Genomic DNA, 138,930 nt, shown 5'->3' with positions numbered 1-138,930 from the left:
CCATTGGCACATATGCCTGCAGAAACATGGATATAACTAGGAAATGTGGACCATCTAGGTCTGTATGTGTTGATGTTAGGCTGAACATGTTTGCTTTACAGGTGCTGTCATGGATTCATCCAGAGAGCCAGGCCACAGTAGTACGCTGCAGCCAGCCAATGGTGGGAGCCAATGGCAAACGCAGCAAAGATGATGAGAAATACCTTCAAGCCATAATGGATGCCAATGCACAGTCCCACAAGCTGTTTATCTTTGATGCTAGGCCAAGTGTCAATGCAGTAGCCAACAAGGTGAGTCTACTTGTCCTTCTGTTATTGCTGTATGGACCATTATGTTTCAACTATGCAGTTATAGCAGGGTTTCCTCACATTATACCTTTATGTCTGTCAGTGAGACAAGGCAGACTCATCAGTCCTTATCTTCTGTTGTGTCCCCTGCAGACAAAAGGTGGTGGCTTTGAGAGTGAGGATACATATCAGAATGCTGAACTAGTCTTTCTGGACATTCACAATATTCATGTCATGCGGGAATCTCTGCGAAAGCTTAAGGAGGTGGTGTACCCAAACATTGAAGAGTCTCATTGGCTATCTAACCTGGAGTCCACACACTGGCTGGAACATATCAAGGTAACTTTTTGCTAAGACTTTTCACCATAATGTGAGAGAGAACAAAATAAGGTTAAACTGTTTCTTTCCTTCTTTTGCCCTAGTTGATCCTAGCGGGAGCATTACGTATTGCAGATAAGGTGGAATCTGGGAAAACCTCTGTGGTTATACACTGCAGTGATGGATGGGACCGGACAGCCCAGCTCACCTCTCTGGCAATGCTAATGCTTGATGGCCATTACCGCACTGTCCGCGGATTTCAGGTGCTAATTGAGAAAGAGTGGCTAACCTTCGGACACCGCTTCCAGATGGTAGGTAAAATCAAACACATTTGGGTGTCCACAGCCATGTGGCCAGCCAGATTATGATGTATAGAAAAGATTAGAACATGTATGATGAGAACAGGCCATTCAGCCCAGCAGGCGGGTCTGTCCTGTTCACCTACATTGTCCAAAATAACATCAGTTTGAGATCTGAAGGTCCCTAAAGTCCTGCTCTTTACCACACTACTTGGTAATTTATTGCATGACTCTATGGATCTTTACATGAAGAAAATTTTTTTACATAATAAGTTTCCATCTGTGTCCAGGGGCCTCATGTATAAACGGTGCGTACGCACAGAAATGTTGTGTAAGAACTTTTCCACGTTCAAATCGCGATGTACAAAATCTACACTTGGCGTAAAGCCACGCATTTTTCCACGGTACCTCATACCTTGTCGTACGCAAGTTCTCCGCTCGGTTTTGCAGACTGGCGACACCCAGCGTCAAAGCAATGCTACTGTTCCTGTGTGGCTACTCCTTATTTTCCTGACATGGCTTTATAAATACACTGAAACTAACCGCATATTGTTTATTAGTGTAATGAGTCTGATTGTAATTAACTTGTAACAATATAATGGTCTAGGGAATAGCCATAGTATTCCAAATACCATAACTGCTTTAGCGTTGTTACTCTCACTGCACCTTTTTTTTCTTCTTTCAGCTGCTCCCGTTAGGAGTTGCCACAGCGGATCATCTTTTTCCATATTACTCTCACTGCACCACTCGGAGTATTTATATACAGTACTGTAAACTTGCACTACACTTATAATATTTTACAACCTGAGCCACTTTATAAAGAGCATATTTACATATGATGACGATATCATTTTTAAGATGAAATGCAGCAAAATATGTATATTATATTATACAGGTAAAACTTCATTTAAATAATCCATATTCTTCACTGGGACAGGTGTGAAGGATAGAATAATTAAACATGTACTACGAAGAGAGTTCAATTTTCCTTAAACGTTTTGAAGAATCGGCGCTCTAAGCTTACAGATGGCTTAACATCTATTACAGAGCTGATTGTGTGGCGATCGATTACTTGGAGAAAGAAAAGCAAGGACTGCGGGGTGGCCACGCCAATATATATTGAATATAAAACAGAGAGAAAATAACGACACAGATAAAAACGCAGCTGCAAATTTTGACAAAAGTTAAACGCTTGTGTCATGAGCACGAGGCGGCTATGCAGTGTCCGCAACGGACGTGGCCATCCACCGTGCATAAGATACCATATTGACATTGGCGGGCGAAGGAGCCACCGATTCTTTCTCTGCCTAGAGCCGCCTATGAGTACTGCTGCAAGAAATAATTTCATCGAAGGTCGCACACAATCACTGCGCTGTGAAACCCATGTTTAATAACGTGATTTAACTCCTATCATCATGAAAATGATATCACGTATACATCTCAGTATTTTAGTTATTCAGTGAGCTGTAATATCACGAATGTAATGGATTCTGTGTCCAGTTAGAGGAAGAGAGCCGGTTTAAGAAGCAATTAGTCATTCACACACATAGGCACATAGAAGATCAAATACAAAACAAAGCATTTAACGTGCTACTTTAATTACGATGTGATTCGAGAAACTTGTTAATTAAATGATTTTAACATGAAGTTTATGATGTTCTACTTTAATGACAAAATAAACTACGTGATTAAAGTGGAAATTTTGAGATTGAAGTTGACATTTCGTGCTTTTTTTCCCCACTGTGTGCCTATTTTTTTTTTGTCTGTACCCTAAGAAGCTTTCTTATGACACTCGAACAGTGGGCTACGACTCGCCTTTTCACGGCGACTTTGATATCTGAGATTTCAAGTTTCTCCAACACGCTATGTCACTCGATCAACTTCCTTTTGTTGATTATACCACGGTTTATTTGAGCAAATAGTATGTTTTTCCTTTGCCTCCACTTGGTATTCGCTGAAATTCTTATATTTTCCCTCTTGCTTTTTTTTTATTGTCTTTTCACAGAAGGCTGAGCTTAAGGGCGATTTATATTGATTTGCATATTCAAAGAGGCGTAATTCTGGAAGGAGTTGGGGCGGGACAGCAGGCGCGTGCACGAGCGTTAGTTTTCACGCTGACTGGGATTTATGTAGCGGAAGAATGTGGAAGTTGGAGTACGCACAGATTCCTGCATCTGGATGTTTCTGTGCGTAAACACATTTCGGCTTTTGTGCTTACGCCATGTTATAGTGCGAGTTCTACGTACGGCGTAATACATGAGGCCCCAGGTGTTCTTGTCTCAGAATGTATTTTAAAGTAACAGCTGGGATCCACTGTACTAATTCCTTTCATAATTTTAAATACTTAGATCATGTCATCTCTTAGTTTTCATTTACTTAAAATGGATTAGACTGAACAAGTACATTGAAACAGTTTAAACTTGGGTAACTGACTTAAGAAAACTGAAAGTCTTGGTGGTTTTATACTAATAAAATATGATTTTGTGTCTCTTCCCCAGTAGCACGTTATACAGAACTTTTCTATTTGGACCCAAGATTATATCCATTTTAAGTGCTTCCAGTTTAGTGGGCTTATCTTTGTCATTATAAAAACAAATTCAACACTGAAATTTGGAAATCTGAAGCAAGTTGCTAGCAGCATTTTTAATCCAAAATTGCACTAATGTGCACAGGCTACTAAAATAATAGTTGCATTGATGGCATTACCAATGGAAGTTTTGCCTGCTTAAAATTTCAGTGCACTAATTACCTGGAAATGTTTTTCTTTAATAGTTGCTCAGCGGGCGGCACGGTGGCGCAGTGGTAGCGCTGCTGCCTCGCAGTTAGAGCCCGGGTTCGCTTCCCGGGTCCTCCCTGCGTGGAGTTTGCATGTTCTCCCCGTGTCTGCGTGGGTTTCCTCCGGGCGCTCCGGTTTCCTCCCACAGTCCAAAGACATGCCGGTTAGGTGGATTGGCGGTTCTGAATTGGCCCTAGTGTGTGCTTGGTGTGTGCTTGGTGTGTGGGTGTGTTTGTGTGTGTCCTGCGGTGGGTTGGCACCCTGCCCAGGGTTGGTTCCTGCCTTGTGCCCTGTGTTGGCTGGGATTGGCTCCAGCAGACCCCCGTGATCCTGTATTCGGATTCAGCGGGTTGGAAAATGGATGGATGGATGGATAGTTGCTCAGTGTATTTAAAGAAAAGGTATTTACAATTCCACATTACTTGCACTTATGCTGGGACTTTTGTTCACTAGTGGTGCAAGAATAAAAAGTAAATAAAAAATAGAGGCAGACTACATCGTCTAGTGGCTAAGGATTTGGAGTGTAAAGTACCAGGCTACAGGTTCACTCTGTACTCCATTTATTAAAAAAAATTGGTAAACAGTTATTCTGGGTGGTTGGAACTAAGTAAAAAAATAAAATAACTATGTATTTGGTCATATGTAAAATACTAATTAAAAAAATGATTAAACCAACAAGACTTTTTTTTCCCATGAATGATGTGTCAAAATATAACATTTCCAAACCCATTTAATTCAATTCAGAATCTGTGGACTGAGCAGAAGGCAGGAATTAGTCCTGGATGGGGCACAAGTGTATTGCAGGGTGCATTTATGCCCACACCCATTCATACTGGGGCCAGTTTCAAATTGCCAGTTAACCTTGCCTGCTTGTGTTTTTTGTTTTGAGGCTGGAATAGAGTTTTGCACTGTTACAGTATGTCACAGCTTTAGAAGGCTGGATTCAAATATCAGCTCAGTGACAGCTTATGTGGTTTCTGCATGGTCTCCTTGTGCCTTTGTGTTTTTTTTTCTGTGTCTACTCCTGTTATCATCTAAGAAATGAGACATGGGCAGAGGAGATTTACTGGTAACTCCAAAGTGGCCTGGTTAGGTGTGGGTATTTGTGTGAGTTTTCTGTGATGGCTTATTGCTTCATCTAGAGATTTTCCCTGCAATTGCGCTCAAATCTGCCAGGATAAGCTGTGGCCCCGACAAGACTGAAGTTTTATTAAATAGATTTGATTAATGGATGCATGAACAATAAGTTATAAATTTGCACATCATAATTAAATTATCCAATATTTATATTATTTTACAAACTTGTTATTGAATTAGTACTCACGATTATGTCAGAAATGTTACCGTTTGTTTTGAAATAATTTGGCAATTTGTAAATTTCGGAGGAAGTAATGATTGTACGTGATAGCGTCATAGTGATTGGCACTGCTATTTAATATGCTTCTCGGACTTGGGCTTGATTCATAGTTTATTCATTGTTTAGCATTTGTATATTTTCCCAGTGTCCCTTTAGTCATCTTCCGAGTACTCTGGTTTCCTCCTTTTTCTTGAAGGACATGCATTTTAAGTTAACTGTAGCTGAAAATTTACTGTACCTGTTTCAGTAGCATGAGGTAACTGAAGATTTATAAATAATTTGCTCATCGTAATAACTGCTACCACAGTGGCGACAGACAGACACATACATACGTAGAACACCACAGCTACTGGGCTCCACAAGTTTGAAATGTGCCTCTGTCTGATACGCCATCTTTCTGTTATTTTAACTATTACATCACTATATGACATAGCAACAGCAAACAGAATTTAGATAAGCATTGTGGTCTATGAATATTCAATGTGTTATAATGCTGCAGCTATTTTGTTCTAATATGTTTGCTTTTCCAATTAGATAGTAATCTTAAGTTTCTTTAGTTATTAGTTTAGATGTGCAGTCAGCAGGTAGATGTTGTGCAGCCTAATACACTCACCTAAAGGATTATTAGGAACACCTGTTCAATTTCTCATTAATGCAATTATCTAATCAACCAATCACATAGCAGTTGCTTCAATGCATTTAGGGGTGTGGTCCTGGTCAAGACAATCTCCTGAACTCCAAACTGAATGTCAGAATGGGAAAGAAAGGGGATTTAAGCAATTTTGAGCGTGGCATGGTTGTTGGTGCCAGACGGGCCGGTCTGAGTATTTCACAATCTGCTCAATTACTGGGATTTTCATGCACAACCATTTCTAGGGTTTACAAAGAATGGTGTGAAAAGGGAAAAACATCCAGTATGCGGCAGTCCTGTGGGCAAAAATGCCTTGTTGATGCTAGAGGTCAGAGGAGAATGGGCCGACTGATTCAAGCTGATAGAAGAGCAACTGTGACTGAAATAAGCACTCGTTACAACCGAGGTATGCAGCAAAGCATTTGTGAAGCCACAACACGCACAACCTTGAGGCGGATGGGCTACAACAGCAGAAGACCCCACCGGGTACCACTCATCTCCACTACAAATAGGAAAAAGAGGGTACAATTTGCACGAGCTCACCAAAATTGGACAGTTGAAGACTGGAAAAATGTTGCCTGGTCGGATGAGTCTCGATTTCTGTTGAGACATTCAAATGGTAGAGTCAGAATTTGGCGTAAACAGAATGAGAACATGGATCCATCATGCCTTGTTACCACTGTGCAGGCTGGTGGTGGTGGTGTAATGGTGTGGGGGATGTTTTCTTGGCACACTTTAGGCCCCTTAGTGCCAATTGGGCATCGTTTAAATGCCACGGGCTACCTGAGCATTGTTTCTGACCATGTCCATCCCTTCATAACCACCATGTACCCATCCTCTGATGGCTACTTCCAGCAGGATAATGCACCATGTCACAAAGCTCGAATCATTTCAAATTGGTTTCTTGAACATGACAATGAGTTCACTGTACTAAAATGGCCCCCACAGTCATCAGATCTCAACCCAATAGAGCATCTTTGGAATGTGGTGGAACAGGAGCTTCGTGCCCTGGATGTGCATCCCTCAAATCTCCATCAACTGCAAGATGCTATCCTATCGATATGGGCCAACATTTCTAAAGAATGCTTTCAGCACCTTGTTGAATCAATGCCACGTAGAATTAAGGCAGTTCTGAAGGCGAAAGGGGGTCAAACACCATATTAGTATGGTGTTCCTAATAATCCTTTAGGTGAGTGTATGTGCATGTATTGGTGGTGTTAGGCAGATTTGTTCATTTGGGTGTTTTAAGTGCTGAAAACTGCATCTTCTGTGGCTCTTTGCTCAACAGCAGTCCTTTTGACGGAGTGTGAACACATTGTTTACTTCAGATGCATATCCTGCAGCTCATATTTTTACAAGCATAGCTGCCAGTTCTTTTAACCTTACATCGACTCCTACACTAACATTGTAACTGAACAACAGAGGACACACACAGCTCCTGCGACAGTGTATGTATCATGCATGTTTACCATTCGCCCATTGATCCCGTCGAATGGCAGTGTAAAATCTGATGTTACAGAAAGGTTTTTCCCTTGCAGTGTGCTCTCTTCAAATGCGACACAGGTTTATATATCTAATAGGATTTTTTTCGACTGCAGATAGTTCATTGTAAACAGAGGCCTGGTATCTGTTGGCCCAGGTTAAGGAGAACACCTCTGGTCTTTGCAATTCAAAATCACTGCCCCTACTTTGAGCGCTGCCTTCATGAGGTGTCAGATTGATTTAGAAATGTGGCACTCGGTGAGCTGTCTGATTGTTCCCACCAGTTTTAAGCATGATTCACTAGTGGTCATCTTCAGACAATTACTGTAGGTTATACTGTACATATAGCTTCATAATTTAGTTAGACTTTTAATAAGCCTTTAATACAGTTCTTCACCAAAGATTAACTCTGAAACTAGGAGCTAAAAACTTGCTTTACAAAAGTATTTGGGTAAAGTGTTGGGAAAACTTAACTTTTAACTAACCAATGAGCTTGATGGACTAATTGGACTAATTTGGTTTGTCAAACTTCTTAGGTTCTTTACTTCTCATTTTGTATGCAACATGAAGTAAAATATAAAAGGCATATAAGATGTTTGGTTATATTGTGAAAACAAATGTCAATCAAGGTAAATCCTGCTGACTTTTTAATGCACTAGTGAGATGGCATCTGGAGTCCTTTGTACAGAATTGGTAACCAGGCAACAGAAACGATGTAGCAGCTGTTGAAACTGGCAGAGAAGAGTATCTAAATGCATTTTCCCATTCTTGAAAATTACCAAAGGCATTGATAAAATTGATCAAGTAGCATTCTTTCAGTTAAATAGGGAATCAAGTACTTGAGTGGAAATTAAGAGGAAGGGCATTTAAGATGGAAGCCAGGAAAAGCTTCTTTGCAAAAAAAAAAAAAAAAGTGTCGGAATCTTGAACAAACTACCAAGTCAGGTTTCATCAGAAACCTTGACAGATTTTAAAAAGTACATGGAGTGATCAAAAAGTTGATAGACTGACTTATTCAGATAAATCCTATTAAAAACCAAACAAGCTCTGTTTTTCCAACCTAATTTTAATTTCCATAAACAATAATTTGTTTGTTATAAAGTTCTTTTCACGAGTCAACATTTTGGGTCTATTCATGAAGAATGAATAGAAAAGTGACTCGTCTCTATAGTGTCTGCAATCTTGCATACCATCATTCTGCTATGATTTTGCTCCATGGAAGCAACATTTCTTTTGATACTGATGTCAAAGGCCAGCCAGACCTTGAGTTACCTTTGAGAGATGTCATGCTATTACAGATTTCTTGGCTGTGCATATAAAGGGAAGGCTTTTAATGGGCAAGAATTTATATCTGAAGGCATGTTGCTAGAAGTTCAGTGATAGCACAATACTTGAGGTTTTGTGTTTTTTTGCAATCTATGTTGGTTTGAAAAAAATAAATCTATACACTATAAACCACAATGCTAGAAACTTGCAACTGACATATTTTATTATGTTGGAGTTAATCATCTGACACTTACAGCACAGCACCCCAGGACTCAAAACCTCTTGTATTTATCTGGATGAGACACTGCAGCAACTTCTCAATTGGCTGACTGAAAGAGCTTGATGGAATAAGTGGTCTTGTGTGCTTTTTCAAACTGTGTGAAAGGCCACCTATGTAAATGATTTCTTTGCTTGCTTTGGGGAGATAATGTATATTACATTAAACACAAATTACCTTTGATACCATAAAATATTACAATAATTTCATGTGTTCCCAAACTTCTCCTTGCAGCACTCAAGCCACTCCATGTTTTTGTTAAATTCCACTAACAGCGCACCTCACTCATATTAATAGACTTTGTCCTAAAAGAATTCAGAATCCTCACAATACATTGAAAAAAATGGTCTTGTACATTAGAACATTAGAACACTCTAGACGAGAACAGGTCATTCAGCCCAACAAAGCTCGCCAGTCCTATCCAAGATAGATTGTGTTCTTACAAATAAACTTTAACAGAAGAGTACAGTACACCAAAGACCATAAGCCAAGGAGTGACGACGAGTAGTAGAAACTCTTATAAAGCAAGGAGTTCCAAACTAGAGCCAAACTTGGTTCAGAAAGATGCTGCTATGTCAAAGAGTTGGTGAGATGTATATTGGTGTCTGTTTGCAGCCCTGTTTGAAACACGGTGGTGGCATTGGTCTGGGGGTTCATTTTAACCAGTGATATATATTTTTTATTTTTTTTTGGGAGTTTTTCCTTGTCTTCTCAGAGAGTCAAGGCTGGGGGGCTGTCAAGAGGCAGGGCCTGTTAAAGCCCATTGCGGTACTTCCTGTGTGATTTTGGGCTATAGAAAAATAATCTGTATTGTATTGTACTCAAGAAACAGATGGAAACAGTAACTGCTGAGACATATAAACTTATTATGATACTGTACGATTGGGGAAAAGTAACTTATTGGTAACAAAAATTAATCTTTTAGCACAATCACGACCCTCGACACACTGCAAACACTAACAAGACCAACTGTACATGGAACAGACATCTGCAGATTGAGCCATTCGAATGATTGTTAGATTGGCCACCAAACAGCCCTAAAGTCAGCTTAACTAAAGTGAACAATAAACAGTTGAAGTTAAGAGGTGTTGGGGCAAATCATGCAGGAGAAATTTAGCACAGAAAAAACAGAGTAGCATACCAAAGATGACTGCTTCAGCTTAACAAAAAATACTGACTTGTTTTTTGTATTAGTTTTGTTTGTGTTTATTCTAAAATTACATAGTGTATTAATAAACAAACAGCCCAGATAACTAGCTTTAAAAATCATTTTCTTCACTCACCAAAGTCATTTGCACAATAGCATATGTTCTTGGTGTCTCCTAGCTCAGTGGAATTATTTAACCTCTTTCAGCACCATAGTTTTTCCACTGATCTTCAGATCCCAAAAGTTCAACTGATTATCCTAACAGAGTGGTCCGGAAGCACTTCCGGGTGAGATGGGAGCCTGACAAAATAGGGCTTTGTGGCACCCACTGAGCCCAACAGGGCTGTGCTGAACTCCAACTCTCATGGAGCCCTTATGGAATCCAAGGCACCGTGCCATCTAGCACTCCAGGGAGGCAGTGTGCCGTGTGTATCTGCTCCCCTGGTCCTTCCTTTAAGGCAGGGTTCTGGCTGTCTGCCTGTCATACCTCCTGCATAATCAGTTTTTCCCAGATTTGTACTTATTTGAGCTTTGATATTTATTATTCTGTACCAAGCAGGGCAGCAAGGTGGCACAGTGGCAGCGCTGCTGCCTCGCAGTTAGGAGACCTGGGCTCGTTTCCCGCATCCTCCCTGAGTGGAGTTTGCATGTTCTCCCTGTGTCTGCGTGGGTTTCCTCCCACAGTCCAGACATGCAGGTTAGGTGGATTGGCAATCCTAAATTGTCCCTAGTGTGTGGGTGTGTGTACGCCATGCGGTGGGCTCCAGCAGACCCCTATGACCCTGTAGTTAGGATATAGTGGGTTGAAATATGACTGACTGACTGTACCAAGCCAATTTTTGATGAACACCTCATCTTCTTGTATTCTGTCAGAGAATCGGTCATGGAGACAAGAACCATTCAGATGCTGACCGCTCTCCCGTATTCCTGCAGTTCATTGACTGTGTCTGGCAGCTGACAAGACAGGTATTTGACTTTGTTTCAGTTGTAATTTGCAGTAAACTGCCGCACCCCCTCATCTGGGTGTAGTGACCTGCTTGTTTGTCAAGTGTATTTACTAGAAGCAAAAAAGTGGAGACGCACACAGCCCAGGTGTGGAATATAAATGTGTGACTTTTCATGTGATGGGGCATGTGGCAAAGCTAACGGAAAGAGCACAGGCTTGAAGCGTATGCTTCATTACACCAGGGGTTTGTATTGGGCCAGTGTTGAAAGGAGAAACAGACACACTTCTTCTTTTGTTTTGCAGTTCCCAGCAGCATTTGAGTTCAATGAGTTCTTCTTGATCACGATATTGGACCATCTGTATAGCTGCTTGTTTGGGACGTTCCTCTGCAACAGTGAGCAACAGAGGATCAAAGAGGTAAATCTATGAGTAACTAGAGATCTTCAGAGGAGCAGCTACCAATAACCATCTTACGGTTTGTGTTGTGTAACAAACTACTGAAACATGTGGTGTAAGAAGAAGAAACCTTGAGAGCATTCACAAAGTCCCTGGATGAGGGACTGGGGCAGCTTAGCTATTAGCTAAACAAACAAGCTTGATGGACTGAAAGGTCTCCTTATGTTTCTTATGTCTTCATCACAGTACATTGGAAATTCTGTAATAACTATGCCCACCTACTGTAAAATAAGGGGGCTCCAACTTGAAGGTAGACTTCCTCAAAGATACAATAAAAACATCATATTTGTAAGTGTAGTTCATAAACCGATACAATTATGAATTTCAATAGTTTGGATTTCCTCTGCGGTACATAATGTTGTACCAGGAATTGAAAATGAGAGGCCAGATGTTGCTTGTGTAAGAAAATGTGAGTCCGAAGCATCATGAATCAGTTTGTGTCAATCAGGCAATCGATTTATAGGTTTTGCTTTTAGCAATGCCAAAAAATAATTTGTTTGGTGAGGGTCCCACTTTATTTTCCTTAACCTCTTTTATATTCATGGTGGTTACTTAACCCTTGAGCTGCCACATACTTGGGAGGTTAATGCATCCCTGCACTTTTTAAGTAAACGTCATAATTCACAAAGAAAACGTGATATTTTAATGGCACACTTTTTCATGCAAAGAGCATCACAATCACTGCAACACTGATCATTTTACACACTGCCAATGAACTGCAAAACACAAACACACAGAGGTAAACGCTGACGTTGCCAGGCTAATTTAGTGCAGCAAGTGTGGTCAAGAGCTGGCTGCTCAACTAATGTACCTCAGTGACTGAATTGCACTAGAAACAGACTTTAGCCGGTTCCGGCGGTTTAAGGGTTAATATTAGACTTACAGGAAGGGCACACTTAATTTTTAAGAAACATGATTATGTAAGTTATTGATATACGCAAGAATTATGGGGAATTGGGTAACTGCTTATATATTGACATACAACATGGGATGCATGGCAGATGAGACAAGCAAACAACCCGGAAAAGGCTGGCGATTTACTAGCTAGATTGATGCCAGGCCTTTGAGGACGTGTGGACTTGTGTATCATAGCTGTGGATAATGCTAAAGGTTTTTGCCTGGTGTGGAATACACGCTTTATTTTTGGAACTTGGTTCTTTATTTATGATATGGTGTCTTCAGCTAAGGCATGATTTTGTAATAATTAAAAGATTTATTTGTCATGTGTTGACTCTTTCTGGCAAAATGATGTTGAGGTGCTAAAATCTGGCTCATTTCTCCCAGATTGGGCTTGTCACAAGCTTGAAGCAGTGGATCTTAAAGATACTATAGTCTATGGCGTCCAGCTCCAAGACTGTACAGAGTGTAGTTTAAACATGAATTGTCCTTTTAGGTGATTTATTTGTCTGAAGAACTCTCATCCTATCAACTAATCCTTGATTAACATCATTTGTTATAAGATGAAACTCAGAAAGCAAGCTGACTAAATGGTGGATGTATAGCTCAACTACAGAATAGCTCAGTGTGGAAGGCAGGTAGGGCGTCTGGCTTACTGCATTTCTATTAAGTCTGATCTGCTTGACACAGAAAGCCTTGAATGCCACTACATTTTGTGAAATGCCCGTTTTACCCTACACATGTATTTTCTAACCTACTGGCTTTTTTCAGGGGCTGCAAAAGAAGACCATTTCCTTGTGGTCCTATATCAACAGTCACTTGGAAGAGTTTCTCAACCCGCTTTATGTCAATTACTCTCATCATGTGCTGTACCCTATTGTCAGCATGCGGCACCTGGAGCTGTGGGTGGGATATTACATCAGATGGAATCCTCGGATGAGACTGCAGGTAAGGAAGGGACTGTTACTTGGAAAAGTCCTTGTAACAAAAGAGCTGCTGTTAACTTTTTTTTTTTTTTCTTTTTAAATAAAAGGAACCGATTCATCATTGCTACAAAGAGTTGCTTTTAAAGAGAGCAGAGCTGAAGAAGAAGGTAGAAGAGCTTCAAAGGGAGCTGATAAGTAGATCAGCATCGTCCTCTTCAGAGAGAGCTGCTTCTCCAACTCGTTCAGTGACTCCAGTGCAGACCTTTGTATGAATCTTGCACAGCTATATATTCATTGTTGAAAGATCTACACTACACGGGTGATAAAACACTAAACACCTGATCTTTGCTAGATACGATGTACTAACTCCCGCCAGCTTGTAAGCTTTACTCTTGTTGGCCCTCATCTCTCTCATCTTTGCAGGGCAATTTATGTGGCCAATTCCGGTGGGTTATTTGGTCGTTTTAAAGAAATATGACACTAGAATTGATATCATCAAACCTGACAGCCGGAACTTGTTTGAGTGCAATATGGCTGTCACGTTTGCTTGGTTTTGGGGAGCCCAGGGTTGTCCAAGTTTTACTACCTTCATCTCTGGAAGTGAAACTGCAGCATGGGTATTGAAAAGGTGATTCCCACTTGACCTGCTCCACCATAGAACCTCCAATCCCAGGCCCAGAAGTCATTTGCACAAGCGGTTCAGACTTGTTTTGCACTAATATCGCCACTGTTACAGCAAAGGGAAAGAGAGAGCCGTAATCAACTAGTTTATTAAGGTAGTGCTTGGAGTTTTTTTCTGATGTTGTAAATATGTATTTATTTTATTTTATTTTTTTTTAATCTAGACTGACATATGTTCTTAGCTCTAGTATAACATGAAGAAACTAAACTTTGGTTATATTAGATTGGTTGATGCCTGAGAAGGGTCACTGAAAAATCTAAATCCTATTAACAGTTAGACAGAAATGTAAAATTAACTTGGATTTGATTTGAGGATGGAGGGAAAACTGTTCAGTAGTGAAAATACAGACAGAATCTAAGTTTCTTCGGGCCGAGAAGCCTTAAGTGTTATGTTAATTTCTTTCAATGTCTTCAACCAACACTAAAATTGCAGTATGTATGACTTGTACTGGTCCATCAGCATAAAACAGACTACAACGCATTTAATTAAAAAAAATAAATACTTTATTAAAAATGTAAGAATAAAACCCAACTAATCACAACTCAGTAATCCCAACAGACATCATCTTTCCGTAGGGAGTTCTGCAATGTCTGCATATCTCTCAACAGTCGCAAGCTTTCATTGCCTCGGGTGCAAGACTTTGCTCTTGTCGCTCTTCCACGTTCCCGAGAAGAACTTCTTTTACTACACTTGGCTACTTTTGTTTCCATGCAATCCTGGGCCAACTTTGTTTGCTTTCTTGATGCAGCCTTTAATTTTGCAAGCTGGAATACAAACAGAAAGCTTATTACTTTAGTAATCTGGCTATTTGTAATTTAGAGTGGCCCCTGAAAGAAAAAAGATCATTTAAAACGGGTAAGCTGCCTCCGACTTGAGCAAATTCATAAAGGAACTGGAAGAGAAGGCCCAAAGTTAAACAGAGCAAATGTCTCACTGGTACTTTTTTCATTTATTTCATTGCTAAAAATATCTGGAGTATATTTGACACACACTTTACTGTAATAATGTCACAAAGTGAATATTGATATTTCATCTAGAACATTCTGGCTGCAATCCTTATTCCTGTAAGGCCAAACAGTATGTAGGTCCAGGACCTAATGAGCTTAATAACAGCAGGCTTAGTGGCATGGAAAAAAAAAAAAAATGCACAGGCCCAGTTGCTTTATTATTTTGGATAGCAGTTCCAAGAAAGAGTTCTTACTGACTTTATCTTTGATTATCATGACATGTTAAGTAGAAGTTTCAATGACAACTGCTCAACTTGGCATTTTTTCACAAAACACTGTTCAGTCATGTATGTGGTCGAGTTCTTCTTTCACTCAGATACCCAAGATGGTTGCCTTGTGCTCTCCAAACGGAGCAGGTCCTCATTCCACATGGCCAGCGGGAGCAATTCCTCGCAGCAGAGCCAGGTTACACCAGCACATAAGCTGGAGGGAAAGACATCGCCTAAAGGCAACTGCTGATGGAACATGAGGAAGTAAGACATACTGTATGGAAGTAGAATGACAGTTGCTCAGAATGAGCCAGAAATCGTGTCAAGAGCAATCAGCTGCGGACTTGGAAGAGAGGTACACCAGGGGCACGGTGTGGTACATAAATCCCTTATTAAAGCCAATACAGGCTTTGACTGGGAAAAGTGGTGAGAAGGACACAAGGAGCAGTGGAAAAAACTATTGCTGCAGTGAGTCATTTTCTACCTTATTCAGCACAGGTATGACATGACTTACGGTGAGAACAACAAAACTAGTCTGGGGGTTCTGAAAGTTTGTTTTCCACAGTACAGGTTAAAAAGTTCTCTTAAAAGACAATATCAATAACTAAAAAGCAGATTGAAATGAACGCGGTTATCCTTCAGGGAAACAGTCCTGTAATGAAGCAGTTGAATATTCCAGAAGAATAATGTCTCAATCCACAGCCTAAACATTTAAAATGTTTTAAAGGGCATGACAATATGGTACTGTGGCATGCAAAAGTTTGAGCACCTTTACTTAAAATGTCTGACTGTGAATAGTTGACTGAGCTGAACACCAAAAGGCATAAAGTTAAAGATGACTCTTTCTTTTTAGCATTTTATGCAAGATTAGTGTATTGTTTTTTTGTTTTGTACTATTGTACAGTGAAAAGGAAAGGAGTACCAAGGCAAAGTTTAGGCACCTTAAGAATGTGGAGGTCTCCAATAACTTTTACTGAGGTCTCAAAGCTCCATAAATTCTCCGGACTCCTCAAACCTTCTCCCAACAATCAACAGTCATGGGCTCCTCTAAGCAGCTGCCTAGCACTCTGATGATCAAAAAGTAGAAGGTGGCAACAAGAAAACAGCAAAGCATTTTCAGGTAGCTGTTTCCTCAGTTTGTAATGTTATTAAGAAATGACAGTTAACAGAACAGTGGAGGTCAAGTTGAGGGCTGGAAGAACAAAGAAAATGTTCTGAAAGAGCTGCTCATTAGATTGTTAGAAAGGCAAATAATAAAAATCCAGCACAGGACCTGCAGGAAGATTCGGCAGACTTTGAAGTGGTTGTGCACTTAACACCTGCATATGACCTTTGTGGTACAGAAAACCTTTGTATCCTAGACACAAAATTCAGTACCAGAAGTTTGCAAATTAATGTCTACACAAGCCTGATGCAGGTTGGAATCAAGTCCTGTGGACTCGAATCAAAACAGAACTTTTTGGCCACAGTATAAAAAGGCATGTTTGGAGAAAAAGGGTTCCAGGACAAGAACACCTCTCCAACTATTAAGCATTGGGGAGGATCGATCATGCTTTGGGCTTGTGTTGCAGCGAGTGGCACAGAGAACATGTCATTGGGGAGGAATGGATTCTAATTAATACAACAAAATTCTGGAAGCAAACATCACACCATCTGTAAAAAAGTTAAAAAGAGGACGAGTCCTACAACAGCATAATGATGTAAATCACGCCTCAAACTCTACAATGGAGTACCTCCAGAGGCACAAGCTGACGGTTTAGCCGTGACACTCACAGTCCCCCAAACCAAACATCATTGAAAATTTGTGGATCTCAGAAGTGCAGTGCATGCCAGACAGCCCAAGAATCTTGCAGAATTCAAAGCCTTTTGCAGGGACAAATGGGCAGAAATACCCCAAATAAGAAGTGAAAGACTCTCAGCTGGCGACATAAAAGCGTTTACGAGCTGTGATACTTGCCAAAGGAGTGTTACTAAGTACTGACCATGTTGGGTGCCCAAACCTTTGCTTCAGGCACTTTTCATTTCTTTTTGGTATTCTGTACCTTTCAATGATGGAAACAAAAATGTAATCTTACTTTAAATATTAAAGAAATGTGTCACCTTTAACTTTGCCTTTTGGTAAGCAGTTCTTCTTCTGCTCACTTTAACTATTCACTGTAACATATTTTAAGCATGGGTGCCCAAACCTTTGCATGCCACTGTATATGTTGGCAGCGTCTGTCTCTAGCTGTGTGGAGTTTGCTGTGGACACTCCGGCTTTCATCCCATTTCCAGATGATGTTTACATGTTAAGTTAAATGCCAACACTGACATAATATGGCAGGGGTAAGTGCAAGTCTGAGTATGTGATAAACGGACATGAGGTCCAGGACTGACTCCTGCATTTCCTACTCTGCTGCAAGCAATGTGTTGTATTTTCCAGCAATTCTTAAAATTAGATTATTAGGTTTTAGTAAATATTTGGATGTATAAATTAAAGACGATGATAAAGGAGAAGAAAACAGCAAAATAAATTTTAGAGTCAATGAACTACTCGCTCAAAGGGACTGGATAATTTCATGCAGTTAACTCTTAAAACACTGGCAGGAATGGAGTTATAAAAATGTGCGACTTCATACCATTAATCAAGGGGGCCCCGGAAATACAACAGCCTGTATTTGTGCACTCTCTGCTTCATGTAAATTTCCTTAACATGAAAAGATACTGTTAACTTGAGTAATGGAAACAAAACATCATGAAACCTATGAAACCTGTGAGAGGAAGACCATTTTTTATGAATTACACTGCAGCTATCAAATGTTAACTGAATGATACAGGTTTAGATTTTTTGATAATACTCAAATAAAATCAGAACTGTACATTACCATTTTCATAAAATTAGAGCTTTGACAGCAAACAGACTACAACAGTGTCATTTATGATTTTTAACTTGTGCCAACAAAGTATGTAATTTGCATGGAACTGTATTTCTGTTATCTTATGCAGTGTCACTTACATAACTTTAACACAGCACATCCTAACTAACTGGTTTGGCAAAAGCCAGTCTCAGTCACTCTGGATAACTTTCCTTATCCAGTCAGCCGATTAGTTACCTGCTGCTGGTGACGGTGCACTTTGGCTATCTGATCACCTTTACTCTCCATCCTCTTTACTAGAGATTCCAAGTCCCGCTCCAAATCCTGACGCATTTGCTCACTCGAAGCCGCTTGGATCTGCTTTGCAAGGTCATGATGCTCCCTATGAAAAACAATTTCAATTAGTAAACAGCAGATGGCTGACAATATGGAAGAGGAAGATGCCGGAGGATAAACATTTTTCCAATGCCTTTAAGTCCAACAGGCACTTTCACATACAGTATGTTGCCAAATTATAGAAAAAAAAAAAAAGTGGTTAAGTAACATTTCAAATTGCAAACCTATTTTAAGACTAAGTGGCACAGCATTATATGCATTTGATTTTTAAAATCAAACAAATGATTACATCTTGCCTGAAGAAGGGGCCTGAGTTGCCTCAAAAGCTTGCATATTGTAATCTTTTTAGTTAGCCAATAAAAGGTGTCATTTTGCTTGGCTTTTCTCTAAAATCAAACAGAAAACAAATGCATTTAAAGGTTCTAGGGATGGACATTGCTAACTGGTTAAATACACTCATGCACCATTTTAAAAACTACCAACAGATCTTCCATTATTAATGTTGTTTCACACTGTCTCGTATGTTTTGCTCCACGTGGCTAATTTGGCCCACACCACCATTCCTTACCCTCCAATTTTGCCTAGTAAGAGCAATTATAAATCACCCCGTTGGTCAATCGAACGTGATCGGGGTCCCTGTAGGTGAAATGAGCTCACTTAGAGACAGAAACAAGGAGCAGCAAACCCACTCACTATCCAATGACAGTGACCTACAACTCACTGGATAAGAAATACTGCCGTTCACGGACCTGGCGTGCAGCCGCTAAGACATGAAGATGCTACTCCATGCTGGCAGTTCGACATTTTGACATTGTTTGCTGTTGGCTGGAGTAGGTCACCATGGACATCTATTATTTTTATCTCTGTTCTGTATGAAAACTTAACATTACAAAATTTTTTACCCATCACTACAAACGACATTGGGGTGAGTAACATAAAAATAATATTTTTGGGTGGCATATTCCTTTACGTTCACCAGTATTATTCTCTAGGGATTTTTATTTTCCAAAAGAATTGTATCCGACTATATTTCATCTATGTATTATCTGAGAAGCTCACTTTTTAAACCTGCATTAATAAACCTTTAAGTATTAAGGTTATGTTAAATCTATGAGCTTGCTATGTTTTACTTATTTTTTTAAACTTTAATGACCGCCAACCAAACCAAAAAAATATATACAGTGGTGTGAAAAACTATTTGCCCCCTTCCTGATTTCTTATTCTTTTGCATGTTTGTCACACAAAATGTTTCTGATCATCAAACACATTTAACCATTAGTCAAATATAACACAAACACAAAATGCAGTTTTTAAATGATGGTTTTTATTATTTAGGGAGAAAAAATCCAAACCTACATGGCCCTGTGTGAAAAAGTAATTGCCCCCTGAACCTAATAACTGGTTGGGCCACCCTTAGCAAAATAATAAATCATAAATAATAAAAACCATCATTTAAAAACTGCATTTTGTGTTTACTTGTGTTATATTTGACTACTGGTTAAATGTGTTTGATGATCAGAAACAGTTTGTGTGACAAACATGCAAAAGAATAAGAAATCAGGAAGGGGGCAAATAATTTTTCACACCACTGTATATTGCACAGTTGTGTTGCTTCCATATTTTGTAGAGAAGCCTGACAACAGTAAATAGCTCCAGCTATTAGGCATGGGAGAATTCAACAGCTTCCAAACTTCTTAAATTAAAAAAAGAAAAGTATTTTCCAAAATATGTACCACCCTCAGCAAAGTATGTTTTGATCTTCTGAGTTCTGGCCATGCAAACCTTTGAACTCATCAATCTTTATTTTATGTCCTGAAATAGGCATGTGGGTACTCATCACTTGTGCCAATTTTCAACTTGACCAACTTTTATTTTATTTAAATCAATTCAATCATTAAAATATGTCCTTAAAATTCAAAAATATTTATGTCATGCTTTTGTTCAGTTTTTTTTTTGGGGGAGGAAACTCTGCAGCCTTCAGCTAACTATACTCCTCTTCCCTTCCACAACTACCAACAAATGTAAAATTACCCAATATCCATCCATCCATTTTCTAACCCGCTGAATCCGAATACAGGGTCACGGGGGTCTGCTGGAGCCAATCCCAGCCAACACAGGGCACAAGGCAGGAACCAATCCTGGGCAGGGTGCCAACCCACTGAAGGACACACACAAACACACCCACACACCAAGCACACACTAGGGCCAATTTAGAATCGCCAATCCACCTAACCTGCATGTCTTTGGACTGCGGGAGGAAACCGGAGCGCCCGGAGGAAACCCACGCAGACACGGGGAGAACATGCAAACTCCACGCAGGGAGGACCCGGGAAGCGAACCCGAGTCTCCTAACTGCGAGGCAGCAGCGCTACCACTGCGCCACCGTGCCGCCCAATTACCCAATATGAAGTCATAAAATAGCCATTTTGATTTTTTCTGGTTTAAGATATAGACAAGGCTTTTAGCCTTCTTTCAGGACTGCTGCAAGTTTTTATACACCTTTTGGTCAACCCATACTTTACTGGAAAACACGTACTCACAAGCTCATGTGTCCAAATTCATCCTGTAGTTCAAGAAGTAATCCAGAGAGCTCCTCGCAGCTAGAAGAAGAGCTAGAGGTGTCGGAATCTCTCATGCCAGAAGGAAACGTGGGCCTTCTTGTTAATGGCCTGTCGCTTAACACCCGCTCATTACACAAGACCCGTGAGTGATGCTTCATTAAGTGAAGAACGTTCTGGACATTGGCACGCACAGAATGGCTGGCACTGGTAGACTGGTTAACACATTAAAGCAAAACATGCATGCCACATTAGTTTTTTAGGAAAAAAAAAACCAATATATATATATATGATATACACACACACACACCCTAGTTGTGTTACCCATCTAAGATAGGTTAAAATCTAAGTAAACAAAGTAGACCTCAGCGTTAACATTTGCAGTGCACCATGAATTTATAAGATTAATAAAAGCAGTGCTGTTTGTGAGCTCCATCTTTTGGAATGACAAATACAATGCATTTTATTACTAAAAATACAGGTAGTCCCCAGGATACGGACATCCGACCTACGACTTATGAACGGGCCTCAGCTGCAACACATGTGCCTCAGTAATTGCCGCTTCATCATCTTTGGCCTGGGGACACTGCAAGTGGTGGCTGGACGGAGGCTGCAGGGGGGCGATTTCACTGCCTGCGCAGTGTAGTGGCCCTTGGGCAGCTCGCGGCGGCAAGCGGTTCCACTGCCCGCCCACCACACACGGCTGCCCCGTTCCTTCTCGGTGGGCGGCTGGTAATGCTGCAAGCGGTGACCCGGTTCTGGCTGAACGGAGGCCACTGAGGGTGAACGGGGCGGCGGGGAGTAGCATTGTAGTGTGCCTCCGGTGGCTTCCTGTTGAATGGGGGCAGTGGTGGGAGATTCACTATCCGCCCTTTGGCCGCACCGTGTTCATTCTCGGTGGGTGGATGTTGCAGGCAGCATACTGTAGTGGAGGTGATTGTGAGGTGGGCTGGTGATGAATCACCTTCGCTGTCCCAATTCATTCTCAATAGCAAGCCTGCTTGTACTGTTACGCACATAGTAGGAAGTTGTCTCTCGTTCAGTACATCAGACGTATTGACGACAGGTGCCTTTCTGCTGTGATAGCATGGACAGTGCTGTGCAGAAGAGCTCATCTTAACCTTTTGTCTTCACTCTTCAACAATGTCTCTAAAACGCAAATCTGATGCAAGTGCTAATGATACAGTAAAGAAGAGAAAAACCATGAACATTGAAAATAAAGTAGAAATAATAAGGTCAGAGAGAGATGAAACTCCATCATTCATTGGCAGAACACTTGGTTACAGTCAGTCAACAATAGCATTTATTAAATTTATGTACCTGTTCTGACTTACATACAAATTCAACTTAAGTACAAACCTACAGTCCCTACCTCGTACGTAACCTGGGCACTGCCTGTATTTTTGAACTGCCCTCTTTTGGAATGACAGAGGCATGGTAACCGGATGGACACAAAGACACAGTCTCATGTTCTTTTATTATTGGGTTATTGAAGCATTTTATTTTCCTTTGTCCCTTGTATTGTGGATAAATATTTTCTGTACATATTCTATTAGTTAAAATTCTATATATTTTAAAGAAATTTTATTTATTTTAGTATTGCTATAGTCACTATAAGCCAACAGAATTTTATTTTGTTAACAATAAAATTAACAGGTAACATCTGTAGTTTATAGCAGGGGTTCTCAAAGTTGGTCCTGGGACCCCCTGTGGCTTCAGGTTTTTTGTTTCAACCAGATTCATAATCAGTGACAACTGAAAACACTGATCTCGGTTAATTAGCTGGTATATTTTTTTCTCTTCTCTTATTCTACATTAAGAAAGCACACAGGCATGATTTTTATATTTATAAGACATTTAGAAATATTTACATTTTTGTTATAGATTTAAATGCTTGACTCACTTTTGTTGCTTTCATTATATTTTACCCTCTCTGTGCAGTTTGCTTCCATCACTGTACCTTAATAATGACAATTAAAAACAGAGCAGACACCCAGGCAAACGAAACTGAATCATGAAGGTCTGCAACTACTTTAGTGTTAGGCCCACTAATTAGAAAACAATGGATTAATTAAACAATTAAAACACCTGAAAAATAGAATGAAAATCAAGATGAAAATATTGTTAAAAAGAAAAAAAAATACATTATTCCCATATAACTGCTTAGTAAATTTTATTATTGTTTTTTTTAAACCAAACCTAGTTTTCTAATTTCTATATTGTTCCCAATACACAGAATCTGGGCAATAACAGGTCACTTAGTTAGCCCAGGATCCCAATTAAAAACAGAAGCTGGTTGGAACATAAACCCACAGCCACATACCAAAGTTCAAACTTTACTATAGAACATAAGGCTTCTCCATGTTTGGCTATACAGGAGCTTAGTTTAAAAATGTAAAGAGAGTTAAAAGAATTTCTGGGGTTAAAGTTCTACCTACATTGGCTAACCACAAATGAGGGCATTATAAGTACTGCCACTAGCGAGATCTATATATATCTATATCTCTGTATATATACAGTATATATATAGGAAGTGCTGGGGGGAAGAAGACTGGGGACACCCAGAGGGCTTCCGGGTGCGCAGCCAGCACTTCCGCCACACAGGGGCGTGTCCGCGGAGGAGTGCCGGGAAGCAGCTGGAGCCCATCCGGGCTGGTATAAAGGGGGCCGCCTCCCTTCATTCGATGACTGGAGTCGGGCAAGGAGTGGACAAAGTCGTGTTGGAGTAGAGTGGAGGCGGCCTGAAGAAGGCAGACACTGGACTATGAGGCCTGGACTTTGGGGGATTGGTGCTGGAGGCACTGGGTTGTGCACTCAAATATTGTAAATAATAAACGTGTGTTGGGTGACGTTACGATGTCCGTCTGTCTGTACCTGGGGCTCGTTCCACAATCTATTTATATATATATATATATATACACACATACATATATATATATATATCTCTATCTATCTATCTAGAGATATCTATCGATCTATCTAGATAGATATAGATATATATATAGATATATATATATAGATATATATATATAGATATATATATATAGATATATATATATATATATATATAGATAGATAGATAGATACTGCTCAAAAGAATTAAAGGAACACTTTTTAATCAGAGTATAGCGTAAAGTCAATGAAACTTATGGGATATTAATCTGGTCAGTTAAGTAGCAGAGGGGGTTGTTAATCAGTTTCAGCTCCTGTGGTGTTAATGAAATTAACAACAGATGCACTAGAGGGGCAACAATGAGATGACCCCCAAAACAGGAATGGTTTAACAGGTGGAGGCCACTGACATTTTTCCCTCCTCATCTTTTCTGACTGTTTCTTCACTAGTTTTGCATTTGGCTACAGTCAGTGTCACTGCTGGTAGCATGAGGCGATACCTGGACCCTACAGAGGTTGCACAGGTAGTCCAACTTCTCCAGGATGGCACATCAATACGTGTCATTGCCGGAAGGTTTGCTGTGTCTCCCTGCACAGTCTCAAGGGCATGGAGGAGATTCTAGGAGACAAGCAGTTACTCTAGGAGAGCTGGAGAGGGCCATAGAAGGTCCATAACCCATCAGCAGGACCAGTATCTGCTCCTTTGGGCAAGGAGGAACAGGATGAGCACTGCCAGAGCCCTACAAAATGACCTCCAGCAGGCCACTGGTGTGAATGTCTCTGACCAAACAACCAGAAAGACTTCATGAGGGTGACCCAAGGGCCCCATGTCCTCTAATGGGCCCTGAGCTCACTGCCCAGCAGCATGCAGCTCGATTGGCATTCGCCATAGAATACCAGAATTGGCAGATGCACCACTGGTGCCCTGTGTTTTTACAGATGAGAGCAGGTTCACCCTGAGCACGTGACAGAAGTGAAAGGGTCTGGAGAAGCCATGGAGAACATTATGCTGCCTGTGACATCATTCAGCATGAGCAGTTTGGTGGTGGGTTAATGATTGTCTGGGGAGGCATATTCATGGAGGGTTACACAGACCACTACAGGCTTGACAAAGGCACCTTGGCGGCCATTAGGTATCAGGATGAAATCTTTGGACCCATTGTCAGACCCTATGCTGGTACAGTGGCTCCTGGTGCACGACAATTCCTGGCCTCATGTGGTGAGAGTATGCAGGCAGTTCCTGGAGGATGAAGGAATTGATACCATTGACTGGCCACCACACTTTCCTGACCTAAATCCAATAGAACACCTCTGGGACATTATGTTTTGGTCCATCCAATGCCACCAGGTTGCACCTCAGACTGTCCAGGAGCTCAGTGATGCCCTGGTCCAGATCTGGGAGGAGATCCCCCACAACACCATCTGTCATCTCATTAGAAGCATGCACCGATGTTGTCAAGCATGTATACAAGAACACAGGGGCCATACAAAGTGCCTTGAGGCCTTGAGTTGCTGCAATTAAATTTTGGCAAAATGGACTAGCCTGACACATAATTTTTTCACTCTGATTTTTGGGTCGTCTTTGAATTCAGGGCTCTGTAGGTTGATCATTTTCATTTCCATCAAACGATGTGGCATCCTTTCGTTCCTAACACATTACCCAGTCTATATCAGTATAGATATCCAGGAGGATTTCTTTTTCCCATTGAGATCTGATGCTTTTTCAAAGTGTTCCTTTAATTTTTTTAAGCAGTTTATATAGATATATATATATATATATATATATATATATATATATATATATATATATATATATATATATATAGATATACAGTAATCTCTCGCTATATCGCGCTTTGACTTTCGCGGTTTCGCTCTATCGCTGGATTTTATATGAAAGCATAACTAAATATATAACGTGGATTTTTCGCTGCTTCGCGGTTCTGCGGACAATGTGTCTTTTTACTTCCTGTACATGCTTCCTCAGTTGGTTTGCCCAGTTGATTTCATACAAGGGACGCTATTGGCGGATGACTGAGAAACTAACCAATCAGAGCACGCAGTTAAGTTCCTGCCTGCTGAATGCAGGGTTAACCAGGAAGTCTCGTCTCGCTCATTCAGCATCAACGTGTTTTACTGTGTAAAGAGTTGTGCTCTTTTGTGTTTATCTTTGTGCATAGTCAAGCCCTTCATTATGGCTTCAAAACGATCTGCTACTGCTTCAGGGGCTGTGCCCAAGCGCAAACGGAAGATGTTAACGATTGCGAAAAGGTAAACGCTTTGGATTTGTTGAAGGCTACGATTCTTTTTATTTAAAAAGTAGGAAAGGAATATAAGATCTACGGCCGCAGTGTCCTTTTAACCAGGGTGCAGAACAAGTTGTAAGTGGATGTAATAAGGCAGTAGTCTGGATGGAATCTGCTTTAGGGATTTGGATTGAAGGCTGCCAGAAGAAGAACAATGGCAGTGCTACACAATCGCCTGAAGTGGCTCCTTTAAGGGCTGCTCTCCTTTGTTGTGCAGTAAAATAAAACTCATTGTTATCGGACAAGTCATTGTGTCATTGTTGGTGAGTAACCATAATTAATTTTCTACTTACAGTACTTAGTACATGTAATGCGTTTAGTGTCACTGTACACACACATTTACTGTATACTATTTTTGTTGCATTGTACGTATTTATTGCTGGTGGCATGTCTATCGTAATGGCTGTAACATGTGATATCGGAGACACTCAATATCTTTAAAATAATATTTAGGTTTTACTGTATATAAACAGTGTGTTTATATACATAATTTCAATGAATCTTACCTAATATCTAAGAGAATACAAAGGGATTATGCTGTATAACTCTGCGGGGAATATTTATAAACAGTGTGGGAGAGTTTATAAGGGCTTAAAATATATAAAAATAACCATAGAAACATATGGTTTCTACTTCGCGGATTTTCACCTATCGCGGGGGGTCTGGAACGCAACCCCCGCGATCGAGGAGGGATTACTGTATATATATATAGATAGATAGATATATATATAGATAGATAAGATATATATACACACACACACACACACACACACACACACAGTGCCCTCCACTATCATTGGCACTCCTTGTAAAAATTAATAAGGGTTAGAAAGAATTCACTGTTTCTTGAAGACCCGTCATCTTGCACTGAAAAAAAATGACAGTTCCTATACATTCCAATCAACTTAATGCCCAATTTAAATGTAAATCATGCTTCAGTTACATAGTTTCACATTCATTTCCAAGGGTGTCAACAATTGTGGCACATGTGTTCTTGTTAAAAATATGTATTTCCTGATGAGGGCTTTGTTTTTCTTTGAATGAACTTGTTTCAATTAAAAGTCATATGTTCTCATTTTTTCAGTGCAAGATGATGGTTCGTCAGCAGTGATTTTTTTGTAACCCGTCTTACTACTTTTTACAAGGGGTTCCAATAATAGTGGGGGGGCACTATATTTTATATATACATATACAGACACACACACACACACACAATGGGGGTGCCGAAAAATACTATGCCCAACCAAGAAGAGAATGACATTTAGCCATGAAATTATTCAATATATTTACCCTAAAGTTCAACACACTATGTAACCCTTCCAAAAAAAGTCTGATGTCTGGTCACTGAAATAACTACTCCTCTCACCTCCGAACCACTCGAAAATAAACTGTTTCAAACTGGGTGGATGGCCTATGCAGTCAAACCCCAACTTCATCAAAACATTCATTGTCTTTCCAGCCTTGTGAGCAGTTGCATTGTTTTGAAAAAACTGAACTCCTTTCCGCAGCTTTCCTCTTTTTTCTTTCAATGCCTCATTTAATCAGTACAGCAAGCTAAAGCGGTATTCTGTATCAACTGTTTGGCCCCTCGGAAGACAACAACAACATAATTTATTTATATAGCATGTTTTCATACAAATTACACAGCTCAAAGTGCTTTACAAGATAGATAATACTAATTAACAAAGAATAAAGTAAGGTGCAATGGCCAGGGAGGACAGAAAAAAGAGACAGATTCTTCCTAATCCCAAAACACTGCAGCCATGACCTTTCCTGCTAACGTTTGGGTTTTGAATTTCTTTGGCCTTGCAGTACTTGAGTGCCACCATTGCATGGATTGTTGTTTTGTCTCATGGTCACAGTGGTGTAACCATTTTTTATCAACAGTTATTAGTCTAAAATGTTGCCACACGCTCGCTGAAAATGCCACAAAATCAAATTGGAATTGTTCACTCGATGTTGTTGCTTATTAGTATTCAAACATTCAGGCTCCTACCTGGCCATCAGCTTCAGCATACTGAGCTCTCAAGGATTATAAATGCATTCCCTGGATATGTGTAGGGTCTCAGCAATTGTTTAAAAAAAAAAAAATCAGAAAGTTTGCAGCGAAATACGATGGACACTTGCCACTCACTTTTTGCATCATACATTCATGGATTTCCTTTGGAGTTTTCTTCTGCAGGAATAGGAACTTAATGACAGCTCAGAGTTCCACATTTAAAAATTCCACAATTTTCATTGACATGATTCACTCAATGATCTGAAACAATGTCAAAACATAGGTACAAACAGCTGCAAATTTACACTTTACAAAATAACAATCTGAATTTAGGAAGTTGGTTGGAGTTGGAATTTTTCAGCACCCCCTCATAACACTGATCCCTGTGCAGTGCGGCACTGCATGGCTAATGAGCTACCATGCAAAGTAAACCTTAAAAGGAGCATTCCACCTCCCTGAAAAATAAAACGCACATAAACCTGTGAAATAATAAGGAAAGATTTACTACTATTTACAAGATATTTCAATCTTCTTTGTGGAAGAAAAAAAGTGCAAAGCATCTCCAACAGACTAGAAACTAAAAAGACATTCCAGCTGCAGTTAGGTCATCACTTCTAGCAATGGAACTAGACAGCTGCCGATTGTCACATGGCTAATGTGTTAACAAAAACTGGAATTCCATGAGCACAATTATTATTACCCTTAGACGTGTAGGCCTTTCATTCACAGCACATCAGCTTCAAGCACACCTTAACAGTGGTCAAAACCCAAGTGTCAGTTTCTACTGTGCAGAGGAGACTTTGTCCAGTCTGCAGTTGTCCACTGCCGGTATTTCAAGGCCCTATTTTGTCCTTTAATGAATGGATTTCTTACTGCTACTCGCCCTGTCAAACCTGTGACACAAAGTCTCCTCTTCAAAGTAGAAACTAAGACCTGCTTTTTTTTGACTACTGTCAAGCTGTGCTTGAACCTATTGTGTTGTGAGGCACCTCTCATGCAAGCTGGTGAACCTGAGAAACTTGTCTTCTGATTGGGTTGTGACTTTGGGTCTCTTCCTATCAGAGTTTCTTCCAATTTCCAATTGCATTTGGATTGTGTAGGACATTGTACTTACTGGCACTTTCATTTAGAGAAATTGCAAAAAAGATAAATAAATAAAAATCAAAGGCCAACACTTCTAAGGGTGATAATACTTGGACTCATTTTGTTTGTTAATTCTTCTTTTCTTGCCATTATCACTGGAGTATTGTCCACCTAGTACTTCAGACAGTGTAGTAACAGTCTGTTCCAACTCTGCTTTAAGACAGACACAGGGTTTTTAAGTAATCAACAGAAGTTGGGATACCTGTGCAAATTGTTTTGCTTCAACTTACAAGGCCTAATTTACTTTAATCTCTGCAGAACATCTACAGGTTGTAACATATTAGTTGTTTCCTGAAGAATGCCCATTTGTAATATTATATTTCTTTTTTCAGTTTTTGCTAACCTAAACTTTAAATTCAAACCTCTGGCTGTTTATTGCTTACCTTTTAACCATTTTAGGTCATTGCATTTCAACAGATTACATTTGATGAAAAGTCAGGAAAACTGAGGGGATCTAAAGCATGTGACTGCTATTGTGTAATTTGTTTACTACTTGCTAGCTTGAGGTTATTGTTCCATCCATGTCTTTTGTTGCTTGAGGTGCAATGGCACAGTGGTTAGCATTGCTGCCTCACAACTCAGATGACATTTTGGTCAATGGGTAATTAAAACAGCTTTGCACTATTATACCCCAGTCAAAACTAGTTCAATCCCTTCTTCCTGATTGACTTAAATGCATTTTGTGGAGTTCAGCGAAGTTCCTGAACATTTTCAGAATTTCACCAAGCTCACAGTGAAGCAAACTGTGCAGCGTTCACTCATCAATATTACTTATGCTCCTTTTTTGTTTCCAATTGGAGCACAGGCAGGTGAAGTGACTTGCTCATGGTCACACAGTGTCATTAGCATGATATGAACCCACAACATTATGGTTTGAAGTTCTAGGTACAAAGCCTTAACCACTATAACTTCCAATATTAGCTCTTGGCACCCAAAAAAAAAAAAAACAACTATGAATACTGTATACAAAACAAAAACACTTCAGTTACTTACATGGTACTTTGATTTGACATGGCCAATGGAGACGGGGAGGGGAAAAGAGTGGAGTTTCTTAGCAGGAGCACTGTGAGATGCAGCATGGGAATCGAACCACAGATTAGCATGGGGACTCCGTTTTTTCCCTTGCATACCACCTGACTACTTTTTGTGTACCAACTGATGCTCTCAAGTATCGCTATATTGATATAGAATTACTTTTATGTAAAGACTGAAGAACATTTTCAATTACCTGTATGTTTATTGAACACTTAAGCAATTTAAAAATGTTTTAAATTGGAATTGACTTGTTTTAATAATGTTAACCTCACCACAGTTTGAAATCTATTGGCAAGGAGTGTCGATTCGCACGATTAAGAAAATAAAATGCATTATATTTTGGAAAACTGCTTACTTTAATGCATTTACTTTGACAGCCCTAATATATAAATTTTATATATCTATACACATACACACACACACACACACACACACACACACCTTCATCAAGACCTTTGGAGAGTGATATCAGGAAATTAAATTAAAAGAAATTCATTACACAATTCATATTTAAAAATTGTTCAATTAACAAACGGCAACAAGCATATATTCCAAACAAGACTGACAGTTAAGATTGAACTGGAAGAAACAATACACAAGCAGACTCTTGAACAAAAAAAAAAAAAAAAAAAAAAGATAACTCTATAATTTACCTTGGCTCTGTACACTACTACCTAGAAACCTGAAGGAGGATAACTCAATGCTTGTTCATTACTTCTTCTTCATACATTGAGGTGTAAGATAAATCAAATTATATAAAATGCCTCATTTGAACATGTCATCTAAACAATAAACAATAGAACAAAACATCTATAGGATGTCTGTGCTACACATTTCAAAACATCATTTAATGTGTTCACATATCAGAGTATGTATCACATGACTGAAAATCTGAAATTCCATTTTAACACTAGAATTACCAGAGCCTACGAAAAACTCGTAATTCCGTCCCACCTTAAATCGCTTCTTAAATCCCTTCACACCTCTCCGCCAGCGTCCTTTGTCTTCTAAATGTGCTGATAAAGAGAAGCTTGGAGCAGCCGGCTATTCCATCCCCCCACCAATTTAGAACGTGCACGAACTTCTCTCAGCTCATGCCTTGATTGAGTATCTGGGAGTGAAGTGGAGTTTTAGAGTGGAAATAATAGATCGTTGTTTGGAACACACGCATTTCATGTCTGTTCCGTTTCTACAGTAATCTGTGTCAACACATTGTTAAAACAGAAACGTTTTTTATATTCTAGTAGTAGATGACAAAATGTAGGCATAAACTATATAATGTATGAAGCCTGAAGTCCAAATAGCAAAGAAACATTTTCACAAGAATAACACAATTGCGCTTTTATTCAAAATATAACTGCAGAAACAAAAAGCCGCCTTAACATGCGACATTGACAGCAGTTTAATGTAACTGCCTCCGTGGTTCAATAGACTCAGCCCCCGCTTGGGAATCAAGAGGTCACGAGTTCGATCCTGCGCCCCTCCGTTTTGAGAAGTAAACTGCTCTTAGTCTTACTGTTTTAGAATAAAAGCATACATTTGATTTCAGTCTGTAACAGCCGGTGCAATTTATGATCCTTGTAAAGGTTAGCTTTTTTTTTATTCACTTTTCATTCTCTCAGTCGCGTTCAGAATCAATCCATACAACCCCATCTGACACGGCTGTTTTCACTAAAGACGCGCTATAGCTCTGCAGTGTACCACGATGCATACTAACGCCAACCCCCCACCCGGTTCTGACACACAAACGCTGGTGAAGCTGCCTTCTTCGTATCTCACCGTCACTTGCTTTTCTTTTTATTCAGTTTTATTGAGTGTTCCTGCCAGTCCCCGCATGTTGCTGTATTCTGTTTCTTTTGTACTCCAGGACATGCAGAGGAAAGAATGGTAAAGACCAGTAACCGGCGCTATATGCAATCATCAGACACTCCCCATCTGCCCGTGTCGCTCAAACACAGGAACATATATTGGTGTAAAAGTATAACAAAAGTGCACTTTTATTCAAGTGCACTTTTTCCATCGCCTTTTCCTGTAAGAAGCAATGTACACACTTCTCTCTATGCTGTGGTTTCTATTACACACCTGAAAGAAAGAGACAATATATGTGAAAATATAATCGCACTAATGCAATATTATTTGAAAACGAACAGCGTCAGATCGGGTGTGAATTTATGCAGGAACTGGAAATTCTCTGATGCGGACCTTCCCCAGGGAAGAAAGTACAGTGTCAGGTGCTCATTCAGTGTAATAGAAACCATAGCACAGAGAGGTGTGTACACGGCAACAAGTAACGTGTCGTAAATGTAGGAAGGACGGTCCTTGGGTGTGTGGGAACTGTTAATATTTGAATGTGATGATTTTATATAGCACGGAATGAAAATCTGCACTTCTTAGCATTGCACCATGCAAGCTGTCGTATCAATCGCCTACTGTAACTTGCTTTCTTTTTTCTTCGGTTATACAGGTAGTTTTGAATAAAAGTGCACTTGTTTTGTTTGAAATGAAGTGTCTGCGTGCACTTTTCGTGGCATTACATGTATTTTTGAGCATGCCCGCTTGAGCAGTATAAAAGTATTGAAAAGTATAACAAAACAACGGGCAGATGGGGAGTGTCTGATGATTGCATATAGCGCCGAACTTACTGCTCTTTACTATTCTCTCCTCTGCATGCCCTGGAGTACAAAAGAAACAGAATACAGACGCGCTATAGCTCTGCGTTGTACCACGATGCATACTAACGCCCCCACCGGTTCTGACACACAGACGCTGGCAAGCTGCCTTCTTCGTATCTCACCGTCACTTGATTTTCTTTTTATTCAGTTTTATTGAGTGTTCCTGCCAGTCCCGCATGTTGCTGTATGCTGGATATTTTCACATGTATTGTCTCTTTCTTTCAGGTGTGTAATAGAAACCACAGCATAGAGAGAAGTGTGTACATTGCTTCTTACAGGAAAAGGCGATGGAAAAAGTGCACTTGAATAAAAGTGCACTTTTGTTATACTTTTACACCAATATATGTTCCTGTGTTTGAACGACACGGGCAGATGGGGAGTGTCTGATGATTGCATATAGCGCCGAAGTTACTGGTCTTTACCATTCTTTCCTCTGCATGTCCTGGAGTACAAAAGAAACAGCATACAGCAACATGCGGGACTGGCAGGAACACTCAATAAAACTGAATAAAAAGAAAAGCAAGTGACGGTGAGATACGAAGAAGGCAGCTTCGCCAGCGTTTGTCTGAACCCTGGGAATGCGGGGGGTAGGGGGTGGATTGGGTTGGGTTGGCGTTAGTATGCATCGTGGTACACTGCAGAGCTATAGCGCCTTTAGTGAAAACAGCCGTGTCAGATGGGGTTGTATGGATTGATTCTGAACGCGACTGAGAGAATGAAAAGTGAATTAAAAAAAAAGCTAACCTTTACAAGGATCATAAATTGCACCGGCTGTTACAGACTGAAATCAAATGTATGCTTTTATTCAAAACAGTAAGACTAAGAGCAGTTTACTTCTCAAAACGGAGGGGCGCAGGATCGAACTCGTGACCTCTTGATTCCCAAGCGGGGGCTGAGTCTATTAAACCACGGAGGAAATTACAATAAACTGCTGTCAATGTCGCATGTTAAGGCGGCTTTTTGTTTCTGCAGTTATATTTTGAATAAAAGCAATTGTGTTATTCTTGTGAAAATGTTTCTTTGCTATTTGGACTTCAGGCTTCATACACTATATAGTTTATGTCTACATTTTGTCATCTACTACTAGAATATAAAAAACGTTTCAGTTTTAACAATGTGTTGACACAGATTACTGTAGAAACGGAACTGACATGAAATGCGTGTGTTCCAAATAACGCTCTATTATTTCCACTCTAAAACTCCACTTCACTCCCAGATACTCAATCAAGCTGAAGTTCGTGCACGCTCTAAATTGGTGGGGGGATGGAATAGCCGGCTTCTCTTTATCAGCACATTTAGAAGACAAAGGACGCTGGCGGAGAGGTGTGAAGGGATTTAAGAAGCAGTTTAAGGTGGGACAGAATTACGAGTTTTTTCGTAGGCTCTGGCAATTCTAGTGTTAATCAATCAATCATTAATTCTCAGTTTTATGTTTTCTACTAGATGTTTTTGCTAGTGAGATTAAATAACTGATGAACAACCTTAAGAGATACGTTCTGCCCATGTTCAATTCTCCTTCCAACGCTGACATATACCCCTAACTCATAATTTCTCTATTAAATCATAACCTCAATTTCCAGTTCTATTTTTTTTTTTTTTAACGGATTCAAAAAGACAAGTAAACCATTTCATTTTAGAAGGAAATAAACAGTTCTGCGCAACTTACCTTTCCTGCCACAAACGGAACATCTCTCAAACTGAACCGATAATGCTGCTGTGTATGCGAGTTTAATAAATGTGGGGACTTCTAGAATTAAAAAATAAAAATAATAAAATAAAACTTTTAAAAAGACAATTTAAGCACTTTAAATATAGCAAACATAGCCCCACACCTGAATTGTGTTTTTCTTCTTTTTGGTTTTCTTGGTCTTTGGTGGTGGAGGGGAAATTGACTGCAGCAAAATCCGATTAGCTTCTAAACCAGTCTGTAACTAAATTGAAAATAAACAAAATCATAATACTTGTAATTTCAATAAAACCTGTAATTGACTGTAAATGAAACACTTTCTTTAATAAAACAGAAAAGCCATCAAAACATTCATTGGAATATTTGCTGTTACCAGTTTGTGTTGATCCTTCGAATAGACAGATAGATAGACAGATAGATAGATACTTTATTAATCCCAAAGGGGAAATTCACATACTCCAGCAGCAGCACACTGATAAAAACCAATATTAAATTAGAGTGATAACAATGCAGGTATAACAGACAACAACTTTGTATAATGTTAACATTTACCCCCCTGGGTGGAATTGAAGAGTCGCATAGTGTGGGGGAGGAACGATCTCCTCAGTCTGTCAGTGGAGCAGGACTACGGATATTCTAGGCCTGTGCAATATATCGAGTGGCACTATATGAACAATATTTTTTAATGCATCGTTTGAAAACAAACCTATCGCGATATATTATGTAATATGTTTTATTAAACACTACAAGTGTGTAGTGCGTTATTTCTGCTAATTGAAAAACATCCTAAATGCAGTCATTGTGATTAAACCCCGCCTCCTGCTTATCTTAAACAGTAACAACAATGGCGGAGACGGAGGCAGAAACGAGTACGGCTATCAGCGATGATTTGGTGCCAAAAAAAGGTACAAATGTGACCTCCGTTGTTTGGAAATGGTTTGGCTTTAGACAAAATGATACAGAACAAAAGACTGTTATATGTAAACTTTGTAAGAGGGAAGTAGGAACAAAGAGCGGCAACACCTCAAACTTCTTCAATCATTTGAAAAAAAAACATGTTACGAAGTACAAAGAATGTATCAAACTTCGCGAGAACTCTGCTCAAAACGCAACAAAACCCATCCCTGCTGCAAAACAAATCACGCTGGCGGCAACGTTCTCTCGTTGCATACCGTATAAAAAAAAACAAGCCCCAAATGGAAGGAAATAGTAGCTGCAGTAACATGCCACTGTCAAAAAACACAGATTTCAGAAACTACTGAGAACGATTGATCCCAAATATGTAATTCCCAGTCGGAAATACTTTGTCGAAGATGCGCTGACCAAATTATACAACGAGGTAAAGGAGAAAATTCTGAATCAGCTTCAGAATGTTCGCCACTTCTCCACCACATCCGATCTGTGGACTAATCGTACCATGCAACCATACATGAGCCTAAGGGCTCATTTATACTTCACGCGACGCATGCTGCAGCGGACGCTCCTGCTACGCAATCGTTGAAGTGTTTATACTTGCGCGCGTTCTTTACGTAAATCTGGAGGAATCCACCAGGTGGCAGTGCGAGATATTATCGTGGTGAGAACATGTTCGGCTTCTCTGTGTTGTGAATTGCCTAGAACACCTATTAAATTCCGATAACACCTTACCGCAATATATCTCAAAAAAAGGATGTTTATTGATTAAATCCATAAATCTAGGGATGTATGTGTCCATTCCAGGAAGCATTGGGCACGAGTGAGAAACAGCCCCTTGACGAGGCCTTAGCTCATCGCAAAATGAATACAGGCACACACATACACTAGCGTCATTTTAGCGGCACCAAATCCCCAAATCTGCATATCTTTGGAAGGAAACCGGAGCACAGTGTGGAATACCAGCAACACAACTCCCTGCGAGACAGCAGTGCTATCGCTCCGCCACTGTGACACCCCCATGTGTGTAATTATTCCCCCATGTATGTATTTATTAACAGTATTCATTATTTAAACGAAATTATATGTAAAATGTAACATACACATTTTAATGCATTTCATCATGAAAGTGATATCAAGTATAAATCTAAAGATTCTAAATGCGCAGAGAGTTGGAATATCATACATTTAATTTGTTCTGTTTGGCGATCTATTGCTGCTTTCCGCTGCTGAAGCAAAATGCCGACATACAGATGCATTCGTGGTGCTTTTATATTCAAGCGTCACATATTCCCGATCGTAATGACACGATACATTTTAAAAGTCTCACATACCATCTTTTGTGCCATCTATTTTTTATTGTTTTACTTTACCTGCTGTCAGGTCCAAGAAGCTCGTAGCGATTAAAAACTGGGATGACGTTTGCGACCGTCTGCTTTAATGATAAAGTAAACTACGAGGTTAAAGTGGAAATTTCGAGATTAAAGCCGAAATTTCCACTTTAATCACAAAGTACACGTTTTCACCGTGTCCTTTATTTTTTTCTCAGTGGCTCAAATATAATGCTATACATTTATGTTGCTGTTGTTAAGTTGCAAAATTAAAAAATAAAAAAGACATATATAAATGACACGATACATTTTAAAAGTCTCATATACCATCTTTTGTGCCGTCTATTTTTTTTTTTGCAACTTCACATCGGCTACATAATGTATAGCGCTGTATTTGAGCCATTCATCAAACAGCAAAGTGCGCACATCGATCCCCGAAGGATCTCCATAAAGGCTTGCTGTCACATGTAGATAGTAAACAGAGACTCTGACGTCACGTTCCGACTTTTAGCACACTGCCCCCCTGACTTTTTGCTGGTACTGCAACTCGCGCACGCGTCGCGTTAATTTCTGAGGACCTGCTCAGAGGACGCGTGAAATGAACGCTGGGAACGCGTGGCAGCCATTATGCGGACGCGTACGCGTTCTGAGCGTGAAGTATAAATGAGCCCTAACGGTTCATTTTATTAACAACTGGGAGATAAGAAGCGTTTGTCTTCAGACAGGATTTGCACCAGATGACCATACTGGAGAAACGATTGCGCTGGGGCTCAAAGATGCACTTAAATTGTGGAATTTAGACGACACGCGTCAAGTGTGCATTACCACGGATAACTCTGCAAATGTGATTAAAGCCGTTGATCTGAACAAATGGAAGAGACTGCAGTGCTTTGGTCACTGGCTGAATCTGGCGATTGGTATGGCGTGTGTGTGCGTGCTACTAATGTTTCGATCACGAACGAAACAGTTCTTTGAGCCGGCTCTTTTTAGTGAACAGTGGGAGCCAATTCCCGTTTTTTGGAACCGATGTCTGTAGTGTTTGTAGCGAAACACTAAGTGCAAACAACTAATCATGGGTCAGAAAAATGCTAAATTTGGCTAAATTATAAAAGGCTGGAGTGGGAAAATGAAGAGGCGTTTGGGAGCTGAAAGAGCCGATTCTTAGTGAGCTGGGCAAAATTATCCGGCTCACTAAAAAGAGCCGAAATGCCCATCACTAAGTGCGTGCGTGTATGAGAAATGTTTGAAAATAAATAAGAACATGTAATAAATATAAGAAATTTATAATAATAAATGTAAAGTGTGTGTGTGCACGTATGAGAAATACAGTGCATCTGGAAAGTATTCACAGCGCATCAGTTTTTCCACATTTTGTTATGTTACAGCCTTATTCCAAAATGGATTCAATTCATTTTTTTCCTCAGAATTCTACACACAACACCCCATAATGACAACATGAAAAAAGTTTACTTGAGGTTTTTGCAAATGTATTAAAAATAAAAAAAACTGAGAAATCACATGTACGTAAGTATTCACAGCCTTTGCTCAATACTTTGTCGATGCACCTTTGGCAGCAATTACAGCCTCAAGTCTTTTTGAATCTGATGCCACAAGCTTGGCACACCTATCCTTGGCCAGTTTCGCCCATTCCTCTTTGCAGCACCTCTCAAGCTCCATCAGGTTGGATGGGAAGTGTCGGTGCACAGACATTTTAAGATCGCTCCAGAGATGTACAATCGGATTCAAGTCTGGGCTCTGGCTGGGCCACTCAAGGTCATTCACAGAGTTGTCCTGAAGCCACTCCTTTGATATCTTGGCTGTGTGCTTAGGGTCGTTGTCCTGCTGAAAGATGAACCGTCACCCCAGTCTGAGGTCAAGACCGCTCTGGAGCAGGTTTTCATCCAGGATGTCTCTGTACATTGCTGCAGTCATCTTTCTCTTTATCCTGACTAGTTTCCCAATTCCTGCCGCTGAAACACAACATAATGCTGCCACCACCATGCTTCACTGTAGGGATGGTATTGGCCTGGTGATGAGCGGTGCCTGGTTTCCTCCAAAGTGACGCCTGGCATTCACACGAAAGAGTTCAATCTTTGTCTCATCAGACCAGAGAATTTTGTTTCTCATGGTCTGAGAGTCCTTCAGGTACCTTTTGGCAAACTCCAGGTGGGCTGCCATGTGCCTTTTACTAAGGAGTGGCTTCCATCTGGCCACTCTACCATGCAGGCCTGATTGATGGATTACTGCAGAGATGGTTGTCCTTCTGGAAGGTTCTCCTCTCTCTACAGAGGACCTCTGGAGCTCTGACAGAGTGACCATCGGGTTCTTGGTCACCTCCCTGACTAAGGCCCGTCTCCCCCGATCGCTTAGTTTCGATGGCTGACCAGCTCTAGGAAGAGTCCTGGTGGTTTTGAACTTCTTCCACTTTCGGATGATGGAGGATACTGTGCTCATTGAAACATTCAAAGCAGCAGAAATTTTTCTGTAACCTTCCCCAGATTTGTGCCTCGAGACAATCCTGTCTTGGAGGTCTACAGACAATTCCTTTGACTTCATGCTTGGTTTGTGCTCTGACATGAACTGTCAACTGTGGGACCTTATATAGACAGGTGTGTGCCTTTCCAAATCATGTCCAATCAACTGAATTTACCACAGGTGGACTCAAATTAAGATGCAGAAACATCTCAAGGATGATCAGGAGAAACAGGATGCACCCAAGCTCAATTTTGAGCTTCATGGCAAAGGCTGTGAATACTTATTTACACGTGCTTTCTCAATTTTTTTATTTTTAATAAATTTGCAAAAACCTCAAGTAAACTTTTTTCACGTTGTCATTATGGGGTGTTCTGTGTTGAATTCTGAGGAAAAAAATGAATTTAATCCATTTTGGAATAAGGCTGTAGCATAACAAAATGTGGAAAAAGTGATGCGCTGTGAATACTTTCCGGATGCACTGTATGTTAAATTAAATAATAAATATGCTAAGAAACAGTAAATAAACGTAAATAATAGTGTGTATGAGAAATATTATTAATTAATAATAATGTAAATAATTAATAAGACTGTAATTTGTGTTTGGTTTTAGAGAGAAGCATGAGAGATCCCTGCATTGAACGGGCAATTGTTGTATGCAAAAGAATTGTTGCATGTTTTTCCTTCAGCTGGAAAAAAAGAAGGGATTTGACCGCAACACAGAAAGAACTCAATCTGCCTACCCATCAGCTCATAACAGAATCCCATACAAAAATAGGGGTCAAGGGCAGCAATGATACAGAGAGTGTTGGAACAAGAGAGGGCCATCACCCAAGTTCTCTCATCTGACAAGAAAACCAGACATCTGGCACTTACATGGTAGGACATAGATGTACTAGAGTCAACTGATAAAGCTATTCGACCCTGTGACGATGTAGGTTCTGGCTCCACACTCCCATCCGATTTTGGGAACCCTTGAACCCAACACCGTCGATAATGAAACCGAGTGAGCTAGTCAGTGAAGGCAAATAAACAATTGAGCAAGGGGTGGTGCAAAAAGTGCAACAGTGCTTTTATTAAAAACAGTCAACAAAACAGTGTTCAAATAAATAGTGCAGTTCATTCAAAAGTTCTTCATTAAATAAATAATCTATTAAAAGAACGTGCAGGTTAAAATAGAAAAAAAACAATCCTTTAAAAGAAGAGGTTTAAAATGTTCTTTAGGGAGCAGTTTTTTTAAAAACAACAACAACCACCTCGGTGCCTTCTTTTGTGCTAGCGTTTCACCTGCTTCTCCTGGTTGGGCTTTGCAGCAGGCGAGACGCTCTCTGCAGCTGCCCTCTACATCTCACTCTCGAGACTGGAGACCTCCCAAACCCTGGCTTCAGGCGGCACTCATCCCAGCCTCAGAGACTTGGATTCCCACAACGGCCAGGTCGCCCACGTTGAGGATTCCAGCACCAAGTCTCCCGACTTCCGCTGCCTTTCCGTGGCTTCTCTGCGGCCAGTCGCCTTCCTTTGGTCACTCCCACTACCTGATTGCTCAGCGGGAGCGACATCTAACTCCAACGCCTGGGTGGAGGCCCAACACCCCAGGCCCTCGCAGCTGCCCGTGAGCGCTCGTTCGCGCTCTCTCTCTCTCTCTCTCACACACCGACCTGCTTCCTCATTCGCTCCCGGTAACCTCCGTCCTCTTTCGTTTCCTCTCCCTTTTCCTTTCTCTCTGATCTTGATCTTTTTTTCATCCTCCCAAAACCGACTCGCGCTTCTTTTTTTATAACGCGAGGGGCCATCGCAGCTGCAGCATTAGCCACGGGAGCAATCACGGTTGTGGGCAGTTCCTCACCTGTGCACTCGGTGAGAAAAGCCCACATCGCCAACTGACCCGCGGCTTGCTACAACAACGACCCCCTCACGAAGCCACCTCGGGTGCGGTGATTATTTATTTAAAATGGCCTTTGCTCAACGAGCTGTGGACCCATAACACCACAGACCACCTCCTGGAATTTACAGATGCACTCTCAGCTCAGTCCTATGTTAAGCCAGTGCTAAACCTTTTTCAAACCAGCATCTTGGCTCACCAGCCAGAAGACACAGAGCTCACTACGTCAATTAACACCAAAATTCTTGATTATCTGAGAGAGTAATTTGATGACCCTGCCACCCAGCAACTACTAGACATTGCTTCTTCTTTGGATCCACATTTCAAAAGATCATACATTCCTGGGGAAAAGTATGAAGAGGTCAAACACAGAGTTGCGTCTGAAGTGGAGACCCTTCAACATGATGAGACCAGTGCCCAGCCTGACTTAGCTGGAGAACTTTCAGAAGCAGCTGAAGCTTCACCACCACCAGCCAAAAAGGAGAAGCGAAGCCTTGGTAGCTTCTTTAAGAGGCCAACATCTTTATCGACATTGTCCAACAGAGATAAAATTGAAGCTAAACTTTCAACCTACCTACAAGCAGCTGAAATTGACACTGAGACAAACCCACTTGCATGGTGGAAAGAGCATGAACCAATCTTTCCAACTCTCAGTCGCCTTGCAAAAAATATCTCTGCATACAGGCCACTAGTTTACCCTCAGAAAGAGCATTTAGCACAGGTGGCAACACAGTGAACTGCCACAGGGCATCTTTAAAGCCAGAGGCAGTTGACAGACTTGTCTTTCTTGCACAAAATTTGTGAAATTGTGTTACCTGAATGCATGTTCTTGCCACGCTTTATTTGTTTACAAAAAATAGCTTAAAAAGAGCATATTGAAACATTATTATTTTAAGTTTTTTTAGGCAAAAAGTAAAGTAGATAAAGCATCTACTCCTACGTCACCTAATATTCAGACAACTGGCTTTCTTGCATAAATGTTTAGATGTGTTTCTTGCATTAATGAGTATATTTTGGTTTATGCCTATGATGTAAATTTGTAAGTTTGCAATTACATGTAAATAACTAAAGAGCAATATAAATGCGTGGTTTCTTTTTTAAGTAATAATAGATAGGAAAAAAATATCGTTGCATATGGTATATTGACTTTTGGTCCAAAAATATCGCAATTTGAATTTTGAGCCATATCGCCCAGCCCTAGAATATTCTTTGTTTTATTACAAAATGCCATGTTCCTTAGGCTACACTGTTGTTCAGTACTGAACAACTTTTAAGGTGACAAATGCAAACCGGTACAAACGGTGCAATAATTTGTGCATGCAGGCCATTGTTGGTTCTGGGTTCTTATTCAGGTGTTCTAGTTATGTATATATGTAAGAGAGCAAACATGCAGGTTATACTGTCCTGACCAAAACACCCCCCCCCCAATACTGTACTCATTTCAACCCAGTCTGTCCTTGCACTTTTAGAAAGATGAAAATCAGCAATACCTGGACAGCTTTATCTTGCAGTAATTTCCTGTGGTGTTCTTCATCATACAGCTTTTGTTCTAGATCCCTTATTTTACTCTGCATATATAAAAAAAATTCAAGACTTCAACTAACAACTAATACATTTTCAACACAGCATAAAGCCGGATTTGCTACCGACTGACCTCTGCAAGTCTCTGTGTTGCTGTAAGTTTGCAATACTCTCTTTCCAGGATGTCCAACTTCTCCAACTTGGACTGAACGTCTGAGTGATTTGCAGACTTCTCTCTCTCCAGGGACATCTGAAAACAAGCATCAATCTTGAGGATGAACAAGAAGGACAAACCCAAGGAGGTGGCTAAAATATACCTAGGAACAAATAATCTGTTCCCAAGTGACAAAACAAATAATTACAGATTTGGCTTTTGTTCACACCGATTACTCAGTACCAAATTATGAAAATAGCAAAGGCAAAGCAAAAACACATAATCACTAAAAGTACGTAGACAGAAATATCAAAGTTTGTAACAAGATAAATCATGCTGAAACTTAAGCATCATTTCATACCTGTCTCATTAACAAAGAAGTACGGTCTGCTTCTGCATTGTGCACCATTTTTCTCATATACTCCAATTGCTTTTCCAGGAGACTGCAACGTGATTCTGCTTCTTTCAGTTGCAATGACAGTTCTAAGCAGTGAGGAAAACATTTATTAAATATTCTAGTACATGCTTATACTTTAGTATTGCATAAAACAGCTGTTGCAAGTTCAGAAATGCCAGATACACACACCCGCATTTTGTTTGGCTATCTGTGACTTTTTGTCATCACGGTGCTCTTGTTCATGATCATGTACTTTCTTATATTCCAAGGTCTCTCTGGAGAGACGCTGCAAGTTTTCCTGTGCCTGCATGCGCTCTTGCTCCAAGCAGTGGATCTTCTCTTGTAAGTTCTTCAATGCTGTAAGAATAGCTAGGAAGACAATGTAAAGGATCAATTACACTGTCACATCTCTGAAGCAGTACCACATAATGTTAGGGGTATATCAGATGACACAAACAAGTGGACTGTACTGATGGCAATAAAAGGACTGAATAATAGCAAGTTGCTGATTATATTGCAATGACAAAAAGACATAGGATATAACATTAGTGTAAATCCTACTCAAACCATAGACTTTTTTTTAGGCTTGTTAAACCCATCTAGGCCAATTTTGTACTCTGAATATACAAAGGTTTTAACAGTTCATAAGATATTAAAATGAGAGACTAGTGATAATGAAACTAAAATAATTTGGAGTTTCAGGAGCAATGTGCAGATGGGTGGAAAATTGGCTTAAACGCCAGAAACAAAAGTAACGGTACAAGAACCTTTTACAGAAAAGATGATCCACCTCTATTAGATAAGTGCAGGGGTTGCTACTCTTTCTAATATATAAATAATATTTATACAAATATAATTAACAAGCTGGTTGAAATGGCAAATACTCCTAAATCAGGTGGAATTGCAGACAACCTAGCATCAGCTGAATCGTCACAGAGTGACCTGGACAGAATTCAGATTTGAGCAGTCTTTTGGCAGATGACATTTGCTAAAAAGCTAGTGTTAAGTGTTACACATAAGAAGTAATAATGTTAAATTTGAATAGACTATTTTTTTTTCACATTTATCTATATTTTCAACTTTCTTCATCACTATCCCATCATTTTCAACCCCTGTTAACAAAGACTTCTTAAAACGGTCTCCAGAGCTATATACGTCTGAAAACGTGTGTGGATGGACATAAACATGGTTTTCCAAAAACATACTCTAATTGTATTTTGGTTGGTTTGTGCTTATGATCCAGTTTATTAACCAACTGGTCACCATTCACAGAATTAAAAACATTTTCCAACACAGTTCACAGTACTGTATTTCCAACAGAGCAGGCATAAAAAAGTTGCTTTCCATTGCCTTTGTTGTGCTGCATACCCGTTTGGATCTAAATTGCATTTTGTAAAGTTCAAATCCTGCATACATGCATAAAAAGCCAATTACTTAACTGGTCACCACAATTTTGCCATAAATCCCATGGCTACCGGCATTAACACTGTAGTGAAAAACTCAGAACCCAATGAAAATCAGATCGAAAATAACTCAGTTGACAGGCTCTAATCAATGTTAATTACTTAAGCTTAATCTGTTCAATAAGGAGGAGTGCATTTTGCAGCAAAATGAATAACATGCGCTTAAGGCAGACAGGTGAATGCAGCGGAGCTCACAATATTACAGGAAAGAGAGAGCCAAGAAAGCACAATACAGTAATGTCATGGTGTAGAAGCTCATTCTCTATTTCTTTCTGAGAGTGAGTGAGTAAGTTTTACAATTTTTGTTTGGTAAAAGACACTACAATTGTGGCCAGAATAAATATTTCACTTATATCTGGCCACAATTTTAGTATTATTTTAAGTTGCCAATCAAAATTCACGGCTCAGACAGATGATAGCTTACTACTTTGTGGCTAAAACATTTCTTGTCGGAGTAGTAACTTAGGCAGAAATTACAGTCTGATGGGGTAAAATTTTCTTCATTATCTACTGACTTTCAATAAGGATTATGTAAAAACATTAAAACTTATAAAATCATATTATTAACATATGACCTACATAGAATTTTCCTTAGAGTTATAGATCAGTTAGGTAGGTTCCAATCTGAATCAAGTTGTTTTCAGGACTATCAGATTCACTTTTTTTTAAATAATTTATTTTATCCAATGAGCGAAACAGACTGCGGCAGCTCTTTTTTAGTGTCTTCAGGTACGCCTATAAGTTATGCCTTATGAAAAAAAATGTACAATTACAATTTAACCACGTCCAGGGCCAGAAATAAAGGACAAGTATTGTTTTTACAAAAGTTTTAAAGTAAAAGTGAAAATAATGCATATGTAACAGTTCCCGTGAAAAGAACAATCTCTTTAAATTGTATATTGTAATTGTAAACCAAACCCGAGGGTGGGCGAGCGAAGTGAGCAGGGGGCAGAGCCCCCTAGTTATATTAATAATAATAATAATAAAGGACTGCTGAGCTTAGAAGCAAGACTGAGCACTAGCAAAGTCTCCCGATCAGCTGCCTGCTGTGTGGCAACGTGGTAAACTACATCACACTAGATGCGTCAGTATTTGTGCTTAGGAAAAGAGTAGATCTAGTTATTATTACAAAGCAGTTAACCCACACTTTTACATAAAAAAAAGCACACCACAAATAGCAACTTACTCGCCCAGTGAACTTCATGCAAAACCTAAATCTATGCAAGTCTATTACGGTTGTCAAGAGGAATGAATCACAAAAAATTCCTTGAACTCTATAATCAATCTATCTATCTATCTATCTATCTAACTGTTTTTTCCCCTGACCCTAGTTTAATTTTGCATTACTCTAGAAGTGCTGCACTTTGTTTTATGTCCTTTTTTTTTTTTTACACGTCTCCTCCACAGCAAATACTGACCTATTTGCATTTTTGATAAGTGAGCTTGTTGAGTCAATTATTAGTAAAGGAGATAGCCTTATAACCATGATCTTTCTGAGCATTTGGAGGCTAGTTTTACTGAACCAACTGCTGTGCTCTTGGATAATGGCATTATAATGGTCACTCTTGCACTTGAGATCTCCCATTTACTGTTGTTTTATGTTTCATCTATTAACACTAGAATCCCCATCACATTTTGTTTCACTTGATAACCCAACATTCCCCAACACCTGCGAGGAAATTTGTATGGCCTTATCACCTCACCATATTGCCCACCGATAGCCGCCACAGTTTTGCAAATGTGTCAATTAGCAGCACTCACCTGTGCCCAATACAGCCAGCCGTTTGCCCATCGTGACACTATTACGATGTGTTTATCACCGCCAGTGTTGAAGATTTTATATAGTTATACTTGTAAGGAACTATATAAGAAATGATATATCGTTATTTGAAATACTGTGCATTTCATGAGTATTGTGTTTCTACAACAATGTGTGTAAATGTATAACAAAACAAGAACTGTTAGGTCTTGTAGACAGAAAGCAAATGTACATGTTTATTATATCGAGTTTATTTCACATTTGGGTAATTACAATGGCACTGATAAAATATGTGTCTTTATTGCCCTAACCTTTGCAAGTACCGTACATTTAACAAACTGTTACAGACTCAGATCAAATGCATGTTTTTATTATATCAAATATGACAATTTGAAAATTAAATAAACAAGCACAAAATGCATGAATGAAAATGTCTTTATTCTTTACCGATTAATATTTAGACTTCAAACATTCACAGAGACATGTCATTTGAACGATTTATTTTCATTCGTGTTTATCCTTGGATAAATGCCATATTGTTTTGTTACTGTGAATGTGAAATACAAGTATCGTTTTCAAATTAAGACATTGAACATAACCACTTTCACAACAGTTATAATGAAACAAGTACTGTATGTTTTTATCCAAGAGAAAAACTAAATAAATTAATCATTCAAATGACACATTGCTGAATGCATATAGACTGGGAAGTCCAAATAGCTTTCCAAATAAAGATGTTTTCATACATGTGTATGTCTGTGCATGTTTCAACATGCAAGCAGTCATACTGGATATAATATATACAGTTATATTGAATAACAGTCTGTGCAGGTTTGTTTGTTGCAAAATTTAATGCTAAACAGCAATTTAGGTCTGTGTGCCGGCTGATGTCACAGAAGCGTGATTGTCAAAAAAAACTCACATTCAAGCAGTTATATTTGAGATAATAAACACATACATTTGCTTTGTATATACAAGACCTAACATTTCTTGTTTCGTCGTACATTTACACAGATTGTTGTAGACATGGAATACACATGCACACATACATGCATATGTGATGCATTTCAAATAATGAATAATGATAGTATTACTAATATACTGTATCATCTTTGCCAAATAAAATCTTCAGTGGAGACTTGAGCTGTAAGTGATAGGATTCAAGTTGGTGGTGTTAAACACAGAGTGTAAGTGTCAGAAGGGGTAAACCTCTGGCTGAAGTGGGGATGGGTCATTTTAGCTTCAGCACTGCTAAATGACACATTTGCAAAACAAAGGCGATTATCAACAGGCAGTTGCTGCGCTGATAAGGACACAAGATTTTCCTCGGGTGTGTTTGTGGAAAGTAGGCTTTACAGGGAGAATGAAAATATTTCCCGACTTTGGGAATTCCAGAGTTAACCATCAGAATATCCAAACACGGTGTTGTTTTCCACATTAAACATAATGGGAAATAACTGGAAAATTTCTGATTTTATTTCTGTTATTATAACATTCACCTTTTTAAACAGTCTTTTCAGCAATGCTCATTTTAGTTACCTGTGCCAACTGAATGCTCACTTAACATGCATTCTAAAGTAATAAATGTCCTTGAATAATTCCTTTACTTTAAACATTTGTTAGGCATAATTAATTGAATCATCATTACCCAATAAACACTCACACTCTTATTACAGATTATTTGTACATTGCTCTAAATAAAAAGTAAATGTAGCACTGCCAAGCATAAGCCTGCATGGAATATACAAAAAATATAAAATCGACAAGACAGATGCAACTGGCATGAACAACTCATTGTTTACTGAACATGCTAAAACTGACAGTTAAACTATGCCTCCCTCTTATTTGGACGGGATTAGTTTTTACACCAGGATGTGGGGTAAAGTAATACTTACTGGAGGACATTTGTAATTTTTAAACTCTATTCAGACAACAGGATTAGATTTTTTACAACAGGTGGTATAGTAAAATCAGTGATTTACCAGCAGTGCATTACTCTGTACTCACTTTTTCCTTTAGTTGTGGTCTGTATACTATTGCTCCAGACACATTAGAAACCATATATCTATTATATATATAACTAGCTGTCCCCCACGGTTCTACCCGTGTAGTAGTGAAACAGGACACTTAGGAGGGCCCTGCCCGGCTCCCCACTCCCGATGTTACGCTTTCCCCTCCCCTCGGCCCACAGCCTCTGTCTCAGATTAGCAAGTGAACTATGTTTCTTATCATGATGAGAAAAGTCACAAAATCAACCAGAATGTTCAAGCAAATTATTGAAAAAAAGAAAAAACACAATCTAAATCCGTTAAGTAGATATCTCGTTAAAAGCAGACAAACATAGAGACAGACATTGGGGACTACCTATATATATATATATATATATATATACACACACACACACACACACACACACACACACACACACAGGTAGTCCCCAGGTTACGGACATCCGACCTACGAACGAGGACACAGCTGCGACGCATGCGCCTCAGTAACTACTGCTCCATCATCTTCGGCCTGGGGATGCTACAAGCGGTGGCTGGAGGGGGGCAATTTCGCTGTTTGCGCAGTGTAGTGTCCCTCAGGTGGCTCCCAGCGGCAAGCAGTGACCCATGGTCCGTAGTCACTGGTGCCACAGCTATCGCTCGTGCGCTGGATGATGGGTTCGCTGCCCGCTCACTACGCTGATGCAGCTTCTCCTCCTGACTGGACACAGGCTGGATGGACCGGAGGGGGGCGTTTCATTGCCTGCCCAGCACACACGGCTGGTAATGCTGCAAGCAGTGGCCTGGTTGTGGCTGAACGGAGGCCATTGAGGGTGAACGGGGCAGCGGGGGTAGCACTGTAGTGTGCCTCAGATGGTTGCCTGTTGAATTGGGGGTGGTTGATTCACGACCCACCTTTGGCCGCACCGTGTTCGTTCTCAGTGGGTGAATGCTCCAGGCAGCATACTGTAGTGGAGGTGACTGTGTGGTGGGCGAGTGATGAACCCTTCTTGCCGTCCCCAGTCATTCTCAATGGTAAGTCTGCTTGTACTATTATGCACATAGCATGAAGTTGTCCCTTGTCAGTACAACAGACGTGCTGACAGGTGCCTTCCTGCTGTAATAGCGTGTATAGTGCTGTGCAGAAGAGCTCATCTTAACATTTTGTCTTCATCCTTCAATAATGTCTCTGAAACACAAATCTGATGCAAGTGCTGGTGATACAGTAAAGAATAGAAAAACCATCACCATTGAAAATAAAGTAGAAATAATAAAACAGTCAGAGAGAGGTGAAACTCCATCATTCATTGGCAGAGCACTTGGTTAAAGTTGGTCAACAATAGCATTTATTAAAATAATATACCTGTTCCAACTTACATACAAATTCAACTTAAGGGACCTACAGTCCCTATCTCGTACGTAACCCAGGGACTGTAGATATATATACACATTTATATACATACTTTTTATGAGATCCAACACCCCCAGCTTTTCAGCATGAACAAAAAGAAGTACACCGACAGTTCTTTTTACCATTTCCGGCAGAGTGATGGTGCTTTAACATATAAAATAAAGACGACTAAGGGACAAGATGGTTTTCTATGGATGAATATTTTGGGCAAAACTAAACATTTTGTTACTTGAGACGATAAATAAATATAACTAATCAAAATCAGACAATTCAATAGCATGAAATCAGTGATGGCTATAGGTCCTAAACAAAAAAAAACCTGATAGGATCGGCCCTGCTTAAAATTATTCTATAATGAACTTCTTCAAAAAAGAGGTGGTTCATACCTGTTCTGCTGCCCAGAGGGTATGCATTCACTGGTCTGCCTGGTTCTATACGCAAATCAGAGTTAAGAAAAGGCCGACTTGTGGGATAGTCAATACAGGAGTGTTCAGACAGACAATCAATTCTTTCTGGACCCACCGTGTTCCTCAACAAATTATCCCGAGGCTGTAAAAAGAAAACAGAACATCAGCAAGAAAAAAAACTCACAGACAAGCAGGCAAAGGAAAGCACATACATCAAGATTCTATAAACCAAAGGATGAGCTGTAATGTAATGAAGCATAAGAAGCATATGTATGAAGCAAGAGACGATCGTAATCTACATGGTATCCATTAGGTTCCTTTTTAAAGGGCCCGCTTGCTCCATCTTCTTCCCAGCAGCCTCTGCACTCTCTAAACCTGTCAAATAGCGCTACACTGCCAGGGATGCTGGGAAAGTTGCTCTGAAATTTATTATTACATACCAGTAATGGCGTACTGCACGATAACATGCAGTGAATACACTTGACTTGAACATTCGTAGTTTTCAGACTCTTTCTCTGTACATTTAGCATTAGTTTGCTCAGAGGTTGATGCGCTTGCTGCTTCCTGAGCAGCCTTTCTTTTTTCCACCCTAGCGGCCCGCTGATTCTCTTCTTTTGTCGGCTTCTTTTCACATTAAAACTGATTAGGCTAGTTTTTGTGTTGCAATTACTTAGTATGTTTTCTTTAATTTTTCACTTAAGCTGGCACTTAAGTCTTCAATCTGCCTCAAGAATGATTAGCGAAGGTAGTAGGGAATGAGAATGGCCCCCGTACGCATGCGCCGCCGAGAGTTGATTCTACAATAAAATAACATAAAAATGAGTAATAAAAATCATAAAAATCGGAAGCGGATAGTAGACGTCACATAGTATATGTGTACCAAATTTCAAGTCAATAGGTGAAACAGTTTGCAAGGGTTAGGTGATTTAAAATCCTGGACAGACAAACGAAAACCCACAGTAGCATATTATATAAGAAGATAATCTATACTCTATCTATCTATCTATCTATATGACAAATGAATTTTTCTAAAGGCGTTTTCACACCTAGAACATTTGGTGCATCTTCCATGAAACTGGATTTAGACCCTTTGGAAAATTTCGTCTTGGTGTATTACCATGCAAATCCTGAAGCAGTTTGCATGAGGTATGCACATGATCCAACATGAGCCCAATCCCACTGCAAGAAATAGTATGCATTATGTGTGAAAGTATGTGTGTTAGGTACTCACACTAAAGCATCTGCTGTCGGTAAATAGGGAATATCATTCAGGGCATAATGAGTCGAAGTTTTTATATATCCGTATTACTGCAATAATTTTTTTTATTTCGTTTCAGTACAGAACACAAACTCATGCATCATTTCCTCATTCTCCATTGCTCAGCAAACTTTAGATATTTTTGGTATTTATCAGTGCTAGTTTTACACATGGGCTAAGCATAAGTTAAATGGTCTAGAGCAACAATACGAGAAAAAGTTAAACTGATACAGAAAAGTAAGGAAAACTAATTTCCATTACAGGGAGAGTGTTTACAGAGTATATTGAGTATAAGGAAGGATTTTCTGCTTAAATATGTAAGCTCATTCAGCATGGAATTCTACAAGCATACAAGGATACAGTATATTTATACAACACACATTTAAGCACACAAGTTATATGTATACATAACATGTATGCATACACAATATTTATCTATTTTCTCATTGTTTTTGTACATACAACCATAAGCAATATTTAAACAGATAGCAAGAAGCTCTTGTAATAAACTCTGACCCTTCACAGCCATTTCATAGGAACAAAAAGGTAATGGGCGGATAATATATGTAAGTAGATAAAATATTGCAGGTAATTTTAAAAATCCTATTCATGAATGAGAAATCTAATAATTTGATAGATTGGTTTACTTCAATTCTCTGAACACACAGAAATATCAGTGTTGTTCTACATACATCTCTTCTTGTTTGTGGCAGTTAGCTGCAGGGCTTTGCTAGTGGAACTGCAAAGGGTCTGCAAATTTGCTAACCTAGGATATGCCAATCTCTTTCTAAGAAACCAAATATAATGATAGGAATTTAGCCATATGGTTAAGCATACAAAAACAACAAAACATTACTTATAAAGCACATTTAAAATCAGCCAAACAATGAACAAAGTGCTGTTCAATCAAAAATGAAATAAACAAAATTAATCACATAAAAATCGGTCACATAGAATTTAAAATAACCAAAAATAAAGGAAAATAGGATAAAATAAGATAGCAGCAGCAAGATAACAATAAGAGAAAAGGAAAAAAAGACTCACACCATTGATTCAAAAGCCAGTGTGAAGAAGTAAGTCTTAGGTAATGACAAATGTGACTAAAGAGGGGGCCATTCTGATATACTCCAGTAAACTGTCCCACAGATTATACATGTACCTTGATCTAGGGACCACTAGGAGCAACTGGCTTGAAGACCTAAGTGCTCTCTTTGGGGTGTATATTTTTAAAAGATCTGAGAGGAAAGAAGGCACCAATCCATTTAGGCATTTAAAACCATTAACACATTTTTTAAACCAATTTGAATATGAACTGGAAGCAAGTGAAGAGAGAAATATGCAGAAATATAGTCACATTTGTGAGTGTGAGTTAAAAAATGGGCCACAGCATTCTGCGCCATCTGTGGTGATGTAAGGATGTCTGATCAACCTGAAGGTACAGAAAATTACAGTAATCTAACCTAGAGGTTATAAACACGTAAACTGTTCTTTTCCCAAGATCATTTTGAGATAAAAAGACCCTAACCTTTGATGAAAGACTCAACTGATAAAAACAGGAAGTACAGCATTAATCTGTTTATCAAATGTGAAAGTTCTCCCCCAAAATACCCCCCAAGTTTTTGGTATAAGGCCTCTCAAATGATACCAGAGAACCAATAGCATTATTTAGAGAAGTTGAAATTTCAGCATTTACAAAAAAAAAAACCCAATATTTCTGTTTTCTTTTCATTGAGCTGAAGAAAGTTTATTGCCAGCCATGATTTTATTTAATTAAAACACTCATGTAAAAGGCATCCTGAACCTCCCTATAGCGTTTTAAATGGCAGGTAAAGTTTCATACTGTCACCATAAAAATGAAAAGAAAAACCATACTTCCTAATAATGAACCTAAAGGCAACATGTAAAGAGTAAAACATACAGGACCAAGAATGGAACCTTGTGGAAAACCAGAGCTAAGAGGGGCTGAGGTGGATGAAGAATCAGCAAGGCATACAGAAAAACTGTGAATTGTTAAACAGAACTGGAACCATTCAAGGGCAACACCTGAACCCCCATATATTGCTTCAAATGTTTTAAGAGAAATGCATGGTCCATAGTATCAAATGCTGTGATAAGATCCAACAGAATCAAGATTGCAATTTCACCAGTCAGTTATTAAAAGAAGATCATTACAAACCTTTAAAAGTTCAGTTCCTGTGCTATGACAAGCTCTAAAACCAGACTGAAAATCATCCAAAATACCATTTTATTTAAAAAATCTTCAAGCTGGAAAAAAAATAACTTTTTCAAGAATCTTGCCAAGAAAATGCAATTTAGAAATAGGTCTATAAATGGACAGGGTAAAGCAATCTAAATTCTGCAATTCCGCAGGACATACTGGATGAACAGACAGCCCACAAATGCTGCATTCCAAACAGACTTAGGTTTTGCAGTTTATTCTTAAAGGAGCGTAAATGATACTCTATTTATACACCATAAATTAAATTCCCTCATGGCAATTAACAAATTCTATTTGCAAATTACAGTCATATATAATTATTTAAATATGAGCCAACAGTTTTAATTACTTTAATTTGTGTCAAAATGTAAGTGAAAAGTGAGATCTGAATCATTTCACTTCACCAGCTGCCTGAATAAGTAATAGTTTGCAGAGGAGTCGTCTTCAGGTTTATCATTACTGTACACAATCACACTGGTGCTGAGCAGAATGAAACATATCCCAGATCACAGCTGGCATAGCAATTATCACATTTGGACACTGCCTTTAGGTAAGCAGTGAAAAGAAAGGAAGAGGTGTAACTCGAGCTGCTGTGATGCAGATCGGGTGACATCTAAAGTGTCCTTTGGAAAGCATCCTGAAAAACTACAGTGAGTAATGGAAATTAACATGCTATGAAACGGCACTGTATCAGCATGTTTCCACAAGTATACTGTGCAAGAAAACGACTATGGGGCCTGTCAATTAAAATGACGTAATATTTAATATAAATACATTTATAGAGTGAAGGTAATTGCAAAGAAAAATACGTCCTGAATATCTATTGCACATTACAGCATTAAAAGCAAGTACCAACACACTGTACATACGGAGCAATGAAGACAAACTTGCGACATCAAAAAGACTCGTACTTTAACAAAATTTAAACTAACCAATTACAAGGATAACATATTTGATAACGGTCGTGAGAATTGTGGGAAAAGTGTCTTATTGACAATACCGGCGCACCGACCACAGCAGGTTCCTGTCATATTTAGTGCTACCGGAAAAGGATATAGTGTCTTGTTTTAAGAGGACTTGAGTACGAAGGCTGAAATTTTAGACTCTAAAACTCCAATGTTTTTTTTTTTATCATCACATGATGCTCAGCAGTCGGACCGCTGCCTCTCCACTGCTGGATTTCTGGCATCTCAAGAAATACATGCATATAAGGGTCCTGACTCGCGTCACACCGCATCCATCTATGCACACTACGGCCTTACACGGTTTTCATAAAATGTTAAAGTCATCTGATACAATTCGAGTATAAAATGAAGCATAATTTTGTTTACATTACTCTAGCTCTCTTAGCAATTAACAGAATAATAATGAGCCAATTACGTACGCAGGTATGGAACTTGCAACCCAAGTTCTCCAATGAGCTAAGAAGTCGCAAACTTGCCTCGCCCAACCACAACGCCAACCTTCTACAAACGCAACTGCACAAGCTAACAAATGCACAAACAAAAAAGCGCGATTTCACCCCAGCCCCCCAAAAGTAAACAGCCTCCGCACTCACAGCTACTGATATTCAAACGTGCGCCTATCGCGTGCACTGCTCAAACGTACGCAATTACACACGTACCGTGCCTTTGCTGAAAGACGCCACCGCCGTCGCCATCGATTAAAACAGTCCCAAAGTGTAATGAACATCTATCGCTCCAGCGCTTTACGATAAACTCAGGGTGCCTGACTGACAATACGGGACAGGAAAGACAACCAATATCCCGCCTCCAATGCTGAATAATCTAACTATGATTGACACACCTCTTTGTAAACCAAAAGTCGAAATGCAAAATAGGTTCCGCCCTTTCACAATGTGTACCAATCAGAGGCCCAAGTTGGGTTAGTATTAATTTTCAATAGGTTAAAGGCAAGGGAAACTGGTAAATTCAAGTTGTAATAGTTAAAAGATTTGGAATGGAATGAGTAACTGTCGTAATTTCTCAGTTTTAGAACAGCCTTCATGCTTACATCCTAACACTGATCACAGCCTAGAACGGGGAAGATATAAAAAGCGATACTGTCTTTAAAAACGCCTCAAAAATCAAGCGGAAATCGGGCAGCAGAGCAGGCGCCTTGGGCAAGACGGAAAAGGGAACAGGTAGGCGGCGGGGAAGAGACCATATTGGTTGTCAGTAGTACCTTATTCTAGGGTTTAACGTGTAAAAAAATCCTATCTAGGTTTCCTTTGTATACTAGGTCAATATGTCTGCCTTATTTGTTTTGTACAAATGCTTATTGCTTATAAATTGGTTTATTCTGTGTAATTATCGTGATTTGCTAGGCGTTTACACTAAATCTATATATACACGTAAAAAAGTTATTTGTGTTTATTTGTATGAAAATATTGGTAATATTCACTGTTTCTTAAATTTGGACTTGATTCTATGAATATTGATAATGTGAACATAAATCTTGTTTAATACACAGGAAAACGGCATATGATTATAATCATAGAAGTAAAAACGTGTTTCTTGAAATTGCATAAGATTTATGTTAAATTTAACGGTGTTCTCTACTAAAACTTAGCACTGAACGTCCAAAAAGATGTCACAATTTTAAAACTGTGATTAATGGGTAGGGTATGGTATAGTGTACGTTCAGGTTTTGTATATGATCTTTTTAATTTACAAAAAAGAAATCTTTAATCGTAAAGACATAGCCACAATTATGTATAGATTCAATACGAAAAACAGGAAGGTAATTTTTGAAAAATTATGTTTTCATTATTAAACATTTCAGGTTCACACTTACCCAACCTCCACAAGAAAGAAATCTACCATATTTACAGTATAAAAGTATGAATTGCGCCACAATTTACAGATCAAGTATTATTCTATCAAGCAAAACTTGTTACTAGATTAAATACATATTTATTTTACCTTTGCATTTCTTCGCATATTATTTGTGTGGCTTTCATTATTATCAAAACTACACAACTGCAATTCCTGAACAACAGGACATTAAGTGAGCAGGCTTGAAAATTGTGGGGAAGGTAACATACAACCTGAATTCATGCTTCACAAATTATGATAGGGTGATGATATTAATTTCTTACCGCAATGTAAATAACATTGCTTTTCAGTTTCTTCAACATTAAAATTCAAACTAAATGAGTCTAGTTCCTGTGTCTTATCAGTCCTGGGCGTTCTGTCTTGAGTTTATTAGTTTTCTGCTCAAAGAAAAGTTCAAATTATTGACATTCATAATATTTCTTTGTCTTTTTTCTATCATGATTACCACCTTGTTCTCTTTCCTTCTACTTCTCTTTCTCCTTCCAGTCTTTTGTTGAATATGGCTTGTTCCTTTGTTAATGTGCCTAAAGTATTTAAGCTTTTATTTACAAAAGTATTTGGAAATGTCTTGTTTTAATTTTCTTTATGGAAAGCATATTTGAATGCCAGCTGGTCTAGCCCAGTTAACCTGCTACATTATAAATCTACTCCTGTAATCCTTAAGTACTCATTATTTTAAACTGTATACAGTACACATTACTAACTCAGTGATACATTGTTTTATGTTCATTTAGTTATTCGATACATAGCTACAAATTAAATTTGTCCCCATAGGGAAGTTTGGCTTTTTACAGAAATTCGTATATATTACAGATACATACCGGGATATCTATAATGGAAGAAAATTAAAAACAAAGAAAACTTCTGACTTAGCAGTCACATTCTCAGTGAGGCATTATACTTTGGTATTGCTGTTAGTATGAAGGAGTCCAGTAGCATTTCTGCCACAGTTTGGCTGAATGTCCTCAATTGTTCAAAGTGGCACATAGTTTTGTTTAAATTCTCTCCTTTGCTACTCTACCTTCAGGGGGTCCAGAGTGTATCCTGTAACTGAACCTGCCCTTCTAATGAGCTTGTTAATTTTGTTGGCCTCTCTTGAAGTGATGCTGCCAGCCCACTGGCAAACGCAGAGTTGTAGAAGATGCAGAAGATGTCACTCCCCTCATTAAAAGAATGCAGTCTCCTAAAGGAAAAAAAAGCCTGCTCTACTCTTCCTTATATAGTTCCTCTGGTTAAGAGACTAATCCAACCCTGTTATAGATGTTAACCCCCAAGTACTTGATAGGAGGGTGCTGCCTCTACATCCATTCCCTGAATATTGACCACACATAGAGACTTTACGGTGTGGCAAAAGTTCAATAACCAGATCCTTGGTTTTGCTGATAACAAGATACAGACAATTCTTTTTGTACCATGAAATAAAGTTCTCCACCTGTCTTGTATTCGGTCTCATGCCCCTTGTTTCTACAAGTGACATGACCTGGTGTTATATTTATGGTCAGAGGTGTACAGAGTAAAGAGAAAATGAGACAGGACTGTTCCTTGTGGTGCTTCAATGTTACTCACAACCATTTCAGAAACACAGTCCTTGAGGCCTGCAGACTGTTTAACAGGTAGTCCATTATTCAGGATACCATAGAATCATCCACCTTAACAGGGTTGGCTAGATGATATTAAAGGCACTGGTGAAAAACATACTCCTCACAGTGTAGCATTTTCCAGATGCAAATGAGCTTTGTGGAGCAGATAGATAATTGCATCCTACACTCCAATCTTTGTCCAATAGGCAAACAGCTGTGGATCCTGCTGATCTACCTTTAGAGAACTTGAATAATCCATTACCAGCCTCTTAAAAGTCTTCATGATCTGAGACATAAATGCCACAGGTCTGTAGTCATTAGTTGAGGAGACACCTGTCTTTTTTGGAACATGAGCATCGCAGGATGTTTTCCACAGCAGTGGCACACTCTGGAGCCTTGGGGACAAACTGAAAAGGTGACAGGGCCTGTCCTGACTAACTTTGTGGTATCCACTAAGAACGTATGTCCCATTTTGGTTAAATGCGTCTTTATCATTTGAGTATTTGATTTTGTCCTTGTCTTTGTACTATCAGCGGTCTTAAATTAGAACTACTTTGGTTGACCTTTATTGTTCTCTTGTGAAATTTTGCCAACACAGATAAAAATTCCAAATGCTCTGTCATTGCATTTCTCTTTGTAGCTCTTTGTCAGAATATATCATGGAATGGTCTTAACAAAGTTTACGTTCTTTGATCATTCAAGTTTCAAGTATATTTTTCTTTATTACATTCCTAGTAAAAGAAGAGTAGTAAAGAAAGAAAAGTTTATATATGATGCCATGTTTGATTTCACCAGTTTGTGATTCTCCATTACAACTACTTTTTTTTTTTAAAAAGAGGCCAATGCTTGTTGTTTATTAAACTTGTTACGTAAGTTGCTAATGTGGTATTCCTCTATGGTAAATATTTCTAATGCTGTATAGTTTTCTTTTGTGAAAATATCACCAAAATTTTTTTTGAACTGCACCGGGTTTCCTATCGGACTTCAGTTTTTCCTCATTTTTTTTTTTTTTATTTTTATTTTATTTATTTAATTTTTTTTTTTTTAATCACTATGCATAGAAATAAATTGGACCAGGTCAGTTAATTTACCTGTTCGTTTCCTCCTTTCTCATTTTATCACTTTGATTCCTGGCAGCTTGTTAAGGAAAAATCCAATTCTGACTGTAGTTGTTTAAATCCTAACAATTTAACTAAAAGTATGCCACTGAGGATCTATAATTGGCTTCTAATTAAGAAATTGTCCAGAATGAAAATAAAAAATGAGTTTGATCTTTTCTTAGCCCAGTGCACCCTTTTGTTGTTATGTAGAATAGACAACTACTGCCTATAAAAGAGTGGCTTTTGTATTTAACAGAGAAATCATGCCTTTCCATGAACACAAATAAAACAGTTTTCTAATGTGTGCTGCCAAGATTGAAGAGTTTGTTTTATACTATACCTGACTGTCTAGTGGGGGAAATACAAAATGAATTTCTCTTAGCTTCTTCCACTTTATTCAGCCTGAAAGATTCTCAAAGTTCTTGCAACAACTGAACAGCTTTTTTTTTTTTTAATCCAATGCATTTACATTATTAAAAATATAACTTTTTGTCTAATATTTATGGCATGACCTTTTCAGTTAGAACATCAATGCATGTGAAATCAGAATGAATGTTCTGTACTTTCAAGTGTATTTACTTTACTTACTGCTCCAGTGTTGTTAAATTTGACAGAAATTTTTGCAGAAAGTTTGACTACTGTCCTTTTTGTACTCTTCACAGCATAGTCTTTCCAGAATGCCATCAACATCTTTGCCTTTCTTCCATCTCTGTTCCTAGTATGTCTGGTTCTTTTCGATCATTTCCAATGCTGTTATTCCTGTTAATAATATAATGTGCATTTTCTATTCTTACAATGTAAACCGTTAAGTTTCTGCATTGCCATGTGATGTCTTCTGCATCACTTGCTTACACTAATCTCTTTATATACTTACAGATTCTTTTACAGTCGTTTTGCAGTTTGGTGCTGATTTATTTATAGGAGTCTACCCTTCTTCTGTCTGCTTTGTTTTTAATGGCTCAGCAATTCTGCTTCCATTACCTCGTCACATACTAAGTTAACTGTTAAGTGAATGGCGTACTCAGACCGTTTTAGTTTTGTACTCTCTATCTTCTCTGTTTCCCATACTTTTTTCTTATTATTATTGTCTATCCTGGACACTTTGCTATATGTAATCTGTTTCCATTTTATATCTGAAAGACTTAGTTTCTGAGCAGCTGTTTTAATATTTTCTCTATGCCATCACTGAATTCTTAGGGTTCTTATTCTACATGCACCTGTCCTTGTCTAGAGCATCAGCACTGCCTCCTTTAATGTCTGCTCCTTGACGGTTTCTATACTTTTTCAGACTTCTACTTTTAACAAGCTTATCTTGTCCTTTTTATTTATACACTTTACCACAATTTGTCTTTTCATGCAGTCCTCCACTGTAGGCACAAACCTGTTGCTTTCTCTTACTTTTAAAAAATGTGTTCATGGTACTGTATTAAATGCTTCATCACCAATTATTCATTTGTTATGCATTTTCAATCCAAGAAAAGCATGACTCTGACTTTTTATGTTCTTATTATTCTATGATATAAAATCTTGGTTAGTGTCATAAGGTCTTTTTTTTTGTTGTTGTTTTGGTAAGCAACAGACTACAAATTATGAGTCCTCAGGTTTGTTTATATTTATAACAAAGCATTATGAGAACACCTTAATCCAATTCAGAATGGCAGGTGTCCAGAGCTATTCCTGGCAGTATTGGGCACACAGCAGGAATCGGCCACGGACAGGATAGAGTTCCAATGAAGGGCCTAGTCACTTGCATACCACCTTCCCTCTCATTCTGAGCTAATCTAGCATTGGCAAGTAATCAGTACATCCTAGAGAATGTGGAAGGCAAACCTGAACACTTAAAGAAAATCTACATAGTTTATTCATAAATTGTAACATAGGCCTCATGTTAGCTCTCAGCAGCTGGTTTAATCCCAGCCTAAGGTGAATGCTTATGGAGTTTGCATGGGAATTTCTTTCATGGACTCCAGTTTCCTGCCATAGTCCAAATATCCCTTTAAGTTAGCTAGTCACTCTAAAATAGCCCTCTGCGTATGTGATGAAATGGCTTTGCATCGGAGGCTTCTCCCATCTTTTGCAGATTAATGACAGAATAGGCTCTGGTTACACTGAACCCTGAGCTTTGTAAAGTGAATGCAAAAAAATTAATAGGTGAATGAATTGCTTTTTGTGAATAAAGTCAGCTTAACCTACAAAACTAACCCCCCTTATAGAAATAGAGGCTAATGTGGACAAATTAACTTTTGTCAGGAATTAAATTAATGATACTTGGAGAAAGACTGACCCTTATTTCAGAAATTTATTTTTAGTAGAAATTTTTTTTTTTTAAATTGAAATAACAATACATATAGCACAATGAAAGTACCGGCCAGTTTTAAACAGTAGAGTGGCAACCATTGGATACAAACCAGACCTGTATAGTAGGTGTAAATGTGTACTCTGCTGAGAACTTTGCTAGAATGGAATCGTAATAACTGAACAAGTTCACTTCGCTCCCACAATTGTATTAAGCAGCATGTTGTTCCTGTGGCTTCACTGGTATTGCTTCAGCAACCAAAAGATTTGCATGTTGCACCTATTTTAACCAATGATCAAAACCATGTTACTCGATCGGCCATTTTTGATAATGATTCAGATTTTTTTTTTTCTTTGTCTCTTTAAAAAAACGTACACTAACTTCTAGCATAAGCAGAGTTGGAGAAGCCTTGTGTTCTATATTAAAGTCTTAAGTGTAAAATAACAAAATGAAACTCTGTAAGCTCATTGTTCAGTGACCATAAAATATGTAAAATTCCATTAAAAATAATACTTTATAATTAATAAAATATGTAGAGAAACTGTTTATCCATAATATATATGACATTAAAGAAAATAAACTAATTCGCAAAATTACAAGCTGTCATTGTTTAATTTCTCCTGTAATGTACATATCTGAAACAAAGCTGAATTAAGAAAAAAAAAGTTGTTTTGACCATTTTGTGTAATATATATTCTCGCACATTGATATGATTAATTTATATTGGCAGTTAGGCACTGCTTAAATGTAACATGCATGCTCATGTATAGGTTTTAATCATTAATTGCACTACAGCTTTTTTGTGGTTAAAATATACATTTACTATATTTTTTTTTCCTGTGTACCAGCTAGACATTCCTCATTTTTGAAGTGTAATTATAAATATGGATTACCATTTTAATTATTCAATACTTGTTTCTTACCCAGAGTTCTACTGTATGACACACAGTACAGACCTTTTAAAAAAGCTGCAAGTCCTTTAAATATTCATAAGATGTTTATCAAGAAGATGCAAAGATAACATGCTTAAGTTTACAAGTGAAACAGACCAATTTTGCTGTTAAGCTAACAATCCTATTGATAACCATGCAGCAGTTTCACATTATTCTTTCTGCTGTACTTAATGCAAACATGCTTACTATCTGCTTTATTTGGGAATGCATTATAGAAAAAAGTCATGCTTCAGTCTCCATCATGTCTTTGCAGTAACCCATTTTGCCTTTTCTTACCACGACTGCAAACATGCTGCAAAATAACATCGATGACAAGTTACATTTGCCTGGGGATCAGTCAAACACCACATGAGCTGGCATTTGACCAGCAGAAAGGTACAAAAAGGGACAAACCTGCAAAAGCTGAAAAAAATTCCAACTTGTTCAGCAACAGCTAGCAATCATTTTAAGGATAGTGAACTACCTAAAAAAAAATGAGAAACCATGGGTGCTCAGCATCTGCAAGCACTGCAGCCTTTTGGGACTACAAATATACTTGAACGCTTTACATTTTTTGCGCTACGCACTAATCAGGCTGCCTTCCTTCATTCTTATGATATTGTCCTATATATATATATATATATATATATATATATATATATATATATATATATATATATATATATATATATATATATATATATATATATATATATATTGTCACAAAACGAGTCAAAGACAGAAAAGGTTTGGGGCAGCCACCCATGTAATTTGGTATCCTGGCTGCAACTTCGCTTTTTTCAAATACCAGCACTGAAGTGCTTACAACAGAGTCCAAAACAAGACTGACACAGAAGGGAAAAGGGAAGGCTTTTAAAGGGGAGACAGGAAGTGAGGTCATAAGGGTCGGGCACGTGTTCATTGTTCATTGGTTTAGTCCCGGATGTGACATCAGGGGCCGGAGCTGGCAAGGTCTGTCTCCATTGGCTCGGTCCCAGAAGTGACGTCCAGAGAGACAGGTGGAACCTCCCGGGTTAGGTCTACAGGGAAGTGAGAAAGAGAGTTAGTGCGCTCTGCCACATCCCGGCATGGCTCAGAACTGCCTTCACTCGAGCCCTTTAGCTGCCTCCCATGCGCGTGTGTGACAAGGCCCCCTCAGCCCAGACCCGTCGGGTCGGGCGACCTTAACCGAGAGGTCGTAAACCCGAGAGAGCATCGGCGTTGGCATGGAGAGCACCCGGCGATGAACGGCGAAAACTTGTACGGCTGCAGGTCAAGAAACCACCGGGTGACCCGCGGATTCGACTCCTTGTGCAGGGCCATCCACTGTAGAGGTGCATGGTCCGTGACAAGGGTGAACTCACGCCCAACGGGTAGTCCCTCAGCTGAGTGATCGCCCATTTAATCGCCAGAGCCTCCCTCTCCACCGCCGCATACCTGGTCTCCCGGTCCAACAGTTTCCGCTCAGGAACATGACGGGTGTTCACACCATCGACACTTTGGCTCAGCACGGCTCCCAGGCCTGTGTCCGGCGTCCGCCTGGAGGATGAAAGGCAAAGAAAAGTTAGGTGCCATCAAAATAGGTGCGGACGTAAGGGCCTTCTTCAAGTCACCAAATGCAGCGTCTGTTTTGCAGTCCATACCACAATGTTCGGGCCCTCTTCTTTGTTAAATCAGTCAAGGCGCGCTTTCTCCAAAACCGGGTACAAACCGGCGGTAGTACCCGCTAACCCGAAAGGCTTGGACCTGCCGCTTGGTTCATGGACGGGCCATTTCAGAATGGCATCAATTTTGGAGCACTGTGGCCTTACGGTACCCGACCCACCAGGTAGCCTAAATATTTGGCCTCGCTTAATCCAAAGAAACATTTCTTGGGATTAATCCGAGCCCGCCTCACCAAGTGTCCGTAATACCGCTTGGACATGCTGTAGGTGTTCCTTCCATGTGCTGGAATAGATGACCACGTCATCTAGGTAGGCAGCACTGTATGAGTTATGAGGTCGAAGCACTTTGTCCACCAGACGCTGAAAGGTTGCTGGAGCCCGGTGTAACCCAAATGGAAGGACACGATACTGCCAGTGTCCGCTAGGGGTACTAAACGCGGTTTTTTTCCTTCGCGGAGTCCGTTAAAGGAACCTGCCAGTACCCTTTTGTCATGTCAAGTGTGGTCAGGTATTGAGCCTGTCCGAGCCTCTCGAGGAGGTCGCCCACGCGTGGCATTGGATAGGCATCAAATTGGGAGACTTGGTTGCCGACGGAAGTCATTGCAGAACCTCCAACTCCGCCAGGCTTACCGACGAGCACAATGGGGCTGGACCAGGGACTATAACTCTCCTCAATTACACCTAGTTCCAGCATGCGCTTGATCTCAGTTCCACTTCAGCCTTTTTGCCTCGGGAAGACGGTACAGGCGTTCTCGGACAACAACCCCGGGCTCTGTCACAATGTTGTGCTCAATCAGAGAGGTCCTTCCGGGGTGTTCACTGACTACCTCTCGAACGGTCCGGATAACTGTTTCCAGCTCCTGCCGCTGCCTGGGTCTCAAGTCTGCGCCAAAGTTAAGGTCGTGTGTGTGAGCGAAGAGTGAGCGGGCTGGCCGGAGGAGGGATCAGGGTCCCTGTCCTTCCACGGTTTCAGCAGGTTCACATGATATACCGCTCCTTTGGCCGACGATTGGGTTGACTCACCAAATAGTCGACCAGTCCCTTCCTCTCCTTAACTTCAGGGGGCCCTGCCAGTGGGCAAGCAACTTAGAGTGGGAGGTAGGCACTAGGACCATGACCCGATCTCCCGGGTGGAACTCCCGAAGAGACGTGCCGCGGTTGTAGTAGCGAACCTGTGCTGCTTGAGCCTCCTCCATGTGACTTTTAAGGACAGGCCGAATCTTTCCAAATCTATCGCAGAACTCGCGATATACTCCAGTATGTTAGTGGTGGGAAGAGCCTCTTCTTCCCAGCCTTCTTTCAAAATATCCAATATGCCCCGAGGTTGTCGCCCATACAGTAGTTCAAAGGGGAGAACCCGTGGAGGCTTGTGGGACTTCCCGATAGGCAAAAAGGACGAGGGGGAGGAGCTGATCCCAGTTCCTTCCATCCTCGCTGACCACCTTACGTAGCATTTGCTTGAGAGTTTGATTAAACCTCTCTACTAATCCGTCGGTTTGAGGATGATACACCGAGGTTTTTAAATGCTTTATTTTCAGTAATCTGGCAGTCTCCTTGAACGTCTCCGAGGTGAAGGGGGTCCCCTGGTCTGTCAAGACTTCTTTGGGGATCCCCGCGCCAATACCCTAGTAATTCCCGTGCGATGGCTTTAGAGGTAGCTGAGCGCAACGGAACAGCTTCGGGTATCGTGTAGCATAATCCACGAGGACTAAAATGTACTTGTGTCCTCGGCTGAGGGCTCTAGAGGTCCCACCAGGTCGACCCCGATTCTGTGGAAGGGAACGTCAATCAAGGGAATAGGAACAAGAGGAGCACGGTCCCTCCTAGGAATCTGTCGCAGTTGACACTCCGGGCAGGAAGCGCAAAAGCGACGAACCTCCTCATTAATTCCTGGCCAGTAAAACCGGAGCTTGATCCGCTCCAGAGTTTTTTCGGTGCCCAGGTGGCCACCTAGGAGGTGGGCGTGTGCTAGCTCGCAGACCTGCCGCCGGAAGGTACGCGGCACTAGCAGCAGCCTCGCCTCCTGCCCGCCATGCATTGCTACACGGTAAAGGAGGTCATTATCTAACACAAAGTAGGGGCCCTGTGGCATCGACTGACTAGTGCGCTGGCCATTGACAAGGACCACTGCATTTTTTACAAACTTCAGGGAGTCGTCATTCCATTGCTCCCTTTGAAAGAAGCCGGCGTCTTTTAAATTGAAACCGCAACACGGAGAGAGGGTCAGCGCCGACCTCAATGGGCGTGGTTTCCTCCCGCTCCGCCGCGTTGGTGGATGACGTGTCAGCCTGCGACGGCCGGGAGTTGCCACGCCAGCCAGGACGGCTGCTTCACCTCTCTGCCGGCTGATTACACGGCGTGGAGGCAGCTTGAGACGGTTCATCTCCGCCCATAACGAGGCCCAACTTAACCCGGAGTGGTATGTGTCTCGCCGCTTTTAATGTCAGACCAGTCCCGCCTAGTATCACCGGGTGCGGAGGATCAGGAAGGATTGCCACGGTTACTTTCTGGACTGATCCTCCGTAGCTAATGACACAAGCGGCGGTGGTGTACCAGCGGTTTCCCGTGGACACAGGTTATACTGGTCTTGAATTTTAGCCATTGTCGCGGTAGCACAAAGCGGCGGGCAACAATGGAAATGTTGCTGCCGGAATCGAGCAGAGCGAAGTTTTAAACCCGTTAACGATCACCACGCCTGTATGCGGGACCGCCAACGGGTTTGTCAGAGCACACCAAGCCCTCCTCCCTCCACCTGCATTCCTCCTCGCCTCCAAGCGGTTTTGCGTGCCAGCGCGGACGCCGATGCAAGCTCCGGGTTATACAGGGAGGGGCTAGGTCTTGGGACATACCCCGGCTGAGTTTGGCAGAAGGACGGTTCTGCTCTCCCAGAGTGTGAGGCCGCCTCTGTGTTTCCAGAAGCTCTATGAGCTCAGACATGTTCTTAAACTGCACGCCCCAGACCGGCTGGGTGAAGCCCTGGGGAAGTGCTTTCAGGAGCAGATAGCACGCTACCTGCTCAATGACCTGGTGGGGCTTGTTTTCCAAGGGCCGTAGCCACTGCCATACTTTTGCCCATAAGGACCAGGCTTGTTTACTGGTCGGCCTCTCAGGGTCCAACCTCCACTTGTTATTTTACTCACCTGCCAGTCTGGGGCACCCCAAGGTGGTAAAAGGGGCTGTGGTTTCACTGGGGGGCAGGCACTCTCCCCCAAGAGAGCATACTGAGTCCCTCTTGTCTCCCCCCTCCAGGGCAGCCCAATTCGGTGAGCCCCACCCGCACACTCCCTGGCCTCTCTAGACGGCCTAGTTCTGCGTGCTGGGAGCGGAGCCCGCACCGGGTCTCGCCAACCACGGGCACCCTCCCGCCTGAATACTCGGCCCCGGTACGCTCCCACCTGGGTGTTTTGCAGGTCCTGTCCCCTTCTCTTCTGGGACTTCTCCATCCTGCCGACTACGCCACTGTCACAAAACGAGTCAAAGACAGAAAAAGGTTTGGGGCAGCCACCCATGTAATTTGGTATCCTGGCTGCAACTTCGTTTCTTTCAAATACCAGCACTGAAGTGCTTACAACAGAGTCCAAAACAAGACTGACACAGAAGGGAAAAGGGAAGGCTTTTAAAGGGGGAGACAGGAAGTGAGGTCATAAGGGTCGGGCACGTGTTCATTGTTCATTGGTTTAGTCCCGGATGTGACATCAGGGGGGCCGGAGCTGGCAAGGTCTGTCTCCATTGGCTCGGTCCCAGAAGTGACGTCCAGAGAGACAGGTGGAACCTCCCGGGTTAGGTCTACAGGGAAGTGAGAAAGAGAGTTAGTGCGCTCTGCCACATCCCGGCATGGCTCAGAACTGCCTTCACTCGAGCCCTTTAGCTGCCTCCCATGCGCGCGTGTGTGACAATATATATATATATATATATATATCACCATTCTTACTTTCTCAATGGTAATAATTTTAACTGGTCACTTAATAGCATAGTTTTTATTTTTATGTTAAGAAGTGAAGCAAATTCAATTTCACAATTGCTGGCTCATCACTAAAACTAGTCTGTCCTCTTAAACTGAGTGTCTTTATAAGGGCTAACTTGGGCAATCCCCATATTACGTCTTAGCCAAATAATTAGGAGCACAAAAGTACATTAATTCCTCAAGAAAACCTGATAGCAGTAAATGTTCTTGAAATCTAAACTGCATGCTGCCGTTTATTTCTGATTATTTTTGAATAATGAAAAACAGAGGTTGGGACAGCAGCAACAAAGATTGGTCAAGAATTAAGTGAGGAATCTTTGGCCATGAACCATAATAAATATCTTCAATTAAGTGTTGAATTATTTTTCCCTACACAACAGTAATATATTTGACCATTTTATGTACTTTAAATTTTGCATTCATTTCATACAGCTTACTCAGCCTACTATATACTGTACATGGTCAAAAGTGGATCTACAGTAAAGACTGTGCACAATACCTTGTTTTTGCTGTGCTGTTTTTCTTTGAGGAACGAGGGGTGAGTATCAGGTTGCAGGTATTGATGTAGTTCTGCTAGACGGAAATCGTTGTGCTGGGAAAATTTTAGGCCTCATTATGGCATATGGTTTGTGCCTCTTTGGTATAGTGGAAAGTTATTTCTAGTCATTCTAGTACAGAATGGCTTCCAGAAGAACATCATGGTGCCCTACCCTTTCTGTGCCAACTCGCCTATATCAAGAAGGTGGAAACAGTACTCTGTACAAAGCAAATTTCCTTATGTTTGCAGGTAGACCTAACATGTTGCAGCTCCGGGTAAGAAATATCACTGTATAAAAAATTCTATACAAAATATACAAGTGTTCATCAGTAAGTCAGTGTACAAAATAATTTGATTACATAATTTTGTAGCTCCATTCAATGTAGCACCAATTTTAAAATGCATTTGAATTGCTCTTGTGAATGCATTTTTATTTAGTTTTTACAAGGAAGAGAACGCCAACCAAGTAATTCAGCTGTACCAGTCTTGCCAGCTATGACATACCATGGTGTAAGACCTTTAGTTCATTGAAATTAGCTTTATACAAGCGTTCCTAGAACACTATTATGGCACACCTATATGCCTGATATAACAAGTTGAGATGAATAATGCCATAAAAAAAAACCCATAAAATTAATAATACACTACCATAATAAGGCCAGCAATGGCAAGCTATTAATGAGTGATGTAATTTCAAATTAAAGCTTAGTCACTGCACAAGAAAACTTTAAAAATCCTGGAAAACTTACAACTCATAGATAAAAGAAATGTCATAGAGTTTTACCCAGGTTTTACAACAAACCTAAAAATGTACATGATTTTGCCAATAACATTTTATGAGGCTGAAAGGAATATCTCTAAACTGTCAGTGATTAAAAAAGAAAAAAAAAATCTGATTAATCGTGCTAGAAGAAAGGTTAAAATATCTTTCTGTATTTTCAGAATAAATTACAAAATTGCTGCGATATGAAGAGCAATAAGAGTATGCCTCCAGAAATGTTAGAAAAAAGATATTCTAAAAGTCTGTCAGTCAGTTAATAAAGTTTTGTGATTTCTTTTATTCATTTGTAATTGGTGCTATTTTGATTTTCTTATTGTAAATGTAATATTTACTTTTGTTCTTAATTATGTAATTGTACCCTCCACTTTATTTATTTAAAAAAAAAAATCGTTGTCAAATTTGACCGATTCTTGTTTGAAATCAGTAAAAGCACCATAAATTTAATCTGTTTAGAATAAAACATTGTGACTTTTAATACATTTCCACGAAATAATCAGAAAAAAGGAAAAGTTTACCATCATATAATGTGTGCACCTTCCAATAAATATTTATCTTGCCAAGTCATTCAGGTTCACTTTGACACACTATTGACTTAAACAGATTTTCCACAGCATTTAGGATAGTTTGTTCAGAACCCATAAAAACATCCCAAGTACAAAGTACCATCTTTGCAGCTCAGAAAAATGTTTTATTAAAGCACTCTGACTTTACAAAAAACAAAACAAAAATCAAAATGTCACATTTTTGTACAGCTGCTACATGTTCTGAACACCACAGAATCATTTGGATCACCGTTGACTTTTATGGTGTTTCCACAATTTGTATGGTAGTTTGGCATTGTTTTTTACAGGTTATGAACATTTTTTTTTTTCACATCAGAGATGTTAAGACTAAATTTACAAAAAACAATAAAGCTTCCAAATGTCACATTTGTATACAACTGTTTCATATTTTGAACACTGCCATGTCCTCAATTTTAAACACCATATTTCTATATTTAAGATTCTATAAAAGTCATTCTGTTCTTGACTCAATTTTTCTTTTTGTAAAAACTTGATTGCTTTGTATGGATTGCAATAAAATTAATAAAAAGGAAAAAAAAAATTCTATATGTTAAATTTCCCCTTGCAGTATGTATCTATTGTTACTTTAGAGGAGTTTACTCTCCATTTAAGGTATAGTTTGGGTACAACCAATAAAAAAAATCTTGTCATTTGTTCTAAACTTTACCACAAGTACAAGGTAAGATGGTCAGTCAATAAAAAAAACAGGTTCATGGGGTCTCACTTATATAAATTTCTGTAGATTTAATTGTGAAAATATACATATGCCAAAAATCTGGAAAATGTGTATGTTAAAATAAATAATGAATGGACCTTGATGCTAATCAACCTCATACATATGCAATCATGATGTTGCACATATACATTGGCTAGCAGAGCAACCTTCTTCCTGACACGACAAGATCCAGCTACCAGCATTCAAAAACATATGGCTGCACTCCTCAACTTAGAGAGAGCAAGGTCATGTGATGTATTATAGCATTTCTCCTGTGTGTCCTGGGAGTCCAGCAAAGGTGCAAGGCACCAGCAACTGAGTGGGTAGCCACTATCACCCGCCACGTATAATGACATAATTGCTGATACTCTGAATAGTATACACCTGAAAAACTTCACTTAGACATGACCCCCAAGCTTGGGAGTGTTGCACTGTTTAATTAAATCAAAAACTACTAATGAGAACTGTTTCTCATCTGCATGTTGACTTTTTCTTTGTGAAAAGAACTGAGATACAAGAGGTTACTTTTTCTTTTAAGAGTTTTTGATTTCCTTTTCACAGCAACAACCAACCATGGACTTTGATGTATTTTTACGTTTTGTGTGTGTTGGGCTAGGTAGCAATTAAATTACAGAAAACAGCATACAACAATATGTAGCAAGAATGCAATGCTATTAACGGCCCACCAAATTCAATTTTATATATAAAAGTTTTAATTATTAATGGTGTTAATTTAAAAGTGTAGGTGGCCTAAATGATTTGTTTATATCAACACCTTAATACAGTGACATAACTGTCTATATTGTAATGCTACTTCATGATTTTTTTTTTTTTTTTTGGATAGTTGCTCCCACTTTCCACGTACAAAAAAATATATCCAAATGTGACAGTATAATTGCTTTATCATATCCAGTTTTTGGGAGATGACCGTGTAAAATGAAAAGCTATTCTAGAGGGGAAAAATTATTTAAATTTAAAAACGGTTATAAATCTCGTATGTAATTTTTGTAAAATATAACGGTCGCTCACGAAGAAGTAGTCACTTAGATGTCCCCATCACCCCCCATATAATCATCTGAAGGTGTCCCCTAACCGACTCATGTAACCCTTCCACTATAACGTCCCTTCATCTGAGCGAAGTCCTGGTGAATCTTCTTTCGTGTTCATCAGAAACCGTTCCTTGTACTCGTGGAGTAAATTCACATATAAGTGTAGGCTTTTTTAAAGATCAGTTTCCTCATGGTTTTCCACCATTATATTCACTAGAAAAACGTTTTTCTTTCTTTTTTCAATGAAGGAAGTGAATTATTTTACCGCGTGCTTACGTGTTACCTGGTCAAGAGAATGGATGGAAAAAAACAATCTTGCATAAATATGTAAAACAAACATTTGAACAACGTATTCTTCCCTGGGCAATTAATGTACATATTTTTAACCTTCCAAATAAAAATACCTGGTTATTTTGAAGGAATAAGATTAGCGAAACAATACTCGAAGGAAAAATGTGTACGTAGCAAATACATGATGTTGAGCTGTTTTCGCCTCAACTAACATTAAGAACGAGACGATTGCAATTTTATGCATGACAAATATGTATGCCATGAAACACTCGGCGGCGTTTTTCACTGAATCCGACAACATTTTTGATAATAAAGTTTCAGTTTCCGAAATGGATTGATCACACGTACATACTGTAACGAACACCAAGATGGAAAGAGTGACCCTGTATTCGGATTTAGCGGGTTGGAAAATGGATGGAAGGAATACTGTAACGAACACCAAGGTGGAAAGACCGAGACACACACTGGATGGAACGTTATTCCACAACAAATAATTTGAAGCAGTCTTCTAGCAGAATCAAACTGGCAAACGCCATGTAAAGTAGCAGTCACTTCACTAGGTAGGCTGTTCAACTCTCGCAGTGTTCCCCATCGTCGTCCTTGTTCCCAGTTACTTCATTATCATCTGCAAAGCTGTATTTATAATGCCATGGGAGTCCCCACCTGCCTTCTTGATTAGAAAGTTATAACGAAAAAGTTCCTGGAACGCAGAGCTCAGCACACCTATGAAAACCCTGCAATCAGTTACCTGTGCACGACCCACCCTTCTCTACAGTGATAATGCTATTAAAATGTTTTTTTGTTTTGTTTTGTTTTTTTGCGAGATGGTTTTGGTGCAAACCAGTGTATAAGTTCCATTTCATCTGACCAACCAATGCCACCTTCAGCCAACTCCTGTTGTATAAATGTGCCTTATTGATTTTATTACTAAAGGAAAAGTGCTCGCACTCTGCTTCCCCACTCATTAAATAAATAAATAAAGCACGACAACCGTTTTCGTAATTTCAGAGTGAATTGTATGAGAAACTTTTTTTTTATAATGAATTTGGTCAGGTAAACTTGGTGCATACTTAGGCTAAACATTCTTAAGTAGATAATCTCCGAGATTTTACATACGTAAATCTAAATCGGTTATAGTAACTTAAAGTAGTCGTGGATTGTTATGTTTTAGAAAACCGCAGTATGTGTTTCAAGACAAGAATTGTTGTAAAACACTCCCGCCTATAGCAATTGTAGTGGGCGTTGTTGAGTTTGTCCCTACCTTCTGTTTGGCTTCCACCAATCTTCGACGTCATCAGCCTCCAAGATGCCCTTGTGAGTGGCTGCCAGATTTCAAATTGTAGCCTCCTCCCAACCACCCCAGCGTTCCCTCCCCAAGCCATAGGTCAGGTTGCTCCGCCTTCTACGTCATTGTGCATTAGTTTCCGGTCCGAGTACCGCTAAGGAAGCCGAAAAAGGGAGAACTCTTTAAAGGATACTAGAATATTTTGTTAAGAAACGATATTTCTGTCTACTGTGACGGTCATCGGGATTTACTACGCTTCAAAAGCCTTTGGGCGTCGAAGACGCACACCACGCCTCCAGCTTCCTGTCTGTGGCTGGCCTGCTCTGCTCTTGTTGCTCCTACTGGGAATGGCGACTACAGCTCTGTATGCGTGTACCAAGTGTCACCAGCGTTATCCGTTTGAGGAACTTTCACAGGGACAGCAGTTGTGCAAGGTGAGTTCGCTCGCCAGACGGTAAAGGTTAAAACAGGGAGATACGCAGAGTGGAACTGAATACCGGTGTCTATAGCGGGTGGGTGGGTGGGGGGCATTGAAGGGGTTGTAGATTTAAAAGGGGGCTACAGGCCGCGTGCAGCCGGTGCCTTCAATAAATTTGAAGTAGCGGTTACTGTGCAGCCCGCCGCGTGGTATAATATCAGTACTCCCAGTAAGTCAACACCTGGCTCAGCAATAATCATGCCAAAAATCTATTCGACCATCACTTTTATTTAACATTTATAAATGAGAAATACCAGATTTTATTTGTATGTAGACATAGATGATATGTACAATGATCGAACTTTTTTATTTTTAATTTAAAATGTGCATATGCTGGTGTGTTTCAGGTATTTTTCTCGTTGGGTCTTTTCAGTTTTTTATTAAAGTTAAAGCTTGGATTACTTTTCTATCTTGTTGCGATACTATTGTTATCTTTTGAAAATTCGCTGAGTGATAATACTTAAATATGTCTGAAATGGCAAAATATTGAAACAGTATCAACTGATGAATTATTAAAACAATGTTAATTGAAACTTGAAATAAAATTCATTTCGAAACCAATACCTGACCAAGTTATTTTTTTAATGTTGCATGCGAATTATGTTAATTTTTGTTATACTGATAATCCCATTTTTTTTATAGTATAAACTGGTTTGAAAATCTAATGTTGGTTTAAAAATGTCGGTAGTGTGTGTATGTTAACTCTTAGTATAATGTAAACCATAAGAAAAATCAGAGTTACTTTAAATATCCACATTTAGTTTGGATATAAATCAAAAAAATGTTCTCTTTTCTTAATCTATTTGTTGTTTTTTTCTTTGACTCCGATCTACTTGTTGCTTTACTCAGGAGTGCCGGATTGCTCACCCTATTGTGAAGTGTACCTACTGCAGGTCGGAGTTCCAGCAAGAGAGGTAAGTATGACAGCAGTCTTAACTACAGTGCTCATGGAAAGTAATAAGCTGCTTGGTTGAAAACTTAACGGGTTATTGTTCTACATTATTGAATTTCCGTGGATTTCATTTAGCTTTTCTAACACTGTAATCAACAGAAAAAAGTTTAATGTCAAAGGTTGATTCTTTAATGTCTAAGTGAAAGCAGATCTTTGCAAAGTGGTTTAGTATTATTTTTCAATGATAAGAGTTCACATCCTTGAAAGTTTTCACACTTTATTTATAGGCACTGTATTCTGGTTTAATTACACAGCATGTAGTTTTGGATTTCTGTCTTATTTGTATATTTATAGAAACTAAAGTTGTTTTGTCATTCTCTCTCCCCTTTCTTTTTTTTTTTTAACACTTTACGCTTTCAGTAAAACCAACACAATTTGCAAGAAGTGTGCTCAAAACGTCAAACAGTTTGGAACAGTAAGTGTTTTGATAATGTTTGTTTGAATTTCCAAAAGTTAAAATTAACACCTTTTTTGTTTGTGTGTTTGTGTTTTATATATAATATATACACACACAGTGAGATGCAAAAGTTTGGGCAACCTTGTTAATAGTCATTATTTTCCTGTATAAATCGTTGGTTGTTACGATAAAAAATATCAGTTAAATATCATATAGGAGACACACACAGTGATATGTGAGAAGTGAAATGAAGTTTATTGGATTTACAGAAAGTGTGCAATAATTGTTCAAACAAAATCAGGCAGGTGCATAAATTTGGGCACAACAAAAAAGAAATGAAATCAATATTTAGTAGATCCGCCTTTTGCAGAAATTACAGCCTCTAAACACTTCCTGTAGGTTCCAGTCTGGATTGTGGTTGAAGGTATTTTGGACCATTCCTCTTTACAAAACATCTCTAGTTCATTCAGGTTTGATGGCTTCCGAGCATGGACAGCTCTCTTTAACTCACACCACAGATTTTCAATTATATTCAGGTCTGGGGACTGAGATGGCCATTCCAGAACGTTGTACTTGTTCCTCTGCACGAATGCCTTAGTGGATTTTCAGCAGTGTTTCGGGTCGTTGTCTTGTTGAAAGATCCAGCCCCGGCGCAGCTTCAGCTTTGTCGCTGATTCCTGGACATTGGTCTCCAGAATCTGCTGATACTGAGTGGAATCCATGCGTCCCTCAACTTTGACAAGGTTCCCAGTCCCTGCACTGGCCACACAGCCCCACTGCATGATGGAACCACCACCATATTTTACTGTAGGTAGCAGGTGTTTTTATTGGCATGTTGTGTTCTTTTTTCCTCTATGCATAACGCCCCTTGTTATGCCCAAATAACTCAATTTTAATTTCATCAGTCCACAGCACCTTATTCCAAAATGAAGCTGGCTTGTCCAAATGTGCTTGAGCATACCTCAAGTGGCTCTGTGCTGTTGTCGAAAAAAAAGGCTTCCTCTCGCATACAGCATCTCCTTGTGTAAAGTGTGCCGAATGGTTGAACGATGCACAGTGACTCCATCTGCTGCAAGATGATGTTGTAGGTCTTTGGTGCTGGTCTGTGGGTTGACTCTGACTGTTCTCACCATTCGTCGCTTCTGTCTATCCGAAATCTTTCTTGGTCTGCCACTTCGAGCCTTAACTTGAACTGAGCCTGTGGTCTTCCATTTCCTCATTATGCTCCTAACTGTGGAAACAGACAGCTTAAATCTCTGGGACAGCTTTATGTATCCTTCCCCTAAACCATGATGATGAACAATCTTTGTCTTCAGGTCATTTGATAGTAGTTTTGTGACCCCCATGTTGCTACTCTTCAGAGAAAATTAAAGGAGGAGGGAAACTTACAATTGACCCCCTTAAATACTCTTTCTCATTATAGGATTCACCTGTGTATGTAGGTCAGGGGTCACTGAGCTTACCAAGCTAATCTGAGTTCCAATAATTAGTTGTAAAAGTTTTGGAATCAATAAAATGACAACGGTGCCCAAATTTATGCACCTGCCTGATTTTGTTTGAACAATTATTGCACACTTTCTGTAAATCCGATAAACTTCATTTCACTTCTCAAATATCACTGTGTGTGTGTCTCCTATATGATATATTTAACTAACATTTTTTATCGTAACAACCAACGATTTATACAGGAAAATGACTATTAACAAGGTTGCCCAAACGTTTGCATCCCACTGTGTATGTGTGTGTGTATTATAATATAAAAAGTGAGACAAATTGAAAAGTAATGCACATCCTAGAATGTCTCAAGTTTTATGTCTCGTAGTGGTTAACATTCATGGAAGACGGTTGAGGTGATTTTCTAGTTGTTAGTAATACATTATGTACCTTCCGTATCATGTGTGCTTATTACAAAGTAGAAACTGATATTACAATCTTGACCCATTCCGTTTATGCCATCTCTTCCCCTTTTCTCTATCTTATTTTTGCAGCCAAAACCTTGTCAGTACTGCAATATAATTGCAGCTTTTATTGGGACCAAATGTCAGAGATGCACAAACTCTGAAAAGAAGTATGGGTCTCCACAGACATGTGAACAATGCAAACAGCCATGTGCCTTCGACCGAAAAGAGGAAGGCAGGAGGAAGGTACTGATTTGACTTTTTTTTTTTTTTTTACTTATCTGTTTTGTCATTATTTTTGCTTTTTATATTTTTCCATCTAGCCCTCTTAATCCAGATTCATAACTTTAGAGAATCTACATCAGTTCCCAACAAGGCATTTGTCACAAGACGGGAAGCATCTCAAAGTGTGGGAAACTTGTTTGTTTGCAGAACACACTGCCACACACACAATCATTTGAATTATTTAGTTTCCTTTGTTAACATCATGGATGTAGGGAGAAAGTCCGGAGTGTGCTAAGAATACCCTACATAAAGACTGACTGGGTCTGGTTCACATCCAGTCTACTGGAGTTGTAAAACAGCATCTTACTGCACTGTACTGCCTTGTTAACATTCAACCCAATTAAATGTTTTCTGTCAGCATTTTAAGGGCCAGTCAAAGAAATGGATTTTATGGCAATTGTTTCGTCCCCCACCCCTTTTATTTCTAAGAATCTTTTTAGCTTTTTAATTTTAATTATTCAAATATAGTAGCAAAAACTAGGTCTTGAGCATTTTTATTTTCGTGTACAAATATTTGAAGATAAGGTGCCTAAGATACAAATGTGAAAAAATGTGTTAATACTGAAAGAAAAAAACTTGGAAGTAGGATTTATCAGCAATCATGCTTTTTATGTAAAAACTGTAATGTTAAAAAAAAAAAAAAAAAAACTAGAAAAAAATTACTTTTCCTAATGGAGTCTAATGAGAAAATACAGTAACATTTAAAAATTAAGACTTGATTCAGATTTCTTTTTTTATAATCTAAATCTTTGCATAAAGTGTCAAAGCTTTAATTATGAATGACAAAAGTAAGAGAGAACACCTTTTTATATATTTATGTATTTTTTTGTTAATATATTCGGTATACATATGATAGAAGTTAAGTATAAAACCTTACAGCAATTGGAAATGTGAAATGCAGTCATCAGTTCAGAAATCAATTCACAGATCAGTGGCATATAAAGCTAAATGAGGTAGGCAGGGATATCTCGTGTTTTAAGAAAGCACATCTGGCAGTTGCAGTATGCATGTTGGGGCCACATGATGTGAAACAGGCACACTGTTACACAATTGGAGTTAATGTGCCGACCACTAATTCCTTGGAGTTTCAATTATGTTTACAAAATGTTACCAATGTAACCGTGACAATTTTATGGTTCATCTGGTAGATTCTTGTACAGCTGATGATCTTGCCACTGGACTATATCAATTTATGACTAAAAATCGCTTGGCATGTGAAATTTAGAGACTGTGTGCTAACTTTCCAGCATAGTAGTGCTCACACCATTTTTTGATTGCCAATAACATGCTATATAAAGGAGCAAATGCTGTACAAGAGGTTAACGGGTATGGTAAGTTCAAACTCAATCTCTGCTTTTTTTCATTCTGTTGTAGTACATAAAACACATAATCGGTGAGCTTTTCTTCTGTTGGTGCAATCCAAACTACCCACATTTCTTTTTTTTCTCATTGAGCATTAATTTGTTTGCAGCTCTCAAGCACACTGAACCCACCCTACCTCTAAAGGCAAAATCAAACCTGTTTGATATTTTGGTTGTATTTTGTAAATGCTTTAATTGCACTAGCTCAGCATAGATGTTTATAAAGAGAGATGAGGTAAAAATAAATTTCAAAAAGCAACTTTTAAAAACATTACCACTTTTTCAAGTTAATATATTTCTTCGCACAATTTGAAAACTGCATAAAGTTTACACAATCGGTGTGAAATTACTTTTGGAAGCTGGTTCACAATGTGTGTAGACTATCTAACACTTTTTTTTTTTTTTTTAATATGTATACAAATCCGTCTACCTATGAAGTCTTCAGGAGTGCTTTTTTATTTTAATAATTCTGTTGATCATTACTGAAAAACCAATCTCTTTGAAAAATGGGTATGGTTGAACGTTTGTAGAGTAGATTCTTGTAACTAGACTTGCTAAGTGTCTGAATTTTCATTGGTTCAGGTTGATGGGAAGCTGCTTTGTTGGTTGTGCACTCTGTCGTATAGACGTGTCCTGCAAAAGACAAAAGAACAGAGAAAAGGGCTGGGATCGTCTCATTCCAACTCCTCCTCTTCCTCCATTGCAGAGAAGGATCAACATCATTCCAAACATCACCATCATCGGCACAGCAGTGCTCATTCTAAGTATGTCCTTTTTGCCTCTCAGCATTTTTTTCCTTTTGCTATACAGTTTTGGTATTTTTTTTTTTTATTTATTTTTTTTTTTTTAAGTTCCCTTGAAATAAGCATTCTAAATGTGTACATATCATACATTCATCAGTCCTTTGCTTTCATTTCAAAAACTTGTTTGAATAACCACAATGTTCAAAATCTGTTCAGTTAAGTAATTTAACAATTACATTATTGTGCATTTTATGTTTTAGCAGACTTTTGCAAATTTAGCTAGTTTACAGACTATTACAATCTGTAAAATTGTTTTTGTTAGTACATGATAAAATGTTACAGTTGTTGCATTTAACATTCTCTCTCTCTCTCTCTCTCGAACAATTTTCAAATTTCAGCTCCTTTTCTCTTTGTGTTTTGAGAGTTTCACTAAAATGTTGTACTCTTTAGGTCGACTGTTAGGCAGCATGTCTAGTTAAGAATATTTTACTGAAATCTGAGGGTTGTTTTTGTTTGTTTTTTTTGTAGACTGAGCAGTCTTAGTCCTGAACAAGACCAAGGTCTGTGGAAACCAAGGTAAGCAATATTGTGCCTTAACTGTTCTATTTCAATTTCAGGATATACAGTGGTGTGAAACTATTTGCCCCCTTCCTGATTTCATATTCTTTTGCATGTTTGAAACACAAAATGTTTCTGATCATCAAACACATTTAACCATTAGTCAAATATAACACAAGTAAACACAAAATGCAGTTTTTATGTGATGGTTTTTATTATTTAGGGAGGAAAAAAAATCCAAACCTACATGGCCCTGTGTGAAAAAGTAATTGCCCCCTTGTTAAAAAATAACCTAACTGTGGTGTATCACACCTGAGTTCAATTTCCGTAGCCACACCTGTTTCAATCAAGAAATCACTTAAATAGGAGCTGCCTGACACAGAGAAGTAGACCAAAAGCACCTCAAAAGCTAGACATCATGGCAAGATCCAAAGAAATTCAGGAACAAATGAGAACAGAAGTAATTGAGATCTATCAGTCTGGTAAAGGTTATAAAGCCATTTCTAAAGCTTTGGGACTCCAGCGAACCACAGTGATAGCCATTATCCACAAATGGCAAAAACATGGAACAGTGGTGAACCTTCCCAGGAGTGGCCGGCCGACCAAAATTACCCCAAGAGCGCAGAGACGACTCACCCGAGAGGTCACAAAAGACCCCAGGACAACGTCTAAAGAACTGCAGGCCTCACTTGCCTCAATTAAGGTCAGTGTTCACGACTCCACCATAAGAAAGAGACTGGGCAAAAACGGCCTGCATGGCAGATTTCCAAGACGCAAACCACTGTTAAGCAAAAAGAACATTAGGGCTCGTCTCAATTTTGCTAAGAAACCTCTCAATGATTGCCAAGACTTTTGGGAAAATACCTTGTGGACTGATGAGACAAAAGTTGAACTTTTGGAAGGCAAATGTCCCGTTACATCTGGCGTAAAAGGAACACAGCATTTCAGAAAAAGAACATCATACCAACAGTAAAATATGATGGTGGTAGTGTGATGGTCTGGGGTTGTTTTGCTGCTTCAGGACCTGGAAGGCTTGCTGTGGTAGATGGAACCATGAATTCTACTGTCTACCAAAAAAATCCTGAAGGAGAATGTCTGGCCATCTGTTTGTCAACTCAAGCTGAAGCGATCTTGGGTGCTGCAACGGGACAATGACCCAAAACACACCAGCAAATCCACCTCTTAATGGATGAGGAAAAACAAAATGAAGACTTTGGAGTGGCCTAGTCAAAGTCCTGACCTGAATTCAATTGAGATGCTCTGGCATGACCTTAAAAAGGTGGTTCGTGCTAGAAAACCCTCAAATAAAGCTGAATTACAACAATTCTGCAAAGATGAGTGGGCCAAAATTCCTCCAGAATGCTGTAAAAGACTCATTGCAAGTTATCGCAAACGCTTGATTGCAGTTATTGCTGCTAAGGGTGGCCCAACTAGTTATTAGGTTCAGGGGGCAATTACTTTTTCACACAGGGCCATGTAGGTTTGGATTTTTTTTCTCCCTAAATAATAAAAACCATCATTTTAAAAACTGCATTTTGTGTTTACTTGTATTATATTTGACTAATGGTTAAATGTGTTTGATGATCAGAAACATTTTGTGTGACAAACATGCAAAAGAATAAGAAATTGGGAAGGGGGCAAATAGTTTTTCACACCACTGTATAACCCCTTGCAATCTTGGTGAACCCCAAGATTTAGTCAGTTTTTCTCTTTCTTCACTAATGTGTTTTAAAAATGTTTTTTACAGCCATAAATCATCCTCTATTCAAAATGAAACTCCAAAGAAGAAGCCAAAACTGGAGACAAAGCCATCTAATGGAGATAGGTAAATTTAAATAATGGCTCATTATTGCTCATAAACCCCAAACCCCCTGGTTGATGTCTGGCAAGACTACAATCATGAAACACTAGTGGAGGTGTGCATGTTGCATTGTGATTGAATTTTAATTGGCTGGGTTAAAAAGGCATATTTAAGCAATGACATTGTGTTTTTTGTTTATTTCACAGTAGCTCCATTAGTCAGTCTATGGATTCTGGAGGAACAGATAATTTTGTCCTCATTAGTCAGTTAAAGGAAGAAGTGATGTCACTCAAACGACTGTTGCAGCAAAGAGATCAGACTATTCTTGAGAAGGAGAGAAAGGTAAGCTTTCCAGCATGCATTATTAGAATTATCGGTGTCAACCTCGTTTTAGAAGCATTCTCAGTAAACCATGAAGTAAATGAATGCAAGAGTAGGTAATTTGGTGGGCATGTCTACTATAGTCCTTGATGTGCAGATAGCATATTTGCTATTGAACATATGAGAAGGAAACATTTTGACCTGTCGAATGGTATAGTGTAGATTTATATCTGAAATGGACGTTTAAATCATTGAAAACATTTTTTTAATACATTGTACATGTACTAGGTTTTAAAATAGGAGAACAAAGCATCAGTATTTGCAGTTTGAGGTAACTGCAGAAAATTTCTGTGTTGCTAGAACATACATAATGAACAGTTCTCTCTGAACCTCCGACTAAAGAGTTTAGGATAAGACATGGACTTTTAAAATTTTTCTTTTTTTTTTTTTTTTTTTTTTTTTAAATATAAATCTGGATTGTGTGGTTCTTTATATGTCGACATAAATAAATGTGCCCCCCATCTTTCTTTGTCTCTCACTCATTTACTCACTCGCGCACACACAAAAAAATACATTTGTCCAAATGAGGGTCCTTGTGGTGTGTGTGTCATCTGCCAATTTGTGTTAGTCCTTTTATTAGTCTTGGCTATCAATTGGGTGAAGAAATAAAAAAAAAAAAAACTAACAAAGAAATGAACACAAACTTCAGTCTTTGTAGATGTGTATACAGTATTTTGCACTTTCTTGGAACTTTAAATGTATTCAATCATCAAGGTCTCAGCTTTTGGAAGGTTTTTTTTCCCTTTTTAAACTAATGTGGTCTAGTCCAGCAAAAGCCTTATTGATTTAACTCGATACATGCATGAATTGCAAAGGCTAAAAAGTACTTCTGTCTGAGGCTGTTAAAATTGGATTATACATGCTAATCTGTATGCAGAACTTTGCAAAACAAAGACTTAAATGACAAACCTTCCACCTTTTAAAAATGTTACACTGTTTCACTTTTTTTTTCATATAAACAGAGTGCTTTTTATGTGTCTAATTCTCACACGTAAGTATTTTTGTAAAGCCATTTTCTGCAGGAACTACAGCATTAGTTGTTTTGGGGCATGTGTGTAGGCACATTAGAATTGGTCTGCAAATTTTGCCTTTTGTGAAAGTTAGTTGAATCATGCTTGTATAGCACCATTTTCAAATTGTGCCACAGATTCTCAATTGGACTGAGTCATAGGACCTTTTTGACCCTGAGCCAGTCTTGTGGTTGGGGTCATTTTCCTGCTAAAGGATTTATTTTTGTCTAAGCTTTAGTTTTTAGGCAGACTGAAACAACACCTCTTGCAGTGTTAACTTGTATTTTTCCACTATTCATTGTGTTTTTAGCTAGATGCCCATTCTAACAAGTGGTAGCCCCACTGCATAATGCTGTCTCCCTCACTATATATATATATATATATATATATATATATATATATATATATATATAAATAATGAGAGAGAATGTTAACCCATTTATAGACCCTTTCAATAATGTATGCATTTGTATTTTACTTCTAATTTCTGAGTGCTCTTTAATCTTCATTATCGCATCTATCCCTATTCTAATCCAGAACATGCGGCTGTCATTTGACTGATTCACTGGTGGAGTCTACTTTTAAGGCAACAGCATCCACTCTAGAAAATGGTTGGAGCTTCCACAACATAGTCTGAATACTTTCATAAACATCCTTTTTTTTCTTCAATTCTAACAAAACAGCATTGCCAAACCTACTTTATTTCAAAGCACATAAACTCCAAAGTATTCTTGACAAGTATATTACAGTGTAGAATTAGGTGTTCAGTAAAATTAGTCAAGATCCTTTTGAAAGGCACGGTATGTGACTTTGTTCAAAGACATGCTACTCATGGAAATTCATTGGAGTTATGCCAGAGATTAATAAGGAAGACATGTCATCCTTTGTGGGATTCTCGCCTCCATTTGCACGTGCCCTTGACTTACCAGCTTTTCTGGTAAATTCCATGGATATCTGAAAATAGTTATAAAAGGAAAGAGGCATACCTTACTTTAATTCCTTTGTCCTATTTTCCTCCATTATTGTGAGCATCTCCAACGAATGTCAAGTTAAATCTCTTTATATGCAATACAGCTAATGTATTTTGCATAGTCTAATGCTGGATAGTGTAGACCAAGTGAAAAATATCAGAATGACTCCAGCACTTGCAGTTAACAGCCCACTTTTAAAATATTGCCTGAAATATAGCAGGGTATTTAAATGCTTGCTAGCATTTCAAGTCCAGGTTTAATGTGCCTATGTATAATAGGAGGGCAACTGACTTGATCTTGCAATAGACTATAGGAGTGGTTATTTCTTTGTATACTAGTGTTTGTTACTGTTCAGCATTCCTGTGCCTTTTTTATCTTTCAGCTAACAGAGTTAAAGGCTGATTTTCAGTACCAGGAGTCAAATATGAGAGTGAAAATGAACAATATGGAAAAAGCACACAAAGAAGCAATGGAACAGCAGCAGGTAGGTCTACAAGACCAGAAACTATAGTGGGTGGGATAAAGTTTCATAACATTTTCATACCTTATGAACATATCCATTCTTATTTTTTTTTTTTTTGGTGAGTTAACTTTTTATTTTTTTACTTGCAGGCAAAGAACCGTGAGCTTCTGAAACAGGTTGCAGCTTTGTCAAAGGGCCGGAAATTTGAAAAGACTGGAGGCACATTTTTATCTCCCTAAGGAAAATGGAAGGGGGGACAGAAATAAAGTATAAAGATGTTTTAGCTGTCAACACTGTGAAGCTGTGAAATGAACATTCAAATTTGGGTTATCCAGGAGCACAACATCAGTCTGCGCAGTTGAACAGGCATAAGCAAGTTGGACACCACAAGGCTGGTGTACAGTTTTGTTGTGTTTTTGTTTTTGTTTTTTTTTTTTTTTTTTTTTTTTTTGGTGTTGGGTTGTGTTTTTTTGTTTGTTCCCACCAAGCAAAGAAACACTATGGCAATAAGTTCACCAGTCACAGCAAATCTACTTGAAACAAGACAGAACATTGATACCATTTAGAGCTGCCTTCAGGTGTGGCCAAGAAGCAGACGTTCAGCTATCTTTCCACAGTACTCTGCAGGTCAGATTTGGTCATAGCTATATTCTGCGCGTGGTCATTTAAGGCAAATGTTGGCAGCAACACTGGTTGCGCAATGTGAAAGCTGGTCAATTTTATCTTTTTAATGACTCAAAACCCGTCTGTCTCTTTTTTTTTTTTTTTTTTTTTTTTTAACTTTTTTTATTTATTAATATGTTTGCACTTCAGTCTTGCCGAATACAAAGTTGAACTTCTTCATAAATACATTTATTTTGAGAGAAACTTAATTTGCTCCAAGTCTCCTTAAGTCAAGCCCCCAACATTTTTAATATTATTATACTAATGTATGGCTGTAAAACCTAACAGCTTAGTGTTGATCTGTGATAGGAGTTGAAAAAGATGAACAGCAGGCTGTGCAGGCTAAATTGAGAGGAAACACCCTTCACCATCATCTTAAAAGAAGCACCAAGAACCCAACATCAGTGCAATATTGTTGAATCAGTTATATAATTACCATGTGCAATAATGAGAAATGTTGCGTTTTAATCTATTGCCAACACTCTTTAACTGGAATTACAAATGAATGTCCTTGTGTAAAGGGCTGGTGCCTCTCCTTTTAGCAGTCATGCCTCTCCAATGAAGTGTGAAGTGATGCTTAGGAGATTGAGATCTCCACTGACAGGGAGAGAACTAAAGACTTTAGATGCAGCATCTGTAAAATGTTATGAAAGTCTTATGCTATGGCTTTCTGGTCATTTTTCTTTTAACCTCGGTTTTCAACTTGAAACCTCCACGGGGGTCCCCCATGCAGGGATGGTGCCTGCTATGAGGAAAGTGCATGCAATCCCACTGCTGGGGCCGTGGCAATTTGTACTGTATTATACTTGTAGACAGAATTTTAATCATGTATAAATGGGATATGTAGGGCCTTTGTGTAAAACTTGTTACTTGTATGGTTTATAGTTGGTGTATGTAAAGAAATTAATGTATCTAGAATCTGCTTTGAAATCTCACTTTTTTTACAGCTTTGATCAGAATGCTGTACCCACCCATTGTACAGTCTCACTTTTGTACTTTTTGCAAACCCAGTATTTCAAAATATTAAAACTTGGTAAAATCAAAACTGTTGTGCATGTGTGGTGCCATACCTAACTTCCTGCATTTTACATTCATGTCCATCTGAATCTTGCAAATTTTAACTGATCTTATTGTAATGACTTGTAAACAGCGAAAGTTGAATCAAAATCCATTCTGTTTTGGCAGTAGCAGACCTCAAAGTGTAGGCACAGTAACGACTGCATTTGTAAGCTTTGTAATGCAATGCTGTTACATTAGAATAGAGCATTTTCCTAGTAGCCCCTCAAAATAAGCACTGAGTGTGCTACTGTAGAGTCTAAAACAACTTTACAGGATGGGAAGGGGGTTATAAAATTGACTTAATTACGAAATATGAAAAAATGTGATGTTGCCATATGTTAAGGGGAAAAGCCTTGTATGTGAAATTTGGACAAAGCTCTCTAGTAGATCTTGTCCGGTGTGTCTAAAGTTTTAGCAGGAGTGTGAAAATTTAAGTCCCAAAATTTCCAGTAAAGTTGTAGCCCATTTCTATAATAGATTTGCATAGTGCATTTTAATTGCTTTCCATTGTATTTTTTTTTCTTTTTACCTTACTACATCATATTTGATTTGTGGTAAAGTAAACTTGATTTAAATCCTACATTTTCAGTAATTCAGTTAATCATATGGTAGTTCGTTCTCTCTCTCTCTCTCTCTCTCTCTGTCACCTAATTTAGAGTTGCTAGTTGCCCTAATCTGCACACCTTGGGGATAATATGAAAGAACTGCATCCAAAGATGAATCGTACAACCACAGAGAGAATGTAGCAGCTCCACACAGTACTTGGTTTTGGATCTGAACACTGGATCCTGGAGATGTGATCCTGCCTCGCCATGCAGAATTGAATACTCCAGTTAAACTCTCAGTATTTTATCAAATTGAAAAAAAGTCACTTTTTTCAAAAGGAAAAAGCTACACTAGTTAACTTAATCTAGCTAACACTTTGCACTGCTTATCTGCTAATTTCTAAAGATTTATATAATAGCACAATTTTGGCCAAACAAATCCCCTTTGCAAAGGCAGTATACACATACCACACATCAAACCAACAAAAAAAGTAATTTGCTTCATAACCAAATGTAACAAAAAGGTAGGTTCTGTGTTTCTCAAATGATCCCTTTTGAAAAGAATCTTTGACAACTCTCCTAGAGCAAAATTTAAAGATAATTGACTGGTGATTTGTGATGTCTGACAGAGTCCAGCGGTGGTCACCAAACACTCGGCCATTGTCTCAGGGTTTCTATGTTGAACAAGAAACCTTGTTTGTACAATTTATATATATATATATATATATATATATATATATAAAAATAAAACTTTTACTATCAAGCATAATGAAGTGTATCCATATTTTTTTTTTCTTGTTTGCTTTTGACTACTAAATTTTTTCAGAAAAATTCAGTTTGTGTGAAGAAACAGGAAGTTATTAGGTGTGAGACAATACACTAAGCCCACGATATCCTTCATTATATGATTTCAGGCTTAACAATATGATACTCCTACAATATTACATTTTCTTTAAAGAAATGTATGTTTAATGTTTAAAGGTGTTACACAAACATTTTTGGAACTAAAAATATTCTGTAAAATGTTCATAAATCAAAGCACTGCAAAATCAAATCGGTGTACAAATACACAAGTTTTTATAAGCCATTTCTTTTAACAGAATATCTGCACTTCAGTAACATCCAAATTGAATTTTTTTTATTTTATGAGTTAACATCAAAGATTGCGCTAAAAAATGGCTGTTCCATAACTTTCTACCTGAATGCCTTTCTGAACAGTTGGTTCCTATTTATCCTCTGTAGTTGTTCACTGGGTATAGATGTACGATTTGGCAGCTTTTTCATTCTCCCATCATGCTAGAGGACTGCTGTTGACAGCAGTACAACATCTGCTGCTGCCCCTACATCCGCAATGTTTATGTAAGGTGTACCAAGAGCGCTTGAGCACTCATTTTCACATCTAGTTCTTGATAACTGCAGTGTGTGTGTATGTGAAACAGTCAACCTGGCATGTCGATGTTGTGCACTGACAACTTACCCGTCATTATATAAACTGCAGAATACTTCTGCCAGGGTACAGTTGGTTTGTCATTGCATGCCTTGGCTCTAGTTTTTCATAATTTTAAATCTTCAGTTTTCAACAAGATGTTTTCGTTTCTTTGTTTTTTTTTGTTTTTTTATTTCATTCATGTTGTAATTTCATGTTTAAGATCTGCAATACTTGACCAAATTTCATATTGCCCATATTTTGTATCAGAAACCTTTGATAAAATAAAATTTAGTCTTGTGTCTAGGTAATATTCAAAAATATTGTAGGCTTAAACCATTGAAGAATAAATTCTGTAAAAACAAAAATTCGCTGTTACTCCTTGATGACCTGATCAAACCCAATGTAGTACTCATAATATCCAACCATCCATTATCCAACCTGCTATATCCTAACTACAGGGTCATGGGGGGTCTGCTGGAGCTAATCCCAGCCAACACAGGGCGCCAGCCCACTGCCGTACGTTTAATATTCATCTATTTTTCTGAACCTGATGGAATCAAAAACAATTTTAGGATATATTCTTTCTATATGTGAAACTCTGCAATTGTTACTGTTCAACAGAAAAACTGTCAATTTTTGACAAACTCTTTATTCTTTCCATATTGCACAGCACACTTAGTTAGGAGGCACTATTATGTCAAAATGAATTATAAATGGCTTTTCAATTCATTTTTATGATACTATTCGTGGAGTAGACTAAGTACGTGCAATTAATCTGCACACTTGATCCTTGTACAGTGTTTGCTTACGTGAATAGAAGCACTACATTAACCACATTGAAAATTGCTTCTCCTCTGCTGTTACCTGGCTATTTTGCAAACAAAAACTTGAGTCAATTGCACTGCTGGAAAATACAACACTCGTCACTGCTCCTATGGCCTATGATAAATCGCTACACTTTCCCTCCCGAAGATTATACAATGTCATATATGCATGCTGAACATACTTAAAAAAGATTACATTCAGTCAGGTTTTCCAATATTTCATAGGCAGGAGCAATACCTGGGCAATGTAGTAGTGGTCCCCAGTGCAAAAGCAGGATCAGTGGTTTCTTGTAATTTTGACAAATGCTAAACAAATTACAAACCTAAACCCCTGATAGGCAGGCCTAATCATGGTATGCCACAGTAAAGAAATGAATCTTCGTCTTGGATTTAGATATTGAGACTTCCAGGGAATCTCCTATACGAGCTGCCAGATCGTTCCATAACCTTGAGGCCCTGAAGCTAAAAGCCCAGCTTTCCACCATTGTATTTATCCTTGGATGTCTGACTTAGAAGGCCAGCAGCATGATATGTTTAGGGACAGTATTGCTGCTTATGCTGTTGTAGTAAACAGGGCCCAACCCATGTAAAGCTTTATATATTAGAAGAAGAATTTTGAAGTCTGCTACATTACATTAACTGGAAGCCAGTTTAAAGTATAGGAGTTCTGTGGTTGACTTCCTTGTTTTAATAATGGTCCTTACAGTGGCATCTTAAATTAACTGAAGGGTACAAGTAGAACAACTTGAGCAGCCTGTGAATAATGCATTGCAATAGTAAGTCCATGCAAGATTAATATCGGTGTTCTCAATAATTGGCAAACGTTGTCTATATTTTTTAAGCTGGGAAAATGTTAGGGGAAAGGTTTGAGATAGTGCTGTAATGTGTTTTTTAAAACCAAAGATAATGGCTATTAGTTTGGTAGACTACTGTAGTGTTTTATCCTACTGATTTAAAGGAAACAGATGCGTCCTTTCAAACATTTGAGATTTCAGTATTCAAAGACTAGTTATCACTCAACCAATCTTTAACTTGTTGACACAGTTGATTAATTAGGGATACAAGAAAAGAAATGACATACAGTCTTTAAAGAATGATATAGCTGTGTCCCATCTGTAACTAGGTCTGGGACTTCAGGACCATCCACATTATGATATAAATATGTTTTGCAGGTGACTTTATGAATCTTGTAATATCATTGGTTGTGTCAGCTTACTCGTGTTTTAGTTTCAGTTTTGTTGACTCACAAGATTCAGAAGAGCATGAAGAAGAGTGTGCTGTAGCAGTCAGTTTAATAGCTGTACTTAAAATGGGTTCAAAATGGATCTGTCATTTGAAACCATTTTATTTATTTTTAATGAAAATTAATCTGCACAAATATTTAGTTTTTTTTATTCAGTATAGCAACCACTCCATTAAAAAAGAGCTTAAATTAGTAATCAATTACAAAAGACCCCAGTATTCTGAAAATGTGTAAAGTCATAATGGGGGCTAACTAACCAAGCAGTACAGATCACAACGTTATTAACCAATATGTATGCTTTGTATCTATAAAATCTGTGAAATTTGTAATTGATTACTTCTATAATTTTTGAAAATGGTTTGGACGAACCGTTAGGCTCGCCTTATTAAAAACTCCGGCAAAGTAGCAGTGTGTTCATGATTTTACACAGGGAACACTTGGATAACAATACAGAAAGTGTGAGAATGCATTATATTCTGTGTGATGTGATTATGGGGGTCTGGAAGATCTTTTGGTCTTGGATCCCCACAGATTTATTTTCTCCAACATCCTGCCAACCGGAGTTTTTATTTTTCTGTACTTACTGGCCATCTGACTATAGTTTGTAATTAGGCTGGATGTTAAAATTCTCTACTGTTATTTAGTTTTTACTTCTTTTTGTAACTCGATTAATATTGTAAGGCACTTTGAACTACTTTTCATGTATGAAAATACACTATATAAATAAACATTGTTGGAAAGGGTGCAAAGGACAATGTTTTCCCCATAAGGCAAGGGAAACCTCCAGAACCCGGTGAGAACCACGGTGCTTTGTGAGAGCACCCATGCATGTCCGTGAAAGACAACATGAGGCGTCTGTGGTGTGAAACCTTGACATCTTATAAAGCTTGAACAAAAGAATCTCAAGATTAACAGGTGATGGAACAAAGCCAGAAATGCTGTCTTGAAAAAATTAGAGAGCAGATAAAAAAGTGTATACCAGCCCCCAACCCACAACCCACACCCAAAACTATAAAGAAATAAAAAAATCGAGAGCAGATAATGAGTCAAATAGTTGGCAGCACATGGCTCCTAACCGGGGACACCACAGAGGACTGGCTGGTGTAGATTAATTTAACCACCCCTAGAATCCAATGTTATTTACTTAGCTTTTTGCTGGACTTCTGTTCCTTTTGTAGCTTTTAATATGTGAAGTGCTTTGAGCATGAGAGAGGAACTATAAAAATAAAATGTACTGCTAATGAGCATGGCTATGACATCAGCTTAAAATACTTTGCTCTACATAATCGTTAGAAACTTTATTTTAACTTGTGTGACATTTTTGCAGTGCCATTTCACTGTCTGTTTCCAGTTGCTGTTTTTTTTTGGGGGATACTGCAACACACTTTTATAGTAATGATGGCAGCACGGTATACTAAATGTCCAAACTTCATAAAGGAATGCATGACAATACAAAAGCAGAAGCTTTCGTTTTTGGGCTGTTTTCATCTTGTTGTTTTGCCGTTCACAATCTGGATTTTCAAGTACTAGTTAACAATAACATTTATTTCTATAGTACATATTCATATAAGATATGTAGTTCAAAGTGCTCTGCAGGTGTATCACTCAAACGTTTTTGAATTCTTTACGACGTTCTACTTTGTCATCTGCTCTTTTTACTGACAAAGAAACTTTCGTTTGTGGGCTGTTTTCCGCTTGTTGTTTCGGCTTTCACATGAGATGTGAAACAAGCTAACAGATGACCAGCTAAACTGGGGCTTCAAACTCCAACCAATTTCACTCCAATCACTTTCTTAATGAGAAGCCAATTCTTGCTGTTAATTAAACCCGTTATTTATTTCCATGGCTTGTTGTTTCTCTCATTTTGCCACAGCACACATTTTGAAAACGGTTGTTTTTCTGTTCTTTCTAAGAGCACCGTCAAAATGTTTTGTTGACCTGAGAGATCAACCTTACCAAGACCACTACCTCTCTTTAATTTCAGATATTGTGTAATGGGCACAAGGGAGCTGGTCATGTGGTGGCTTGTTTTGTGTCTCATTATTGTTTGACTGTTAATTAAAGAAAAAGAAACAATTATGGGGCCTGAGTCAAGTTAAATAAAAGAAGTAATTAGCAGCAAAAACTGGTCACTAATTAAGAAGAGGGTGAGAATGAAAACCTGTAGCCACTGCAACACTCGAGGCCTGGATTTCACCACCCCTGAATTAGACAATCTACAAGTCTCCAACTTAAAATTTAAATCCGAACAATATATTTGATCTCTTTTCGCTGTTCCGTTATTTCACAGAGTAATTTCTGTTTGTTTGCACTAATGCAATCTTTACTGTCATTTGTTTGAGACTTTCGAATTTTCATACTTCCATTATCTCTAACCTGCTCTGTAGGTGTATCACTCCAACGTTTTTCAATTCTTTACGACGTTCTACTTTGTCATCTACTATTTGATTTTTTTTTACGGCCACGGGCGTGGTTAAAACTCTTGGCACAAAGTCTCGCGGGACGTGAAAGTGTCTCTCTGAGAAAGTCATGTCTCGTCTGTCTTCCCAAGATTTGTTTATTATAATAGGTGTGTATATATATATATGTAATTTATTTATTGAAAGCTAATGAAGCTAATTAAAGATGCATCCACTGAAAATTTCACAAAACATTATTACCAGTTCATATTTGGACAGATGATCAAAGCATGTTGCAAATTTGGCAATGACTGAGATTTTATGAAACACTTGAATATAAAACCAGCCATTAAAAGCAGGAAAGGAAATTGCAGGATTAGAAAAAAAAAAACTTCTAATAGAAGTCTCGTATATTATTCAGCTGTATTTGAGTGAGCATTTTACTAACAAAAAAAATGCCGTTACAAATTCAAGTTAGATGGCATCTGTGAAAGCAAGTCACAAATATCAGAACACAGAAAAATTCAATTTTTTCATCTAGAGAAGAGAAATCAAATGCAATAAATGGAAAACTATATGGTCATAGAACTTTTTATTTTATTTGATATATTACTCATACTTAATGAGTTTTGGCATTTATTCTTCATATGGTATGTTCTATGCCCATACACTGCACTCTTTTATTCAGACCTCACAATACTGAACTCTGAAATAAGCTATACATAAAATACTTAGATAACAAATATTCAATACAAGTCAAAATCTAAACTGTGTGAGCGAACACTGAATAAGCAGCCAGCTCTTTTAGGACCTAAACTTTGCCTTTTGGGAGTATAACCTTCTCAAACAAACCATAAAACTCAAGAGTGCCAGGTGTTTATTTAAACTAAATCTCTTTCAAATGTCACCTAAATGCTTAAACAAGCCATACTTTTTACCTGTTAAAAATTTTGATAATTTATCTAATATTAGTCCAAACTGCTAAATATTGATTGAAACGTTAACTTTTTTGCTGATCTGAATCTTTATCTTTGGGTTAATATCTTCATAATGTGCAAAAGTAACTGTTTATTGGTCTAGGGTAATTAGGATCAGAATAGACAATCAGCTTGAGAAAGAAAAGCACTTCTCGATTCCTCAGGTAATTATTATTAAATCTGTGGGCCCTTTAAAGTGTTGTGTATGCTGCACATCGAAGAGGGAAGAAGAACAGGAGAGAAACAATGTATAAACAAAGTTTTTCACCTCATAAATCTATTATGTGGGAAAATCTGGGAAAAAGACTCATATTTTAAAAATAAATATTTTTTTAAAAACGGTAGAATAATAATATTTGTTGGTGAAGCAATTGTTGTAATAAAAATGGCCAGCTCTAAAACAGTTTTGAATTTCTGAAAACAAATAGCATGCCGATTATCACAAAAGAATGTACAACTGTTTTTAAATTATTTCAACGGAAATTATTAAAATTATGAAGGGGAATCTGCACATAGATATGGATGAAGAAAATACAATTAAATACTTTAATATTGCTCTAGCATTAATAATATATGTAATAGCAATCCTAATACGAAAATGTACGTGGGAGTTCTGTCCCATATGCAAAAATCTTTCAGAATTCCTTATAATGATATATGGGAATTTTACCTAGAAATTACCAATAAAATAAAAATATCCTTAAAAATTGTTCATTGAATATACACAGTAAAGAAAATGATAGCTGGGTTTAGGAAACATGTTGATTAGAAGCGTGGGTTGTGAGATACTTAGAAAGAAGTTAAGTTTTTTAAAAATGTTGTGTATACATATATATATATTTTTTTTTATTTAGAAAAAATGTGAAGGTAAAATTGTTAGAAAATGATGTATATTACACAACTACAACAGCTACAGACAGACATGGTTGTTTGAGTTTGCTTTATTCCGATTTAAATAAAAATGGCGAGACAAGAAACTATTTATTTAGATATTTAAGTTAGAAATAAATATTTAGTACAGTGCTTAATATTGGAGGGGGAATAAATACGTGTTAATTCCATGAATTATGTCTATGATACATACCTGTATATATCCCTGACTTTGTAAAATACTTAAAAACGTTTTTCATTTATATGTTTATTTGTTCTCATTATTGTTACTACTGTGATAATAATGATGAAATATAAATGCATCCAAAATAAGCGCCCTGCTTCCTGATTGGATGCTGTACTTTTCTCGCCTGGTGTTATGTGGGATACTGGAGGACGTCTTCCGCGCGTTGTTTTATGGGGTATTGGAGAAGTTGTTGCGCGCGGTGTCTTGTGGGAAGAGGGAAGGTAGGCCGTGGTGGTATTTGAAGCGTAATAAACGGGGAGAACCATAAGTAAGATTTACAATTTATTTTTCTATGCACGTATTTTCTGTATCAAATGTATACGTTTATATCGGTATTGGCTCTGAGTTTGATACGCGATTTTTGTAGTTGTAGTCAAGCATCTTGTAACTGTAACATCATCTGCAATTAATCCCATTCTCAGACTCCCCTTATGTAATTTAGGACTCTTGGTCCAGTTCAGCATTCCGACTGCCGTGGGTGCATGGCAGGAAACAAATAAGTTCAAATAGATAAAGATACTTTTAATGTGAATATGTAGTTAAATCCATTTTACCTGAAAAGTTTAGTATTGTAACTTAAATTAACCACTTTAAATAAAATGTCAATAGGTGGTCTCAAAAGAGTGCTTTGGTAATTTTGTTTCTAGAGATTCTGTTTTCTAAATTAAGTTTTGAAATGTCTACCGTTTTACTCTTCATTTCAATGCCTCTTGTATTGTAAGATGCTTGGTTACTTATTTAAGCTCGTTACTCGACTTCTAACAATATTAGTAATGGTCCTTATGGCAAAATTATTTTTTTTTAAATCCGAAATGTATTATTGCGCCTCGCATTACTACAAATCTGACAAAAATTAGGTATTGATGCCCTGTATATTACAAGTATTGTCCTTAAATCATTCATCAGCATCTGGTGCCATTCCTCTAAATATGCCCGTAAAGTGTCGATGTCTAAGACCGTGTATAATGAAGATTAAGTATGTTATAATATCTAACAGACCCACGACATTGCGTGTCACATCCTGAGATTGAACTCTCCACCTGATTATAGCCTGTGTTTCAAAGGGTTTTGCTCACCAGAGATGCTACATATTAGGCAGATTTAAATAATAAGTCGTCATTTAATGTATCGTGGTAGACTTGATTATGAATATATGTAGTTTAATATTACAATATAAGCACACAATACAATATATGAAATACTGTATACATATCTGCAGAATTTGTAGGTTGTTAGATTGTCAAGTATTTGCTATCATGTTGAGCGGCTTTCCTGGGTGTACTGGCAAGATTTCATATTGGAGTCTTTTTTTTTTTTTTACATTTTTCTGTTCTGTCCTAAATTTAAGTTTTCTAAGGTGGCCAGTGCAAGGTGTGACTTGTTTAGCTGTCTGGTCGTTTATCAAAGACATCCATGAAGTCATTGGTACTGCTATTGAGTGGAATTATCAAACAGTTCAGATTTTTATTTAATTGTTTGGTTAGCCAGCAGGCATACCACCTGCACTTAAGAATAGGTAATCCACCTGAAACTAAGCATGTTTGGGCCCGGCCAATACTTGGATTGGGGACCAACCAAGTAAGCTTGGGTTGCTGGTGGAAGATGCACTCGTCAAACCATAAGGGCTGCTGACCATGTAGTCTCTGTATAGATCCCAATGGTGCAATGCAGCGACAGGGACACTGTGCTGTAAAAATTGGCACTGTCCTTCAGAAGTGACGTAAAACAGAGATTTTCACTCTCTGTGGTCATGCATGATCCCTGGATATCTTTTGAACAGAGTTGGGCGTACCCCAATATACTGACTAAATTGCCCACCATGGCCTGGTCATTCTGCCCCCCCCCCCACACCTCATACACTGTATCTGATTGCCTAACTATCTGTTCATCATGTAATGTGCGATGAGCGTGCTGTTGCATAAATGGGCACCATTGCATCATCCAAATGGATGCTGCACATTGGTGGTGTGGGCGGCATGTTGGCACTGTGGTAGCACTGCTGCCACGCAGTAAGGATACCTGGGTTTGCTTCCCGGGTCCTCCCTGCGTGGAGTTTGTATGTTCTCCCCGTGTCTGCGTGGGTTTCCTCCCATGGTCCAACAACATGCAGGTTAGGTGCATTGGCGATCCTAAATTGTCCCTGGTGTGTGCCCTGCGGTGGGCTGGCGCCATGCCCAGGGTTTGTTCCTGCTTTCAGGCCTGTGCTGGCTGGGATTGGCTCCAGCAGACCCCTGTGTTAGGATATAGTGGGTTGGACAATGACTGACTGACATTGGTGGTGTTTGAAGGGGCTCCCCATTGTCTATGTAAAGTGGTGTGAGTAGCTAGAAAAGTGCTGTATTAATGTAATTGTTATGATCATTAGATTTTTTTGATTTTCTCACCTCTCCTAATTCAAAACTTTTTGGTTTGTTAGTATTTTCCATTTGAAATAGTAATGTAAGCTTGTTATATAGATGACCACCTTGTTTATTCTACATTAATAGCATTACCAGATACTTAAAACTGAATATTTAAGAGCCCATATGACACTTAACATTTACATCCTCCTGCAAAACATTTTACTAGATTCTAATTGGACATTTCACAATTTACACATCAATGATGCCTCATAGTACATCCACCTCAAATGTATTTTACTTATTTGTAACTAGATATTCATGAGTCCACACATTGTCAATATTTTTGTTATTGTTAATCAAACATACACCAGCCACTCACACTAAAACCATCCGAAATAATTCACTCGCAGGCATTACATACCAATACCCCTAAAAATAAAATATGCAATTACTATATTTTATGGGTCATTTCTTGGTACATGCTATCTTAACAAATTTTCAGCCAGAACAAGTTCGGTGCTAAACATGCTGTAGCTGCTCTAATTAATTATTATTATTTTTTTTTTTTTTAGGATTTCATCATGACAACTGCAGCCAGGCCTACTTTTGAACCTGCAAGAGGTGGACGAGGAAAGGGCGAAGGAGATTTAAGTGCTCTGTCTAAGCAGTATTCAAGTAGGGACCTGCCGTCACACACAAGACTCAAATACAGGTATGTCTGAATGATCTAGCACTGATTGCAAAAATTTTGGGCAGACATAATGGAATGCTTTTAGTGTGTTACCTGTTACAGCATTCAAAGAGACTAGGTCAGCATGTGCTCAAGAGACAACATTGTTTTTGGTTGATTGTAGGAAGTTTCAAGTCTTGCTGCAGAGCTGCTCTGAGAGGTGAAAATATGCCTCTGGTCCAAAATGTGGCTGTCATTGTGAACCCATCGCCAAGAAAAAATAATTAAAACAAGTTACTGGATGTGAATGTATTCTTAGCAAAGCAGACATGTAGGTCCATCCTTTGTATCTTGTCAGTGCAGAGACTTGGAAGAAAAGGAGGAAGAGCAGCAAAAAAGAGCAGTTGCAGTTGTGGGAGTTTGATATTCTCAAAATAACATTATCAAATTGAACATTGTACCATTACTGCTAGTATAGAATAACAATGGAGGACTTAAGACCCCTATTTCCAATTTTTGGAAAAATGCTTCTGCAGTGATATCCTTCAAATCAAATAGTTTAAAATAGTTTCAAAACTCCCTAGGTATGACGTCCTCATTATGATATTAATCTGCATCCAGCCCTCTAACTTACAGGGAAAACTTGGGGGTAGGTGGCAGGATTGGCACTCCATCCACTAGTTTTAAAAAACCAAAAACCACAGTGTTCCAGTGTGGTGCTGAGGTGTCCCCTGCTCCACTCAGGTTCTATTCCAGATGGGTGTGACAATGCATACTCCCAACCTTACCCGTCTTCTATACTTGGGACTTTAAGTTTAGTATATTTCATTCATTAACTTGCCTCACTTTTGGACTGTTTTTTCTGTCCACATTATTTTTGGCCACTCCCAGTTTACAAATTTAGTTATGGAGAAAGAACCTGGAGAAATGTTTGCTTCTTAACTTGTGATGAAGAAGTTACTGCAACTTCTCCAAATCTCTCCAAATATGTGTCTCATATTTGAAAATAAAATGATTGCTACTCCCCCAATGATCAGTCAATATTGCCTGCATTCAAAGTGGCGATGTGCTTTGGTCTGCCTGCTTTTGGAAATTCATGGAGATATTCTGTAATATTTATTTTTGGCAGGAATATTACAAGAAGTCCAACGTAATACATGCAAGCAGTTAAATCCTTACTTCTGTTTTACTTCAGCCCACATATTTTAAGTAAGGGAAAACCTACTGCCACATGCAGAAAACTAACCAACAATATAATATGGTTTCTTTAATACAATGAGTTTTCCTCTTGATCTAATTAATTGGTGTGTGTAATTCAGAGATCATAATCTCTTTGAGGACTTGACAGTTAAAGATAACAGAAAATGAGCAAAATACAGTGTTTGGGAAAGCAGATTTTGTAGTGTTTGATGGATACAAACCTTATATATATATATATATATATATATATATATATATATATATATATAATTTTTAGAAAAGTAAGGCTCAGCAGAGTTTCTAGCCAGCACCCCAAGTTTTTTAGTTGTAGGTTGTTCAAAATATTTCCACTTCTATGGTTGTTTTAATTGTAGAACAGGCTTGTCTAAATTTGGAAATTAAGTGTGGAGTGCTGCAAGTTTAGTGGGTTTGTGACAGTTATATATCAGTCATGTTTTTTTGTGCTCATTCTGCTTTACATAATTTTTTTTTCTCCCTTTTCATAGGTAAATGCTAAAATTTTAAATTGGTAAACTACTTTTACATTTGCTAAATATATTTACTGCTTATAGCGGTGGGGATTTGTGATATGTCATAAGTCATTTTTATGTGTTTTTTTTGTTTTTGCACAATTAATTCAGTTTAATCTGAGCCAGAATTGGATCATGGGGGAATAAAAGAAAGTAATGGGCCCTTTGTATCATTTGTGCATAAGAACATTTCAATATGCAAATATCAAATTTTTTCTTTTCTTTTCCTAACAAATATAACATAAATTTAACTGTCTGCTCTTCGCACACATCTTGTACCTAAAAAGGAAAAATAGAACAGTAAAGAGGACTTTTCCTGTATTGCTCCATCAGCTGATATCTTCTCTTTAGAAGATATTTAATGATAAAGTCAGATTTTTTTTTAATGTCTTGCATGAAAATATTAGACATTCTCTTGACTGCTTATGTATGCACTTTAAAGCACCTTCCCATAATTTGTGTGAATATGTTAATAATAGGAGCTAAATAAACAACTACCGGTTGTGTTGTGACTTGACCTTCTTGACCATGCATTGTAGAAAGTGGCTTCAGGAAATTAGTAAATAAATGAGCAGGCAAAGAATTATTGTATATGATAGCTGAATGGAATATACTTTATTAAAAAAAATATATCTATATATATATCATAACCCGTGAGTGTCTTCCTGGGACACAGATGTAGCACATTGTACAGATGTAGCACATTGTAAAGCAAAGGAACAAACTGGGGCAAATTGTAAAATCTCATCTTATCCTGAGTTCATGGTTTACAAAACACTTATTCATGATTTGGGAAACCATTTGAAATCTGTGAATTACTGAACTTTAGCTTAATTTCCCCTGCTAGAACTCTTAGATAGGACTTGCTTTTTATACTCCAAGATTTTAAATATGTCTGTTACAACAGGGATGGTATCTACATAAAGTTGCCTGTATAATTTTCCCTCATTTGCACATTAACATTAGGGTGATTAGTAAACTATGATACAGCCTGAAATAATCATATGTGCTTTGGATTATTGTTGGTTGGTGTAACCCTTCACCCTAGCTCTCTTCACATTATGTATTTTTTTTTTGACGTATGGAAGTTTATAATTAACATCAAATTGTACCTGACCCTATGTGTATTGTCAGTTAGACTTGCCCTTGAAGGTGGTCACAGTAGTCGCAGTCTCATATTTAACAACAGGTATGGTGGATTTTGTCATTAAATTTAAACATGTGTTTGTTACTTAGACAACCTACCCAAGATGCCCCAGAGGAAATTCGCAACCGTGACTTCCGCAGGGAGCTGGAAGAAAGAGAGAGAGTGGCAGCACGTGAGAAAACCAGGGATCGGCCAGCTCGGGGTAAATCTACTTCCCATCAGTCACATTTGTAATATATATTGTGGATATTTCTTTTATGTTAGCAAGCCAGATGTACTCGGTGACCACATTTTTTCTTTTTTCACCCATCTATCACTTTTTCCTCGCACTAGAAGTATTCTTTTAGGATTTTGGTCCATATTGGTTTTGTCCCGTTCTGCAGATTTTCTGGCCACACATACCACACACCTCTGTTTCATATCATCCTAGTGCTCTTCAACTGTGCTGGCTCTCAAAATGCGGTCTCCAATCTTGAATCGAGTAGTCTGCAAGGTGGCAGTCAATATATTTGATTTACATGATGTTTACATGCTTAGGTCAATTAGTACTGTATATTCCCACTTACATAGACAACTCCAGAATTCTTGGCATCCGTCATGAAAATAAGATGAACTACACATGCAGTACAATATGTGATATTTTCGACTTAAACACTCATCTTTTATTTTAAAACTTTTTTTCAAAGTAAAATATTCAGTAGCATATTGTTTTTCTTTATCAAAAAACATACATTTGAAAAATATTAACTACTCCAGTATTAATATTTAGTGAAGCCTCCTGGCAGAAATAACAGCACTGTAATTTAACTGGATTGGAGAACACTGGTAGAAATATCTTTGACAACTGCTCCTTGCGGTACATTTCCAAATCAACCCCCACCCATGAGAAGGACAGCTAGGGCAACAGAGTAAAACTTTAATGGTAGGAACAATAAGTAAATAAACAAATAAGAATAGAATAACAAAAAGGGAAGAGAATTCGCTTCCTCAATTTAAATTTTTATTCTAAAACTTTATTGATTAGATCCTGCCAATTTTTGAAAAGGTTTTGTACAGATCAATCAATCAATCAATCAACATTTATTTATATAGCACATATTCATACAAAAAAATGTAGCTCAAAGTGCTTTACAAAATGAATAGAAAAATAGAACAGATCCTCTAAGTGAGAATTTAATTTTTTCCAATTTCAAATAGTATATAATATCAGTTACCCACTTTGCTTGGCAAATTCAATGTATTGCATTTTGTGGCTTGTTCTGAAGAAGCTCTTCTTTATTTTTACATTTGGCAATTCTGTTTTTTTTTTAAATCAAACTCATTTCAAATTGTCGTCGCCTTAAAATAATGGAACATTCTTGGTGTCCATTGAGAATCTGTCCACCTTGGTGTTGACAGCAAAAATGCTATTATCTGGAGTCTATTAACATCAAAGATATAGAGCACTAGGGTCTATTTAGTAACATGATCCAAACTTCTCTTCCTTTTTTCATTTCATTTACCTCTGCTGTTAGGCTCCGTTTGGTAGTGGAGTATGAGAGAAGATATTGGGTTCTTTATGGACTGTATAGTTTCCTCCAACATTTCCACCAAACACTGATTTTTTGTTTTTAATTCCTTGATTCAGTAAAATAATGAATCATAAAAAGGGGCTTCTTTCATTGCACTCTTCCAAAAAGGTTTCCATCATAGAGGTAACTTCTAAAAGTTAAATTAGAAATATTATAGCGTCAGAATTCAATGAGACCATACAGCGGTGATATTTGGGTTTTTCTTTGCCTAAATTACCATCCTTCAAACTGTGTGTTTGGAAAATATGCTGATGTGCTATCTTTCCTGCAGATTTTGTAAACTTTTTATTATGGCCCTGATTGTGCTTAATGTTATTTTCAACTGCCTATTATTTTATAATAAGCATTGTATAATTTTATTAAGGTCCACACCCTTTAATCTTATCTGAGTTAAAAATATTCAGTCTTAGTATTTTTCATATAAATACCTGAAATAAAATATGTGCTAATTGTAACATGAAGTGTTTGCTTTGATGTGAACCTTGAACATAGTTGTTCCATCTTACCTTTTTCTTTGGAAAAGCAATCCTTTGTCTGAAACACTTTGAAAATCCCTGCTCTAGTAGATTAAGATCTGAAAACTGCAGAGGTCATTTTGTGAGGCCAACTTGAAATGGTAAATGATTTGTTGTGGTGTTCATTATTCTAATGTAACTGTTAAATCAAATAAAGTGTGGACTGCAGTAGAGTTTAACACATTCCCATTGCCATCATCAGCCTGCTGGAAACACTGCATCTGGCACAGTCATGTTGGGATCAAAGTCTCTTTGATCACATGTTTTGTCCATTCATGTGTGGTTGAATAACTAAAGTTATAACTACAGAAGTACATGTTTGGACTGGTAGGCTCTTTTTGTTAAGCAGGTGATCCTAATAAAGTGGCAACTGTGTGCGTTGTGGAAGACATGGTGGTTTCACATTGTGAATGTTGAATTTCTGCACATTTGGTATCTTATTAATTTTGTATTCACACTATTCTAACAAAAAAAAAAAACAGCTGCCAAGTTGGCATCGTGCTGTTTGCTTTAGGCAGCTAACTGACCTTTTTGTTCTTTTAGAGCACACCACATCTTCCTCTTCTTCCTCCAAAAGACCTAGACTAGACCAAATTCCTGCAGCCAACCTAGATGCTGATGACCCTCTAACAGATGTAAGTCTAATCATTGCTTTTTTTGCTAATCTGAACCTTACATGCTGAGGTCTGAATTATACAGAAACCATTACAGTAATCCCTTGCTATATCGCGCTTCGACTTTCGCGGCTTTACTCTATCGCGGATTTTAAATGTAAGCACATTCACAGATTTTTCGCTGGTTCGCCGCTTTCTGCAGACAATGGGTCTTTTAATCTATGGTACATGCTTCCTCAGTTTGTTTGCCCAGTTGATTTCATACAAGGGATACAAGGGAAGCTATTGGCTGATGGCTTAGAAGCTACCCAATCAGAGCATGCATTACATATTAACTAAAACTCCTCAATGATATAAGATGTGCTTCCCGCGGTGCTTGAGATTGTTTGCTTCTCTCTATCTTTCTCACTCTCTCTGCCTGACGGAGGGGGTGTGAGCAGAGGGGCTGTTTGCACAGAGGACACGGATGCTCCTCTACAAAATGCCGCTTTATCGCGGTGCTTCTGTATACTTAAAAGCACGTATTGATTTTTTGATTGTTTGCTTTTCTTAGCGAGCGCTCTCTCTGACATTCTCTGCTCCTGATGGCGCTCCTTTGAAGATAAGATATGTTTGCATTCTTTTAATTGTGAGAAAGAACTGTCATCACTGTCTTGTAATGGAGCACAGTTTAAACGTTTGACTAAAGGCTGTTATTTCATGTCTAGAGGGCTCTAATAATGTTAACAGGGTGGGAGAGTTTATAAGGGCTTAAAATATATAAAAATAACCATACAAATATATGGTTTCTACGTCGCGGATTTTCACCTATTGCGGGGGTTCTGGAACGCAACCCCCGCGATCGAGGAGGGATTACTGTATATACATAAATACTTAAGCAGTTCGGGATAGGTGGTGTTGGAAGTGAACGTTGTCTTTGTACTTGTTACAGTTCAGATGATTAATGTTGCTGTTTGACAGATTTTAAAGCTTAATTATGACGGAGAACATTTACATGTTGTGTAAAACATTTCCCTATAGGTCATCTTTCTTTAAATGCAATAGTAGCGAAAACACAGGTTCTTGGTTTATTTTAGGATGATGAGGAAGATGAAGACTCTGATGACAGTGATGATGACACTGCTGCTTTGTTGGCTGAACTGGAAAAGATCAAAAAAGAAAGAGCAGAAGAGCAGGAACGCAAAGTAAGTGGAATGCAGTATATGCAAACTTGCAGAGCTGACATCTGCACTTTTACTGAGCTAATAAGGATCAGTAGGCAGATATACTTGGTATTGTGGGTTTGTTGCTTACCCTGTTAAATATGTTTGGACCCTGCTTTGTCAGGTTGAGCCTATTGTTTCCCTGTCCTTCATGGGTCACTTGGGTAGTTTTTCATTTATTTCTGGTGATACCACATGTTGGCTTTTAAAATAGTGGAATACTATTTTTGTAGTAAAAGCCAATGTAGAGAATAAAAGAGCATGAAATTGCATCTTAATGCAGTTAACACTGCCAAACACCTGAAAACCACACTGGATAAAAAATATACTAGAAGAGCACTACATTTGAACCATTACATCTGCAGAAGGAATTACAAAGCGCTTTCGGACTAAATGTAAAAAAAAATGATAATTTCAGGGCTGTAGTTAAAGTGTTTTTTGATAGAAAATTGAAAAGTTGTCAAGTAGGACATGTATTCCTCCCACCCTGACACGAAAAGGGTCTTACAGTTTAGTTAGTCTGTTGAATGTTGACCTCATTTATCAACATTCTTGAACTCTTGGCCTTTCAACAAATGATCATAATTCAGTGAAGAGTATTTATTTACCAGTTGAATGAGAAAGACCTTTGCCCTCTTCTTTGAACTTGCCTAAATGACTGGTGTTAACATCAATATGTACATGTTTACATGTGCTAATATCATTGGGAATTCAGTCTAGACATGCCCTTCGGCATTCCTGATGAAAGTATTAATTGTCTGTTTATAATATTGTATTTTACTTGCAAGATAAATCTGAAGAGTTAAAGCCAGGGGAGTGTGAGAGTGTGGCGATGTGGTACCCATCACTATGTGAAAATAATAATGCAATACAATAAATTTATTGTACTTGGGTTACTCCAGATAGGAGATAAAAATGGGTAAAATTGACAGCCTGATCAATATACTGTATATTATATTACTTATATGTAATATATGTTCTATGAATGTAATTACTCCGATCTCCAAGCTGTCAAATAAATGAACCACGCAGCATAAAGAGGCTTCGCCTCTGATGATGGCGTCCGAGGTTCGATCTCCGCGAGGGGTGCAGTGGAGTGTGTATGCCTGATGAGCCCAAATAAGGGCGAAACACGTGTCGTGTACTCCTGCATTATTTGACAGTAAACTATGTAACGTTCTATAGTCTGTGTCTCGCAACTAAGAGGGCCCTTGGTGGATGTTTGCCAACTGGCAGAACAACCACATGCATTACCTGGTAGGTAACCATCCATACAATCAGATCGGGACTCAGACTACGAATGCTGTGAACATATATATGTACTGTATATGGGAAATTGACGCTGCACAGCAGGTTGTGCAGTTCCCGAGCAAACCGTATGGTGGCAGCAAAAACAGTAAAGAACTGTTTTGCTTTTAAGGATCCATCCATTTAATGCACCTATGGAATTATGCCAAGCATGTTTGGGTCAAGTTGGGCCAGAGGGTAATTTTAAAAAGATATATCTAGTTGATAGTGCTCCACCTCACCCACCAACTTTAGGTCCTTCCTTCAAAGAGAGGTGAACACTCTATGTCCCATGAGTCAGTTTGTGTGTCTGGGTCCCACTTTACAAAGGCCTCTGTCTTCCACCGCCATCCAGGTCACATCGCACCTGGCCCCTATTCCTTCTGTAGGTGGTTGGCTGGGAGGTGTATTACCACATTCATGAAAGCATTTTGAGGTCTTGTCTTGTAACACAGGGGTCGCCAACTCTGGTCCCGTGGCTGTAGGTTTTAATTCTAACCCTTGTCTTAATGAGTGACCTGTTTTTGCTAATTAACTTCTTTTGAACTAATTTGAATTGACTTATTCTTGAAGACTCAGACTCTTAATTGTTTCTTTTTCCTTAATTAGCAGGCAAACAATAATGAGATACAAAATGAGCCAAAACAACTGGTGTCCATCATACAGTATCTAAAAATAAAGATGAAGGTCTCAGCAATGCTGTTCTGCTCAAGTCCCCAAAACATCTTAACCGTGTTCTTAGAAAGAGAACATCAACAATTTCGGAAGTCCCTGCTAATGCACCATGAGAGCAGCAACAAGCCACAAAATTAAAGAACTGGTTTAATTAACAACAGGAATTGGCACTTTATTAAGCAGCTGGTTGGAGTGAAATTGGTTGGAGTTTGAGGCCCTGGCTTAGTTGATCTTCTGTTGGCTCCCTTACTTCACATTTAATTTCTGTTTGGGTGCCATTTAAGGAAAGAAATGAAGCAGTTAAGAGGAATAATGAATAAATTCAGGGGAACAAATCTTAAAGCAATTCAATTAAAATGAATTCACAAGAAGTTGATTAGCAGCACAAATGGGGCACTCATTTAAAAAAAAAAAAAGGGTTAGAGTGAAAACCTGCAACCACAGTGGTCCTCCAGGACCGTACTTGGAGACCCCGTTGTAACATTGTGACTTGCGCTCTATAGTTCAGTTAATTATTAAGGAGTAATGAGCAGTAAGATTAGAATTGACTTTATTTTGGAGTATACTGTGCATATCCAAGTAACATGGGATGCAAGGAAAGACCCAGCCCTCTTTTAAGTCAATGCTGGTGCACTTATTATGCTGAAAAGAAGCAAGCATGTGAAATGATAACATTATGCAGTGTTAAAGCAGTCAGTTGACTACATTCTCATTAAAACCCCATTCAAGAGCTGTAGACCTCCCTCTCCCTCTTCTGTTAGGTGTAAAGAAGTCATAAACTGAAGTTCAGCTTTCGGTGTATTTTACATGTAATACTTCTATATTTTAATTCAGTTTTCAGAAGTTTGGGTTGTACCAGTCTGTTTCAGTAAAATGAATTATTCTGCGATTTACCACCTTTTTTTGAAATAAAAAACAGTAGGTGGCACATGTCTTAAGATGAAATTTTAAACTTTAAACATTAATATAAATCTTTTCTGAATAGCTGATATTTCTACATTGAAATGCTACCACTGGTAGAAAGTGTAGCTGAAGTGAGGAAAGTAGATTGGATGGTTCAAGTGATCTTGTTGAATTGAAGCTGAGGTATTCAATCTCTTTTCTAGAGGTGTCCACTTGGTGGAGCATTGTCACATTTGGAACAACCTTGTCAAATACTGTCACCAAAATATGCATTGACTATCTTTCTTGCTGCCTCTGGTAAATGGAGTGTACATTTATATGAATATTCAGCATTTTGAATTTCCCCATGGGATTAATAAAGTATCTAATCTAATAAACAACATAGGGTAAGGACTGCATTTCTTTTAAGTAAAATACAAACATGATGTACATAAGAAGCTGGCCTGGCACTGAAACCAGAAAATGGCAAGTTTTTCTGACTAGGTATTCCACCCTATGGCAATGACATGCAGTGCAGAATCGATTTGTAGCCTTGAAATAGGACCTCACTAAAATTATTTACTTGAAGAAACTGGGTAGCAGTAAATTATGAAGTACCATTTAACAAAACCCAGTACATGATTGTTTGATAACTGGTTATGGCGTGATTGAGATGACAGTAGTGCAGACAAACTAAAGGGGGCAGCAGCATCTCAGTGCTTGCCTCGGTTTTGCTGTGGTGCACTCTGCACTTCTGAATGCTTAAAGTAAAACTGGTGTTAAACAGTTCAGTTAACTGAGGGCAGGCAGCATACATGTGAGGGTTATTGCATACTTATGTTAACTCAGAAGCCAGAGATGAGTAGTCTGGGTATTTAAGAAGGTAGGAAGCCCAGGAGTGGGAGTATTTATTGATGCTGGAGTATTGTATATCCTTTTGGAAGTCAGATAAAACAAGTTTAATGACAGACCTTAAAATGGTGACTGTTTGCAGCAACGTGAGCAGAAAGCTGAAGAGGAGCGAATTCGCATGGAGAACATCCTTAGTGGTAATCCACTTCTGAATCTTGCTGGCCAGCAGCAGCAACAGCAGCAGCTCATTCAGGCACAAAGCACTTTCTCTGTGAAACGAAGGTAAGTCTCCTCAGTCTTCCCCCATCTGTTCTTGTGGATTCACTTTCCTCTTAATAAGAGTATAAACTTCTTTAGTGTCTAGTAGCAAGTCATTATCCTTCTGATAGCAAACATCTGCTAAACGACTTTGTAACTGGAATTCTGAAAGTAGGGCATGAGATGATTAATAATCATGTTTTGAACATTGCCTCTGTCTTGGCAGGTGGGATGATGATGTTGTGTTTAAGAACTGTGCCAAGGGCGTGGAGGAGTCCAAAAAGGAGAAAAGATTTGTGAATGACACCTTACGATCTGAATTTCACAAGAAGTTTATGGAGAAATACATCAAGTAATGGGATGTGGTTGCCTCAGAGACTGAATATTAAGCCAAGAGGAATGTTCCGCACCCCCACGATAAACCATTTTCCTGTGGTACTTGGTTAGCGTACCAAGTCTTTGTACAGCAGATACAGGACTTCTGGTGCCAAGTCACAGCTGGGCACGTGAACTTTTTTTTTTTTTTTTTAAATGAGTTCCACAAATGTGTGAATACAAAAGTAGGGGGAAGTACTGTGAATGGTGGGCTGGGTAGGGCTAGGGGGAGATCTGTAATTATGTTGTACATTGAGGGTATTGTATTAAATGTCAATGGACTTTTGCTGTTCTGGATCTTATTTTGGTGTAGATATGTGTCTGGGAGACTGACTGTTGACTGGTAGCGCTGGGGAATATGACCTGCTGCTTTTATAGCTTGCAATGAGTTGTTACTTCCCAAAGCACAGCTGGCTTCTGCAGCGGATGTGAGCCTCTGCCTTGACTTGTCTGCTGTTTGTCTGAGGTGTGCTGGAATGTTGCTGATGAGTTTTGAAACTTGACGTGTTGGGGCCTGTTTGATGCACTTAGCTTGGGCCGCAAAAGTATAGAGATGGAGTTTAAGAGGGGCAGTTCAACATTGATACAGAATAAACACAAAACTAACACCTCATTGCTTGGGATTCAATTTGTAATTTAAAAAAAAAAAAAAAAGGATCTGAAAATACTGCTTTCTCCATCACTCACGGCAGATGTCACAACTACTTCTCTCCTTTTAGAGACCAGAACACATTTTGGAGTGATTTGCTTGGCTTGGTTTAACATGCTTCTGCTCATAGAAGCACCTTATTAATCAGTTCACTGCTACATTTTTAAATTTTAATATTTCTTCCATGTTTATATAAAAATATTATAAAATCACCTTTACCGACAACAGTCACTGGTATGAATTTTGTCAAACTTTACACCTTCATGTGAATTAACAGTATAGTCTGTACCCCCATGTGCACTTAGACGGCAGCCATTGGAGTTGATCATGTAATGTGACACTTGTTACCCAGTTGTTTTTCTAGATCCTAGTGCTCACACACACACACACACACACAGGCTAGAGCTGTTGATGCCCAGTATAACTGCTATGACACAGACAGGTCTTCTGCATTTCAAATCCATTTGGTTTCCTTTTAAGCAAGTATTTCACTGGGCATTTTGTAATGTCTTGTATGAAGTGTAAGAGTACTAGGAATGCACGTGTTGAGTCATGGAAACAGCAATTGTTTTTGATTGACTTGCAAGCTGGGAAATGTGCAGTATCCATAGATAAGCCTTAAAGTGATTGCAGTAAGTAATCTCTTTTCCCAAACTGGTCCAATACGTGGATGGAATAGTCCAGAGTCCTCTTACAACTACCTTTTAATACATCCTTCTGGGATGATCAAACTGCTCTCACTGTAGTCTTCTGTTATTGAAATTGCCCCACAAAACTGGGAAACTTAAGACTGCACATAAATTCAAATAAAATAGTCAAGCGATTCTTTGATTGTCATAAAATCCCAATGTCCTGTTTCTTTCTTCTCCACCATATATGATTTCAGGGGTCTTCTTGCTGCCTGAATTCACTTAAGTTTTGCTTCTCCATGCACCTTCCTCATCATTACCTCAACCATAACTTTACTCCTCTGACTGCTACATTGTTGTGTGCCAGCTTTCATTTACTCAGTCCCTTAAGAAGCTGCATATCCACTTGGCTTCCTAGATGAGAATCTCCACAACTTCTGTGTCTGGCAGATCAGGTCGTGTGCCTAAAGGCTTGCTGTCGGCAGACTTCATAAGAGATGGAGAAGCATCTGTTGGATGCCAAGAAGAAAACGTTATACATATAATTTTGACATAGGGAGAAAGTATTTTTTGTAACAATGCTGTTCTGACTCTTTCAGGATAGACAAGCACCCCAAGGAGCCTCAAGTTTGATTATGTTGTATTAGGAGATGAAGTGAATACGTTTTTAAATGTCTTGACTGTTCACTTCATATGTATAAATGTACACTGACAACACAGTAAAGGTTAGAATGTTTTTCTACAAGGGTAAATCAAAAAGTAAAAGGAATTAGAAAATGATGATGTTAACCTCAACAGATAAAATCTGACAGAATAAGTGTTTGCGATGGCTTTGAAGTAATTTGACCATAAACAGTGCAGCACTCTACTGTTAGCCTAGTTGAAGTCAAGGTTAAAAGAACATGGACATTCTGCTACGGGATTGTACCAATGTTCAGCAGCAGGCCATAGTCAGATTTCTTTGGGAAAAGGAATTGAAAACTGCTGAAATTGACCTTACTTTTAAGATTTACCCTAGTGTAAATTTTCAGCAACCACACGTGCATCTTCAATACGCAAAGATATTTACTATGGTTACACAGGTGTGGGCCTGGCGGAGAAATAGCCAGCATACATTAGCTTGAGCTGCACAACTCTTAATTAAAAGCAAAAATTACCTTTATAACAGTAATTTTATGTTATTTTTCATATACAAGACATATGATGATTAAATCTATAGTGGGGATGTGATGTGCTGTTACAACAGGGGGGGAAATTACAAAAGATTGAAGAGCAGTGGTTCTTCAGAAAATATATCCATTTTTTTATCTTTCTTTGTTAAACTAAAAACTCAGCAGCTTACACTCGCCACATCCGTATATTAATTTATTCTCCAAACCCACATACATCAAAATTTGGAGATCCACAAGCAACAACCAATCTTAGACAGGGAGCCACAATTGATGGTGACCATGGGCCACATTCTTTGGATGTGGAAATGAAAAAGGAAAATAAATCAATAGCAGGGCAATGATTGGAAACCACAACACTATCGACTGTGTCACTGTGTTGCCCTACAATACATTCTCTCCATCTTTATGGAACTCAGTTGTGTTTTGGGGAGCTGCAGCCTAGACGGACAACATGAGGCACAATTCTGGAACCTACCCCAGATCCTAATATCCATAGTGCTGTGTAGGGTCAGTGTGAAAATGACAATTTCTCATTAAGTTCTCCCTTCCTTGTGTCTACTGTTGCCAGGTTTTGTCTCAATGCACTGCCAAACAGGTCTTGGCAGGTCAAAAAATAAGCAAATTACACTGTTTTGTTGCCATGGTGTGAGACCAGCTGAACAATCAGTGCCCCTGATTTCTAAATTAATTGGCTTAAGGTGCCAAAATCAGACCTGCCACACAAGGCAGCAATTGCAAACACTTACCCAGTTTTTCTATAGTCACTTTGCCAAGCTGATGCCTCAGAACTGGGCTTCCTGTAGGCGTGCTGCTGAGCCGAATTCTGCTAGCCATATGGTTGCTCCTGGGAGCTTCAGGACTTTTGTCTGTCTGTGTGCTGTTGTCTTTACTTCCTGTTTTCATGTGAGTTGAAATGAGTGGGCTGGGAGGAAGGGTGGAGGAGAGAGTGGGCAGCTGTGGAACTGGGTGAGGATGATCAGCATTCTCTTTGCCCAGCAGACGACCTATGAACACAGTCACAGATAACAATGCTGAAGAAAGTGACAATTAACATCCCCCCACACCCCTCCTGATGAATGGAGTACAATAATAGGCTGCCAGAGCCTGTGCTGCTCAGCCCACCTAGCAGTGAATTTGCTCACCCACACTGCCCTTCCAAGTCCGTTCTTCTTTCTTCTCCCCAGGAATCTGGCTGCTGGTCTGGGAGTTTTGTCGTAAATGCTGGCCTGCAGCTGCTGAAATGGAAGGAACAGATCTGGCAGGACGAAGAGTAGCAGCGTCTATCTTCCTGGAACGCTGCTGAAGCACCTTGATCATAGCATCCTTCTCAATAATCTGAGCATGGAGGTTCTTGATTCTGCAGTAGAGTAAAGCAAAAAGAAATACCTGAACAATTTTAACATACAAATAAGTAAAAAGCTGAGCTTAATTGGCCTGTGACAAAGTGGTAATCTCTATTGAAAACCTCCTGGACTGAATTTCTGTATTCACAGGGTTACCCAAGGAAACAAGGATATGAAACCACTTTGTCTGAAATTGTGAGTGAGGTGATCAGAGGACAATGGCCAAACCTGAAAATGGAAATTTGTTCCTGAATTGTGAGGCAGAACTTAGAATAAAGCCACCTAAGGGGATCTGAATCAAGTAAGTATCTAGATTTAGATAACCCCAGATGGTCAGTGAACAAAGTGAAACTGGGACTAACTTTTCTCTTTAGGTACTTGATTCAATTCTGTTCAGTGTTCAGAACACTGTCATTAAACATAAACTTAGTACAAATAAACACAGCAGTGAGCACTTATGCCATATGTGTGGCTTGTATTGATGGCACCTGTTAAAATCTATTTAAATTCTACTCGATTCACTGGCAGTGTGCAGTCTTATAGGAAGCATGACTTGGGGATACTCATGAAATCTTGGTAGTAGAAAAGCAATATAAATATGAATCATTTGTGTCACAGTCATTATCACATCTATAGGCCAAGTTGGCAGCTCCTCCCTTACCTATGCTCCATGTCCTGACAACGGCGGCCAGCCAATGAGATCTCCTCCTCTTCTTGCCAGATGCCACGTGCTTCTTGACAGTTCTCACTGTAGCTGCCATTCCGGGAGTGATTAATGATTGTTGTGTCCCTGCACAAACACACAAACACATCCTCATTTCAAAGTAGTTTATACTTGCTCAAAAGCTGGTTAGAGCAAGCAGTACAATGAAATTGCAATCTACCCAGAGGTTGGGCCCAGGCCAGGAATGGTCCTGTGGCCAGAAAAACCTCCTGACAGATAAGTCAGCATTTGGCAGAACTACAGCAGGAGCTGACTTAATGTTCTATCTGCTAGTAAAGGCCATAACATAATTGAAAGGGTCGCATTCTAAATTTCTCAGCCTCTCTCCCAACCCACTGGCAGATGTACCGCTCAGCTGCTGCTGTGGCCGCTGCGTCCATGGCAAAATGCCTCATGGCACTCTCCTCCAGATATTTCTGCTCCCACTTGGTCATGTCAGCCTCTAGTCCTAGGATCCTCTCCTCCTTCTCCCTCAGGAGCTCCATAAGGGCTGGTGCACTGACCTCAGCCGAAGGGAGTGTTGGGGTGCCACCCTGTCGCTGTGTGAACAAAACATGAGCTATTATACTTCCCACCCTGCACTGTCCACGGACTTGCCAAAGGCTCCCCTGTTCCTCACCTGCTGGGCCCTCAGTGCTTCCAACTCCCTCTCCAGTCGTGTGCGAAGCCTCCTCTCCAACTGCTCCCGCTTCTCACAGGCGGCCTGCAGTTGTGTCAATGCTTGCTGTAGCCTCTCCACCTTGTCCACGTACACTTGCTTTTTCCGCAGCTGAGGAGAGATGTGAGTGAGACATAAGCAACCACGTGACTGCTCACTAAGTTTTCTGATACAAAATGCCTGTCCCCCATCACACCTCATCCTCCAGCCTGACTACATTGGCTTGGGCATTGTTCAAGGCCTGGTCAAGAATCTCGATGTGACGCCGCTGGTCTTCATTAGCTGAGCGGAGAGATGCCACTTCCCACTCTAGCTTCTCCTTGCTGTTGCCCCGGCCTATAAGACCAAGAAGGAGAAAAAATTTTAGACCATCTGTTGAAGTGTTAATAAAGGGGCATCATTTCTGACAGTGTGGCTCAATGAGATGTCCGGGATAGTGTTGTTCAGAGGTACTGAAGTAAAAGTTAGTAGTGTGACCTAGTCAGTAGTGTCACACTGTCAGGTCACTAATGTGGAGTATGGGCCAGTAAAAGCATTTTCTGTATCATTGCCAGATGAAAATGATGCCTAGGCATCCGTCTCGACTACCACAGTTTTTGCATTTCAGAGACGCCAATGCGTGGAGCAGCTCTATCCCTTCAAAGGGAGTTTCAGTTCATGGAGCTAATTATAGGCTGTCAGTTCAGAGGGGTGTCATTACGTGCCATGCTGACCACTTAGCTTCCCCTTTATATATTTAGAGGAAGAATGCAGTGCCATTCTCTGCCTGAGTGTCCAGAGTGCAAAGAAAAGACAAAACACAGGTAGAGCAATTTAGTGGTTGACACCAACACTGCAAAGTCCTAGAAAGGGGAGTGTGACCAGAGGACAGTGGGTGAAGAAGGACAGTATTGTCAAGTTCACAATAAGTATAAGTTTCTGAAGTGGAAAATTCCACGTGAACGCACTATGCACTCGAAGCCTCCCAAATTCTCCAAGTTGTGACATAGCACTGATTTTTCAACATATAGTCAAATGTATTAAAGAAAACGTATAACCTAGTCAGCCAGAAATTATATTTTTTGGTTAAATTGCATTTAAAATCAAGTGATGCACATTTCTTATGTTTATTCTGTTCTTTATTTCCACAAAAAGTGGCGTTTATATGTAATTGCTTTTTTTTGCAGACTAAAGAACAAATCAACAATGACCTTGTGTTTCTCCAGATAGTCCGACCAGAACCCCATGTGTTCGGCACTAAAATGGGAGGGTGAAATGTCACTATTTGGAGCACTGAATATTCCAACAGCACTGGAATACAAGCTGTTGGAGTATCATTGTTATTGTATTATGAACTCAACAGTTCTCAAGCATAAAGTCCAAAATAACTCCAAAAAATCCCACTAGAAGGGAAAACCATCAAAACCAGGCTAGTAACAACAGCAAAAACACATAATCTTTATAAACACAAAATCCTCTTGGCATATGTCAGCTCCATGGACTGTGGGTTGTCCCCACCTTTATAGGGCTGAGGGGGGTCCCTTGCAGTGTTAGGCAAGTGGTCCTAACTCTTGGGGAGGCACTCACAAAACACCAGGAACATAGCACAGGCATAGGGAATAAAACAAATAAGCATTACATAAATAAAAGACTAGCTGAAATATTAACATATTGTAGGTGTGCCATACTGGATGGTGAATGGTGGTGTGATGAATTTTCAAAGCAAGGTCGGGGATGGGTTTTTGCTGCGGTCATGTGATACTGGACAGTTGGGAAACATGAGCTTCCCAGTTGGAAGTTACACGTGAATCCTATAAATCGGTGCTCGCATTCAGACAATTCAGAGAAAACAAAGCTTCCCAGACACTGTCAGTTGTACAGTAACAATGATATTTCACTTCTGTCAACAGAATAATACAAAACTATATTTAGAGCGATGTTATGCTTGCCTATCATATTTAGTTTTGAGATTTATCTTCATGAAAAATACGGCTTATCTTTAGCTGCTTTTTGTGCAGACTAAGTTGCAAATCCACAGTGACCTCGCAGAACACTGACTGGAGATTTATGTGAATACAATGCAATGGAAAGGTGAGAAATAACAGATAATGAGGTTTGAAATGTTCCATAGCGTGGGAACGCAGTATTTTTATGCCGTAGCAGTAGGTTTGGCTAACTGACAAGAAGATTGGAGATGGCATTTTTACTGAGCAAGTTATCATCTACCCAGAAGCACACAGCATCAGGGATTTTTAAGTTAGGCATTGTGCATGATTTGCATTGAGTTAAAAAGGAACGTTGGTGCTGACAGATGGCCATTTTGATGTTACATTCTCAAACTTAATTCAGGGTCAGGGCAGCTGAAACCTATCCCAGCAGCACTAAGCACAAGGCCATCACAGGGCCCACTCAAGCACACAGTCTCACACTAATCTTTTGCTTTAGAGAGAAAGGTTGGGAAGCATGTGCTGATACAGCGTGTTGTGGCACAACCAGACAACCAGACAAAGAACCACCTGGATTGGGACCCGAGTGCAGTGGGTGACACCTCAGCACCACACTGTAACAGTATGAGGTTTTTTACAGTGGCTGGAGTGCCAATATTGCCACACACCCCCAGGCTTATTCATTAATCCTCTTTGTCACTTATGCTCCTTAAATGTCCCTGGAACATTCCTCCAAATGTTTTTGAACCACCCCACCATCACACCCTGTTCGTTTACTGTTTCGAATTTCCTCTGTTCAATGCTTGCTGTCCAGATTCATCTCTCATCTCGTATTTTCCTTCTAACTGACCTTTCCACACTCTAACTCAGCCCAATCCAAATAAGGTTGTTCTCTGGAAGTACCATCATTGCCAAAGTGGCACTAGCTTATCATTGGACAGCCTCCTGTTCTATTTTCCTTGACTCTTGGATATCTTAATACTGTTAAAAAAATGAAGCATGAACATAAGAAAATGGCTTTCAATCACCAGGCTCATGGGTGATTGCCTATCTGGTGGCTCGTAATGGTTGGAATTCATCCTCAATGCTGTCTTTCGTTTCCAATTTGCTGTGACCACTGCCATTTTTGACTAATCCTGCAGAATCCATTTAGTCACTTCCTCCATTTATGCTTTACTAGCCATGGTATCCATCGAAGACAGGCAATAAAATAATTACAAATATTTGCTATTTCTTGCCTTCATGAACCTTCAATGCCTTTCATCTGTATTTACATTTGTGTGAACGGTCCCTCTCTCAAGTACTTTTCCAGTAAAGCCTGCTTCTCAGAGTCTGTCATTATTTTTGAGGTTCCTTTCTTTCCTTCTGTCTGCTTTAATACCTTCCATCTTTGCAGGTGACTCTCTTGGCATGCCTCCTATGCCATTTCTCCTCCTCGTGTGTCTCACAAACACCCATCCTCTTTCATCATGTCTCCAACGCCAAACTGACCAATCATATCATTGCCAAGCAGACCGATTAGATTGCCCTGAGGGACTGGACATACAGATCTTGGTGTTTTATTATATAGTGGAATATTATTGTTCTTCACATGGCTGTGGCACGATTTTATTTTTCTCTTGTAATTTCACACATCCTGTTTCTTTTTGTAATTTCTGTATTCTCATCAATAAAAATTTGTTCTCAGAAAAATTACCGCAATAAAACAATGAATGTAACCTGCACATCTTTGGTGATTTGAGAGAAAGAAAAGCCATCCTACACCCCTAAACCTAACTCTGGTCAGCCTTTGCGCAATATACAGAAAAATATAAAGCCAAGAGGTTTGGGGTCATCCACTTCACCACACAGTACCAGTTAAAAAAGGCCATCACTGAGAAAGGAGCTAAGTCATACACTATCAGAAAAATAGTCCCTGGGTAGCCCTAAAATAAACTACTATAGCCTCCCTAAGATGCAAACAGTTGTAAAGGCTTACCCCATAAACCTTTAAGAGTGAAGTCCCCCAAAGAGAGTTGCCACTTGATTCAATAATGACAGAAGCTACACAGCCATAGAGCAGGGCCCATGGATAGAAGACCCCACAAACCATTCTTCTTTATTGAGGTATGGGTTAGGATGGTCAGTACTAAATAACTAAAGGAATGCTATTAAGTGACAGCATAAAAGAAACAAAAATCCCATGTTGAGACCAGCACTAATTTACAGATAGCAGTCTGATATAATGGACGGTGAGAGACAAGAGAAACTAACATGTTGGAGGAGAGTGAAATCACCTTGCCTTTGGGCAGGGGGGTGCAAACCCAGAGATATAAAAGTCTGTGAGGAGTTTGTAGTTAATTTATCTTTTACTTAATTTCTTTTCTTATTTTTCTTAGAAAGTATGCTTATGTGTAATGGTGATTGGTTCTTATCAAAAATATCTCTGTGGAATAATCACTGATCACTGCTTTTCTGTTTTCTTTTAAACAGTACACAGCAGTGGTACCTGGCAGCACTTGACATCAGATCAAATATGCTACGCCTAACCTGTGAAGCTAGGACGAATTTAATGAATGTCACTGAAACCAGTCACTTATGTCAGTTAGAATGACTAGAATGGGCCGTGCAGTCTTTTGGACATGGGACCCCTATAGCAGGATTCTCCATGTTCAGACTTGGACTGCCACAGTGGTTGCAGGTTATTGTTCAAACTTAATTAGAAGTCAATCATGGCAGATAAACAGAACTTGTTACTTAACTCTATGGCTTTCATTCATCCACGCTGGGCAATACTTAAGATTGTAGGGTTTTCTTTCTGAGAATATCATCCAACAAACTTTTTGCCTGGAGCAGATTTGTAAATCTCAGTTGTTCACTTGTTCTCTTCTGTTTCTTTACAAATAGTTTATTCAAACAGATACTTCATGACAAACAAACACACAAGCGTAAATGAGATCACATTATGCAGCTAGCTTTCATTTAAATAATCTTAGTGAGTCAGAGGCAATTCACGTAATGTGACTCAGCCCGGCTAATCTAAAATCAAATGCCACAGGTATGGGGTCTGTATACTTCACAAAAGACAATCAATCAATGCTCGTCCTGAAATATAATGCATAGAATATAGGAACGTGGGTATATTGGACCTCACAAACCAAAGAAAAGCTTGACTGTTTGATGTTTCGTGTTTTACATACCATGACAGAATGGAACAATGAAAAAAAAGGGCAGAGATTGTGGTTGAACTCACTGTGGCTCTTAACTCGTTCATACAGCAACAGCTCCATCAGAAGGCAGCACACTATTCACTATCATAAAAAAAAAGGTGAGCACAACTGTGCTGGAAGGTTTCCATGTGCTCACTAAGTGTGAAATGGCCAGTAATTTTCCATAATTTAAACTGTCATGGTCTGGCAACGAGATCAGCGATAGTAGTTGTCAAATGTGACATACCCCAGGACTGGAAATCGCATAATATGACAGCGACTTTAGATGGTGAGGCTGCTGACTACTTTGTCACTTTCATCTTATTGGTAATTGGCCACTGGTTAAGAAAAAAAGAAGCAAATAAAAACTAAAGACTAAAAGTAATTAAGGGAGTCTTAAAAGGCAGGCAATCTAAAATGAAGCACAAAAATGTTGGTTGAGAAATAATTGAGTTCAGTAGCAATAACTGGTTTCAAATTTAGCAAAATCATTGGAACAACAACATACAGTGACTGTGGCCCTCTGGATCTCTTCCCTAAAGGTTTACTTCTCCAGTATCCTGTCAGCTTACAATTTTGTTTTCCTCACATCCTTGTCCATCTAATGTAGTATTTGTTTATTAAGCTGGACATTTATGATCTCATTCTTATACTCTTAAATAACTTTTTAAATAATTGCACCGTAGTTTTTTTTCACTTTGTTGTAACCCTTCATGATGTATCTACTGTAATTGTAAGCATTTTGAGCTATTTTGGTGTATGAAGATTTGCCCTTTAAATTAATGTGTTCGTCCCTGTGTCTGCGCGGGTTTCTCCCCCACATTTTAAAGGCAGGCATGTGCAGCTCTCTGGCTGAGCGTGCCCGGTGATGGATTGGCACCCACTCCATGCTGATCTTGCACTCACCCTGTGAGGGACAAGGACCATCTGTCCACTGGCCATCACTCCCATCATGATCCATTTTGGCCAGCTGTCTGTTAGCTGTCTCCAGCCGATCTACAAGAGAATTAGACATTGGTTAGAAACACATCAAGTGATACTGCATACTCTCCAAGCTCTTTATCTGACTTTCTGTTTGAGATGAGGCCACTACAACACTGTTCTGTATGGTGAAGAAAATGGTGGAAGGGGCTATCAGTGCTGATACCGTATGTCTGTGTGGACAAGATGGCTCTGGAATGAACAGTTCCATTGTGGATGTATAGTTATATTGTGAATATCATTTACAGACATTACAGGGAGTGAGTAGCAGAGTAAGACTTCTCTGAGACACTCCATGCCCTCATTCCTCCTCCTCCTCTTCCCTACCCCTGTAAGCCTGCAGGTCCCTTTCTTCTGCTGTTCTTTACACAGGTAGTGTGGCATAGTGACTGAATCATTGGACCTTAAATCAGAAGGTTTGGCCCTGAGCAAATCGCTTAACCCGCCTGTGAAAATAATGTAAAAAAATGTATGTGAATTATTATATTCTTTACTTGAACATTAAATGATAATAATTCTCTCCTAAAAACCCTGCGCCTCCAACCACTTTACCTCGCAGGTCCCTGTTGAAGTCAAGCAGCCTGCGTATCTCGCCCTCCAGCTTGTTCTTCATGGCAATATCAAGCGACTCTCTCCTGGATGTGCTCCTCACCAGGTTGTCATAGGCTTCAGAGATCTTGGAGATCTCACGTTCAAACTGCAAATGGAAGGTAAGAAATTTAGAGCATCCATACAGCAACTGGAACCGGACCAACTGACAAGGAATTAAAGATGGAGTGACATTGTAGAATGTTTGGAGACACACGTGAATAACTGGCAGGTAGGTGTCTATCTCTGTCTGCACTGTTGGTCAACTGTCATGTTTTTCTTCACTGGTGAACTTGCCTTTTTCTTTTTGGTCACTTAACATACTGCTTTTACTTTTATATGTTATTTATTTATTTACAGTATATAAATTTGTATTCTTAGTGTTGGAAGTGATAAATGATAGTGTAAGGCACTATATGCATTATGGCCAAACCATTTAGAAGAACAGAGGTTGTACATAGGCTGTAGAATACAAATAGGAGATAATCATGGATGGTGACACATTCCTATAAAGATACAATAGAGACAACCTTAAACCCAGTTGCTCCACAGAAAACAGTGGCATCCAAACCAGGTCTCTAACCTGTACATGACCACAGCTCTGACAGTCTGCCTATAACTCTCAGTATGGGAAAAATTAAGTGGATGACATGCTGCCTTGAGACTTATATATATCTCCAAACTTGAGTTTTACTCCTTTATTCACTCACCTTCTGCAACTTCGCAGCTTTCTCATAGTGCACCTCCAGTTCCTGACGTAGAGCCCGGTTCTCCTCAGATAGAATCTCCACCATTTGTTGAGCTCGTGCCACCACTGCAAATGCATCTCCAGGGAGCTGTTGATTGGCTGGCAGCAACAATGGAGATGGGGAAAACAAAGAAGGAGGTGGGAGGGACCCCGACATGGAAGAAGCTGGAGATGGCATGGGGCTATGATGACGGAGTGTGACAGTCTGGTACGGGGGCTGGCATGCTCTAGGGTGCAGAAAACCAGCTGTTAGGAGGCAGCAAGTGATCTTTATTGTGGGTTGTATATAGACAGCTGCCAATAGAGAGCCCAGGGTATCACTCTTCTCATTTTTTATACTATTCTTACCATTCTGTACATGTTAGTTGTGTGTGCATATTGGAGTTGTGTGTGTGAAGCCTATTTATATATGTGACCGTGTAAGCATGCCTATGTGTGGCAGAGAAATGTGTGTGCATTTGAATGTGTGTCTGTGTGTGTTCACATCTTTGTGGGTATATGAGTCAGTGAGGCTAATGTGTTTGTGTGTTTAAAAGAGTGTCTACAAGACTCCTGTACCTGTGTGTGAGAGTCTGGATTTGTGTGTTTGTGAATTTTAGTGAGACAGTGTGTATGGGGAAGTATGTTTGTTTGGACATGAATATACAGCATAAAAGTACAAGTTTGAATGGGCGGAGTGGTGGTTCTGAGGCTAAGGATCTGCACTGGCAATCGGAAGGTTGCCGGTTCGAATCCCGTAATGCCAAAAAGGGACTCTGCTCTGTAGGGCCCTTGAGCAAGGCCCTTAACCTGAAATTGCTGAGCGCTTTGAGTAGTGTGAAAAGCGCTATATAAACGCTAAGGATTAATCTTTGAATGTGTGTTTGTGTGTCTGTTAAAGTTAGACTCTGTGCAAGCTCGTAGAGAGTCATATATATGTATGTATTTACTGTGTACGTCAAGAGACCAGAGAATCTCTTCTTTAAGAGCATGTGCATGAATAAGGAAAAATATGTTTCCATATGTGAGAAGTGTGAATGACAAAAATCTCATTGCTTGTGTGAATACAGAGGGAGCCATGTATGTGCACGTAAGAATCAAAAGCCTCTACATGTGTGAGAAAGGGAGTCTTCTGCTCTGCTCACGTGTTATTAGAGATATAGAGTTCTGAGTCAAAGAAAACAATGCTATATTAATTCTTTACATTGTGGCATAACACTAACCTTTCACCTCAGTTAATTGTAAAAATTAAAAAAATATAACCTTGTCTGCCAGAAATAGCATTTTTGTGGTGGAACTGCATTTGGAGAAACATGATATACTAGTAAATTTAGTTTGCTCTTTATTTTCTCAAAAATATGGTTTATGTTTAATTGCATTTTTGCTCTGGCCCAGGTAATGAATCAATACCGGTTGTTTCTCCGAAAATTCTGCGTGGAAATTAATGTGTTCACACCGAAGAGATAATACAGAATCTGAGAAGATCGAGCTCAGAAATCTCTGATACACATACATATATGAACACCAATGCATAATCTGTCCGAGGAAATCTACTTGTAGAATGAAGAGAACAGAATTGGCCTGTGCACCTGGAAGAGTCAGTGAGGTAGAATGCATGTGCATCACTGAGTATGTGAATATACAGGAGGTCACTTACTTTTACAAATGCGTGTGAACTGCTTTTCTGATTGGCTGTGTGGGACCCTCTGTGGGCATATTGGTGCAAATCTGTGTGAGTGTCAAAGAGAACGTACATGTGCTGGGGACAAACTTATGAGGATGAGCGTGTACTGTATGTATGTGCACTATATGTTTTCAGGGTATCCTTACATAAATGTGAGCCTCCCGATATCTGTATGTGTATCATCTGAGGGTGTATGTGTGTGTGTGTCTGAGCTAATATGTACAAGAGTCATTGAAAAAAATCTTATATGGCATCTTATGTGGATATGAATATGCATTTGTGTACATTAATGTACTGGTGCCTGAAATTGTGAATGTCTGAGCCTACTTAAATACAAGTGTGTGTGTGTGTGTATATATGCAAATAAGAGTAAACTTATATACACAACCTTGTACCATTGTGCACAAATAGGCCTGCATGCATGTACACTTGAGTGAGTGAGGAAGGGTGAACTGGACAGAATGTGGATACTTAAGGGCACCTGGTTTCATGTCTTCAGTTGCTAAACTGTTTGTGATGTCAGCTGAGTCTGCCTGTCTTAGACTTGTGCAACACTGACAAATGCAAATATGTGTATCTTTTATAATGCAGATACAAAATTGTGAATGTGCCTTTTTTAAAGTCTGCACGGAGTCACATGTACTGCTTGGATACTGTATGATTCACCTCTGGGTCCCCACTGCATACGCCAGTGTAATGACTTAAGCAGTCCTACCTTGCTCCATACTCGGGAGGTGACAGACACTTCAACACAGCCACTCCTGCCTTACTTGGCGGTGGAGCACAGTAGGCCTTGGGGGTTTCTGGCACCGATGCTGATTGTGCTTCACTATAGCAGGGTACTCCTTCCTGGGCTTTGGTCACACTGGTCATTGAAGGCTTGTTCTTAAATGGGTATTCTGGTGGTGGACCACGGGGATCTCCTCCTTTTCCAGCAGTTTGCTGAGAAGAAACAGCAGCTGAGTTCTTCATCCCTTTGGCAGATGTCATCTGGGAAGGCAGACTACTACTACTGCATGCTGGCACCTGCTGACGTGCCCCATTCCTCTCCAGTGACATCTGCATGATCCGCTCACTCAGTGATCGCACATGGCCCTGCTTTAGCTCTTTCAGGGCTTCATCCTTGTGTGTAGGTCCTGTGTTGGCACGACTGACTGCAGATCGTCCCTCTGTTCGGACTTTCTGAGGCGTGCTGGATGCCACAAAGTAGCCTGGCCCTGTCTGTTGCCCTCGGAACAGTTGTGACTGTGCTTTTGCTTCTTCATAGGTGGGCAGCTCCTCGTTATTCTGCTGTGGCTGCGCAACACGCAGAACCTGTTTCTCCATAGAGATGTTGTCCACCTGATGTTCTTGGCCTTGGGGTTCCTGACGTGCCGACTGCTGGACCATAGGTACGTCTTCCTGAACAAGGTTTTCTGTGGAAGAAAGGGTGCTGGTGGCCAGCCCAGCGCTTCCTGCTGCTGGCTGTATCGGCTGCTGGGATGACTGTGGCATGCTGTGGAAGCTCACAGAGTCACTGGCTTGGCCGCCATACCTCAGGTGTTCCTGCATTAGGCGCTGCAGAACGGTTCCTGGGGCCACGTCCTCAGAGCCTCTCATGTCAGGTTCTGGGACCCGCTGTGAAACAGGCGCCAACTCCTCACCTGAAGGAGCATAAGTACAAGAGATCAAGAAGATGCTCAAGAGACAAAAATAGGGTGAGCGTTATTCTAAAGAAAGGAATCCATCAGACACAATTGACATGTGGGCACAGCATAAAATGTAAATGTTGGGTAAATGTCCACAGTACCAAGAACTTTTGCCAAATTAGCAAATGAATGATTGAAAGCCTTCTTTCACAGGGTTTTGTCACCTAAATCACACATCCCCATATTTGTTAAGTCTGCATGTTCTGCATGGGTGTTTTCTCTCTGTACTCTAGTTTTCCTTCCAAATTTCAAAAAACATGCAGTTTAGGTTAACTCGTAAATCTAAATTGGCCCTGTATGTGTCTGTGTATGCATCTGTGTGTGGTGTTTCATGCAAGCTCCAGCCAATGTTTGTTTCCACCTTCCCTTGATGCTACTGGGATAATGTGTAGCCCCCGAAGTGGGCTTAAAAATGTTATATAGCATTCTGGTCAAATCCCAGATAGCAGAATTTAGCCTAGAAGTGACCTGATCTGAAGTGTTCTTCTCAGAAACCCTGTGCAAGGTCCTCAAGGGTATATTTTAAAATGTTCATCCACTGTACTCAACTGCAGTAGAGATTTTACTTTTTATAATCCAGTATGCACTGCATCAGTCCAGTCAAGATGAGCGATACTGTACATGGATAGTTGTGACCGTTATTAATCGTTATAAAATTAATAATGTTGCTACAGAGTGATGATAGGTTGTATACTGATTAACGCATGCAAGTAAGAACTGTGCACAATACAACAAAGATACTATAAACCTATATAGCGGATTAAAAATGCGCTAACTACCCAAACTATAATACCACTCTGCCTTAGCTGTATCTGGTGATACCAAAGTCTGTCCCAGTTGATGGTTTTTTTACATCATCTTAAAGCTGTACTAAGTGTTTAATTACAAAGGGGAAATAAAATATAACTGAGACTTAGTGACAGTGTGCAAATGAACCAAAACCATCGATACCTGCACGTCCTACTGGTTCCACTGTCAGTTGACCTTCATGACTGCAAGGGTAGGAGTTACTTTGCTCACTGTAGCTATATGGATACCCATCCAGGACTTGAACAGGATGGTGCAAACCAGTGCAAATCTCTGGGGCACCTAAAACCAAGAAAAGGTGAAGAGTGAACCAGCATCAATTCAAGCTTACACTTGACTTGAAATGAACAGACCCTCTCAAAATCTAGCTTCAGGCAGACATTCCATGTGTACTGGCACCAAGCTGCCCCATTGGAAAAAGTTGTAAAGTCTTTAATGCAACTTATGAGTGCTTTAGGTGTGGGATTTCAATTAAGAAGCTCTTTAGTTCAGATCCATCCTGAAACATTAACTCTTGTTGTGTCCTGATCACCTTGTGTGCTTCAGATGAGATTTATAGCCTTTAGACTGAGGACAGAAAGATATGGAACACGATAATCCGCTGTGGTGACCCCTAACGGGAGCAGCCGAAAGAAGAAGAAGACAAGGTTTTATTGTAGAGGCTCTCCAGTCAGATTCCACCTTAGCCAGATGTATTTCTTAGCATTTTGTGTATCAAGATCTATAAGTAGCAAAATCCCAACAAATGCTGTCACATGCACCCAGAATCCAGAAGGGTTCGATAGCCTTAATGGTCACCTCTCACTCATGTTTTCCCTTGCATGTCCCCTCAGGTCGGGAAGCAGATACCATTTAATCCACTTACACTGGAGGAAGTGAAATCTTGTACTGCTTATCCTGTTTGTGATTTGCCAGGTGAGCTCCTACTATTGGCATATTCCAGCTATCTGAAACATCCCTCTGCCCCTGCACAGCTGACTGGCCCTATAATTAGACCGGTATGTTGCCTGGTCATTCTAGGCAAGGGTGACGTCATGTCCAAGAAACCCATCTTCAGCTGGTCAGATCAGCCTTACTAAGCACCCCTGCAGAGTGCCGGGTAAACCTATTAATTGCATCCAGGAGCTCCCAAGTTCAATACCATCATGTGCAAACATGAGGGCTAACCAACTGTAAACTAAATTTAAAAAAGCATGTGTATTGGACAAGGAGGTGGCTCAGTGGTGTAGTGGTTTACTGACCTGCCTCACAGCCCTAGGAAATTTGTTTTGAATCCCGGTCTGGTCTGTGTGGAGTTTGCATGTTCTCCTTGTATCTGAGTGAGTTTGTCTAGGGCTCATTATCAAGAGGTGGTGCTCCAGATTGCTTCCCACATCCCAAAGATGACAGGGTCATTTAAATGTGTCTATAATGTGTGAGTGTGTGTCTGCAAACTGGAATCCATCCAAAGTTGGTTCCAGCTTTGCACCAGATTTCAACACCCTGTGACAATAAAATTGGATTAAGTGGCTTTGAAAATGGATGAATATTGGATAAGATAATCCGGATACACTCATTCTGCCCATCCTATCAGATATGTAAATAGCAATGATGTCTATTACTCAGTCTTTACTATACTGTATATAGCACCATTAAAAAGCAACCCCAATAAAATACAAGATGTATACAAAAGTCAAAAAGATAGTAATGTGGTTATATAAAGGTAATGTCAAGACAGTGGGTAGACATATTGAAATGACCAGAAGAATGTCACCATAAGAATGCAAATGAATAGCCCAGATTTAAATTCTGGAACTGGTGGTGGACCATGAAGAGGCAATGATAATGACTGTAAACTAAAACAGTTGGATTGTAGCTGACAAATCTTAAGGTTTATGGTATTCATTTCAAATATCTCAATGATTAAGCTCTTTTGCTTTTGTTGTGCTTAACTAAACACATGCATGTGAATAACAAACAATGTTTGGTATTTCAGGCATTCAGCTGTGTGCCACATCAGGGAAACAGCTTTCATGCTACCTGGCCAGAATTTTGACCATCTGAATAAACTGCCAATGTTTCACACTGTGTGTGAGCATGTGCCAGATAACAGATCACAGGTTTTGAATAGTGACCAAACTGGTAGGGTGGAGAAAATGTCAAAAAGTCAGAAGGGGGTCAGTGAGGGACAGGCTGTGTCATAAGGGTTAACAGGGTGACCTGAGAAGTAAATTAGAGGGCTGAGGTAAAAGCCAAAGTCTTATTGATGGTCAAAGCGTGAAACTTGGTGAGCGATGGGTAACATGAGAAGTGTATGGTGGGGGGATGAGAAGTGTTGGGGGTCAGGGGTAAAAGAAACACAGGAAGGGATAAGCGAATGAGAGGCAGTGTCCAAGGTGTCCAGAGGGTAATGTGAGACGTGACTTGGGAGTCAAAGCAAAAGGCAGATTCAGTGGTGAGGGAGCAGTGGAGTTTCCAGGTCAAATGGTTTCATGCTAGGTCTAGAGGTGGGGGACAGGCATTTGGATGGTGTGTATGACAGGCAAAGCTCAAAAGGCTGAGGCAGGTCCATTGGAGGAAAACAGTCAAGCAATCAAAGACACAAAAAAGAAAACTATACAGCAGCAAAACCACCAGCGTTAAACTAACACCTAAACTTTCAAGAGTTGTTTTACCACTCTGAGTTCTTTTAACACTGGCAACCCTGTTGTGTATTATGGTTTCAGCATAATCTTTGGGTTCAAAGCGGCCTAAGTGTCAGAAGTCAGACAGAAAGACGCTCCTAAGTTTCAGATGTTATAAAGACTGAGACCCCGGGGATTAAAAAGTAACGGTCGCTGTCTAGAAGATAAAAGTTGAGGGCGCTCAGAAAGTTAAGGACACGGGCTGTCGGTTCAGAAGACAACAACTTCAGTCTTTTGAAGTCAGGGGTAACGGACCGAGTCTCCCTGACGTCGCAAGCCAGCCCCCCTGGCGCCCGCTTTCCAACCACACCACCAGAATAAAGCCCGGGCACGACGGAAACCCCCTCCCCCTCTCCCAGCCAGAAAGTTTTGGAAGTTCCCGTCACCTGGTACCGATCCCGAGCTGTCTCAGTACCGTTCGGCAGCGCCTTTCTCACAGAGCCAAAGAGCAACAGCGAGTAAGCAGCCCTTGGAGCGTCCAGTCCCGCACACAATCGGGACCATTCATCGAGGAATGAGCGGAATGTAGCGACCGACCGCAGGCTGCCGGGTCCTAGTGCCTCTGGCTCTCCACAAGGGGCGTGTCCTCTCACTGAGCGGGGAGCACGGTCCTAGTGCCGTCGCGCGTAGGGAAAATAGGGGCCTCGAATGTAGTGTGTGGGGGCAGCACGACACGCCTCGGAGAGCTCACACCGAGGGGCATGGATAATGGCACCGCTTCCTGTTATCAGCTTGACTGATACTGACAACAAATGAAGGGAAAGGAGCTAACATCTACACCACAGAAGAATAAACCTTTGTGAATATAGGTGTGTATTTTTGGAAAAAGCAATACATTCAGAAAGGTGACATTCCTCTTTTTCCATCACACATCAACTTACCTAGTAAATCCTGGTTGAACTGGGCAGCCAGCTGTTGAGAGACATGGTGATCTGCAATGAGTTGGAAAAAAGGTTCACTTATTTAACACAAAATGCATTAAAGAGAAAAAGCTGACATACAGTATACTGAATTTATATAGATAGATAGATAGATAGTAGCACTGGCAGCGAGAGCCAGAGTGGATATTTTTGGTCTTTACATGGCTCTTTTAGGTGTCTCTCTATCTTTTAAATGACCACTTGCCATTGCTGCAGTAGAGGGAATTCTGTGACATTGCAGTCTTGTCGTTTCTGTAGGTGTCCCTGCCACTGGCGATGGAATGCCAGCTCATACTATGAGTGACTCATTCATGGCTGATGCAGCCTGTCAGTTCCATTACATAGCTCTCCATTCAAAGAGGCTGTCCCCAGCGACAACTTCCAACTTCTTAAAACAGCACACAACTCTTCAAAATGGTGGGATGGTCTTTGTTTCCTCTGCTTTTGTGTGACCCGAAACAAAAGCATATTAGCAGGGGTCTTGAGCGCTTTTCTGTTAGGTGGCACAGCAAGGATGTTAAACACACTGCACTTATTGAGCAGGTGATCTTTTGATTACAAGTGAGAAGACAAACCTCATTGTCTTGAGATGCAGATATACCTCTTGGTTGTTTTCCTTCTCTGAAAGTCTCTAAACTGAGACTGCAAACATTCTAAGGTCTGGATCTCAGCTTTGTGATTCTCCCTCTATTGCTGCTCTGTAATGGTTCTGTGATTTGCCTTATAATTTGCCTTAAAATGCCTGTGCATTTTTCACCTCTGGTCCTGCTTCATTCACACAATTCACCCTTGCAGGGCCTTCTTAATGTATGAGCGCAATGGGCACTGGCTAGGAGGCACAGGAACATAGGGGCTCACAATGTTTCTGATGCCCGTGTATGTTTCTGTTTTGCTACCAAAACAGGAGCCCCAGTGCACTAATTTGCAACATGATGTGACACATTGTTTTTCCAGCTCCATAAGTTGGATGCTCTGAACACCCAGGCCAGTGGACCTTAACAGATGGAGAAGTATTGGTGGAGCTGCAGAAGTAACAGTCTCTCAGCTGTCTTCTTTCCTTGTACTGATGCTGCAAACAACACATCAGATCCTGAATCTCAGCTTTAAGACTCTCCATCAACAACTCAGAAGAGCCCAGAAAATCCACTTTGATCACAGCGGCATTCAGCACTTAGCTGAGTCAGAACATAGGTCCTTCTCTTTGTCCTGCTTCTGACACCAATGTAACACTGAAGCCAGGTACCAGAATGGATCCTCTGCTTTTTGCATGACTGTTTGAGGTGGCTCACTATTCTTAAAAGGGCTGCTTGTTACTGCCACGCTAGATAGAATTTTGTTTGCAAATTTGCAGTCTTTCGTTTTTATAGGCACGTCTGAAACTGGTGGTGGAATGCAAGATCATTCTATGGGTGACTCATCCCTGGGTGATGAAACTTGTCAGCACTGTTTTAATATATACACTTTGCTAGATGATTGATTAGAATAAGAAAAGAAGGTGTATTGATCCTTAGCCTATGAGGTTCCTACTGCTTCTGAGAGTTAACCTTGAGTTAACTTTGAGAGCCTGAACCTGCAATTAGCTCTCCTTACTTTGGCTCTGCTTAATAGAATCCAATCATGTCATATGTTGTTAGCTTAAAGACTTTTGGTGTTCACTCTTGTCATATCACTGCCTTCTGCATCTCTAAGTTTTGAGGCCCAATTTTGTTACTTCTGTATATTATCCTGTTCTACTCACTAGAGTCAGATAATGGCAGTTGCCATTAACCTTGATACACATGGAGTCCCGTTCTCTCATATTACTGACTTTAGAAACCCTGGATTGTGATTCTGTAACATCCCTGCATTTTGCAGCTCTTATCTTAGGAGGCTGATCCTATCATTTCTCAAATGGTGGTAGGTTAAATAAACTTGTGATCTGATCATGTATGAATTGTACAGCTGTACTCTAGAGTCTGATCAGGTAATGTTTGAAATGTGTGTAGCTTAAATATGCTTAGAATATGATACTTACTGTCAGTTCTCCAGCTGCACTGCATACACTCTACAGTTCTACGCAAATATCCCTAGCTTAAATAATCATGGTGAATAACCGCTCAGATCTCTATAGCAATCTGCAGGTGTCCCATCTAGAATCTATTTCTCGCAGATCTCACATGATAGAAGTTTAATTCTCTGATCTTTTATGACTTTTCATTCTGCAACTTTAACCCAAAGAGCCTGATGTTGTCAGATCTCATGCTTTATTCAGATCCTGTCAGGTCTTTGCATGTGTTAGCTTTACTGCTTCAGTTACATTTATGCATTTCATAGTTCTTCTCTGTAGAGTGCTATCTTGTGAGAGCTCATGTGTCAGCAACTTAAATACTCAAAGAGTATGATTCAGTTAGATTTTTTTGTCTTCTGAAAGCCTTCTGTCAGACACCAAAGGCCTACAGCTTTGTCTTTGGAGTGTGTCCCTCAAATTTAACCATCTTGAAGCCCAGTCCATTTAGAACTGTGCATTGACCAATCTGGTATTGGCTCTGGAAATAGTCTGGGCGTAATCCTGTCTGATTTCTCCATTTCTAACCCACAGGATACATGCGTCTGTCAGGTCACAGACACCTACTTTTTAACCATTCTTGAAAATAACTGTAAATCTCTCTGATTGCTTCCTATAGTTCTTCACTCTGTGGACTAGACTTGTAAATTCCTAGATGCTCAACCACAGCTTAATATGTTGCAGCTTTAACAAAGGTGAACTGCAAACATATTGTTTCTGTATTGTTTTGTTTTGTTTCCTATAGTTTTGATCCTAGGTTGATGATGATCTTCTAGCTTATCATTTAAGCCTGCTTTCTGCATGCTCTTGTTTTATCACCTCCAGTCAAATGAAATCAAATATTTGTATTTATCAACTTAACATTCTAAAAGTCTAATCCTATCAAATTCTTCTGTAATTTTCATTTTAACCCAGGACTCTAATCGTGCAAGATCTCAGTATCTTACCTGTTTAATACGAATGAGTGCACTCTTTTGCTGTAGAGTTACTTAAACTATAATTCTGTCAGCTCTCACAACCCCTCAGTGATTTCTGTGTTCTTCCAAAATGATCATGTTCATTCTCAGCATGTCACAGCATCATGTGTTTGTAGCTAGCATCCTAACATTTTACAGTAAGGTATCTAATTCAGTTTTGTAATCCAATACTTTTCATTTTCTGGTGTCTTTTAATATCTGTTCTTTATATTTTGCTTTTTTCTCAGCAGTTGGATCTGATCGAATTTCTGCGTCATGCAGCATTAAAACCTCAATTATTTCTTGGGCAAACCTCAGCGTGCCATTGATGCACTTCCCTGATGTCTGATCTCCCCACGTCTCAGTCTCTTGGCAACTGATCACGTATGCTCTTGACACAATATTACCTTCTGCAGTTTGATCTTGTCAGTTCTCAATATCCTGCTGAATTATTTCTCCAGGGGTCTTATTTTGCCATCTGTAATTATTGTGTTGTCTGATCTGCCATACCTCAGCATCCCGCAGTTGTCACTCCTTTGAAGTGGAGTGTCATCTGATCTTGGTGGCCTGCTGCTCTATGCAGAGGCTTCTCTACATGTTTAGGCTCCAAAAATGAATGAAGCATATCTGTGTGACAACGCAGTCCCATTCACACCATTCCATTCACTTTCAAATCTCCTTTATCACTTCATCAGTCATGCTGAAGTATTTAACATTATTTGCCAGTTTGTTATCTTTAGCTACTTTAGTTGAGTTTAGGAATTTCTATGATAGCACCAGATAGTGGTGACATATTGCACATTGGCCAGACATGTAAGTAAGAATTTCACTGTACTCTGTATAAGTGAAAATAAGCTCAAGCTTAACCAGCTATATTTTTACATTTTGCTTCCTAATATCACTTCAATGAAAAAAAATTGACCTAAATGAACAAAGTGAGCTAGAATCAGCTACAGATCCACATCCCAGCAAAATCAGGCTAATGTAAGAAATACAGAACGTTACTGCATGATGGACACAGCTAAGCAGCTAACATGAGGACCCTGAGTCATTAGTGTAGTTACATGATTTGTGGTCAGCACTACTATTGTCTGTCCTGTGTCACTAGGTTTACTCCAATTGTAGTTGTGTCTTTTGACCTGTACAGGTCATCCTTTAATGGCGTGTAAACTCACCAGATCATTAGGCTGGCAGCTGTGTGACAGGACTGACACAACTGATGTTCAGTTTGGCAACTCTGAAAATGTTTCACTGGGAAATTCTCAAATTATTTCATGGTACAGAGTGAAATTACATAGATCAGGTCCATTAGTTTAAGTTTTTTACTAATCATGGTGGCTTACCTTGTTGTGTTGTTAAGAAGTGATGAATTCCAATGTGGTAGAGCCATCTGGCAACATCTTCAGGGATCCAGTTGTCCCCCGAGTCCATACCCGCCTGCAGGTTAGAAGTGGTGTCACAATGATATACCCAAAAGTGGCAAGAGTCCTTGGATATTTCTGTGGGAGTAAATAAAGATGATATCCCGCTCAATGAAGGTGTAATGTAAAGTGATGATTCTGTAAATTGTACAATCTTTCTATTATATAAAAAAATCCTGGGGACTTTTTAGCCTGGGACGAGATGTGACTTTTTCAGAGAGATCAATCAATCAATCAATCAACATTTATTTATATAGCACATATTCATACAAAAAAATGTAGCTCAAAGTGCTTTACAAAATGAATAGAAAAATAGAAGACACAATAAAAAATAAACATAAGTCAACATTACTTAACATAGAATAAGTAAGGTCCGATGGCCAGGGTGGACAGAAAAAACAAAAAAAAACTCCAAAAGCTGGAGAAAAAAAATAAAATCTGTAGGGGTTCCAGACCACGAGACCGCCCAGTCCCCTCTACTTCCAAGATACTTCCAAGTCCCGTGAGATGAGACTTTGTGCCAAGAGAATTCACCAGCCTCGGGCTGGAAATAAAAGTTAAAGAGTAGATGACAAAGTAGAACATTGTAAAGAGGTTCCAAAACGTTGGTGCGAAGCACATGCAGAGCAGGTTAGAGATAATGAAAGTACTAAAATTTGAAAGTCTCAAAAAATGATAGTAAAGAACGCATCAGCGCAAACAAACAGAAATTATTACTCAGTGAAATAACGGAAAAGTGAAAAGAGATTTAACTTTAAGTCAGAGACTTGTAGATTGTCTAATTCATGTTGTCATCAGGGAGAAGTAGTGTTTCTTCCCAATGAAGAGCCGTATCAGCGAGAATAAAACGATTTGTTGTTTGGTGAAAGTGAAATCCACATACATGAGCGGCAGAGACACAAAGTGGCTGGAGCATATTGCAGGCCTGAGCGAAGTGAGCAGGGTAGGTATATGTAAAGAAAAGGCGCTGCAGAGAAAGATTTACTGCAAAGAAGATCAGTTAAATTTCTTTTTAACTCTTTAATTTGATGTTTCCAGATTTCAGTGGTCTAAAGTGCATCCCTAATTCAAAGAAGGAGTCATTTGCTTTGGGGTTCATGGGCCACAGTGGTTGTGCTGGGGAAGTTCAAGTTGTAGAGATTCTGTTAAGCTGCTGGCCCGCTAATGTCATGCCCTCTACTCAACACGCGGCCAAGGTGGCTAAATGTCATACAATGAGGCTTTCAATGATTGAAATGAAATTTAAACTAGGGGCCTCATAGTTCTGGATGTCATACTTGCTGTGCAATATGGCATATTAATGAAGCCTGAAGAAACAGTTGGTACTTGTTCTGCCAAATAACTCCCTCAAGATCAGCTACCCTTGACGTTTCCTGCAATTTTCATATAGATCATTTTATCAAGTTGTGGATGGTCTCAATGCATGCTTTAGACCGGCAGTCGTGTAGTGTAGCATCCCCAAAAACAGTCATAATGCTCTGTGACTAGACAATACAAAATCAAGCATTCAATTTTGTCTCAAGTTGTAGAGTGAGACTTTTGTGTGTGTGTGAGATTTGCTCTCAACAGGAAGTACAAAGAACACATTGCCCACAAACAGAGAGGAGCCTAATCAAATTTACAAGAGAACTGCGAAGAAACAAAGAAAAAAGGTGCAGATAAGAGGCACATGAAACTGCCAAGCCAACACAAATTTAATTTTTGTCATATCACACCTAAACAGAGAAAGAAAAAATATTTTCCATAGTGATTGGTGTCCCATAATGTGTTGACCTCATGAGACCTTCACAGTGCAGTAGGGCATCTGAAACTGTACTTAGAGGCTGTAAAGCAGTCATGTAATCTATCATGAAACTGTGATTCCAAGTCATGTAATCTTACATCCCAAAGCTGTTGAGAACAGGCAACTGCAGTCATGAAGTGTGACATTTCTCCAGCTCGAAATCTGTAGTGCTGGTTCATGATTCCAAATAGAAAGACTCATATGCACTCTAAAAAAATGGCCTCCTCTAGTGGTTTGGCTAATCATAAACTGCGAGTATTGCACTTTCCGTACCCATAAATATTGGACTAAATAAAATATCCTGGCAGGTCATGTTATTTGATGGTGAACGTCATGTTTTGGGGTTCTATGTTCAGCCAGTTAAACTGCCATTCAATGATTCACATTATATTAAAACTGAGTGCTCCATAGTTTCAGTGATCAGTGTATGATATGACACTGACAGCTGAAAAGCTAATATTCATATGGGATGCCTTGCAAAACACAATTTTTTATTCATTCTGCTAAATTCTGAAATTTTCAAGCAGATAAACTGAGATTTGAAATAGGAGCTCTCACACCTACAGTGCTATAATATGTGAATTTAGGACATTGTAATTTCAGATTTTATGCCCACTCTGCCAGAACCTTTAAGTATTATGGCTGAACTGAGTACACTGTGGTTTCCACATGTAACTCTTTATTGTTTCAGACTGAATTTAAATCAAAAGCATTTCTGCATCAGATACTCCATCTTCTGGGTCCAGTGGGAATTTGACCCAGAAGGCTTTTGATTTCCCACTTTGTCTCCTGTCTGCTACAACAAGGGTACAGTGGCTGAGATGGGATTCAAACAGACAGCCTAGTGGTTTCAGAATTGGACTTGAGAGGCCCATGTCGTCAGACCACTTAGGTACTCACCCATTCATTCAGTTGGTATTTCAACTAGCAACCTTGTGGTTTCAGACATTTTACTGCTAGTCTCGCTGTAGTGTTGACTACTGGCTCCCTGAGAAATGTTCTTTGCTTTAATCCTTTATTGACCCCATGGTAAGAACTGGTAAGAATTTTTCATTTAGGAGGTAGATTCAGTTAATTCTGTTTGCCTCGTTTAATCCGAAAAATGTGCAGATCTATACGCCGCCCACCTTACCTTCGGGTTACCCATAAACTTGAACCAGTCCTCTCTTTTGTTTCCAGGTCTCCTCATCTGACCACCTCTCCCCACCACCCTCTAGCAGATTCCTTACCTGGAACTGGGTGCCTGATCCTCCTAATATGTCAGCAGCTCCTGGGTAGCATCGAGCTACAGACAAAGACTTTCAGAGAAGGTGGTGCTTGTGACGCCAAAGGTATGTAGCCATTGCCCAGACTTGCCAGCCAGTGAAGCTGAGGCTTTGAAGACAGGATAGAGGAGCTCTAACAGCTAATGAGAAGTGAGCTTGTGGAGGGCTGGCCAGGTCCCACTCAATAACTGGTTATGATGGTCTTTATCAGCCTGTCCTAAAGAAAGTTTGACTTTATTGAAATTTGAAAGTGCTGTCTTTTTCTGTCTTAAATTCAATGTCAGCTCTAAAGGTGCCTTATTACCAAGATGTAACAAATACATCATTAATGACTGAGAAATGTTATGTTACATAGATTTAATTTGATGTACAGCATTTACATAGGTTCCATAAAAAAATTACACATTTTAATGTGATGAAACCTTAATATATTACAGTAAAATTATGTCTTGGTTACTGTGACTGCCTCAAATCTTCAGTATTCAAATCCTTGGCCAAGCACTGTCCTTGTGATGAATGTTCTCCACAAGTCACCCTAGGTTTTTCTCCGAACATGAACCATTCCCCTTCATCTCTAAGACGTGCAGGTAAGGTTTACAGGTGACTATAAAGTTCTATTAGTGTACTGTTGTCCTCTCCAGAGAAGATTCTTATCTTGTACTTGATGCCTCCAGAAACGGCTCTGGCATCTCTGATTCTCAAGCAAGTCAAGTAAGTTTGATAAGGATGAATTGATATACAAAATATTAACCTGCTGATGCAATTATCATCATCAACATTTTAATATTGGCTTATCCTGATCGTAACACACTTAGCTCGACTGACCTGACTTCCCTAATAAATTCTAATAACTTCTGGGGAATACCCAGATGCTTCAAAAACCACCAAGAGGTATAATCCTTGCAGTGTGTCCTTGGTCTGCCCTTAGTCTTTTTCCAGTGATGAACACCATCAGAGACAGCACCTCATGGGTCATCCTGACTACATTCCCAGATCTTCTCAAATGCATCCTCTTGATCCAGAAATGCAGTGGTTTAACTCCAAGGTCCTTTAATATTGCTATGTTTCAGAGAGTGAATCCAGCCTCATGAGCAGAAACTTCACTTTGGCACCTTGTACTCATGATGTCATTCTTTCAGTTGGTACCCATAATTTTTGACCTTAAATGAGGATGAAGCTATAGACTTATATATAGACTAGCTCCACACTCCTTGTGCATTCAGGGAGCCTCTTGAAATCACCACCATCAATAATGTAACCAAGATGAGCCGGGCAAATGAGGACAAATACATACAACAAGGGGCAGGTGCAAACATGAATCGGTGCTTTTATTGCAAATAATCAGAACAAAGCAGTACGGTACAAAGTGCGGTACAAATTTCTTAATAAATATTCCATACAAGTCAGTGAAGGTGGAGGTTAAAATCAAGTCAAATAAATAATCCATAAAAACGAGGTTACAATACTGTAAAAGCTGTCCTTTAAAATGCACCTGGTGCATCACTTTAAAACCAGCGTCTCCTCACTACACAGACAGACGTCAACCATCAGGCACAGACAACCCGCAGTTCCTGCTCACGTCCCCTCTAATCATCCTGTGGTGTTCTGTGGTGCGCCACCAAGCATCCACTCCTTCGACTCCTGCTGCCATTCCCTGACCTTGTGGGGGGAGTCCTCCGGAGTATTGTGGCTGCTCCTGCTCCCTATCTGCTCAGCAGGGGCAACCTTCAATCCCTTCTTGAGCACCGCTCTACGCTCACTCCAGGGGGGCACCATTCCTGTCTGCCTGCTTCTGTACTTTTGCCCCAGCTCTCTCTCTCTCATGTGCTGCTGCCCTTCTCTCCATCCTTTAACCTCCTCTCTTGAACTTTTTTGTTTTCCTTTGTTTCGTCCATAACCTCTCTCACACCTGCTCTCCCTGACAGTATATGCCGCACATGCAGGTGCCGTCTATCTCAATCTGTGGCTCCACCAACCTCCTGCAGCCACATGAGCACGCACCCCCACAGAGATCGAGCTGGCCATTTATTTATTTATTTATTTAAAAACAACCACTCGCTGTTTAGCTGCGGACCCGCTATTTCATATAGACTGAGTGATAAATCAGCTCCTTTATCTGAGGACCTAGCTTTACTTTGTTACCACAGTCCTTTGCAATGTAAACAAAACTGACTGATTATCCTCTGGTATCCCAACCCTTTTTATCTTTTTATTGTCTCCCTTTATA

The 138,930-nt window shown here is 39.3% G+C and overlaps 5 protein-coding genes and 1 long non-coding RNA gene across 6 annotated transcripts in view; 4 read left to right on the top strand and 2 right to left on the bottom strand.

Moving 5' to 3' along the window:
• Positions 1-14,288, top strand: part of mtmr2 (myotubularin related protein 2) — a 40,799-nt gene extending 26,511 nt beyond the window's left edge. The window contains exons 9-15 of the mRNA XM_039744071.1: positions 102-290; positions 441-626; positions 710-916; positions 10,714-10,806; positions 11,090-11,203; positions 12,911-13,087; positions 13,173-14,288. Coding sequence (XP_039600005.1) covers positions 102-290; positions 441-626; positions 710-916; positions 10,714-10,806; positions 11,090-11,203; positions 12,911-13,087; positions 13,173-13,337 — 1,131 coding nt within the window. The 3' untranslated portion in view covers positions 13,338-14,288. The remainder of the gene's footprint in view (positions 1-101; positions 291-440; positions 627-709; positions 917-10,713; positions 10,807-11,089; positions 11,204-12,910; positions 13,088-13,172) is intronic.
• On the bottom strand, positions 14,228-55,381 carry cep57 (centrosomal protein 57). Its single transcript, XM_039744073.1, has 11 exons — positions 55,244-55,381; positions 50,123-50,285; positions 43,305-43,484; positions 43,080-43,201; positions 42,698-42,814; positions 42,534-42,611; positions 34,592-34,690; positions 34,426-34,506; positions 20,695-20,927; positions 18,056-18,200; positions 14,228-14,511 (listed from the first exon to the last, which is right to left on the bottom strand). Exons 1-11 carry the CDS (start codon positions 55,277-55,279, stop codon positions 14,290-14,292), a joined length of 1,476 nt encoding a protein of 491 aa, XP_039600007.1. The 5' UTR covers positions 55,280-55,381; the 3' UTR covers positions 14,228-14,289.
• Positions 55,382-71,373: 15,992 nt separating this feature from the next.
• On the top strand, positions 71,374-84,957 carry fam76b (family with sequence similarity 76 member B). Its single transcript, XM_039744070.1, has 10 exons — positions 71,374-73,648; positions 74,542-74,606; positions 75,005-75,059; positions 77,030-77,185; positions 79,168-79,349; positions 79,857-79,904; positions 81,634-81,711; positions 81,894-82,029; positions 84,432-84,533; positions 84,662-84,957. Exons 1-10 carry the CDS (start codon positions 73,562-73,564, stop codon positions 84,749-84,751), a joined length of 999 nt encoding a protein of 332 aa, XP_039600004.1. The 5' UTR covers positions 71,374-73,561; the 3' UTR covers positions 84,752-84,957.
• A 9,972-nt stretch (positions 84,958-94,929) lies between these two features.
• cwc15 (CWC15 spliceosome associated protein homolog) lies at positions 94,930-109,180 on the top strand. Its single transcript, XM_039744069.1, has 7 exons — positions 94,930-95,036; positions 97,683-97,822; positions 100,747-100,859; positions 103,287-103,378; positions 104,434-104,541; positions 108,398-108,537; positions 108,740-109,180. The coding sequence occupies exons 2-7, from the start codon at positions 97,692-97,694 to the stop codon at positions 108,867-108,869; spliced, it is 714 nt and encodes a 237-aa protein (XP_039600003.1). The 5' UTR covers positions 94,930-95,036; positions 97,683-97,691; the 3' UTR covers positions 108,870-109,180.
• Positions 109,026-136,742, bottom strand: amotl1 (angiomotin like 1). Its single transcript, XM_039744068.1, has 15 exons — positions 136,668-136,742; positions 133,578-133,733; positions 129,196-129,246; positions 125,796-125,933; positions 123,872-124,799; positions 121,456-121,720; positions 120,710-120,854; positions 120,083-120,172; positions 114,260-114,399; positions 114,025-114,174; positions 113,754-113,944; positions 113,343-113,471; positions 112,481-112,695; positions 112,085-112,342; positions 109,026-110,675 (listed from the first exon to the last, which is right to left on the bottom strand). The coding sequence occupies exons 2-15, from the start codon at positions 133,663-133,665 to the stop codon at positions 110,581-110,583; spliced, it is 2,883 nt and encodes a 960-aa protein (XP_039600002.1). The 5' UTR covers positions 133,666-133,733; positions 136,668-136,742; the 3' UTR covers positions 109,026-110,580.
• Positions 130,203-136,698, top strand: LOC120523095. The gene is made up of 3 exons (XR_005632556.1): positions 130,203-130,473; positions 132,483-132,618; positions 136,618-136,698. It is a non-coding gene; the product is annotated as an uncharacterized LOC120523095 (long non-coding RNA).
• Positions 136,743-138,930: the final 2,188 nt, after the last annotated feature.

Source organism: Polypterus senegalus, chromosome 2 (assembly GCF_016835505.1).
Source record: "Polypterus senegalus isolate Bchr_013 chromosome 2, ASM1683550v1, whole genome shotgun sequence".
Taxonomy (NCBI): Eukaryota; Metazoa; Chordata; class Cladistia; order Polypteriformes; family Polypteridae; genus Polypterus; species Polypterus senegalus.
This window is presented reverse-complemented; position numbering and strand designations above follow the sequence as displayed.

What these genes read in the sequence shown, in the direction of transcription:
- amotl1 (XM_039744068.1), bottom strand. Translation starts at nt 133,665, where the DNA reads ATGGACTCGGGGGACAACTGGATCCCTGAAGATGTTGCCAGATGGCTC. An exon ending in CTTCTTAACAACACAACAAG is followed by an intron (nt 129,247 to 133,577) that starts GTAAGCCACCAT and finishes AACTCATTGCAG; the next exon opens with ATCACCATGTCTCTCAACAG. An exon ending in TAGTCAGGCTGGAGGATGAG is followed by an intron (nt 114,175 to 114,259) that starts GTGTGATGGGGG and finishes ATCTCTCCTCAG; the next exon opens with CTGCGGAAAAAGCAAGTGTA.
- cwc15 (XM_039744069.1), top strand. Translation starts at nt 97,692, where the DNA reads ATGACAACTGCAGCCAGGCCTACTTTTGAACCTGCAAGAGGTGGACGA. An exon ending in CAGAAGAGCAGGAACGCAAA is followed by an intron (nt 104,542 to 108,397) that starts GTAAGTGGAATG and finishes GACTGTTTGCAG; the next exon opens with CAACGTGAGCAGAAAGCTGA. An exon ending in ACTTTCTCTGTGAAACGAAG is followed by an intron (nt 108,538 to 108,739) that starts GTAAGTCTCCTC and finishes CTGTCTTGGCAG; the next exon opens with GTGGGATGATGATGTTGTGT.
- cep57 (XM_039744073.1), bottom strand. Translation starts at nt 55,279, where the DNA reads ATGGCGACGGCGGTGGCGTCTTTCAGCAAAGGCACG. An exon ending in CAACACAGAGACTTGCAGAG is followed by an intron (nt 42,612 to 42,697) that starts GTCAGTCGGTAG and finishes TTATATATGCAG; the next exon opens with AGTAAAATAAGGGATCTAGA. An exon ending in TTCCGTTTGTGGCAGGAAAG is followed by an intron (nt 20,928 to 34,425) that starts GTAAGTTGCGCA and finishes TGTGTTAACCAG; the next exon opens with TCTACCAGTGCCAGCCATTC.
- fam76b (XM_039744070.1), top strand. Translation starts at nt 73,562, where the DNA reads ATGGCGACTACAGCTCTGTATGCGTGTACCAAGTGTCACCAGCGTTAT. An exon ending in AGGGACAGCAGTTGTGCAAG is followed by an intron (nt 73,649 to 74,541) that starts GTGAGTTCGCTC and finishes TGCTTTACTCAG; the next exon opens with GAGTGCCGGATTGCTCACCC. An exon ending in ACGTCAAACAGTTTGGAACA is followed by an intron (nt 75,060 to 77,029) that starts GTAAGTGTTTTG and finishes TTATTTTTGCAG; the next exon opens with CCAAAACCTTGTCAGTACTG.